The sequence below is a fragment of the Prosopis cineraria genome, unplaced genomic scaffold, assembly GCF_029017545.1.
Source record: "Prosopis cineraria cultivar Desert tree isolate PC_DT_omini unplaced genomic scaffold, ASM2901754v1 PC2, whole genome shotgun sequence".
NCBI lineage: Eukaryota > Viridiplantae > Streptophyta > Magnoliopsida > Fabales > Fabaceae > Prosopis > Prosopis cineraria.
The window spans coordinates 17911116-18045851 of NW_026555333.1; the positions used below are offsets into that span (position 1 = coordinate 17911116).

The 134736-nt window shown below is 31.8% G+C and overlaps 10 protein-coding genes, 1 long non-coding RNA gene and 1 pseudogene across 40 annotated transcripts; 7 read left to right on the plus strand and 5 right to left on the minus strand.

Annotated features, from left to right (window-relative positions):
• Positions 1-9134: 9134 nt before the first annotated feature.
• LOC129298023 (uncharacterized) lies at positions 9135-14471 on the plus strand. Its single transcript, XM_054936417.1, is given in 9 exon segments — positions 9135-9565; positions 10677-10765; positions 10847-10985; positions 12354-12428; positions 12563-12684; positions 12768-12843; positions 13353-13383; positions 13386-13411; positions 14105-14471. Coding segments are annotated over 9 exon segments (816 nt in total). The 5' UTR covers positions 9135-9445; the 3' UTR covers positions 14243-14471.
• A 998-nt stretch (positions 14472-15469) lies between these two features.
• LOC129302389 (calcium uniporter protein 6, mitochondrial-like) lies at positions 15470-20277 on the plus strand. 2 transcript variants are annotated; one of them, XM_054941237.1, is made up of 3 exons: positions 15474-15725; positions 16285-16690; positions 19415-20277. In XM_054941237.1, the coding sequence occupies exons 2-3, from the start codon at positions 16367-16369 to the stop codon at positions 19883-19885; spliced, it is 795 nt and encodes a 264-aa protein (XP_054797212.1). In that variant the 5' UTR covers positions 15474-15725; positions 16285-16366; the 3' UTR covers positions 19886-20277. The 2 variants fall into 2 exon arrangements, with proteins under 2 accessions (XP_054797211.1, XP_054797212.1); XM_054941236.1 differs by having other exon boundaries at positions 15470-16690.
• Positions 19474-24455, minus strand: LOC129302391 (bifunctional bis(5'-adenosyl)-triphosphatase/adenylylsulfatase FHIT-like). 4 transcript variants are annotated; one of them, XR_008591276.1, is made up of 7 exons: positions 24296-24455; positions 24063-24173; positions 23192-23338; positions 21652-21750; positions 21466-21553; positions 19575-19706; positions 19474-19489 (listed from the first exon to the last, which is right to left on the minus strand). XR_008591276.1 is itself a non-coding variant. In XM_054941239.1 (6 exons), exons 2-6 carry the CDS (start codon positions 24171-24173, stop codon positions 19681-19683), a joined length of 471 nt encoding a protein of 156 aa, XP_054797214.1. In that variant the 5' UTR covers positions 24296-24455; the 3' UTR covers positions 19538-19680. The 4 variants fall into 4 exon arrangements, 3 of the variants coding, with proteins under 3 accessions (XP_054797214.1, XP_054797215.1, XP_054797213.1); XM_054941239.1 differs by lacking the exon at positions 19474-19489 and having other exon boundaries at positions 19538-19706; XM_054941240.1 differs by lacking the exon at positions 19474-19489 and having other exon boundaries at positions 19682-19719.
• Positions 24456-27851: 3396 nt separating this feature from the next.
• On the plus strand, positions 27852-30201 carry LOC129301829 (uncharacterized). The gene is made up of 3 exons (XM_054940434.1): positions 27852-28308; positions 28980-29212; positions 29707-30201. Exons 1-3 carry the CDS (start codon positions 28027-28029, stop codon positions 29900-29902), a joined length of 711 nt encoding a protein of 236 aa, XP_054796409.1. The 5' UTR covers positions 27852-28026; the 3' UTR covers positions 29903-30201.
• Positions 30202-30384: 183 nt separating this feature from the next.
• On the minus strand, positions 30385-34532 carry LOC129301828 (reticulon-like protein B3). 4 transcript variants are annotated; one of them, XM_054940432.1, is made up of 6 exons: positions 34293-34532; positions 33288-33540; positions 32879-33059; positions 31693-31834; positions 31536-31605; positions 30385-30878 (listed from the first exon to the last, which is right to left on the minus strand). In XM_054940432.1, exons 2-6 carry the CDS (start codon positions 33472-33474, stop codon positions 30697-30699), a joined length of 762 nt encoding a protein of 253 aa, XP_054796407.1. In that variant the 5' UTR covers positions 33475-33540; positions 34293-34532; the 3' UTR covers positions 30385-30696. The 4 variants fall into 4 exon arrangements, with proteins under 4 accessions (XP_054796407.1, XP_054796406.1, XP_054796405.1 ...); XM_054940431.1 differs by lacking the exon at positions 34293-34532 and adding an exon at positions 33856-33974; XM_054940430.1 differs by lacking the exon at positions 34293-34532 and adding an exon at positions 33819-33968.
• Positions 34533-51688: 17156 nt separating this feature from the next.
• LOC129303267 (sister chromatid cohesion protein SCC4) lies at positions 51689-60810 on the plus strand. Of its 2 annotated transcripts, none has more exons than XM_054942462.1 (13): positions 51689-52091; positions 54556-54707; positions 55445-55586; positions 55718-55834; positions 55980-56481; positions 56921-56959; positions 57046-57170; positions 58296-58442; positions 58650-58739; positions 58851-58975; positions 59614-59819; positions 60072-60196; positions 60283-60810. In XM_054942462.1, exons 1-13 carry the CDS (start codon positions 51879-51881, stop codon positions 60469-60471), a joined length of 2172 nt encoding a protein of 723 aa, XP_054798437.1. In that variant the 5' UTR covers positions 51689-51878; the 3' UTR covers positions 60472-60810. The 2 variants fall into 2 exon arrangements, with proteins under 2 accessions (XP_054798437.1, XP_054798438.1); XM_054942463.1 differs by having other exon boundaries at positions 57049-57170.
• Positions 60811-60909: 99 nt separating this feature from the next.
• On the minus strand, positions 60910-63799 carry LOC129303268 (NAD(P)H-quinone oxidoreductase subunit N, chloroplastic). Its single transcript, XM_054942465.1, has 4 exons — positions 63268-63799; positions 62306-62422; positions 61636-61721; positions 60910-61180 (listed from the first exon to the last, which is right to left on the minus strand). Exons 1-4 carry the CDS (start codon positions 63667-63669, stop codon positions 61117-61119), a joined length of 669 nt encoding a protein of 222 aa, XP_054798440.1. The 5' UTR covers positions 63670-63799; the 3' UTR covers positions 60910-61116.
• Positions 63800-69051: 5252 nt separating this feature from the next.
• LOC129302861 (ABC transporter B family member 25, mitochondrial) lies at positions 69052-81041 on the plus strand. Its single transcript, XM_054941738.1, has 20 exons — positions 69052-69818; positions 69921-70163; positions 70272-70458; positions 70825-70886; positions 71093-71136; positions 71839-71941; positions 72158-72265; positions 73649-73732; positions 73840-73900; positions 74330-74475; positions 74558-74674; positions 75126-75211; positions 76275-76363; positions 77443-77498; positions 78105-78185; positions 78289-78354; positions 78462-78554; positions 79060-79124; positions 79617-79752; positions 80492-81041. The coding sequence occupies exons 1-20, from the start codon at positions 69450-69452 to the stop codon at positions 80624-80626; spliced, it is 2331 nt and encodes a 776-aa protein (XP_054797713.1). The 5' UTR covers positions 69052-69449; the 3' UTR covers positions 80627-81041.
• A 678-nt stretch (positions 81042-81719) lies between these two features.
• On the plus strand, positions 81720-83201 carry LOC129303791 (serpin-ZX-like). The gene is made up of 2 exons (XM_054943310.1): positions 81720-82052; positions 82217-83201. Exon 2 carries the CDS (start codon positions 82379-82381, stop codon positions 83000-83002), a length of 624 nt encoding a protein of 207 aa, XP_054799285.1. The 5' UTR covers positions 81720-82052; positions 82217-82378; the 3' UTR covers positions 83003-83201.
• Positions 83202-92614: 9413 nt separating this feature from the next.
• LOC129302593 (serpin-ZXA-like) lies at positions 92615-99050 on the plus strand (annotated as a pseudogene).
• A 1817-nt stretch (positions 99051-100867) lies between these two features.
• Positions 100868-105837, minus strand: LOC129303967 (uncharacterized). Of its 8 annotated transcripts, XR_008591567.1 has the most exons (11): positions 105621-105837; positions 104472-104635; positions 104054-104158; positions 103744-103800; positions 103482-103562; positions 103196-103230; positions 102592-102681; positions 102324-102483; positions 101710-102251; positions 101450-101516; positions 100868-101067 (listed from the first exon to the last, which is right to left on the minus strand). XR_008591567.1 is itself a non-coding variant. In XM_054943568.1 (9 exons), the coding sequence occupies exons 1-9, from the start codon at positions 105751-105753 to the stop codon at positions 102132-102134; spliced, it is 945 nt and encodes a 314-aa protein (XP_054799543.1). In that variant the 5' UTR covers positions 105754-105837; the 3' UTR covers positions 100868-102131. The 8 variants fall into 8 exon arrangements, 2 of the variants coding, with proteins under 2 accessions (XP_054799543.1, XP_054799544.1); XR_008591562.1 differs by having other exon boundaries at positions 100868-101516; XR_008591566.1 differs by having other exon boundaries at positions 100868-101516; positions 101658-102251.
• Positions 105838-109745: 3908 nt separating this feature from the next.
• On the minus strand, positions 109746-116124 carry LOC129303399 (uncharacterized). 15 transcript variants are annotated; one of them, XR_008591478.1, is made up of 5 exons: positions 115932-116124; positions 115400-115460; positions 113752-113840; positions 111905-112015; positions 109746-111154 (listed from the first exon to the last, which is right to left on the minus strand). It is a non-coding gene; the product is annotated as an uncharacterized LOC129303399 (long non-coding RNA). The 15 variants fall into 15 exon arrangements; XR_008591480.1 differs by having other exon boundaries at positions 113752-113849; XR_008591477.1 differs by having other exon boundaries at positions 115899-116124.
• Between the last annotated feature and the right edge of the window lie 18612 nt (positions 116125-134736).

The following is a 134736-nucleotide window of genomic DNA, read 5'->3' on the forward strand; positions in this document are numbered from 1 at the left end:
CATGATAGATTCAACAAAGTATTCATATTTGATGTAATTATCCTTTTTAATATTGAAAATGCATAGACTTTCTGTTGAGCATGCATGGATATCGTCTTGTGCATAGTGGATGTTATGTCGTGCTTGGTTTGTCTAACATCATTTTGTTATAGGGTAGGCTAGTGAAATACTAAAAATGCATGAATTTTTTGTTAAGCACATGTAGGCATCGTCTTGTGCATAGTGAATGTTGTGTCGTGCATGGTCTGTCTAGTCATTTTTATTAAAGCTAAAGCTAGTGAAATACTTGAAATGTATGGACTTTCTCTTGAGCATACGTAGACATCGTCTTGTGCATAGGGGATGTTGTGTTGTGCATGGTCTATTTCATTGTTTCGAGGGTTCACATAAGTTCTGAATTCAAATCAAATAAAAAGCAAAATTGTACTTTTGGTCTCAAGAAAATTGGCAATAAGTGCCCCAAGACCTGCAAAGCAATATCAGATTCATTTAGACCCAAATTGCGATAAAGTCTATTTTTAAGGCTATTAATGTCATTCCCCCAACTTTTTTTTATTTGTTCTTACAGTGACGGGCAATATTGTCATTTGGTTGTAAAATTTAATTTCAAATTAGTGCCTCATCGTGTAGTGATATATCAATATTTTTGAGGTCTTTTTTTTTCATTAAGTGCTGTCAAAGAATCCTTAGTGAAATGTTCCCTTTTTTCAGAGACTGGAGACTATTTTCAAAGACTAGAGGCTAAAGAGATGTTCTCAATTCTCAATCTCGTAGATGGCTTCTTGCTTTTTTTAACCCCTTGAAATAAAATCACTTTAAAAAAATTAATTTGAATGATTAAATATTTCAAAGTGATGTGAAAAAAATTATTTTTAATAATAAAAACATATATATGTATTAATATTGATATAAAATATAAAATTTATAATAAATTATGCTATGTTATGACATTTATTTATGCTATTTTATCATTATTAGCTTGGACTACATCTTAATTTTGTGGAACAAATTTTGGCTATAAAATGAGATGCTGGATAAAAGAATATTAAATATATATGACTTGGCTTATGGAGATGATTTTCTTATCTTTTCTAGTTCTTTTTTTTTTAATTGCAAGAGGCAAGGCTAAGCTTGATAAATAATTAAACTAAAGATATGTCAAGAGCCTATTGCTCAGCATAGATATTCGGGACAAATATATGAAGAAAAAAGTTAGCGTTTCTGAAGTAAGCATCCTTGGCTAGTCTATTAGCACAAGTGAGCATATCTTTAGGTGAAAATCTGAATTCATATCCTTCAATAATAACTAGACATAATTGGATGTCATTGATTATAGATCACAGTGGATGTCTAAGTATGTGTTTGGTTTTCAGTTTATCAAAAGTTCATTTGGTAAAAGTTCATTTGGTAAAAGTCAGTTTAGTGAAAGTCAATTGTTGTAACGAAATTTGTATTTGGATATATTTTTTCAAAAGTCAGTTTGATATATTGAAAGTTGTTTAGTTTATGATAGTGAAATGTGCTTTTGAATGTACAATTACCAAAAAGGACATTAATTTATAATGAGTTATAATTTTATTATACAAATGTAATTTATTTAAAATATTTAAAAAATGTAATAAATATTTTAAATAACATAAATTTTGATCTATAATGCTAAAAATTTGATTTCTAGTTATTTGTATTTTTAATTTATATTTTTAAAAGATGTAATAAAGATTTGAATTTTTATTATACATTAATGCTAAAAATTAACATGATTAATTACTCAATTTATAATGCTAAAAAAATTGATATCTAATTATTATTATTATTAAAATAAGAATTATATTTTTAATGAATTAACTATTTTTTAAATAAAAGAATAAGAGATTAAATTTAGGGTAGTATGGTCAAATAACATCTTACTTTTTAAATTCACTTTTCAAAAGCTTCAAATAGTTACGTTTCAGAAATTCACTTTCAGCTACTGTTTGAATGTACTTTCAGGATGTGTTTTTCTGTAAAATATTCTACACAAACAACTTTTAATTTTCTGAAAGTAAAATTTTATTTTCTGAACGTGAAATGAAAGAAAACCAAACGGATCTTAAGATCTTCATCTTATCTTTTCTAATTGATGTAGAGTTTGTTTAGTTTGGTTTTTACTCGACGGACACACATAATGATGCCTATAGTTTTAGGCTATTCTTTTTTAATTGGAATAGGGCTAAAAGAGTCTTTGGACAAACCTATAACATTTTAAAGAGAATGTTTTTGCTAAAACTATGTATGTAATTTAAAGTGCAATACGTTTAACTTAGCATGAGTCACTCAATTTCATCAAAAATATATGTAAAGATTGAAATTCAAACTCTCTGTCACCTATTAAGTGACAAAAATCTTTATCACTTATGCCCATTTTAATTAGTTAAATATAATAAATAAATACTATATCTAGATATAGATTCATGTAATTGAAAACATGAAATCAATACTAACTATTGTTGGTTTGATTCAATGTGTGTTTCTTTAAAAAATATCTTAAGTTTTAAGTCTTCTAAATGAATTAATTGTGCAAAAATTTACATTGATGTAATGAATTAATTGGTTCCTAATATGAAGTTCAAAAAACTTACTGTATATAGAAGGAAATCGAAATTATCATCCAATATTCATTGAGAATATTTTTAAGAAAATGTAATTAATTATTACAAGAAAACAATATCTTATATTTTTTAAAAAAACATGGTATCTGTTAAAATAATTCTTATAATTTTGAAATTAATAAGTACTCCATTCCATTTTCATTGCAAAGAACTTATAATTTAATTTGTATAAATTAAAAATATTAAAATTAGCCATTGCTTTTAAATTTTTATAATTACCTTTTATGAAGCTTAGTATTAAATATACTAGCCACTAATACTTCATCCATTTCAAATTATACAATGATTTGAGATAATATTATGTATATAAATAAAATTCAATAACACTTTATAAACTTACTTTTACAAAATAAAAATATAAACTTTTAAAAATGTAACTTTAAATTTACCATCATTTCAATTCTTTTTTTGCTTAGAGAATAATGTTAAAAATGTATAATTAATAAAATTTTTTATTAAATTGTCTTATATTTTAGGATAATAAAATTTTTTTATTATTTAATTTAGAAGAAAGGAGTATTAATATTCTTTAGTTGCTGACAAGTTGCTTCTAAAAATAAAAACTTTACTATGAGGAAAAAAATTATTAATATGTAATTTGAACCCTAAGCTATAGGTTCAGGGGCGATTTAAATTTTAAATTTTTAAAAAGTGTATTTTGAATCCTAAAAATTAAAATTAAAGTAATTTCACCCCTACTGTTAAATTTTAACAAACATTTATTAAATTAGGGCCTGCTGTGTGATTTTCACCAAATTTTACTCTCACTTTCTCTCAACCCTCACTTGGTGGAAATTATATATTATGTCCCAATTTAACAAACATTTGTCTGAATTTAACAGTAGGAGCGAAATTGCTCCAACTTTAATTATTTAGGATTTAAAATATATCTTTTAAAAGTTTAAAGTTCAAATCACTCATGCACATTTAAATTGCATAAAAATAAAAAAAAGGGTTAAAGGTCAAAAAAATCCCTAAAATGTATATAAAAGGTCACAAATGATCCTAAAGTCAACCATAAGTCATTTATATCTTTTAACCTCAAAAATTCTTCACTCTATTACCCTTATGTTTTTTCCATCCATTTTTTTATTTGTGGGCCCACATTTAAATTTTTTAATATTTTTATTATAAAATATTCTTTTATTTCTCCTCCATTTTATCTATCTTTCTCCCCTTTTTCTCCCTCCGGTAGCTTCACATTTTTGCTCTCTCTCTCCCCAAAGCTTGTCCGACCTCCCCACCATCGCCACCTCTTTCATTGTTGGGTTGTTATATAGCATTAATTCAGCCTCCATACTACTCACATTCTCAACCCTACCCATAATCATGTCCTTGCATTGATCTTTAATCTCTAAGTGTGTGTTTAGATAAAGGGAATAATCGATTAATTAGCCTAAAATTGATTTTTAGGGCTAAATTATACAAACAATAGGAAAACCCAAAAATCAATTAAATAAGAAAAACGTGTGTTATTTGATAATCTATCAGAACTAGATTTGAAAATTTTTTTCTATCGTTATAGCACTAATTATTTTGTCAAATGATCTACCTGCCAATATTATCCTCACCTCTTTACGTGCATTCTCTCATTTCTCATTCCCTCTCTCGTGTCTTCTCTCATCTATTGTCTCTCAACCTCATCGATCTACAACTTCCTTTTGCTATATCTTCACCATCGTCTACCCACACCCAACATGGTCGCTGTTTGCCATCTCTGATCTATGGTAAAGGAAATAATCTTTGGCCATCCATGATCTGCCTGCAAATCTATGGTCCTTATCTTGTGCAATCCTTGTGGCATCCTCGACCTCCATCCATAATCTCCGAGCTATAGCCAGCGGCAGTAATCTCTTGCCATAGTCAAAGAAGGTTAGTCTTGCTTTGATCTACTCGCTCTGTCTTCGATCTGCTCTTCTTCTAGTGTCTTCATCTCCCATCTCCTGTGATCTATTTAAGTGAAGTTTCAAGTGGGGTAAAAGGTAAATGATCTTCTCCAACCATTATTTCGAACGATCTAGTGGACTTTTTTTTAAAGACTCTGTTCTTGCTAGTGTGGAATTTTTTCTCATGATTTCAAGCTTAATTGTGTGTTTTGAACCATTACAACTCATGACTAGTTGAACTGAACCATTATTTCAAACAATTGTAAAACTCTTGTATATTTTGCTATTTTTGTGCCTAATCGAACTCAGGACTTGATATGGGAAAGCTGTTGAAAGTTGATTATAGTTGATTTAAGCTATTGAAAGCTAATTTTAGTTGTTGAAAGGAGGAAATGGTGGTCTACATGATCATTGATTACTGGAGGCTTATTCTCAAACAATATATTGCTTTGTTTATTTATCTATCATCTAACTTTGTGTTGTTTATGTATTTGTTGAAAGTTGATTTCAGCTCCTTTAGAAATTGAAAGATGTTATATATTTCAATGGAAACATGAAAAATTGATTTGATGGTTTAGCCCAAGCAAATCTATGTATATTTAAATTATTAAATATGGCCAATAGGTATTTAAAGTTTATATTATTCTTTTGGCAAAATGTAGAGCATAAAGAACATAGAAATATCGGTTAGTTGGTGTTAAATTTTAGCATGAAGATTTACACTTGTGGTAAGTTGGTGTTAAATTTTGATGACTAAATATTGTCAAGTTTTTATCATATAACATTTTAATTGCAATTTCTATAATTGACTTGTTAGTTTTTTATATTCTCATAAAATTAACTTTTATATAGCATAATGAATAACGATAAGTCGAAAGCTTCATGAGACTGAAGAAATATTAGAATATTTATTGACATTTGTTTGGAACAAGCCCAAAAATCGCAAAGAAATGGTGGTAGCTTCACCAAAGCAGGATGGTTAAATATAATTTCTAGCTTTAATGAGAGGATTGGAAAGAAATATGGCAGACAGCAGTTTAAGAACAAGTGGGATAATATGAGAAAAGAGTGGGTGCTTTAGAATAAGTTGATTTCAAGTGAGGTAGGATTGGGATGGGATTATGCAAATAATACAGTAGATGCTCCAGATAATTGGTGGGAGAAAAAGATATTGGTATGATGTTATTATCTGAGGCTTTATATCTATTCTATTTATTTGTTTATTTTGTAATATTATTAGTAATTTATGTGCAACAAAATCTATTATACAAGAAAATTCAAAAATAAAGGATTACCATTTGCTAATGAATTAACTGAATTGTTCTAAGGTATCACTACCAATGGACCTAAAGCATGGGCACTTTCAAGTGGAATTTTGCCTAATATTTACAATAGGAATGAAGATGAGGACGAAGATGTATATCGCCCAGATATGGCAAATGAGGGTATTGATTTGGAAGAAGGTTCAGGAGATAGTGATGAGATTTTAGGAACTACTACTGAAGGAAGTAGTGAATTCAATAAATTTGTTCTGAATGCTTCTCAAGAAACTTTAAATGGAGTCAGTGGTAAGAGGAAGAGGGGGTGAAAGCAGTAACAGTAAAAAAAAGAACAAGTTACTTAGTACAAGTCAAATAGTAGATGCAATGAGTGTGATAGCTCAAACAATAAAGGAAGAATCTCAATAGGCTAAGCAAACATCAATTCCTGAAGTCATGTCTATAGTCAAACAATGGGAAGAAGTTGCACCTAACAAACATTGGGTTTCACGATGTATGTCACTCTTTATGTCCTAAGAGGTTAGGGTGATGTTTTTGACAATGAAGGATGATAAACAAAGCGTTCTGGAATGGTTGAGATATAAGTGTTATATAAATGGTTGATTATGAGGGTTTTAAAACTTGTTATGATCTTGGTATCTTACTTAAAGAGTCAAATATACCAATAATTAAAATTAAGTACATGTGTTATTTATGTGTTTGGTTACAGATGGCAAGAAGTATGAAAGAGTCATCTAAAAAAAGGTTGAAGAGAAGCCAAAAAGTTAGTACTACCATTAGGTTATATACAACAAAAAATTTGTGTAAAGAACCATGAAGAAATAGTGAATATACAGGTCATTTATGGGTTAATGAAATTTTAGAAGGACACCCAATTCGTTACTATAAAATGTTTAGAATGAAACCACATATGTTTCATTAATTATGTAGTGAATTGACATGGCATGGACTGAAGGAGATATTAGGCGAATAAGAATACAGGAGATGGTTGCAATATTTTTAAATACAATTAGACATGGGTTGGAAAATAGAATGGCACAAGAAAGATTTCAACATTTAAGAGAGACTATCCACAGACATTTCCACAAAGTTTTAATGACTTGCTCGAAACTTGCAATAGAATATATCAAACCACAAGATAAGTCCTTTCATACATATCAAACAAAATAGAAAATGATAAGTGATATTGGCCATTTTTTAAAAATGCTATTAGAGCAATTGATGGCACACATATTCCATGTGTAGCCCTTGTCAATGAAAAATTAAAATATATTGGAAGAAAAGGAATCACTACACAAAAACGTAATGGCTATATGTGATTGTGACATGTGCTTTATTTTTGTCTTGGCTGAATGGGAGGGTACTGCACATAATGCTCGCATTTTTCAACATGCTCTGATAACTTGTCAATGAACTTTCCACATTCGCCTTCAAGTATATTTGTTTGTTCAATTTATTTATGTTAGACTTTTCAACTTACAAACATTGATAGTAATCTCTTTTTTAGAAGGTAAATATTATTTGATGGATGCCGACTATCTAATATCAAATGGATATCTTAGTCCGTATAGATGAGAACGCTACCATCTTCCTAATTTTAGAAGATCAACTAGATTTACAAATAATAATGAAGTCTTTAATTATTTTAATTTAAGTTTACGGTGCACAATAGAAAAAATATTTGGAGTTTGGAGGAAAAAGTTTGCAATTTTATGTAATATGTCTAGTTATGACTATGATATACAAGTTCAAATCGTTATTGCATTAATGACGATACATAATTTTATTTGAGACACTCTAATTCTAATTTTGATTTTATGTATCATGAAAGAAAAGATAAGGAAGACCATGAGGATCAAGAAGACCATGACATTGATGAATATTCATCCTTACCATTATCCATAACATTTTCTTTATCAGTTATGACTAATATTCGTGATATCATTAAGGATTAACTTATATATTATTATATTCATTAATTGTTGTAAAATTAATGTTCAGTATTTAAGAATTAAATCTTTCTTTTTTATTAAATTTATTTTAACTAAGATATATTGAGTTACTTATTTACATAAATTTAAATGTTAATATTAATATAATTTAAATTTTTAATTAATTACATATTTAGTTTAAATAGTATATTTTACTTATTAAATAAAATATAACAACTTTGATAATATTAAATACAAATTTATCAATAATTTAATTTTAAAAAGTAATGTCCTTTATAATCATTTACACAATTAAAATTAATTTTAAATAAATTATTTAAACTTCTTCAATTATGTTAAAATTAATTTTAGAAAAATAATATACAAACAGATTAGATTGTATTATAGTATAATCAATTATGATTAAAATCTATTATTTAATTAATTATTTTCATAATTTATAATATCCATTTGCCATCTAAACGTATAGTCATTCTCTCTCTAAAAGCTCAGTCCCCTTGAACGTTCCCGCGTCCTATGCTTCACTTTGTTGCAAGCAACATGTTAAGTGAGTGATTCCCCATTCACGTCTTTTGCCATCACCTCCTCCTTCTCCACGTTCACCACCTGCTGTGGTGGAAGCCATAGCTGAGAGCTTTAGAGAGTGGCTCATCAATGGCGTCAAAGGAGTGTGTCATTCGGGCTTGGTCGAATATGAGCGTTGTGGTGTTTGGAGGGCTTGCTCATGCAGGACTGGCTGCCACATCACGTTGAGAGTTGTGGGGGGAGAGAGAGAGGAGAGAATGAGATAGAGTGGGGACGTTCTTTGCATGTTCTCCCGGAGTCTCTGCATGTTCTTTTGAGTCCTCCTTTCCTTCTCCCTCTCTCTACATGTTTCTTCTCTCTCTTTATACACACACAGAGTTTGAATGAAGAGGAGGGAGAGGACGAGAACAGTGAGAGAGAGAAAGTGGAGAAGGGAGAGCGGAGAGGGAGATTGAATGGAGGAGAGAAAGAGGAAAGGGGAAGAGGGAGAGCGATGAGCAGGAGAGGGTGGGGAGTGGGAACGATGGAATGAGAGATGGAGAGGGAGAGAGGAGAGAGAAGATGAATTTTTTAAAAAAAAATTATGTGAGTCACAAGCAATACTTTATAGTAAAAAATATTAAAAAATTTATATGTGAGACTCGACATAATGAATTTGTTGGATAAAGTTTAAAATTATTTTTAATCATTATGTGTACTGTATATTTTAAGTATATTTTTGACCCTTGTCTCAAAAAAAAACAGAGAGAGAGAGAGAGAGAGAGTAAAAACTTTACAAGGCACACTGCCATGGTGAAGCTGAAGATGTTACGATACGATAAGACTCTGCTGGAACATTGATTGCGTGATGTGATGGAGTTTCAAGCTTAACCATTTGCAATTACGTCTGGCCAAAATAACGAATGTGGAATCAAAGTGAGGTTGAAGAAGTAACCGTCGTAAGAGGAAAAAAACCTTCTGAACGACGATTGGAATGGATTCGCGATCAAGAACACATTGTTCTGATCTGACTGTTACGTTTCTTTGTTGTTGGACGGACATTGAGCCTAGCTATGAATACATCATCATCATCATGATGGTGGTGACGACGACGACGGTGATTTTTCCTGATACAGCGATTCCGAATTTCAAAACAGGCAGATTGATTGAATATCATGGACTTCATGTTTCCTTTTCCATTACCGATTGGTTCAATATCCTCTCGTGAATATGCTTTTTGGGTCATGTATAGCCATTGCCCTGCTGTCTTCGCCGGCATTCTCTTGTGTGTTATTGTAAGTAAAACTAATTTTTTTGTTAGTTCTTTACGTGATCTTTTTTTCTTTTGTTGCTTATAAGGGTTCAGGAAGGTAGGTGTTTAGAAAAACATCGAATGGGGTTTTTCTAGCCTTTATACCATTAATGGTGATGGTGTAATGAAATGCCATGATACTCTCCACATTTCAGTACATAATGAGGAATGGTTTGGGGATTTTTAGTTCTATTTTTGAGGGGGGACACAGATTTTCTTGCTTACATGAATGTCATTAAAGTGATTCCCTTTGCTATACGAATTTGTCGAATGTTCTTTCTTTTGTCTCTTTTCCATTTCTTTTTTTTTTTTTGGGTCTTTATTCAACCTTGGCCACCATAACATGAAATGCAGAAAGGCCAACATGTCAAAATTAATATCTCTTCACTGGCTCTCTTGCCTTTGTGGTTCAGTATTGGACATTTGGACAAATCATTGTATTTGCAATGAAGTTGGCTAGAGAGCTGTTGTCCCCTCTTCTCCACTTCATTTCTCTATTCCTTCAAAAAAGAAATTATTGTATTTTATTCCTTAACCCCCCATCTTCTTTTGTTTTAGGATATCACTAGGATGAACTTTTACACAAAGGGTAAATATGCGTTTAGAAAGCATAAATGAAGTGAACAAAATACGTTTGAGAAAATGAACTGTTTATAAATCGTAGATATTGGTATCCACGATGCAGATCAATCTTGGAATGTGAAATTCTTATATCCCTTGAATTTGAACTTAATGGCCTTGAATACCTCTTTGGTAGAGTGTGTCTTTGTTTAGTAAACCAACTGTTGGCTAAAGCTTAAAACCATAAAATATATTTTTTTTAAACAGAAAACTCAAGTTTCATTCAAAAGAAAAGAAAAGTTAATCTTTTGGTTATTTGAATTTTGAAAGAGTCATTCAGGCACAAAGTCACAGTTTGAACATTTTGTTTATATTGATGAACAAGTCTGCATTTGTTCTTTACGTGGCTTGTTATTTTTCTCTCTAGATGTTTGTCCAGTTTTGTTTAAAAGGGAAGGTAATATTGAACATAGTCTAGCAATATCAAGAGTCTATTGACATCTCTGTAACATGATCATTTCCCATTTTTGAAGGTTTATAGATTGACTGCTTGTGCAAGTTCTCTTTTGTTCAAGGGATATGGAAGATTGAGCAGTGCTAAGAAAGTTGAATGGAATAACAGGTGAAACGCCTTTTAATAACGGATCCTGTTTAGATTAATTATACTCATGATCAAAGAAATATTAATTACTCTCGAAATGCAGGGGTTCTCAACGTTCCATGCTCTTTTTGTAGCATTTTCATCCTTATACCTTCTAATCATCTCAGATATAGTTCATGAAGATTCTTTTGATGAGCTAGTTGTTAATAGATCATCTACTTTGTCTGATACAGTACTTGGGGTAAGTCGACAAATATTTATGCAAAATTTGATTTTATCTGTTACGTATTTTTCCCTTTTATTATATCAATCTGATCCGTTTGATTTGACTTCATTGATTTTTTTTTCACATGTCAATATTATTTTTCTTTAATCGTTCTGTTATATATACCCTACAAGAGGTAGTCCCGAATGATGCGTATTCAAAATGGATGACTGGAATAATAAATGCTAATCACGAGAAGGAATATAAAATATGTAGACTACTCCATGTAGAGTTTGAATTTACAAATAAAGAATGTGTAGCGGATCTCGTACAATTTGACTGAAGAGTTCTTGTGAAGGTTAACAGATAATTCAATCTTCTGATTTTAATTGGAGCCTGTCATGAAGGTTAACAGAGAGTTCACTCATATGATTTGAACTTAGAGCCTCTCCTGAAGGTTTTCTTTCTTTCTTTTAAACTTTTGCCACTTTTAATATGAATTATAATTAAAGAAAAACGACTCAGTTTCTTTTTCTGACATGATTAGCCAGTCTTAAATGTGAGCTTAACAAAGTTGAGAAAGTGAAACAGGAAGATTAAGGGCTTGTTTGATTTCCATCTTTAAAAATTGTTGTCAGTTTTTTAAAAACAAAAAAAATAAATAAATAAATAAATAATCATTTGAGTAACTATTTTGCATTTAGGTGATTTTTAAAACTATTCTCATTTAAAAAAATATATAAAAAAATTTCTTATTTTTTATTTTCAAAACATATTACATTTAGTCATTATAAGTTATTGTCATCAATCCCCACTAACCACTAACTACTTTGGTTGGCAACCACTGTCAACCATGGTCAACCACACTATCATCAGCCAACTTTTATAGTTCAAACTGTTTTGAATTAATATGAGTAAATAATGTTTTTTAGAACAATTTTTAAAAAACGTTTCTAAAGTAGGTTTTAAAAATGTAAAATTGAAACGAAATCAAACAAGCCCTAAATAACCAAGCTTGAGATGGCAATGAGCTTTGCATGAGAGAAATGGTTGAGTCAGGTTTAAAACGATTGAGAATCTATATGTTTTGTTTTCAATTAAATATGTACACTTGTGGGTTTTTAGTGGTTAGAGTTGGGAATAATAATTTGTGAAAACATTGATGATGTCTTCACTTTTTGGCTTTTCTCTAAACCATTCAATTGCTGAGAGATTTGGTGGGCATAGGTAACCATGATTCTTCATGTTCTGTTTTGTTTTATTTCACTGTGTTTCCTTTTTGATGTCATTTTCATCTCAACGCTTTTGTTATCGAATATTAATTTGATATCCTTCTTACTCTCTTTCATCTTTGAGGCAATTAGCTTATTATTTTGTTTCTTCTATCTTTTTCCCAATATACAGATTTCTGTAGGCTATTTTCTTGCAGATCTGGCAATGATTCTTTGGAAATTTCCAGTTTTGGGTGGTCTTGAATATGTAAGTGTATAAGATAAAAGCTTTCTATTTTCAATTAGTGCAATATCATGGTTTTCTTTTGGAAAATGTTGAACTATATTATGGTTAAGCAATTTAGAATTAGTAAAGCAACTCAAATAGTTTGTTACATTTAGGTCCTACATCATGGATTATCCTTATTTTCAATCACACTATCTCTGCTAAGTGGTCAAGGACAGATCTATGTGCTGATGATTCTTCTCTCTGAAAGCACAACTCCTTTTGTAAATCTAAGATGGTAAGAAGTTGTTTAGAAATTTGATTACAATCATGTACTTCTGTCAACACTGACTTCTGACTTTAACTTAACCATATCAATAGGTACTTGGATGTTGCTGGCCTTAAGAACTCCAAACTTTACATTGGGAATGGCATTGCATTATTCTTTGGGTGGATGGTAATGTCTGATATCCTTCTGATCTTGATTTTAGTTCAGTTTTCTTGAAATGCCTCATGTATGAAAGTTTGCGTTATGTACCTGAAGAATTTCCGAACAGGGAGGCATTGTATCTATGCCTTTAATATATACCTATTCTAGCATAGCAAGCAGTTGAGCTTAAAGGCTTTTACATGAGCGAACATCATTAAAAAAAAAAACAGAGGTTGATTATACAATGTAGAATATGATAATGATACGAGCAAGTCTCTGTCAGTCAAGCAAAAAACATGAAATGCCTTGATTGCTGAAGCTTATGTGCTTTTAACGAGTAATAGAAAATGCTTCTTTAAATTTACAACAGATTTAAATCATGCAAGCAATGGCTTCATGCTTTGCGATCTGTGAGTGGTTTTGATGCAACTATGAAACTATATTTGTCCTGTGTGGTCCCTGCCCCCCCCCCCCAAATTTTTTTTTTTACATTTTCTGTGCCTAATTTATCATATATTTGATCTATTGTGCCGCAGATTGCAAGGATTTTTCTGTTCATCTTCTTTTTTCTCACATGTGGATCCATTTTGATGAGGTTAGCATTTTTTCTCTTATTTTCCTTGTACATCTTCCTTTTATGTCAAACACACAAACACTGTAAAATTACATCTTGTAGTTTTTACATCGATGTTTGGTCTAGAAGTGGTTAGTGACTCCTCTCGTATCTGATCATGAAGACAGAGACTTAAAAAGTAGAGTTTGCTGGGTGTTCTTTTCTTTTCTTTTCTTCTCTTTTTTGTGGTGGTGAGTTGTCCAATGCATAAAATGTGGGCTTCTCTTTTATATTTCAACATCACACTATTTACTCTCGTAAGAAAAGTCCTTCCACGTCTCTTTGAATGGGTAGGTAGTTTTGACGATTAGTTTTGGGCCAAACACACGAGCAAATATACACAGGTTATGTGGGGGTTGGTAATCTCTTTATATAGTGGATTGACTAAAATAACCTTTACTCAATAGGATACTTACTCAGTCATAAGTCACAAGTTAGTGTGAGAAATCGGCATAAATGTGCTCGCAGTAAAGATGACTTTATAGTTATAGCCTTTGTTAATGTTGTCTTCTAGTGGAAAACTAAGTATTTTTGCCAAATGAAATGTATCATTCACACTAAACCACATACATAGTGTAAAAATTAATAAGATTCTATGTATATAGATAATTCTTCCTGAGAGATTTCATTTAGAATCTGAGTTAAAGAAAAGTGTGTTGATTGACACTGTTTCAGATAAGGGGAATCTGTGCTTTGGGATTTTACAGCTTGATTGGGGTGCCTCCTGTGCTGGCAATCATGAACATATTGTGGTTCTGGAAGATTGCAAAGGGTATGTTTAGAACTATTTCAAAGGCAAACTACAGCAATTGAGCCCCTCAAGAAGCTCCTATTATGTAAACGACGTTGCCCCTTGCTTTCATTTGCAATCCATATTTTGTAAACGACGTTGCTGTCAACTTCCATATGCAGATTGCAACACATATGAGAGGAACATTACTCCCTCCCTCTCTCTCTCTCTCTGTCCATATAAATTTATATATCATTCTCAATGTCATTTCGTCACATGATATATTATTACATGGCATCACAATCCTAAGTATGCATATTCATTATATTGAGAAGGGATTTAATTGACAATGAGTCACCTATTATAATAGTACATTAACACAAATCCAGTAATAATATAGTGTGGGTGGCATGAATAATTAAAGGTAATTTGATATTTAAATTTCAGTTTTTGTATATATAAAATATAATTTAGTTAAGAAATGTCTATCTTTTACCTTTAATACTTTGAGCGAGATAATATCTGTTGTCAAAAAATTTATTCCTTATATTTTTAAAAAAAGTAGTGTTTTTTTTTGAGTAGTGAAACTTGTTAATGTTTTTTTTTAAATATTATAGATATTTTGGTAATAGTTAAAGGATAAATTCAATCATAAAATTTAAATTACAAAAATTAAAATTAAAAATAATACATTTTAGAAGTTAGCAAAAGTCATTTAACCTACTGGCCATTAATGTGCAAAACAAGTGCTTCTTCTTCTTGACCTTAAAACAATTGTTCTTTGAAGAACTTGAAAAGGAATCTGTAACGCAATTTTTTTTTTTTGTAGGATTTTTTTGGTCTGGTTCCATGTACCTGCCAAAATATTTATATAACAGATAAATATGTGATATAATTTAAATAATCAAATACATAATAGTATAAACGTAATATAATGTGCTGTACTGTTATAAGTACACTGTACATATAGCTAATTTATAAATTTAGTTTAATGCATATAATTTGTAGAATATATTGTCCCTATCTACAAAGACATATATATATATATAAAAAAAGTAAAAGAAACACATGAACTCATATATTGTCCAAAATTGACCATTTCTCACCGAATATTCTCTCTACGAGTAAAAAAAAAAATAGGATCAAAAAAAAAAACAGAGAGAGAGGGAAAGAAATGAGAATACATCTACAACCACATATATTTGACACTTCGCCCTTTCTTTTCTCTTTCACTTTCATTTGACTTTTCATCTCACGTTCTCAATCCTTACATAAATTTTAAATGGTTATCATTTAATATTTCATAAAATATTTGTTATTTGTCAATTACAATTTAAAACTTTTTATGTCAAATTTTTGCAATTTAAATTGATTTATTCATTTTTTGAATTATTAAATCGTAGCCATTAACGTTATGGGGTCAAACTCGGTCAAACGTGGAAGTCGAGAGCTAAAGAGCCGAGTATTTTCCTATTTGGTGGACGGAGGTCGTGAAAAGTCATCTTGACAAATCGTTAAGGCACTGTGAATCGGAACGTTGGATGTTTGAGAAAGTCATGGATCACAGTACATTCCCTCGTTTTTGCTTTGCCCTTCCCTTCTCCGCTGTGCTTGCCTCGCTTTCCTCGCTTTCTATTTTATTTTTACATTTTTAGAAACTTCGCAATTCGCAGAACCGTACTCCGTCTATTTTATATAATCTAAACCATTCCACTTTCTTTTTCATAAATTAATTTCCCGAAAGTAGTTCGAAATATGATTGTTATTAGCATTAATTTTTGAGACTGATGGTTCTGGAATATGTCGGAGGTGGAATGAAGAAGATTGGGGGTGGTAGTTCTATATGATTTTCGGAGTCCAAATGGAATAATAATAATAATAATAATAGTAATAGTAATAATAATTGGCAGTTGTGTTGATTTTGGTTTATATAGAGTTCAATACTTTTTATTTTTCCTTTGGAAATCGCTTTCTTCGTCGGAGTTTTCAAAATGTGGAGTAGGTGGTGGTGGTGTGCCGGCGGTGGAGTCGGTTCATTGACACAGAAAGTATCTGCGGTTGTTAATTTCAGCCATGGCTGTGGAGGGAAGCTTCGTCCCCTTAATCCTACGTCATTGGGTTTTAGGTATATTGCAACAGAATGTGGAGGAGGAAGAGGAAGAGGAATAATTGCTTTATCATTTGTGTTCAATGAGATTAAGAGAGGGATGTCTTCATCGCCTGAAGATTCCAGTAAGTCGGGATCATCAGAACCTGATAATGGCTGTACTAGAGACGAAGTTAGTGGGGGAAACGATTCCATGTCCTTCGCAGAAGCTAAGAAGCTTATGAGATTGGTAAATGTGGAATCGCTCAAGACGAAGCTGGAAAGGGAAGCGAAGGAAGTTATTCCGTTCTCTGAACTTCTTCAATTGTGTGAGGACACTGGTGTTGCTAGGTCTCCTGAAGAGGCTTCAGCTTATGCTCGCGTTCTTGACGAAGCTGGGGTCATTCTTCTCTTCAAGGATAAAGTCTATCTTCATCCTCAAAAGGTGAGTTTTACTTTTACCGTTTGATGTTTGCTTCCCTTACTTGAAAATTTTGTTGTTTGAACTATCAGCTTTTTTGGTCAAAAAAAAAAAATCAGCTTTGATGACTTTTAAAAAAGCGAATAAATATATCGATTTTCTTACTTATCAGGCTTCTAGTGACAATTTTTATGTTGTGTCCCCTAAGGACATAAACTTATAGTTTTTCATGTGACTTAATTTATCTATTTCTTACATGATTTTATTATGGCCTCGTATTAAAAAATTTGTTTTTTTTTTCTGTCAGCTGTAGGATTTCCATTTGAAAGGGTTCAACCCCTCTTTTGACCCTGTTAAGTCCTCTAAGCTAGTTGTGTTGTTTTTTCACCTTTCATACCATCTTTGAATTATATCCTTAGTATGCATACTTTGCTTATGCTTGTGGAGCATACAGTAAAGCATTTCCAGATGGAAATGTATTATTAAAAGTTATGTGTAATTGGCATTACTTCTCAAGAGATGCCATCAACACTTCATTTCCTGCTTCTTGTTGGGAGGAAACTCTGAACCTTTTTGTTACGTCAATATATTCTTTTCTTAAGAATGATTATATCGGTAGTTGTGCTCTGTTAAATTAAATCCTCTATATTCCTATATTTTAAGAAGTGAGTAACACAAAAGAATGTGATGATGTATGAGGTTGGTATTCCATGTTTGTACTCATTAGTATTATCATTTTTTATCTTTGAATGTATAGGATTTAGGTTAGTTACTTACAGGTGTATATTATACTCCTTTTAGTCCAAATTATAACCAGTTTTTTAAAAAAATTCACATATCATGAAGTCCTCATTCTCATAAAAAAATATATATTATTTTTCTTTTGTATCTTCAGCTCTAATTACCAATGTATTTCATGATGAATAAGAGATAAATTTATATGAGAATTTAGGTTAATAGATATAAGGAGTAAAAGAGAGGGAAAGTTTCATATATACTAGGTTATCTATATTTTAAACAAAGATTAGTTGAGGGAAAATACTTATATTTTGAATCAAGGGAAGTTAGTCTCCAGTAATATTTTTAATAATCTTTTAATAACCACGCCTTTGGCATTTTTTTGTTGCATTGATCTAGTTTAGCTATCATGTTTTGTTGCAAGCAATAATTTCCCTCCATGTAAAAGAAGAAAACAGCAAAGTTAATAATTTCATGAAAGAAAAAAGAGCTCCTAACTTTGAATGTTTCATAGAATCTTCTCACTTCTCTCGTAATCATTTCAACTTCAAAGATTCTCCTCATGGATGCACATGTCATTATGAATTTTATCTGATTTTATTGACAGGAATCATACAATTAAATATAGTGCCAAAACTTCATGTGAGCCATTTGACTCTGCTTGAGAGCTGTTTCATCTACAGAGACCAATAATTTTGCCAAAATTCGGCAATCTGTTCTTGTTGGTGCTTTTTTTAATTAAAAAAATATATGATAATTCGTCTTCTTGATCATTTGTGTACCATATGGTTTTCTTTCACTTTTGAAATAGGCATTGGCTGCTTTAGTGAAGAAACGTCTGATCCATTCCTCTTTGCATCCAAAAGCATGATATCTTTCTGTGGTGTCTGCTTGGTGCTAGTTAAGCTGCAAAGATTTTTCCAAGACACTGCCGATATACTGGACCAACAAATTGAATTTTTCAAAAAATAAAATTGGGAAATTATTTGGAGGTTCCAGTTCCTTATCATCCTATGATGCCTGCCCTGAATTGGATGTTTTAAGATTATCCTGTGTGTTCTCATCATTATCTTGGAGTTGCCCTTATGAATCTTGCTACAATTTTCCCCTGGCAGTTCACTGAAAAATTTAGAAGACTAAATGGGGATTTGTCAGAGTGGCATTGAGAACATGATTACCTTTTCATGTTGCCTTGAGAAATTCAGTCTTCATCATAGTTCCAATTTCTCCAGTCTGACATGTTTCTTACCATTTCTGTCTGTGTTCATTTTGTTTGAAATGGAGTAGAATCAAGGGAAAAAACATTCTTCTACCAATTTCAATTCTTGGTTTTAATTAATAATGTATTGATGATTTAGCTCAACATTATGTTTAACTAGCAAATAGGGCAATTCTATTACTCACAGTAAGTAACATGATTCCCTCGTTACAAGCAGCATGCTAGAGAATGCTCAACTATCTGGAACTAAAGTGATGATGAACTGCCTAGTATATTCGATCATAATTGATGAGATTATCCTGACTAATCACTCTAGGTTGCTTTGTCATTGGTGGTTAGATTTTTTTGAAAGCAGGTGAAAACAAGGGTCCTAGGCCCTTTTGTGTGGAAGTATCAGAACACGCATATGACTGTCTCAAAATCTGATTGCCTCCTAGCATTAAATAATTATAAGTAGCATTTGTGCTTACTTTCAGTTCTGCAACTTGATATAGCTATGCTTGAAGTACCTACACTGAGGCGGCTGGCTGGATTATTGTCTTTGTTATGTTGTACAGCTAGCCACAGTAGAACTCTGGATAGACTGCAACAAGTAATTATTTTTAGAACTATGCTTTGTATCATCTTGTTTGCTGATATGATACAACCCCCTCAAGGAAATGATTTTAAGAAGTATATGATCATTCATGAAACTTGGTGACTACTACAATATTTGATTGCTTAGGCGTTTGATCTACCTTTTAGCATCTTGCTTGCCGATTCCGTTTAGTTTCTTTTCTCTGCATGTTCAGGTGGCTGATCTGGTTCAGAGAGCTGTTCCATTGGCACTGACTTTTGAGGATTCCACAAGTGAGGAGTTAAGGAAGCTGCAGGAAAAGAAACTAGAAATCGATATGTTGGCACATAAACAGGTCCGGCGCATTCTCTGGTGCGGACTAGGAGCCAGCTTACTTCAGGTTGGCTTCTTCTTCAGGCTAACATTCTGGGAATTCTCATGGGATGTGATGGAGCCAATTGCATTTTTTGTCACATCAGCTGGCTTAGTCATAGGCTATTTCTACTTTCTGATCACTTCAAGGGACCCTACATACCAGGACTTTATGAAAAGGCTCTTCAATTATAGGAGGAAGAAGCTTATCAAGAGGTATAATTTTGATGTTGAGAGATTCAAGGAGTTACAGAAAAGAAGCATCACATCTTTACATGCCAATACCATTTTGATGAAGCGCTTAGGGATGAAACTGGATCTGGATGACTCTTAACTAAAAGGTTGACATTCTTTTTTATCAGATGCGTTTTTTGCCAGTCATACATCCTTCCTTGGAAGTTGGAATATACATTTTTCATAGGTTTCTCAGTGGAAGTATAGCATGTGGACCTTTTGTTAACACTAACCAACCTACTTTTGACTTTTTAAAACAAGTTTCCACATGTAATGCTTCTGTTGGAGAATTTTGATGTCAAATATTACCAAGAACTGCACTTGTGGTCACTAGGTTTTTGTTCCCCATTACATGGACTTGTTCCCCAGTTTTGATGTTGGTGGGAATAAGTTCTAAAGTACCAGCATGTTGCTCTTAATTATTCTGCATGTATGTATACTTTTTCTTCCTTCTCTTAAGAGAGCATCAATGAGGATCATATCTTCTGCTTCCATTTGTTTAACATAATAATGGCACTATGTTAATCTGTAAGTACTGCTAATGTTCTTAGTCAATGGTTATATATTTTGGTCTATTTTCTCTTGCCGCAAAGTATCAATAGGTCTTGTTTAAATACAAGTGTGTGCGGAAATTTTCTTTGGAATAACAATATTTCACAAGGCAAATACTAGAATGATAAAACTTAGAAATTTGAATAAAAAAAATTATTTTGGTTTTTAACATATATGGCAGCTTCTCATTTGGTCTCTTGGAGAATCTTCTCAGTTTGATTGGTCACACACACACACACACACACAATTTAGTTCTTTATAAAAATAATTTTCTCAATTTGCTGGCTCGTTGACTTTTTTCTAAAATTAGCTTTTTCAAAAAGAAAATTATTATATATACTCCCTCCATTAAAAAATGTAAGGCATTTTTTGAAGAGCTGAATGTTCAAAAATATAAGTTATTTTTAATCTTTTGAGGTGTAATCATTACTTTTTTTTTTTCAAAAGTGTCCTTATTGATAATAATTTTATATTTATTATAAGGTGTTCAATAGGGGTAAATACAGAAAGATAAAGTTAGTTTAAAAATAAGTAACTACTTTATTGGAGAGTGAGATTCAATTAAAAAATGGAGGGAGTAATATTATTATATCAATTTACGATCAATAATATTATCAACCTAATATTAATTTCATTAATCAATTTACTGCAAATTTAAAATCTGTTTTTTTTTAACTTCTTAAGAAATTAACTAAGCTAAACTTTGCCTCAGTTGTTTTGTTATTAAATGGTTACTATTAATCTCATGGAAAACCAAAAACAACCTATCCTCTATACATAATATAAAAACTCTAATAACAGATTATTTAAGATCATGCAGCGCAATAAATTATTCATGATCCATTGTAACTTATTTCTCAAACTTTGGACAATACACTAGACTCATTAATTATAACAACAAATAACAGTAGAAAAAGTTGAACTATCCAATCATATAATATCCTGATGTCCTCCGCAACCACAAGGCCTGAAGCTAGCCTCAAGTTTTAAGACTTATTTTGTACCTATAAATTTGATTATTATACCTGAAACAGTCCAACTAGACTGGAACAATGGTGGGGGGTATCAAAGGATTCCACTTCTATTTCCCACGTTAAGATTTTCACGAGAAAAGTTTTCTGTACTCACCCGCCTCTGCAGCCATCACTTCAAGGCTTCTTTTTGGCCTCTCCTCATCATCAAGCCTCCTCTTTAATTGCTTCTCTTTCAAATCAATCTGAACCAATATAACAAACAGCAAGTATCAAATGAAAGTTAGTTAGAATTTGATACAAACTTTCAGGAAGGAAAAATAGGTAAAAGCTTTCATCCTACTTCATCATATATGTCGTCATTGTTGTCAAAATCACCACCTTTTCGGGGAATGATATGGATGTGAACATGAGGAACTGTCTGTCCTGCCTGGGGCCCATCCTAATGTACAGAAAGATGATTCAGTAAATTTTCTCAGATGTAAACAGAGTTATGTGCTGCATACGGACCAAAAATCACAATGCTGACTTCTTGATCATTAGACAATATTCAAATGATACTGTCTATTTGCTAACCGAGGGCAGCTTAAAAGGTTGGTAAGGTTGGAGATTTAGATAACGCGAGACAAGTTTGATTCTTATAATGTACTAAGAAAAAAGGAAAAAACAAAAAGCAGTACCTTTCGATAAAGTGTTTCTTGAATTATAAGAGGTCAAACAAAGAAAGAATGTGTATGGAACCCATTTCTTCTCTAGTGTCTAATTTAAGAGACTTCAAATCCCACAGGCTAATTCTCGGTGCATTATGTCAGAAGAAAATAATCTTACAACACTAACAAAAAGCTTTACCCCACTAAGTGGATTTAGCTACATGGATCAGAAGACATTATTGTGCTTCACCAGCAAGCAAATCTTTACATGTATTGTTTACTCCCTCCCAAAATTGCTTTAGCAACCTTCCTATTCCTCTTAGCTATTTCCTCCACTTCCTCATGACTCACAAATCCCTTCCTCCGAAAGATTTCTCTTGACAATCTCCCACTTTTAACCCTTTGACTGCCACCACCTGACCCTTAGGTTTAAAACTTGTTGGCGCTTTTGTTCTACACTTAATACACCCATCAAGGACCAGGATCATATGCTGTGCTGTCACATCTTTTCTAGGAATCACTTTGCAATTTTTACAGTCGCATAAAAGAAAATAATCATACATCACTCTCAAGAGTTTATGATAAAGTATTGTTCGGTAAGTGTAACACTGTACATTCACAAGCACTTGATAATTCTCACATACAAGTTTTCAAGTACTTAAGAAATTGGAATATCCAGTCCATGCAACAACAGTTAGACAATAGTGGAATAGCTAGAGTAAACTATAGGTGGATAAAGTGAGTTTGAGAATAGCAGTCCAAGATAAAGAAGGAAAATTTGAATGAACAAAAACCCTAAAAAGATTTCAAACTTCACAAAGATGAGGGAACATTCACATGCGGTGGAATTTTTTTTTTTTAGAGTACAAACATCACATCTTACACGTTTTGTTTTTTTTTTTTTTGGGGGGGGGGGTTGGTTCTAAATCAGCCCCGTGGGATCAAAACCACCACCACCCATATAGCAGGGGACAACCTTTGCGACAATGCACCACATGCACGTCTTACAAGCTCTACAAGTACTGACATGTATGAGCATTATCATGTTTACATATAATATAAACAAAAAGAACTCGAGCCACACAAAAAAAAAAAGCAAAAAGACTAAGAAAATGTCAAAAACCCAATCAAAGGAGGGGGGCTGCATATCAAAGGAATGAAACCAACACAACATGCGCAAATAAAGCAAGAAAAACGTAAGTGGTTACATGAGCAGATAACAATTCAACTTACTTGGATACCAAATGTAAGAGATGATGCATTATGGTAGCTTTCAAGCTGCCTACCAATTTTCTGTGCTGTGAGCCACAAATCACAAGTCTCATCAGCAGTGAGATCAGCAAAACGCTTCACTTCACGCTTTGGGCACACAAGCACATGTGGTTTATGTTAAGTCAACCAAATTCAAACTGCGTTAAAGTTTGCGCTAATAACCAAAAGAACATATATCTCATTCTTGCGACATTATGAGCAGCAGCCATGTGTAGCCAAATTATATCGTGAGCTTCTGTCATATGGATACTAGCGGGCATAAGCAGGCCATGTCATATCACTTGTTTAACAAAACAATACTGTTTCACAACTAACTTTACACATCATTATCCAGGTTGCTTGAAATATGAAATAGCAACGCCTGAACGTAATAGAACAACTATTTTAGCGAAATTATTCATATTTCCTTGATGAAATCACATATCTCAAATTAGACACTCTAATTGTATAAAAGCCACCACATGCGGACTAACCCAGAACCGATTGCGCGAGAATTATAGTTGTTAAATTCAAATTATATAGTGGTAGGGGATGCTAAAGAGACAAAATAACTATGCTAGGCTTGTTTTCAATTTGCAACAAAACAAAGCCACAATTGAAATCTACCCCACTAAAAAATTGCAATAACGATCGCAACCATGCTCTGTATCAACGAAGCCAATAAAAAGAAAGGATATGACCTGCAAAAGGAGAAGGAAACTCAATTTAGCTGAAAACTAATTGAATCAAAGATGAGAAGGAAAATAATCGAGATGAACTGACTTTGGATAATTAATGTAAAATAAAAAACGATCAGCAGAGGAGAGGAAAGTGAGAGTTGAGGCAACACAATACCCGGACGAACAGGACTAATGTTTACAAAGGCAAATGAAAGCTGGGTGGTATAGAAAACTTCACTCTCCGAAATCTTGTATTTTCCAAAGGGATAATAATGCGCAGCCATCTGCGTTTATTTGCAAAGGCCATTACACACATGTGTATATATAGAAAGAGAAGAAGACGGGTGGGGAAAACTCAAACCAGGAAAAAAAAGAGAGAGAAAGAAGAAGATGAATGCGTAAATACCCTAATGGTCGAAGAGGAGATCGATCGCAGTTGCAGGGCTGGATAGATGAAGAAGAATCAACAAGAATAGATGCTTTTCCATTTGCATTACTCCTTGAAACTTTATAGTCGAATTTTACAATTTTTTAAGGCGACTTGGAGAAAAGACACTTCTTCGAGTTTTCTTTAATATTATGTAAATTGTTTTGAACAAGCAATGAGAATTGCAAAGGAACAAAGCATAAAGTGACGAGGATGAAGATTAGACTACATACATACATACATACATACATACATACATATATATATATAAGAAGTCGTACAGTTGAAAATGCAACGATCGGGATCAACGGAAAATTCAGGGAAGCCTGAAGCAGAGATGGCTTGTTTCTGTTTAAAATAAAAAAAATTTGCTCACATTTAAGAGTGGATCCAGCCTTTAACAGGATTAGTTTTCACAGGAATTTGCAAATCTTAAAAAAAAAAATTATTGAATTATCAATTATCAATAAGGCTGACCCAATTCTTAGATATCCAATTCTTAAAAATTCAAGCCCTAAAATTTGTATATCTTAAATTAATCATTTTTTTCAAGCTTAACTTTCATTGATAGGGGTTTAGGAATGACCTCCAAAAATGGCATAGTTTTTCTAATTTAAATTTTTAAATATGTCAATACATAATTTAAAAGATTATGTTATATATATATATATATATATATTAATTCAAAAATAAAATAAATTAAATAATTTCAATTATTTTACAATTTTGCCATATTAACAATTTAAGCTAAGCAATTTTCAGCAATTTCAACGAGAGAGACAAATATACGTGGTTTAAGGGAGGCAATAAAGACTGAACCTAAAAACTTTTTTTTTTTTTGCAAACTTTTTTCTTTTATTTAAGTCCATCTCTCAAAAAATACAAGGTGTAAAAAGGTAGCCTGAAAAACTCAATCCTTATTAACAATTTTAGTTTCAACTGTAGTGAGAGAATTGTGTTGTTTTAATAATCCCAAGTTTGAGATTTAGAATTGGTGATAGAATATGTGAGCCGGATTAAGATATTCGATGCTCCACGCAAAAAGATTGGAGAATTACTCACAACCCTCACAATAAAATTAAAAATCACGTAGTCCATTAACAATTTACAAAAAAATTAATAAATCTTGCAATACTTAATTATGTTGTGGAGGCGTATGAGTAATTATTTTAAAATAGGTTTGTCTTTACAATCCTCTTCCCTTGAAGTCAATACAAAACAACTCCTAAGCACATACAAAAAAGATAAACCAACGCAACGATACCTAACATGTTCTCCCTCTTTTTATTACATGGTATTTCCAACAAGTTTACACTTATTTAAAAAAAGTGCTAACTGTTATATTCTTAAAAGTAAAAAAATACTTAAAGATCCCAATTTTACCTCTATTAAGATGCTTTTCCTTCTGCATTAGTCCTTGAAACTTCATAGTAAAATTTTACAATTTTTTAAGGGAACCCAGAGAAATGAGTCTTTTTCAAATCTTTCTTTAATATTATATAGTGTGCACATCTTTTTAAATAAGACATGAGAATTACAAATGAACAAAGTAAGTGAGAAGGATAAAGATGAGATTTAGAACATTAATTCAAGTGATCTTTTAGATAAGTCACTTTTAGTTAACTTATCAAAAAAAAAATAGTTCTAGTGATAAAATTGTTTTAAAGTTAAATTGCTTTTCATTTTCCTCCTAAATTTAAATAAGAGTAGTTTGATATGTGGCAAGAGTTTCTTAAAAATTAAAATGTCACATTCTTTTTTGGAATTTGCACTAGGATATTTTTAGAATTGTGCATAATAAATTGCATAAAATAAAAAATGACTTTCATTAAAGATCAAAATAATCTTCTAAAATGACTATTAAATAAGACAAGAAGAAATATAGGTACATGTATATAAACAATTCTCAATAGCATTTAACCAAAAAAAATAAAAAATAAAAAATTCAGGCAAGCTCAAAGTCCTTGAAAAAGAAGGTAAAATATAGATTGTTTATTTGTTTTTTAGCATAGTATACATTTGATTATTTAATTTTATATAATATTTTATTTTGATCCCTTAACTTTATAAAATATCTTTTTAGTTATTTAATTTTAACACTGTTAGTTTTATTTTAATAAATTTTTATAATGAACTTTTAAATATTAATAAAATATTATCAAATGTTGATATATTAAGTTTAATTTTTTTTAAAATAATAATAATTGACACACAAAAAAGAATCATTTGAAACAAATGATATTAGGGTTAAAAGATCAAAAAATATTTTACAAAATTAAAGAATTAAATTAAAATCCTATATAAAGTTAAAGAATTAAAAATATACCTTAACATTCCTTTTTATAATGAAAAAGTTAACAATAAAAGTTGGTATAGTTGGTGAAAATTTGACTCGTGAAATCCTCATTGGTAAGTGATTTATTTAAATCTAAAGACTTCATGATCCAACTTACATGATTTTTTATATATATAATACATTTTAAAATAATATTTAAAATATATTTTAATATTGATTTTTAAACTTAAAGTCCCACAACAACAAAAAATTGAGTTTTCTATATTTATAAAGTAGGGAAAACATAATTATAGGTCCCTATAGTTTCATTAAGTTTTGTTTTTAATCCTTAGTTTCTATAGTTTTAAAAAGATTGGGCAACATTTATTTTTAAAGTCCCTATAATTTTAGTTTTTTTTGGTATTTTTAGTCTCTATAAGCACTGAAAACACTGAAAAAAATGACTAAAACCAAAACCTGATGAAAATGTAGAAACCAAGTATTATGTTTTTCCTTTAGAATATTCCAAAATATATATTTTATATCTTTTTATAATAATAAAAGTAATTAATTTAAAAGTAAAAATTGAAATTTATTTTTTTAAAAAATAAATAGTTGGCAATCTGAGTACTTAGGTTGATCCAAGCTATATGAACTTTTTATACATTTAAATATTTTAAATTCAATCTAAATAAATTTAGCTTGAAATGAATTGACCAACTTGAATTACCTACACTGCTTGATCCTCACCTAATGTAGTTAAAAAGTAAATTAATATTCGAATATTAAATTGACCAATATATTGATTTATTAATTAACTTGGGACTGAATTCTTATTGTCATTGTTCCAAACCTACCCATCTCTTCAATATTAATTTAAGGAAGTTCGCTTAAGGAAATGATTACAAATTAGTTTCAAAATTATGATTCTTACCAGGTTAAAATAAAGAAATAATAAATTTAATAATTTTATTTTATAATTTGTTTTTTTATCAAATTTCAAGTCGAAAAAATATTGTTGTAGTGTCGTTATAAAAAGAATCATAAGTAGACATTTTCCTAAAATTAGCCCTAAATACAACCCCCACCAAAAAAAAAAAACACTAAATTCCCAATGAGAAAAAACCCCAAAAAATAGGGGAAGACTCCCAAAACGGAAACTGGCACATAGATTGATTTTTGGACAGTAAAGTAGCACATAGATTATGAAGTATGGGAAGTGAAAATCAAGTAACGTATGCAAAATTAAGATAACAATGGATAAGGTTGTGCAAGAAACTCTGATATTGTCCCGTTGTCCTGCCGCCATTTGCCATCCCTGTAGGAGATAGTCTTCGTTACTTTTCCCATCTTTCCGATACAATACATCGCACTTGCCTCACCCGCCACAGAGATCAATCCTCGAGACCAGAAGAAGAAGAAGAAGAAGAAGACGATGATGCTGGGCGTGGCCAGTCTAACTCTAGGTTCATCGTCTGGAATGGCGTCGTCTCAGGCCCAAGCTCAGTGTTCCACTCTCGCATTCCCAGGAAGCAGCAGAAGACAGAACCCTCTTAATCGCGCAGAGTCGTTGCCTATGGGAGGATTCAGGTCTTGTGCTGACAATAATTGGGGTTCGTTCTTCTCCTTCAAGGAATCCAAACCTTCAGGACCATTCACCACAGCTGTTGCAGCTGTTGATTCTGATCAGCTCAGTTCTTCTGATCCTCCCAGCAAGGTCTCTCTCTCTCTCTCTCTCTCTGTGCTGTTCTGTTCTCATTTTAGTATTGTGTCATTATTGGTTTTTGCAGTTTTTGGGGTGACCCATAATTGATTTTCAGTAGAATTAGTAGTCTATTCTGATTTTCTAGCAATGTAAGGTTATTTACGGTTTTGTGATTTTGATACGTGTCACTCTTGGTGATTTTTCGGGTACGTGAGAGCAAGAAGGTTTAAGAGAGATTGTCATTTGAGTGTCCTTCTAAGGAATTATTGATAATTTAAAATGACAGTTTCTTGAAGTAGGGACCAAAATGTTAATAATTCTCTTGCAAGAAACTCGAATGTCATTCTTCCAAGATTTATGTGTATCATAGTGTATCATATATAATCATTTTTATGAGTACAAAGGATTTTGATTTCTTGTCCAAAACTTGATATCTGATGCTTTCACTTACACTAAGCATTTCAGTTTTTTCCCACTGGTTTATGTCTCTATGTGTTGATGTTTTGTAAAGGACAAGAAGCATTCTGCTCAATCGTGGACCATTTAGCCTGCAATAGGCTCTAGGGTATGCAAATAAGGGTTTTATTGATAGAATGTGCTTAGTGATCTCTAGGCATGCAATTTATGTGTTTTTTTTTTTTTCAAATGGTAATGGGTCTAATCATTGTTGTTCATTCTTGTAGAGTGAAGACAACAAGTATTACTTTGTTGTGGCAAATGCAAAATTCATGCTGGATGAAGAGGAGCATTTCCAAGAGGTCTTGTTTGAACGGCTTCGTCTCTACGGAGAGCGTGACAAAGCACAGGATTTCTGGCTAGTGATTGAGCCTAAGTTCTTGGACAGGTTCCCTGACATTACCAAGAGATTGAAGAGACCATCTGTTGCCCTTGTGTCGACCAATGGTCCCTGGATCACGTAAGAACATCGATTTTTCCTCTTTCATGCTTGAATTGGATAGAGGCAAAATGAGAGGAAAATCAGAGAGAATACTAGGAGAGAAAACCTTCAAAAATAAGAAAAAATATTAACCATGAGTCAGTGATTAAACTGATAGTTCTACAATTCCTAGAAAAAGATGAGTACCTTAAATTCTGAGTGAATTGGGATTTGTTGGTAGGCATACAGTAATTATAGAGTGCATTGGCTTGACGTTGGAACAACATATGTACTCCATCAATTTGTATTCTCAAAAAGGGGGGGGGGGAATCTCCTTCTAGTTGGTGTCAGTTTTTCCAAGTGGATATTGGGGCTCTACATGTTTCCTCTAGATTTCATATGCCTGTGTCTTGCTGATAAGATTTCCATAATATCAAATAATATAATGAAGCAACAATAACCCAAAACAGCATCAACTGCAAGCTTTCAAATGTCTTAGCCACCTTGTAACTCTGATCTTATGTGTCAAGCAGATTCATGAAGTTAAGACTGGACCGAGTTTTATCAGAGAGCTTTGAAGCTGAGAGTCTAGAAGAAGCACTAGCCTCCAATCCTGTCAATCTAGAGTTTGAGAAGCCAGAAAATTGGGTGGCACCTTATCCTAAGTACAAGTTTGGATGGTGGGAACCCTTTTTGCCTCCTGGACAGAAGAAAGAGGTGAAAGCCTAAGTCTTCATTAAACATTTAAACTTTTCTCTGAGGCTTTTTTAGACGTGTTTTACTACCTGGTAGTTGAAGTTGGTGAAATTTCCATTCAGCTTTGTATTTTTGGCGAATGCAATATATCTCCTTATATTCAAGTTATGCTTACAATCTTAGGTCTAGGAATTGCGTTTGTATCTCTCATGTGAGAAAAGTATAGATAATGCCATGTAATCGGTGTTTTCTTTTGTAGTGTAAGACTTGTATGCGAAATCCTGATGATTAGCTTCCTTTTAGAATAATCTAATAGCATAATTTGACTTAAATTCTCGCATTCAATTACCTGAATCCAAGCAATGGCCCTGCTTGCTCCTGCCAGCAGAATTTATTTTTCCTATATCTGCAATTCTGCACTGCTTGTCTTCAGAAGAATCTGAAGTCCCCGGATTTGATTATGCAATTTTTTATCTAACAGAACTTCTGGGATGTTACATCAATCTAACCCGAACGAAAAAAGAAATTCTTTTTTGATGAAAATAATTAATAACCAATATGAACAAATCAAGTACCTCTTTGATATATCATACAAAGTGTAGCATGATCAAGATAACCTGCTAGGTCACACTTCTAGTGTATTTATAACAATGCTAGAAGGTGTTACTAAACACAATTAAGAAGCGACTTTGCTTCGAGTACATCCTTGACATCAACCTCAGCGAGGGAAAAAAAAAAAAAAAAGAAGCAGAAGCTGAATCTTGTATGACCTGTAAATCGGATTCAACTGTAGCAAGCAGAAATAATTACTGTACCTCTAACATCTATTAGTTGACGTACAATCTAGATTGCTCGCTTGCAATAATAGCTGCGTGCAATTCCCTCAAAACCATTTTCTTCACTGCGGCATATTGATTATTCAATTCTATCAACACCTTCTCGGTAATGACGTCGATAATATCCTCATACTTTTCATATACCATTGGCACTATCAGCAATATGACAGACACTATACCGGCAAAGGAAATGAAAAGCATGTTAGAACTGACGTAACTTACTTTGTACTGCAAATAACCTTTAAAATGTTTTAGGCTTTAACCTATTTCAACTTGCGCACATAGGCTCCTACTTCTTTATGGCTTTTACCCATGAACTAGTTTGTGTGCATGCATGTTGGTATATCTTTGCATAATTTTCTTTATGCAATAGATCTAACGATAAACAATAACCTGATAGAAACTTGTTTACTGAAAAATATATTGATTTGAACTAAATTTTGTGTGAAATTCAAAATTCAAACTCAAATAATAAAAAAGTATAAAGAAAAAATAACGAGATGCATGAAAACCAATGCAAGCAGCACTATTCAATTATTCCCGCAGCTTGTGAATAATAAATTATTAAAGAAGGTTCACACATAAAATTTCACCAACTTTATAAATTATTTATAAAAAAAGTCTCATTGTTCATACTTCAAGAATAATGTGGCTATATTATACGAGATTTTACAGAGTTGTATATTTTACTCATGCTTTCCTACTATTCCTAGCTTATGAGAGGGGAAGATGTACATCAAGGCTAATGTTTATAACATAGCCATGTTGATTGGGCTGTGAATTAATAATGAACTTGTAGGTTGAAATGCTTGAGCAGATGGGTAGCTGACCTGTGTACAAGGAAGTTAGAAAAGTGACCCTAGCGCCAACCGCAGAGAAACCCCACAATGTAACTGTAACCTGTAGATTTAATTTAGTGTCAGGGAAAACCAAATGAAAGTATGGCATGAATAACAAGAGAGAGTATAGGAGGATGCTGAAAAGTACAAAGAGAAATTGCTTCAAATCTTGTCCGAGAGCTATGTCTCCGAGGGTTCTGAATCCTTGGATAATATCAAATCTTAATGCAACAGCAGCATCGGCAAGCAGCCTTTCAGGCAAGAAAATATCTGTAAATTCGAGTGGAGGCCTGTAAAATGGAATACAGTATCAGAAGGATATAAAATGGAAAACAAAAGTCCTGTTACAACCAGCTCTTCACAAACTATTAGGCTAGGCCCAGGGGTTCCATCTCCAGAACCACAGATCTTTTCTCTTTAATAGACACATTGTTTTCGGGAAAACAATCAAGAAAAATAATCTCTACTTGACCATACTTGAACAACCCCCCCCCCCGGGTTTTTTTTCCTTTTTTGGGGCCAGCTTCTTGTTGATCCCATGTAATGTAATTGTGTAGTGACTACAGACTGGCAAAATTTGCTATATGTTACTCAAATTGATAGGGAGGAAGAGGCTTGTGATAAGTAATTCACAGGCAAAACAAGAAACTATTGTCAAATAGAATCTTACAAAATGGAAATTAAAATAGAAACAAGAATGATAATAATTTGATTCAAGTTGTCGAAAGAAATTTTAAAAAAATTAAAAAAGTAGTTTAGAATCCTATTCGGTCTTCTGGGGGGAGCGCTGCTGCAACAAGGGTCTGTGGGTGGAGAAACAGAGTGCTTTTCAAAATTATTCAAATTACATAATGAATTTTTTAAAACTTGAAAAATGAGATTCTAGCTTGACGAAAATATTCATTTTATATCAATTTATTACGGTACCGTCTCTACTAAAAATCTATATATATATATATATATATATATATTGGAAAAACAGCACGTTCTCGGTTACAATACATTCGGCAAATTAATTAAAATCAAACATTTCCAGAAATGCATCAGCATAGCTACTTAGATAGAAGCGTATAATATGGTTCCCAACCCAAAAGTTAAAAAATAGAGTATATGGTGAAGAGTTGCAACATAATAGACTACGAGACAGGTAGATCTACCACTATAACGCTGGTGCTAGAACGAGGTAATGTTGAAACAACAATGGATATTCATGTACAAAATAGGAAATACCAGCTTCAATGGAATGGAATGGATGTGTTATAATTTATAAATAAAGAGTGCCTTAATATAGGGAAAATAAAACATTTTAATCTTAATTTTGAGAGCAAACTCACAAGTTGGCTGCTGGGCCAAAACTTGCCCAAAGGAACAGCGTAGCCAATAACAGAAGAGCGGAATGACAAAAAAAGGCAATCAAGTTGTAGCCCAACCCCTCAAAGATAAACCATATGATGGATAAACCAGCGAGAATGCTTGCTGAGACGTTCTTGTCTCTCCAGAGCATAATATCAGCAGCTAATAAACAGAAAGAAAGCCAAGTGAGACCATAATGTTGAACAGAACTAATTATAACACATTTTGTTCGGATTCCAGATCCCCACGTACCGTTGCTATTTAATACACACGCTTAACCATACCTAATAGATTCAGCATGAATTGCAAACCTAATGGAACTTTGCAATCGTTTAATGCATCGAGAAATGAACCGAAATAACGTAAAAAAAGCCGAAGGGAATTAATTACCTAGTCCGGCACCTAGAACAACGTGAAGAGGCTTTTTCCGGCCAAACAATCGGTTCTTGGCAGTCGGAATGACGAAGTATCTCTCAATCTCTGATTCAGAGCATTCAGATTCTTCATCATCCAGTTGATCATCACTGCTGAGGAAGTCAGAGTCGGCAACATCCAATAATTCCATCGACTGAAGCATGTTTTCTATGTTCTCCCTAGCCTTCCGAAATTTCCTTTTTCTTCTCAGGTGTTATAAATACCGTTTCTGCACGATCAAAACGAGCCGAATAAAAACACATCGCTCATTAAATCCAATCGAGGTGTGTCAAAACCTGAAAGCGAAATCATGTGCATGCACGCATAATGCTCGAATGAACAGAAGCATATTCAACTGTAAGTGCGAAAACCATCAATATAAAATCTAAAATCTAAATTAATCCGCAGTATTTAGCTGTAAACAATTGGATTCATTCCACCAAGCCAACCTAGTCGTGAATAATAAAATGATGAAAATGTTGAAAAGATGGAATGATGGTTTCTCACAATTGTGGATCAATGAATTGCAGAGAGAGTGATGAACCTTCGGAGGGTCTTCGTGAATCGAAGTCTCCGAAGAAATTGTGTTATCTGGGGCCTCTCTGCTTTCCAGACCCTAGAAAATGCAATCAGCAGACAATTTTCAGAAGAGTATGACGAAACATCGCCTCAAGATTCGCAGAGACCACCATAATCATTTCCTAAAACGATATTTTCTCGATTTATTTTTGGATGTTTTGTTTCGCTAATTTTGTATTTGTCTCAAAAATTAAAATCCCTCCTCACTAAAAGAAACAATTCTAACTATAATTATACTTAATTTTGTTTACCATGATTATACTTAAACAAGTAACAAGAAGAAAGAGCATCTGGATGCTAATATAATATAGATTTGAAGTATTTGCTAATAAATGCATTATTTTTGGCTCTTTTTTTTTTTAAAAAAAAAGAGAACCAAATTAGATATGGGCCATGTCTTACAAGAGGAGCAGATTAGACGTGCACGAGCAAGAACGTATCTTGCAGGGCTTTGATCTGTGTGGACTTCCAAGAGTTCAGTTCCTCCATTCAAGCTTCATGATCTTCAGCAGTCTTGCGCAATCGTCGTCACCTTTTCTCCAGCGCACTACTCTCCGACCGACACCAAACAGTCTCCCTTGGAAATAAAGGCACGTTCACAAATCCCGGCGAAAGTACTACCAGCATCGAGCCGGCGCTGGCGTTTACTGAGGCATTCTGTACGTTCTTGTTTCTTGTGCTGGAAGCAATTATAAATAACATTTTTTCAGCACATTTTCATACACACACACTCGTTCCACTCAAAAACATAAAAATAATTTTTAGTTGAAGTTAGTTAATTTTTTTTTTAATTTTACCTTTAACTTTACCTTCTCAGGACTTCTTCCAAAACTAACTTCACTTTTTTCAGGATTTCTTCCAAAAGAAGATGAGGTTATCACTAAGACAATTGATCGTTAATATTAAAGATAGTTAATTGTTTTTAAATAAATACTATCTTTTTATATTTATTATTCTTTTAACATTTGTTTAAGGTTAAATTATACATAACTCTCCTAAACTTTGAATCACATACAAATAATTTTCTTAATCTTTAAAACCTAATAATAAACCTTCTTAAATTTTCAAGTTTATATAAATAATCCTTAGCCATTGATTGTTTACACCTTAAACTTCATTTTTGTGTATATTTAAGTCCCAAACTTTAATTAATATCAAATAATTCCCATAAACTTTAAGTTATATATAAATAATTAATATATAAAATTAATTATATGAAGTTATCTACATAAATATAAGAGTTGAGAGGGATTCATTGTAAAATTTTAAAAGTTAAAAAAGTTATGTATACATAGTTCAAAATTCAAAAAAGTAATGTATAATTTAACCTTTATTTAATATAAAATAAGTTAATTCAACGTCTTTGATTAACTTACAAACCAAGTGTCTCCAAGTATAGATTGGAACCTTTATATATTTGTAAACTATACAAGCTTTAGCTAAAATTAAATAATTAATAAATTGGGGGGGGGGGGGGAGAAACAAAAAGAGAGATCTTAGAAAGAGCATTAAAGAGTAACATTGGAGCCCAACAAAAGGGGGGGCAAAAAAGAGTACATTTCTTCTGCGAATCTCCCATGTAGGACGGTGATCAATTGCTAGATGAAACTGAACATACTGTTCATGATCTCATGTTTACAATGCAGAATGTTAATATCATTTCTTCCACAGCCCTTATTTTCTTTTTTGATTAATCAACAACTACAGAGCCTCAAAACACAAGAAAGTCACATAGGAAAATAAAAGTTAGTACAACCAAAAGAGAGGGAAATAGACTTCCACCATCCAAGAAAACCTGAAGATTTAGCAGGGTGTGAATGTCTTTCCTTAGGATCTTTGTCAACCTTGCAGAATGCATTCACACAAGCCCTCTTTTTATGAACACTAAAGTAATATCAAAGAAACCTGGTGGTGGACCAAAGTCATTGGAGTCTGTTATCCATTTTAGTGCTGCACGCAATTTCATCAGAGCAAAATGCATCTGACCTTCAGCCTATCTTGTTTCACTCTTTCTTTCAGTTATGAACATAAGATTATGGAAAATGAGGATTTTACTCTCTCTTGACTGGTTTCTTCCTCTCTGAATGAAATGATTTATGTCAAGGAAAAGGAGCCAACCATTACAGACTCTTGCTGCCTGAGGAAAAATCCCATTAGCTGCACTTTGGGGAGATTGTTTAATCTTCCAACCTGCTTCTTGCTGGTTCTGCTTTTTTGCATCACCTATCAATAAATTAATCTGGGAAAATAGTGATGAAGGACTGTTGGAAGAAATTTATGTCAGTCAAAAACTAGCTAGTTTAAAATCCGAATGAAAAAAAAGCCCAAATAAATTGTTGTTAATTTAAAATAAATTATTATTAAAACCTGAATGGATACTTGTCAATAAAAAACTAAAATGAATTGACAAGTATTCATTCAAATTTTGATAATAAGTAATTCTTGATTAATATAAATTTCCTCCGGCAGCAATTGATTTATATTTTCGCAATTAATATTAGCTAGAGCCCTGCTGATCATATCCTTGATGTGTTGGGGATTTATAACTTCCGATTGAATTTGCACGTGTTCCTGTATGCATTCCCAAAGAGCTTGAACCACAAGCAGAATTTCCTTTAATTGATCTAACCAATTCTTGTCAGCTGCTGTTTTATTAATCCACTGGATAATGAAAGATCTGGTGTCGGGTAATTCCTCATATCTAATAGTGAGGCTCGAAGAGAACCACACAGCTCTGGCGAGATCACAATGAAGGAAAACGTGATTCATGGATTCTTCCGCATTGCCACAAAAGATTCAATGGTCTTCTTATTTTCTGGTTACACTGGACTCGGAAGCCAATTCCCTTTATAAAGTAGTCTGTGTTATAAAATCAAGCAATTAGAAAATAAAAATATTGGGAGAAGAAATAAAGACAAGAAAATGAGATAATTTTTTATGAATTATTGTGTTCTTCAATACAAATTACATGCTTTATTTATAGATATGATCTTACACATCAAAAGTTATACAAATGCTAAAGGCAAATAAAGGGTAATCAACTCTCATAATAGTACGAGTTTCATGGGAGGGCAATCAAGTCTCATGATACTAGGAGTTTCATGAAAGAAGATAAAGAAGTGATAAAAATAAACATCCACTATCCTTTTAATATTCATAACACTCCCCCTTGAATGTCCATTATATAAGAATGTGCCTTATTAAAAATTTTAACTAGAAAAAACCTTATGTGAAAAAACCTAGTAGAAGAAAAGAGTACACCATTCATTTATATGCTATTCAATGCTGCCTGATTAAAAACCTTACTAAAAAAACTTGATAGAAAAAAAACCTTAGACAAGGAAAAAAGAGTACAGCGCGTATTAACTCCCCTCTCGACAGCATCAATTGATATCTTTGAATCTGCGAAGTCCAATATCATGAACAAGCTTTTCAAATATTTTAGCAAGAAGTGACTTAGTGAACATATCAACTAAATTTTCTTTGAAATGAATTTGCTAGATATTAGTTTCACCATTCTTTTGAAGATCGTTAGTGAAAAAATTTTTGGTGAAATATATTTCATTCTATCTCCTTTAATGTACCCTTCTTTTAATTGGGCAATACAAGCAATATTATCTTTGTATGTGATTGTCAAGATCATTTTGTTAGAAGATAACCACAAGTAGCTCGTATGTGATGGATTAATGATTTTAACCACACACATTCTCGACTTGCTTTATGTATAGCTAGAATTTCTACATAATTAAATGATGTGGCTAATGTTGTTCATTTCATATATCGTCATAAAATAGTTGTACCACCGCATATGAAAAAATAAAATGTCTGTGATCTACCAATATGAGGATCAGACAAAAATCCAGCATCCGCATAGCCAATAAAGTTAGCTTTAAGTGTTTTGGAATAAAATAATCTCATATCCATAGTACTCCTAAGATAATGAAAAATGTACTTAACACCATTCCAATGCTTTCATGTTGGTGAAAAAATGTATCTCACTAATAAGTTAACAGTAAATGAGATATTAGGTCGCATGTGACTAACAAGATATATTAGTGCTTTAATTGTATTAGGTTATGGTACTTTTGGACCAAGTAGTTTTTCATCACCTTTTCGAGGTTTAAAATGATTTTTATCTACCTTTAATGAACTTACAATCATTGAGGTACATAACGAATGTGATATATCCATATAAAACCATTTTAAAACCTTTCTTACATAAGTTTCTTGATATAGAAAAATTTCATTATTCATATATTCCATTTGCAATCCAAAACAAAATTTGTTCTTCCCAAGTCTTTCATTTCAATTTCTTTCTTTAAGCAATGTATAGCTTTTGAAAGCTCTTCAGGTGTTCCAATGATATTTATGTCATCAACATAAATAACAATTATAGCAAACTCTTTTTCAAATCTTTTTATAAAAATATAAGGGCAAATTGGATCATTTTTATATCCTTCTTTCAATAGATATTCACTAAGTCAATTATACCACATACATCTTGATTGTTTCAATCCATATAATGATTTATTTAACTTGATCAAATAATTTTTTTGAGAACTTGAATTGTATGCTTATGGAAATTTGAATCCTTCAATAAGTTTCATGTAAATGTCACTATCGAGTGAATTATATAAATAGGCTGTAACAACATCCATTATATGCAAATTGAGTCCTTCACTTATTGCCAGGCTAATTAAATATTGAAAAGTAGTTGCATCCACAACTGGTGAGTATGTTTCAACAAAATCAATTTTAGGCCTTTGTGTAAATCCTTGAGCTACAAGTCGCGCCTTATATCTTACAACTTCACCATTTTTATTTCTTTTTCACACAAAAACCCATTTATATTGACATCTTTAGGTGTATGGACTATAGTTCTAAAAACATTTTGCTTTTCAAGTGACTTTAATTTTGCCTCAATTGCGTCTTTTCATTTTGGCCAATCTTCTCTTTGTTTGCATTCCTTAATGCACTTTAGTTCATAATCATCATTATCATTTATTACATCAAGCACTGCATTATATGCAAAAATATCATCAACGTTGACTTCATTTTGGTCCCATTGATTCCATTCGTAACATAATTTATTGAGATCTCATTATTTTTACACATTTCAAATACTTGAGTTTCTTCTGGAATTAAAATATTAATAGTACCAAGTGACTTTTCATGAATTACTAACTTTTCTTGATTATTCTTAATCTGACCATCTGTGTGTTTAATGCCTTTTCTTTTTTAAGGATTTTTATCTTTGAAATCAACGGGCCTTCCATGTTTTATGCATGCTTTAGAATCATTTGCAATAATAAGCTGTCCAACTAGGATATTAATTATAATTGGAGCATTAGTAGCCGGAATATGTGATTTAGTTACTATCTTTGGGTCAGTAAATGCATCTAGCAATTGATTTGCTAAATTTTATAAATGAATTATCTTTTCAACTTCTAATTTACATTGCTTTTTATGAGAATCAAGATGAGATAATGATAATTCATTCAAACTAATTTCTTTTTCCAACTACTTATTTTGTCCCTCTAATGTTAGAGAAACTGATTCATCAAAATGACAATCAATAAATCGAGCAGTAAATAAATCTCCTATTAATAGTTCTAAATATTTAATTATAGATGGAGATTCATACCTAACACATATTCCCATCCTTCTTTGAGGACCCATCTTAGTATGTCATGGTGGGGCAATTGGAATATATACTGCACATCCAAAAATTCTTAAATGAAAAATATTAGGTTCCTAACCAAAAACTAATTCTAAAGGGGAGCTCTTAAGATAATTTATTAGCCTAATATGATTAATGATGCTGCATGTAACATTACATGTCCCTAAGTAGAAATTAGGATATTCAACCACAAAAGTAATGGCTGTGCAATCAATTGTAAGCGTTTAATTAATGACTCTACAGGTCCATTTTGTGTATGAACATGTGCTACAGGATGTTCAACATCAATTCCAAGAGACATGCAATATTCATTAAAAGCTTGAAAGTTAAATTCACTAGCATTATCTAGATGTATTTTCTTAATAAGATAATCAGGAGGAGAGTTTGCTCTTTATCTAATAAGTTGAGCAAGCAATCTCGCAAACATCGAATTACGAGAAGATATCGAGCAAACATGAAACCATTTTGTTGATGCATCAATTAAAATCATAAAGTGCTTAAATGGTCCACATGATGGGTATATAAGCCCATAAATATCACCTTGTATGCTTTCTAAAAATGTGAGACACTCACTTTCTATTTTTGTTAGTGATGGTCGAATAATTAACTTTCCTTTTGAACATGCAACACATGAGAAATCATAGAATTGTGGAATCTGTTGACCTTTCAATGAATGTCCACATGATTTTTTAATTATCTTTTGCATCATAATCGACTCAGGATGGCCTAACCAATTGTGCCAAACATTAAATTTATTACCATTTGTAAACTTTTCATTTACAATAGCATGTATTTCAATTGTATTAATGTAATACAAGCCAGAGGAAAAAGGTAGGTAATTTTTTCAATGTGCATTTTTTACTAGAAATTAAATTCGTGATAATAAGATATTTTTTATTTTCTTCATTTGTTGTCTCAATATGGTATCTAATTTTGCATATATCCTTAAAACTCAACAAATTTCTACTAAATTTAGTAGAATAAAACGCATCATTAATATGTAATTTAGTTTCTTCAGGAAACTATATATTAGCTCTTCCAGAATCATCAATCATCTTTATACTTCTGAATATAGTTTGAACATCGGCTTCTTGCACTACTCAAGAAGAAATTTTTTTTTATTTTTTAGTGTGGTATGTTTTGTTGCATTATCAACAGGACATATCTCTATTATTGTCATTGGTACTAATCAAATGAATACTCATTCTTCATTAAAAAAACATAAACATATATAATTAAAACATGGAATAAAAAAAAACTTGATTCATTGAAAAACAACATCATAAGTAAATTCTCTAAAAAAACAATAAAAGTAAATTATTTTTTCCAAGACAAGAAAATTAAAATGACACTTAACTATAAAATTTAACAATATCAAGATCTAAGAAATTTATTTTTGGACATTTCCATCCCCAATCAAATGATCAATTCTTTCATTAAGATCGATAAAGAAATTGGCAACATCCAAATGAGTAATATTCATGTCACTATAATCAGAATCGCCTTCTTCAAAAGCAAAATGTGTTTCTATCTTTGCCTCTTTGTTTTTATTTTTACTTTTAAGTGATTCTTGGTAAATAACAAACAAATATTTTAGAGTATGACAGGTATGTGACCAATGACCTTTACCACCACAATGGTAACACAAATCATCATCATCATCATCATCCCCACTTGTTTTTTTTTTTGCATTTCTCTTCATTATTTGTCTACTTTGGGTGAAAAGATGTACTACCATAGCCACAACCTCGTCCACAGCTATGGTCATGACCACGGCCATGACCCTAAGCTGATTCATTTGGCATTGCATTCACTTTAGGGAATGGGGTAGAATTAGTTGGACGAGATTTATAATTTTTCATCAAAAGCTCATTATTTTGTTCAGCCAAAAGAAGACAAGAAATCAATTCAAAATATTTTTTAAAACCTTCTTCACAATATTGCTACTATAAGAGCCCGTTGGATGCATGAACTGTGGAGAATGTTTTTTCTAGCATATCATCATCAGTGACTTTTTCTCCACATAATTTTAGTCAAGAACTGATTTTAAAAATTGCAGAGTTCTATTCAATCACAGATTTAAAATCTTGTAAACGTAAATACACCCACTCATAACAAGCTTTTAGAAGAATTATAGTTTTCTAGTGATCATACCTTTCTTTTAAACTATTTCAAAGAACAAGGGAGCGTTTATAGTCAGATACTCAATTTTCAACCCTTCATGTAAATGGTGAAGAAGAAAGATCATGGCCTTAGCCTTATTTTGATTGGATGCTTGATTGTCATCCTTGATTGTGTCTCCAAGACCATTGCCATCTAGATAGATTTCTGCATCTAGTATCCAAAATAGATAATTTTTCCCAGTAATGTCAAGAGCCACAAACTCAAGTTTCGAAAGATTCGACATATAGATACTATAATAAAAATATGATAAGAGTTAGATGATATTTAAGATTAAAAGGATATAAAATGGTTAAAAAATATATCAAATCATATATGAACAGAAAAAATTACCTTGCAATGAGAAACCTTGCTATAAAACCTTTAAATTACTAAAGCTCTCGTGTCGATAATGTGTTATAAAATTAGGCAACTAGAAAATAAAGATTTTGGGAGAAGAAGTAGAGACAAGAGAATGAGAGAATTTTTTATGAATTATTGTGTCCTTTAATACAAATTACATGCCTTATTTATAAGCACGATCCTACACATCAAAAGTTATACAAATGATAAAAGCAAAAAAATAATAATCAACTCTCATGATAGTGGGAGTTTCATGGGAGGGTAGTCAACTTTCATGATGGTAGAAGTTTCATGGGAGAAAATGAAGATGAAGAGGTGATGAAGATGGCATCTATTATCCTTTTAATATTCATAACAGTCTCCACTTTCATATGTACTTTTTTGTGTATTTGTAAATAATTTTTATTATAAAAGAAAGGCTTGATATTTAAAGTTTAAACTTAAAATCATTAACATTAAATAAAAGCTCCTTTTTTTCTTGATAAAAAGTATTTAATTTGTATATAATAAAAATGAGCCTTTAAGATCTAATACCATAGTATTTAAAATTCAACTTAAGTTGACCAATCAGACAAGTATATTGGTGCATTGGTCTCCTGTCCAATTTGATTAAGAGTTGTGAACAAGTCAGCGAGATTGAATATTATAAATTTTTTTCTTCCCTTAACTATAAAGACATTATTCTAAATTTAAAAAAGAAAATTGTTTTAGTAATTGTTTTGTTGGACTATTTTTGGTCTATACATAAATATTCTGTTTGCTTGTAAATTAATATCTTTTAACTTAAAAAATATTCTTTTTAGGATTATATATGAATATTTTTGTATATTTTAATTAAATTATTTTATTTTAATGATAATTTAATTGACCCCTAATTTCCATAGAATCATTATTTTAAGTGGTTCAATGATTTTTAATATCTAGTTTAGTACTTAGAAGATCAAAGTAGATTTGAAGTTAATATCAAATGATGTGCACTAGCAATTCAAAGTCACTGAAACTTTAATATGGGTTAAGAACAAACTAGAACAACTTAATTATAGTTGACAAAAGTAAATGTGGGTGAGAGTATATCAAGACTTAAAAAAAAAAGACTGCAAAACATATCAATGTAGTCAAATCAATAAATTCCTTTGTTAGTCATCATTGAGAGAGAGGACTCTCCTTTTCTTTCTCTTTTTTTCTCTTCATTTCTCCATCTCCACCTTTAATATTATTTTATTAAATAGTTTTTTTAAAAGATAAAATTAATAAAAGTTGGAGATGGGGGAAGTGGAGAGAAAAGAAAAAGAGAGTCCCTCTTCCCACCATCATCTTGTGTAGTACTTGCAGTCGCACATGATATGGAGCCCCAAAAAACATACGCTCGTTTCTTTCTTCTTCACATAAGAAGAAGTAACATTTTAGCATTTAATCTTTGGTTATTCCAATTGTCTCAAGCTCTGCCCATACTTCTTCTTCACTGTACTAACGACGTGTACTCTTTTCAAGTATTGCAAGAGCTTTTTCAGCAATTTCAAGGGATTTATCATGAAGAATATTGCATTTTCTCATGACTTCAATATTACCTTTTCTCATGACTTCAACTAGTTCCATATTTCCTGTTGACACTTTTGCACGCCTTTGTTTAATGGTATCAATCATTGTTGCCTTGCGCTTTTGTCCTTTAGAAGATGTAGTTTTTGTTTATTGGTTTGAGGTCCCACTTGTTGCAGTTGCACTTCACTCTGTGTTAGCCACTGAGTTTGAGATCTTATACTGAAAGTTAGATAGTATTTGGTTGGAGGAAAGGGGCACCTGTTTGGATGGGACAAGGGGAGGGGAGATTTTTTAAAATTTCCCCTCCCCTCCTCTTGAAGTCACCTTCATCCATTGTTTCACCTTCAAAAGACTCATTTAAATTGATGCACTCATGTTCACAATTTCTCTATGTCCCATCCAAATTCTATGAAAGTCAACCTAAGCTAAGAATAATACGGTGATAAGCTCAGAGTACATAATCAAATGCACTTTTATAGAACAAATATGATAAAACAAATTGACAATGCAAGAAATCAAAACATAATCTGTTATCAAATTGACAATGCAAACAAAGATGTGGTTCACACATTCTATGAGAAGGCAACGGGACAGCTCTTGCGTACGAAAACCAAAAGCTAATAGAATTGCCTAAATAGCTACTGAAGATTCCCAGTCCCCCCATGCGTCTGTTTCCATTGACCAATTTTCATCATAAATATTTGTTCTGATGTGAGTTTGACTTTTTAATTACATTATTTTAAAATAATCAGAAAAACTATTTATTATAAATGATAAATCAAAGAAAATATAAATGATACACCGAGCTTATAGCATAAGATGAAAAACCCTGAAAAGTTGTGACGAAATAAATATCTGCAGTAGATGTTGGAGGAGAAACTTGTATGGAAGAAAGAGTATGATGGAACCTAACCACGTGTCTACTTAATTCACTAGCTAGTTCAAGGTCATGCATAAAGAGAAAGATTCATAGGAAATGGCTTTTGACAAATATGAAAAGATAACGAAACAGCATATTTAAATCAAAAGCTCTCTCTCTCTCTCTCTCTCTCTCTCTCACATACAATCTTAATAACTAATTATCCTTCAAGTTTCATAATGATCCCGGTCTATTATTACGTAAGCACAAGATATTAGTCCATTATATATTTGAGCAAATATCTCCATATAGAGAGATCAAAATATATCATATAAACCAATCCTAAGAAAGCTAAAGGTCCTATTCCAACTCTAGGCAATAGCAAGCCAATTAATTGGCACAAAAAGCAGGAGAACGGAGAACCCCTAATCCACAAAGTGGAATTTCTAGCCACTATGATAATGTAAGACTTCGAATGGACTTAATTGTGACCATAAAAACCTAGATAAATGACCATATAATACCATTTCGTGACAGATTGATTGAATCAAAAACTAAGGTAGCTCTATCATACCACCAATCTCAACATATGCTTTGAAACAATTCAAAATAATGACGAAGGAAAAAACAACAATATATGAACTGTATGCTGGATATCTTGAATCACAGACAAAAGCAATTTTTAAGTATAGATCCATTGAAGTAGAAGAAAAAGAGAGGGAAAGTGAGAAGATGAACACGCACTAGTAGGGTGCAAGCGTCGTTTACCACCACGGAGGAGAGGGAGCTGCTTCTCATTCACCATCGGAGATGGTGGCCGTCATAGCAAATCAGGTGACGGCGATGACTAAACACAAAGGAGAAGGAACGAGGGAAGTGAGAGCGGGACCAATCGAAGATGTTCAATGGGAGAGCCAGAGAATTATATTGAGGGGTGGTTTTAGAAATAGGCTTTTTCCTCTTGAGTAGAGCTGTCAATTAGGGCCGGCCTTTTAGCTGGGTCGGCCCTTGAAGGGTCAGGATCTAAACGGGTTGACTCTAATAAGCCCACTTATATGTTAGGGTTTCCTTTTATAAAACCCAACTCTAGCCCTCAAGACCAAAGGGCTAGCCCTCAGGGCCTCAACCCTATTTTTTTAAATTTTTTTCAATTTAAAATTATAAAAAATATATTTATAATCATAAAAAAGTTATTATACATAAAATTAAGTTTAAGAAAATAAATTTAAATCAATTTACACCACAACAATAAAGAAAACTTAAACATTTAGATCTAATATCAAATAGTAATATCAAAGTTAATGCCAATAAAAATTAGACTTAGCTAACATTATTAACTAAATCTAAACAAATAAATGAGGGATGGATGAATGCATTTAATATGTTCATTTCTTTGAGTTATATATTTAATCTTTTACTTTTTTATATTACAATTTTAAAAAAATAATAAAAGGGCTTAAAAGGGCTGGCCCTTTTATTTTTAGGCTTAAAAGGACCGGCCCTTTTAAGCCTAAATTACCATTTTTCATTCTAAAATAGTGACTCGGTCCTAGTTATTTTCAGGCTTAAAAGGGCTGGCCCAACAGACTCGGCCTTAGTTGATAGCTCTATTCCTGAGTACGTATCCTCTCTTCATGTTAAAATTATATAATTTTTTTGCTGAAAAATTATATATTTTTTTATTTTTAAAATTTATATTTTAATCTAATTTTTAATATCATTAATAAATTAAAAATTTTAAAATATTCAATTTTATTAATTAAAATTATGTTAAAAATTTTAAAATGATTTACTTTTATTTTCACAATCTAATTATTTATTCTCTCTAATTAAAATAATCAACCATGATATTAAAAATATTAACTTTAAATTAAAATAAACATAAATTTTATTAACTAATTTATTATTCATTATATTAAATTTTAAATTTATTAATATTTTTTACATACATTTTGAAATTTTATTTTAACTAACTTATATATTTACAATTTAAAATATTTTAAGAAAATAAGTTTATATAATTAAAAATATAAAAATTACGAATTAAAATTTAAATTTATTGTTATAGTCTAAATAATTTTTTTAAAAAAATATTAAGGAAGGATATTTTGATGTAATTTAACAGATAATTAATTATTAAATGAAAACCTGAAAATTAGAAGGAAGATTTGCATCATTTAACTTTTGATTTCAATGGATTTTTATATAGGTTTTAAAAATAAAAGATATATTTATATACTTTAAAAAAATAGAGAGAAGATCATAATAATATAATTTTTTCTAAAAAAATTTAGACAGAAAATATGTAGAGCCCATACCTTCTTTTTCTCTCCAATCATTTTTTTCTTATTATCTTTTTATTTCTCCTCAAGCTTTCTCTTTTCCGTTATTTTTCTCCTCTCGTGAGTGTTCTTTTAACCAATGTATTATTCGTTTTTTTCCTTTGATTCAAAGAATCATGGGAAAAGTAATAATAGGAATGTAATGGGAGCATTTACTTAGTTTTCATTAAGGATTCATAGGACGAAATTTATATGTTTATTTAGAAAGTAATAAAAATAAATGGTTAAAAGGCAAAAATATCCTGAAATTTTTTTTCCACCAAAACTTGGCACCTTCAACTTTTTTTTGGAGTATTTTTGTCCTAAACTTTAAAAAGAGAGAGTATTTTTGCCCCATCATTAAAAATAAAAAATGTTGACCGTTAACTAAAATTTGATCAAAAGTTAAATGGTATATTTGCCTTGGAACTTTTTATCCAGAGGCATTAGATACTCTAAACTTTTGTTTGGAGCTTATTTGCCCCGAAACTTTAAAAAATGGAGCACTTTTGTCCTCCCTTCTTCTTCATCGTCCTCTTCCTCCTCCTCCTCCTCCTCTTCCACTAGCAAGCTCTCACACTATCATGGATTAGAGTCCAAATGCGAAGCTGAGAAAAAAAAAGTGTTTGAGATTTGCGAGCCTTGCAAGAGGTCTCACATCTGGCTTAGCACGCTCACTCCCCAAAAATGGCCGCTCAAACCCATGTCGTCGTCGCTCTGTTTATCAAAGGTAAGTCCACCATTCTTAACTTTCCTTAGATTGCCATCGTTCTCCTTCGACTTGCCACATGCTTCCTACATACCATCCAAGATGTTGCTTTAACTATCGCTGCCATGGTCAAGTTTGATATTATGAAGCCTTCAAAAGTGTTCAAGTCAGGGTCAGAGTTCATGGAGTCATCATAGTTGAATGAGATAATGGAATTATTGAATATAGAATAAGAGAGCTTCTACATGATCAAGTTCATATGGATTAACTCAATGGATAGTTGATTGTTTCTAAGTATAGGTATGGGTTCAAATGATTTGAAACTGCTTGCCATTCATGGAGTTGTTTTTGTCGTTGTTATTGATGTTAATGGAGGTGTTCTTGATATCTAGGTGAATTTTTTAAAAATGCTAGTGGCTTCACGTGACAATTAAAGTCAAAGTAATGGTCAATATTAATGGCAGGGCAAAAGTTCTCCATTTTTAAAAGTTCCAAGGTAAATGAGTTTCAAATAAAAGTTTAAGGTACCCAACATTCCTAGAGAAAAAGTTTCAGAACAAATATGTCATTTAACCGTTGGTCAAACTTCAGTTAATAGTCAATATTTATGATTTTTAATGATGGAGTAAAAATGCTCTCTTTTTCAAAAATTTAGGGCAAAAATGCTCCAAAAAAAATTAAGGATGCTAGGTGCCCTTGGAAAAAAAGTTCTAGTGCATTTTTGCCCTTTAACCCAAAAATAAATGATGATATTGAAATTTGATTCATGGAGGGTATAGATGCCTAGACATTGATTTATAGAGATTGGAAGGTAGTAATGTCTTCAAATTAATTCATGACGGTTAAATTAATTACACATCTAAAACTATGCAATGAGATTGCTTGATTTATTGTAACATGTTACTCCTTCCATTCTAAATTATAAGACATTTTTAGACAAAATCTCACATAACAATAAAATTTATTAAATACACTTTACAACCTTACTTTTTAAAGATAAAAATATAAATTTTTAAAAATGTCTTTCATTTAATACTCCATTGATAAAAAAAATATTGAAGAAAAAGAATATATGATAAAGGTAATATTGAAAAAATATCATTAATAAAATCTTATTTTTGTCAAAGTATCTTATATTATGGGACTCTAAATCTTCTTAAAAGAGTTTTATAATTTAGAATAAAGGGAGTGTTATAATAAGAATTACGTTGGATTATCTCGCTATATTTACTAAACTCCATGAATTATCAATACGTCGTTGTGCTAACTAAATACTGTAAATTATCAAAATGCATTAGAATTATATGGAATCAAACCAAACGTGCATACATACCTGTACGCTTTGATGAGTTTTGTTTTGAATGCATTGAGAATACTGTTAAGTTTTCATAGTCCTTCAACAGCTTCTCCTCCTTCCTCTACTTCACATATAGGGATAGATCTAGCGTTTCATGGTTGGGAAGCTGAACTAAAAATAAAATGAGAAGGGAGGCCAAAATCTACTTTAAACTATTTTACAAAGACGAATTAAAATTTTTACTAAAGGCTATGTGATCTATAGGGGTCAAGAACCCTTATTTGCCCCATGTAGATTCACATATATACTATGTATGAAATGACGGGTTTGTCACATCAAACCATCAAGTTTGTTGCAATCTTTGCTTCAACATTCTATGAAGTCTTCAATGTCTTTCAATGACTGCTTTTCTTTCTTTATTTAGACTAAAATGCTATGAAACAATTGTACAAAAGAATATGGGATTGTCGAGTTCTCTATTTATCTGACTACAAAAGCCTCACCTCATCTTGTCTTCTCTTTCTCAACCTTGTGTCTCCAAGAACATAAAGCCTCCACCACGTGATGACTGCAATTGGATGATTTTGAATCCACCTCCTTCAACTTTTTTTTTTTTGGCTATGTGGTACTTTTAATTTGAGTAAGTGTTCAAGTTATCAAGATAATCTAACTATCTGTCACATAAGTATATTTAGGTTATATTTAAATGAGTAGATTTAAGTTGAAAATTTAGATTTAAAATCTCATATTTAAATGTTACTTTTGAAATTCTTAGATTCTAATTTCTTTATTTGAATTATATAAAAAATTTTAAATTATAATATTAAAATCTTTTGTTTGGATCGAAAATAAAATTTTAAATTTTAAATTCTATATTTAAATTTAGAAGAAACTTGGATGATGTTGGCAGCTCATTCTTAGCAAAAGTTGGCGATCTATATGACCAACTTTCATTGGGACCAAACCGTCAACGACGACTGGTACTGTAGCATTGGCGATGATTGGGAACAAATGACTGACTTCCACTAAGACTAGATGGTTAATGACAACCAGGATGAGTCTGTTGACTTATATCTAGACTAGACTGATGACAATGATCGGGATAGGACGGCTGACTTTCACTTAGACCGGATTGACGAGACGATTGACTCCAACAGGGAGGTGATAGGGACGAATGATTGACTTCAATCGAGAGGTCACTGGGACTAGATCTACATTACCGACCGGGATTGTGCCTGCAACTAAGATCAAATAACCGAATCCCATCATGACTAGGTCGATGACTTTGATTGGGACCGAATTGTCAACTTCGAATGGGATTAGATTGCTAACAATTTGGTCATAGTTAGCGCAAGTGGTCTAATCCTGATAGCAAGAGGTCATTCGATCCCTATCAGCATAGGCTACTTGATCCCAATAGAAGTTCATCATCCTATCCCAGTCGTTACCGTTGGTCCGATCCTTGTGAAAGTTGGCCATCCTATCCCAATCCTTACCATGAGTCCGATTCGTGTGGATGCTTATGGAAGTCGGCCATTCGGTTTTAGTCATCACCATCAGTATGGTACTGATGGAAGTCAGCCGTCTTATTGATAGTCGTCGTCAGTCAAATCCAAGTAGAAGTCAGCCGTTTGGCCTGAATTGTCCCTACCAACGAGGGCGGTTCAATCCTAACAAAAGTTGGCCATCAGGTCTCGGTTGGCGTCGGCGGTGCAGTCCAGATTGGTTACAACAATCCAATCCCAATCAACGGTGGTGGCTTGGTTCTGTCAGCTTTGGTGGTTCGGTTCAATTATCACTGGTGAGCTAATCAAGCCTTAGTGGATTTGGATCAAATTACAAAAAAAATTGAATTAAGATTTGAAATAATAGAGGTTTAGAAAGGATTTCAAATTACAAAGAGATTAAAGTAAAACTTGAATTTGGATTTGAGTTAAATCTAAATCCATACATTTTTAATTACCCAAACAATGAATTTGGTTTAAATCTAAATTTAAATCTAAATCCATATGTATCTAAATATAGCATTAATGAATTTCCTAATACCGTTTGTTTCTATTTAATGATTTTAAAAAGAAAGACTAACGATAACGAATCTAACAATATAAACTTGGTTCAATGTGTATAAAAAAAAAAACCTTAAGGCCGTATTGAAAACTAAGAGAAACTATAAAACTTTCAAATTAATTTTCTCTAATTTAAATGATTGACATTTAAGAAGTATAATTTCCTCACTTTTTAAACTATGGGGACCAAATTAAATTGTAGTTAAATTATGAGGCCAAATTGTTAATTTTTAAAATTTAAATTAGAAATTAATTATTTTTTGGAAGGATCTTTGATGATATAGAGACATTCATTAGGATCTTATATTATTACTATTATTATTTTATAATTCAGTTACAAAATTTAGTTGCTTAGTCCTGAAATGGTATGTCATCACAGAATATCAGGATTCTTATCTATAATATTCTCTCTAAATATAATAAAATGATATACTACTCTCTCCACCTCAAATTATAAAATATTTTTTAAGAAAGATTCAGTGTCCTAAAATATAAGACACTTTGATAAAAATAAAGTTTTATTAATAATACTTTTTCAATATTATCCTTACAATATATTTTCTTTCTTCAATGTTCTTTTATTAAATGAGTATTAAATTAAGAGTATTTTTAAAAATTTATATTTTTATCTTAAAAAATAAGATTATAAATTATATTTAATAAATTTTATTAGTATATAAAATTTTATTTAAAAATATTTTATAATTTGAGACGGGAGATAATATTTTTAAGTAAATGATTGACTATCCAAGGAAGTTAATTGACCAGCAGGGATAAGAATGTAAAACCAGACAAATAAAGAAAAAAGAAGAAGAAGAAGAAGAAGGAGAGAGACCTGTGAAGTTCTTCGTTTCTTCCGGTCTTTGTCTTGTAATGACGGAATTAGAGGGACGGATATGAAGCAGGTGAACTGAATTCACTGTACGTCCGTTGCTAAATGAAACTGAGTGATTGAAATTTAAAACATCAGCAGCAGAAGACGACGACGAAGAAGATGGAGGCTGTGGCCGAGGGACTGTGGGGTCTTGCTGACTACCATGAAAACAAAGGAGAAATTGAGAAGGCAGTGAAGTGCCTTGAAGCTATTTGTCAGAGCCAAGTCTCCTTCTTCCCAATTGTCGAGGTCAAGACTCGCCTCCGCATCGCTACTCTCCTTCTCAAGCACTCCAACAATGTTAATCACGCCAAGGCTCACCTCGAGCGTTCTGTGAGTGTTTTTTTCCCCCTTGGTTCGACTTGATTTGTATATCTTGTTTTCGAAGTTTTCGCTGCTAATTTTTGTTGGGGCATGTTTTTTTGCTACTCATTTTTGGTGATTTGTCTTTGTTAATTATTGGTCTTGTCGCGCCTTCGCGTACGAGCTCAATTAGTCAAATTATGAACTCTCAGCACATTGATTAGCCTTTAAGGTGATTGCAAAACCAACCGATACATGAGCAGCACAAACTGATTAACATATTGGGAAAATCAATGCAACAATTTTGTCCTGTTTATTTTTTTCTTCATTTTTCTTTTAAATGTTGTGGCATTGGAACCAGACACCCGGAATTGATTCGTTTATCGTTTAAACTTATAGATAATTGTAAAGGTGTCTCTTTGGCAGCCTCATCTAGAGAGAATTTGTAGGCAGCAATCATTTTCCTTTATTTTTTTGGGAATCTACACATGCATTTCCTCGAGGCTATAATTGTCTTGATTGATTTACTTCAAATATTTATCTTGTTTTCGGATCTAGGAGCATTTATATCCAGCAAGCATTGTCCATTTTTTCAATCTACACTGGATAGAGTTGAATAATTTCCCTTTCTGAACCAAGCAATGGACAGAATACTGGTTCCAATAGGCAGTGATGTCAAAGGCGCTCATCTTACCACAAGCAAGGCATTATTCATGGTAAGCGCCTTTCACTATGTGATAGGCGCTGCCTTCAACTAGGGACCCTAAAGTGAGCACCTTTTCTGTCATTCCAGATTGGCGCCTTAGGTGCCTTTGTGTTTACAAGCAACAAGATAAGGTTCATCTTGCAAGAAAAACACCAAAAACTAAAAATAGTAATAAGGTAAAATAGGAAACTGTACTAAACCTTAGAAGTTCAGCTAGCCCTAGGGTGTGTTTGGTTGGAGGGGAAGGGAGGGGAGCTTTAATTGTTTGGATGGAAAAAATGGAGGGGAGGGAAAATTTTAACCCTCCTCCCAAATTGGGAGATTCCTCCTCTCTCTCCCTTCCCCATTCCCCTGAACTTTAGGTCATATGCAAATGACTTCCCTAACCTTGTAACCTTTAAAAAAAAAAAAAATCCCTTGAACTTTTTTTTTTTTAAGTGGAAAACCTCCTTCTACTAGAAAAACCGTTAAATCATTAATGGGAACTGCCACATGAGATATAACTTGGTGAAGTGTCATGTATGATGTGGCTTCAAGAGCACTTGTATTATTTTGGGACAATAATTTCCCTTCAAAACGTTAGAGCATTTTATTATTTTACTATTTTAGACATGTGATGCACCCTAACCCTAATGATGAGATGGTGAATACGGTTGTGGGAGCACATGTGAAGTTTGGGCTGGAGAGTTTGATTGCAACTCAAAAATTGATGGCGATAATTGGCTTGGTATAAGGCTGGGTATTAAGAATTGGGATCTGACTTTTTTTCCTAGAAGAAATTCTCTGCGGAAGATTTTACTGCGTCGAAAGCTTTCTCTCTCTTTTCTTTTTGTTCAAATACCCTTTTCCTTCTATGTTTGAGTTAAATGAGAGTGATGAGTAGCCAAACAAAGACCAATATAGAGAAAAGAAAGTAAATTAATTAACTAGAAGATTTCAACCTCTTTTAGTGTTATGAAAAAAAATGGAGTTTGACTATCGTGACATTGATGGATGTAAAGCAACGTAAGAAAAATGATGGGATGAATTTTGCCGGGATGGATGAAAACATTAAGTGTTGAATTAAAGGGGGCTTTATTTGTTTTCATGCAATGCCATAAATGACCTCAAAGCCATGTCAAATAACACTTCACTAAGTTAAATATGCATGATGTGGCAACTTCCGCTAATGATTTAACCCTTCAGTTAGTAGAAGGGGGTTTTATGCCACCAAATAAAAGGATGAGAAAGTTTTTTGCTGAGTTTTAAATATTAGGGGAGTTCTTTCATATAACCCCAAGTTTAAGAGACTTGTGTATATTTTAGCCTTTATAGGGAGAATGAAAAATAAAGACTTTGTAAGAACATTAATATTAAACTAGGATTTTTCAACACTGACGTTCCCAAATTTCAGTACTCGTTCTACCATGTTTCAACATTAAAGTTCTTAATTTGGTATTAATGTTCTTGCACGGTCCTTACTCGTCATTCTCCCTTTATTTTTTATATCATAATATTTTTTATTCTTGCTTCAGTTTCTTTTATCACTTTGGCATGCATCTTTTACCGTTGTAATCTGTACAGCATCTAATAAGCTCTTACTTAATACCTAGAACTTAATTAGTTAGAACTTGGAAGGGACTTCATGCTTAGGCATTCACTTAGATTCTAAGGCCTGTGAGATTGACTTGTAAGCTAACACTAATTTCCTGAAGTCATTAGCATTTTATTAGTTCTGAACAGATGAGCATATTCATATGGCTGACCGTGTATTTTTTGGAATGACATTATCTCTCTTGGTTGTTTCAGCAACTGCTTTTGAAGTCAATACCATCTTGCTTCGAATTGAAGTGCAGAGCATATAGCTTACTTAGCCAGTGCTATCACCTTGTTGGAGCTATTCTACCTCAAAAACAGATATTACAAAAAGGCCTAGAACTTACTGCATCTGCTGGATATGAGTATGCATACCTTTGCTTGTTATTTTACAATTGTTTGAATTTGTTATTTTAAAATATGTTGGAAGAGTTTATTAGTCATGAGTCTGGAAACATAATGGACACTGCAACAAAGCAAGATCCAATTGAAGTATTTCTGTAACTGTTGGAACATCAGACCCAATTGGATCTTTGTTTTGATTTATTGTCTGGGGTCTAATAATTGCCTTTGATAATTTTTATCTTTCATCTTGTTTATCAAATCTCTTGTTTACTTGGTGTTGAAAGTCGGATGACAAATTGTTATAAATGTTGAAACAATGTTCGCAAGTAATTGGACTGATGGCTAAGCGTTTCAACCCTTCTTTATTAAAATTTTTTCTGAAATGGATTTTCATTTGCACAAATTTTAGAATCATTCTTGCTCTTTTTCCCCAAAATTTAATATTTTACTCATATCTACTTACTAGTTCTGTCACATGCCCCATATACATATTATGCATTATGCATTAGTTTGAATTTTGTGTTTCTTTTCTTCATCGGAATGTGTCTCTGATTAATGTCAAAGGTGTTCAATATTTGATAAGCCACTGGAAATTTTTGCTTAGGATATCTTGGATAAGCAACATGGTTAATGATTTACTTTATATTTTCTTCATAATGAGTTCTGAATAAAACTGTAATTTCTGTCGTGCGTTACTTTGCATCAACTATTGCAGCTACCATTACACAATCATAATTTCTAGTATATTTTCTTGCAGGATATCAATGAAGCTTTGGTCTTGCAACTTCAATTCACAGCTTGCTAATGCTTTGATAATTGAAGGAGATTACCGAGGTTCAATCTCTGCCTTAGAGTGTGGGTATGCTTGTGCTACAGAAATAGGTTACCCAGAGTTGCAGGTTTGTGATCGAAGGTTATAAGAAGGGACATGTCCTCTTTTAACTTTTATTACTGTGATATAAAATTCTCTAGTAGTTTCCCACCTTCCCATCTTGTACTGAAAATTGCCTTCATGATTCCTATGTACCAGATGTTTTTTGCCACTTCTATATTGCATGTTCACCTCATGCAATGGGATGATGACAAATTGGTTGAGCAAGCTGTTAATAAATGCAACGAGATTTGGGAGTCCATTGAGTCCAATAAAGTAAGTGCAGATTACCTAGCTTATTGCCTTTTAGTTTATACAATATACACTCTTTGTTACGTTTAGGCGGCATCTAACTGATGCCTTTTTTTCTTTAGATCTAGTCTGATTTCTTATATGTTCCTTGTTTGTTTGCACTTGTCAGAGAAAACAATGCATTGGCCTACTCTTTTACAGCGAATTGCTTCATATATTCTATCGATTGAGGTTATGTGATTACAAGAATGCTGCACCCCATGTAGACAAATTGGATGCTGCCATGAAATCTGATATGCAGCAAACACAGCATATGCAAGAGCTGATGAAGGAGCTGAATGCCTTAAATCAAAGTCTCTCCCGGTCTGATCTTCACTACCGAGAAAGGGCAGCACTATCTGAAAAACAAGCACTGATTGAGGAGAAGCTGAGGAGCATGAATGGATTGAGTTTGACTGGGCGAGAGTCTCTTGAACCAGTATACTTTGGAAATGTTAGAAGGACACTGGGAGATAAGCTTCAGCTGGCACCTCCTCCCATTGATGGTGAATGGCTTCCTAAAAGTGCTGTCTATGCACTAGTTGATCTTATGGCAGTTATATTTGGACGACCGAAAGGACTTTTTAAAGAGTGTGGAAAGCGTATACAGTCTGGAATCTCTATAATTCAAGGTTCTCTTACTGGATTGAGCCACTTTTGTGTTTTTTTGTTGTTTTTTTGGTTGATTCGTTCTTAATTTATTTCATAGCCTTTAACAGAAAACCATTAGAAGGCAGGCACACTACTTCTGGTTAGAAATCCAAAATACTTAAGGCTTGATGTGGGCATGATGAGAATAAAAATTCAAGTGAACAAGCTGTCCAAAAACACATCTGGTGAATTTTGATGTTGGGTGTGCCATGTCCTTTTCATTAGAATTTCCGCATAACATTGGTATTGGCTTTTATTCCCATTAAATCATTCCTGCCAAAAATCTTTTCCATTTTCCAGGTCATTTATGTCAAATAAACTAGGGAAGCAATAAGTGATCAAATCGTCAAGTAGTAAGCATGATTTGTTTTAGCAATTAGTTCTCTAAAATATAATTGATGAGTGAATGGTTACTTGCAGATGAGTTAGTAAAGCTAGGAATAACTGATGCTACAAGAGGTGAGATTCATTATCCTTTTGCGTTTGCAAGATGTTCATGCAAGCTACGGCCCCATAAGAAATCTTCTTGTGTTTTCATTTTTTAGCAGAAGTGGACTTGCAACATTCTGCCATCTGGATGGCTGGAGTGTATTTAATGCTATTGATGCAGTTTCTTGAAAACAAAGTGGCTGTAGAGCTCACTCGAGCTGAATTTGTTGAAGCACAGGAGGTTTGTGTTAGTCTTTGGTTTTCCATGTTTTGTTAACTGTTAGGATGATAGCCATGATGGCTTGATTTTATTTCACAAAATTATGAATAAATTAATAATTCAACATATTAGCTGGGTTTCTTCTAGTGATATCTATCTTGTGCTATTGCACATAGTAATGAAAATTATATTCACAACTTGAGTTTGATTCAAAATGAGCATTGGTGTGGATTGGTAACTGAATTGACCATCAATGGTGTGATTCAAGCCAATATACCTGAATAGCGTAAGTTTGTAGTTCAAAAATGCACGTGGACAATGAGTTGGCATGACAGTATTGTATTGTTGTTAAGTGTTGTTTGTGTCTTTATATGATGAAAGTAAACAAGGATATTACTAGATATTATTTCTAGAATTAATTACTTACAAAATCGTCTGATAGCTTATCTATATGTTTAAGTACTTTTCTTGATCTTGGGTTAGCTATCTTGAGAACTGTGCAGATTATAAAGACACACACACGTCACACTTTGTATTTCATGTTATTTTTCTCATATTACTGAATATTATATTTTGATATGTTTTACAATTCATGATTCAATAAGATGCTTTATGATTTGCCATATGTTTGACTGATACGCTATTGGATTTATAAGGTAGGCTCCCACCAGCTTTGTGATCTGATATGTTTTTAGGGAAAATGACAAAGAGGTCCCAAAAGGACTAATTAATTCAAGTTAGATCCCAAGTGCAAAACTCCAAAAATTTGCAACTCAATCTCTTAATTTTACAATTGCGTTGTAATGAATTTGCAACTTACTTTTCAAATTTTAACATGGCTGAAGAATAAAAAAAATTTATTTTTTCTGTTAAAATTTGGAATATAAGTTGCAAATTCATCACAATGGAGCTACAAAATTGAGAGATTGAGTTGCAAAATCCTGAAATTTGGCACTTAAGACCTAACTTGAATTAATTGATTTTTTCGGAATCTTCCTGTCATGCTCCCTGTGTTTTACGATTCACGATTCAGTAATATGCTTTATGATTCATGATATGTTTGCCCAATATGCTATTGAACTTATAAATTGGGTTTTTACCAGTTTTGAGTGGAAATATTAATGATATCGTTTGCAAATTTTTCAGGCTTTGGTACAGATGAAAACTTTGTTCATGCGGTTTCCAACTATATTACAGGCTTGTGAGTGCATCATTGAGATGCTACGGGGGCAGTATGCTCATTCTGTTGGCTGTTATGATGAAGCTACTTTCCATTATATTGAAGCAGCCAAGGTATATATTATATATGTGTATAACATAGAAGTGATATAGTTTTAGTGAGCCAGATGCGTCTTCTGTAATTTGGGTAATTTTGATAGATCCATAGGTGGATTTCACTTGATAGGTGGCATATTTATGGTCTACCGTATGGAGCTTGCTAAAATTTGTAGATAGGGATGACTTCATGTTAATCCAAAAGTGAATGCATGTTTTGTGCAGCTTACAGAGAGTAAATCAATGCAAGCTATGTGCCAAGTGTATGCAGCTGTCTCTTACATCTGCATTGGTGATGCAGAATCTTCTTCACAGGTGGAGTAGTGCCTCTGACTGCAATTTCATTTGGCATTAAATATTGTTACTTGAATTAATTTAATCCCATGTGCAATATATTATTATAACTTAGTATTAGTTTTTCTGCAGGCTCTTGATTTGATTGGACCAGTTTATGGAGTAATGGATTCTTTTGTTGGAGTTAGAGAGAAAACGGGTGTCCTTTTTGCTTATGGCCTTTTATTGATGAAGCAGCAGGATCTGCAGGAAGCAAGGTAAGTCTTTGGTAATTTTGACCCCATGAGGTTTTTTTGTGCGTGTTGAGGTAATTCTCTTTGTTGAAAAGTATAAAGAATAGGATTGAAATTTATGCAAAGAGATTTTCTGCAGAATTGGGATTGAGTTCAGCTACAAATGTATGAACTTTTTGAGTGAGTCATGAGTTGATATGCTTTGTAATCTATCTTTATATGAATTTCATTCTTTGATTTTTAAGACATCATTTCTTTAGTTTTCAGGTTAATTGAGTTACAACTTTCATAGCAATGCAAGATCATAACAATGTCTTGAAAGACAATTATAAAGCCTTCCAGAGTATTTCATGGACATAGAGAAATAAGGAAGAAAATACAGAGTCCACGAGCATGAAAAGGGTATACTAACAATAAAGACAAAGTGCCATGTCTTATGCTTGTTGCAAAACCAGATATTGTAGAACAATTGGAATACTTCCTTCTAGCTATCCCATATTTTCTTGTTTCTTAAAATAATCAACATACATGTATAATCAGATATTCCTTCGATTTTCAAATTAAGTATCCTCAAAAGTAGATCTCTCATGTATCTAGCCTTGTGTCTCCACCCAGATATGTACCTTTCTCCAACCACCTAGTAATATACAAATTTGTTGCAGGAACCGCCTGGCAAGGGGATTGCAGTTGACACATGGTTATTTGGGGAATCTTCAACTCGTTTCTCAGTATTTGACAATCCTTGGCAGTTTGGCACTAGCATTACATGATACTGTACAGGCCAGGGAGATATTGAGATCATCGTTGACCTTGGCAAAAAAGCTTTATGATATCCCGACTCAGATCTGGGTGCTTTCTGTCTTGACCGGTATTTCTTAGCCTCACACTTCAGCCTTCAGAAGTTTTTGAATGCTAAAACTATGTTCTGTCTGTCTTTGAGAAAAACTAGTTTGGAATTATGTTTGCTAGTGTGTTCCATGATATCTTTTGTATTTGCCTGCTTTTGCTTTTTCAATGATAATATTCTTTCATCTGTATTCCCGCTTTTCTTTACTAGTCAGTGAAGAATCACTTTCAGCTCTATACGCTAATAAACATATATGCCTTCTGATCCTTTCAGGTTTATATCAGGAATTAGGAGAAAAGGGAAATGAAATGGAGAATTCTGAGTTTCAAGCCAAAAGAACAGAAGAACTGCAAAAGAGACTTGCAGATGCGCATGCATCCATTCATCATATCGAGATAGTAATGGAGACATCTTGTAGTTTGAATTATCTGTTGGAATTCTTAGTCACTTCTTTAGTTCACTAATCTGAATGCTTGATTAACAGGTTGACAAAGCAAGAGTTGAAGTTCATCAATTCAATGAGTTGGACATCAAGCGTGCAATGGCAGGTCCATCTATGGGGGTCAATCTTGACATCCCGGAATCTGTTGGTCTGCAAGCACCGGCACCTGCACCATCGTCATCAAGACTAGTTGACATAGACACTGGTAGACGTGGAAAGAGAAGAATTTAGTATTTTCGTCATTCAGCTGCATCAACTATATTATTTTTGTGAATCAATTACAGGCAAAATTTACGTGAGGCTAGCAGTTTTGTTGGCAGATAGAAAGTTCAGCATACCCACCAGCATGGCTTGAAAAACCTGTGCATCACTGTTGAAGATCTTGTACAGTTAATTAGGATATTCCTTAAAAATTTATAAATAGTGTTTTTGTATATCCATTTTTTGATAGAATATGTTGGAATCCTGTGAGGATTCCACGTTTCATTGTGTTCTTTTATAGCATATAGTTTTGTGTAGCTAATCAACTGTTGCTTCTTTATCAATTCTTGAAAGTCAAATTTTCTGCCATTTAGAGATTAAATAGATATCTATATGCTCCAAAACTAATAATTTTTTTTTTTGAACTAGAATTTCATGATCATGTTGGGGGGGGGGGGAATGTTCTCATGCTTTGAATGGAATTTATATTACTCACGATTGTGAAAAATCTTAATATTTACAAGAAAAGAAAAATCATCTCCACACACTTTCTCTCTCCTCTCTTTTCTCCTCAGTACAGCTTGGTGTTTTGTAGATGAGAGTAATGAAGCTTCTAACCAGGCTTGAATGTACTTTGTATTTACTGATGAAAAATGGTGATGTTTTATCAGTGGATCAAGCTTCTTCACTGGTTGTTAAACCAGCTATTTCTTTCAGAGGCCTCCACATGAACTTTCTCCTGCAAAAATAGGAAACTCTTGCTGGCATGAAAGGATAATATTTTATTTGATCCTTATTATGAAACACTTTCAACCATTATACTAGGATTAAAGAATGATATTTAACTTGTTAAATATGTCTTAAAATGAAAAAAGCTTTCAACTTTATTCATATTAAAAGTAAAAAGAGAGAGATACACAATATATAATAAATTATAAAATTAAATTTATAACAGAGATAAAATTAAAAATGGTAATAAATAACTCTTTGAAAAATTCTTCTATCAGATGCCTTATAATAAGAAGCAAGAGGAGTATTTGATAAGGTTTAGCTAAAACAATATAGAAATGGGAAAAATTGTATTTTAATCCTCCAATATATTTTTTTTCATAAGATAACCAATTTTTTTAGACAAGTAGTTTAAAAAAAAAAGTGAATAGGGAAAGAAACAGGAACACAAGAATGTCAATTTACCAGTTTCCACATTCAGCAATGACCCTCACTTTAGGCCTAAGTGTAGGTAGTAGAGCAAGAAATTGCAATTCTGCCTTGGAAAGAACCTATGGAAGCCGAAACAAAAGATGATAATTAACCACCACGCAGAAGTGAAATGGAATGAAATACAAGATAAAGTGAAAAAATAATTTTAAAAATTTAAAATGACTTCCACGATCATATTAAAAATTTAGTTTTTTATAGATGAAAATCAACACTGTCAATATATATTATAAAATTTATAGCAAACACAATTTTCGAACATTATCATATATTGTAGCATATCTAGTAAAGTATTAGGTATTATAAAGTGTTAGGAAATTAAGTGATAATTATAAAAAAGCATCACAGAAAATATTTTTTTAAAAAAAATTATTCTTGATACAAAGGGATGATAATATATTTGACTAGTAAACATACTACTCCTCTGTTTAATTATTTAAAAAATAGAAAATTTTTAATGTGAATTTGGATTACAAAACAATAGTAGAACAAGCCAATGATAAAGAAATATGAACACAAGTTAGGGGTGAATTATATATATATATATATATATTATAATTGGCTTGGTGAATTCACCTTGTAATAATTTAATTTATCTAAAAACATTTAACAAATAGGGTAGAATTAGTGAGATTGTGATCCCAACCTTGGCTTCAATAATCCACACGACAAGTCCTTTGGCATCAGGTGGAAGTGCTTCTAATCTGTAATCAACTTCAGGTGGAAAATACCACCTTGCTATTGGCTGCTTCCCAACATGAGCCTGAAACGTTCACCACAAAAAAATAAATAAAAAGAAGGTAAACTTTAGTAACAACCATCATAGACAACAGTTCTTGATGATTAATGTAATCATGAATAACAGATATCACCAACATTGCTTTGTACATTACAAACTAAAATTTACATTATACATAAGATGTAGCTAGTGTTCCCTCTTAGACATGGCTTGGATGGAGGGAAAAGTAAGAAGAAAATAAGGACGAGAGAAAACTATGAAGAAAAATTCTCATAAATATTTTTTTTTTTACTATTTTCAAGAGTTTTTTCCTCCTATTCTTTCCTCCCTATTTTTTCATCATCCAAATGTGGGGTTATTGGATCATCTTGTGGAGGAAATGAAAAAAGATCTATTGGTTGCAAGATGACATTCTTTATATATATAAGCTATTTGATTGAGTTAATAACAAGCTTAATTAAGAGTAGCTCTATCAAATATGTTTTTTGCATTTATATAAATTCAAAATTAAGACTTCACTCGTATTAAAGCAGCCATGACTCTTTTTATCAGGACCAATGCTTGTGGCAAGATAGCATTCTAGTTACATGCACTAATTTTTTTGTTCATAGTGCCGATATCTTTTAAGTTAGCATCTCATAACCTTACAAATTACCATGTAACTTGTCATGTATACATTTGATGAGTATGGAACATGATATGGATCGTAAAGATAAGAATAATACAACGCAAATAACTTTCTCAGTCCTCACCTGTCTTACTTTGTGCCCACTTGGATTGAACAATCAAGAATCAAGACCATGTCACTTAGAGAGAATATAATTCAAACATGAAGAAATGATGAAGAAGAAGAAGAAGTAAATACTCACAGGACAAACAGGATGGATCTTGGTGAGAGTGGTTTCAGGATCACCAAGGCCACGAGCAGAGAGATCAAGGAAATAGTAACCCTGATATCTGAGACGAGTCAAGTACCTTCCTTCATAGCCACCTTCATGGGGAGAATATATGGCCAAAGCTTTGTGTTCTTCCACATCAGACAGCCATTTTCCCAAATCAAACCTCAGCAAGTCTCCTCCTATGAAGTCTCCTATCCCTACACTGCACCTCACTACCCCACCACCACTCGTCGTCTTCTTCATCGCTGTCTTCAGATTCAGCTTCTTTCCAACCATAACATTCTGAAGAAGTTGCAGCTTCTGTGAGTTGTGGATGTTGTTCAGTGAGGCTGCTCCTCCTCCATAGCCCAGGAAGCTTGCGCTGGCTGACATTTTTGGATGGCGGAGTTGAAGTTTAGAGAGAGAGAGAGAGATTGGCGTTATTAGAGAATGAGGTTCATGTTTTGTTTTCTGAGTTCATGGCAGAACAGAGTAGATGGGTATGTATGGCGGAGAAATGAGATAAAGTGATGCCTGCTGCGACTTCGCTCTTGAGTTTTGTCTTGTCTTCCTCTGGCTACACCTGTGGCGTGTGGATTTTTTTTTTTTTTAAAAAAATATTTTCCCCTAAATAATGTTTGAAAATTTTTATAACTACCCCGCCTAATCTTATATTTATTTTTGTATTTTAAATAATTTATAATTGAATTGTTATTTTTTAATATGATTATTTGACTTGGTTATATTCAAGCTTTACCAAATCGACTTGAACTTGAGATTTTATGTTAAAGTGGTTATAATCTTTCACTGAAAGTAATGCTTGTTAGTTATAATTTAATTATGACTTATTATTATTCCCTTATTTTCAAATTATAAAATAATTTTAGAAGAAAATTTTATTATTAATGTTTTTTTTTAATTTTACCTTTTTCATATATTTTATTTCTTTAACATTCTTTCATAATAGAGTATTGAATTAATGGCTTTTTTTAAAAGTTTATATTTTATTTTAAAAAAGTAAGAATGTAAAGTGTGTTTAACTAACTTTATTAGTATTTATAATTTTGTCTAAAAATGTCTTAGAAATTAAAATAAAGAATATTATATTTTATAATTATTTTGATTTAATTAATTTTATTATTAAATATTTTTATATAAATTATAGTATGTATTTAAGAAATGGACAACATAGAATTAAGCAAGCATAAACTTTAACAAAATGTTAATAAAATTTCTTAAAAAATGTTTAATATAAATATTTCTTTCTTTATTATTAATAAAATCTCATAATTATAATTTAACTCGGCTAAGTCATAATTTAACTCCCTAATTCTTTTTAGGACAACATTTTTGCACTTAACTATATATATTTAATATATTTTTATACAATCAATTTGAGACATGTGAATTTTAATATATTCATAATATTAATAATAAGAGTTTGTTATGAAATAAATAATTTACAAAAACATTCATATGTTTTAATTTAATTAAAAATAAGTACTTTAAACATATATAAGGTTAAGTATATATTCTCTGTCATCTAAAATATAAGCATTTTTTCTCAACTAATTTTAATTCAAAATATAAGCAAACTTAGTACATATAAAATTTTTTTCATGTTACTCCTTATATTTATTAACCTAGATTAAATGTATCTTTCACTCATCATAAAATATATTGGTAATGGTAATTGGGAATAGAAATAAAAAAATAAAATAATTTATATTTTTATAAAAATAAAAATTTTATGGACATGTAAATTTTTTTCTAAAAAATGTTTATAATTTGGAGAGTAAGTTTTTTCCTTCTTTTTATAGTAACTACTAACAAGTATGTACCTATACATAAACAATCAACAAATCATATTAAATCATTTAAAATAAGTCAACACATTAAATATATATAAATTATGCAAAATTATATTCATATTAAATCATTTAAAATAAGTCATCACATTAAATAAAAGTATTTTGAGTAGTAAATCATTTTTTATCAAACTATTCCTCTATCAATTATTATTACATTATTGTTGAAGAAAGTACATTCAATAATGATATTTTAAAATAAAATTGCCACAAAAGCTCAAAATATTAGAAAATAAGTATTATTTATGATATTGCGTAAAATCATAATATTCTACTAACTTCATATTATATTGGTTGCATTATTGATCCTATATGAATTTTTTTTGGCCAAAAATTGAATGTTTAAAACAATGGGGATTAATGATGAATTCATAAATAGATGACAACTAATCAATAATGTAAACAATCTTCATGGGGATCAGGAAAGTGTGCTTATAATGAAAGATTATGTTAAACCCTATTGCTGCCATTAATAGCCTATCTAAATCCCACCCAACAAGAACAAAAATAGTCAACTCGACATCATCTCATTCATACCCACCATAATTTCCACAAAAAATTATTTTACTCATTATTATAATTTACAGCCTTCTTTTATATAGTTTCATCATCATCATTATTTATCTTTTTTATTTCTTCTTCTCATATCCTTGAAAATTTATAATATTACCATAAGTGAATATGCAATTTGAACCCTAAACTATAGGTCAAAGAGTGATTTAAATCCTAAACTTTTAAAAAGATACATTTTAACTCCTAAACAATTAAAGTTGAAATAATTTCATCCTTATCGTTAACTTTCAACAAACATCATTCAAATTGGGGCCTAAAGTGCAATTTTTTCTAGATGAATTTGATAGATATTTGTTAAAAGTTAATAGTGTGAGGGAAATTATCTCAACTTTAATTATTTAAGATTTAAAATGCACATTTTAAAAATTTAAAATTCAAATCACTTCTAGACCTATAGTTCAGAATATATTAACACTTAATTTTATATCCTCTAAATCAATTGTCACTGATGTTGTTTATTGCATACACTATATCTGTTGAAGTTTATGCCATATTGTGCTTCAAATAAATTCCAAGTTTACTATGGTTATATTAGTGGGTGCATCATCTTTCTCTCTTTCAAACCAATCAAGCCTTGCTTTTCATCAAGTTCTTCCAAGATGTACAATTTATCATTGCAAATTGTGAAAGGTGTGGTTCTCATGTACACATGTCCTTTTCATTATCCCTTTTAGAAGAAGAATTTCACATTCAATTTTCTTTCCAACAATCTTTTGCTCATGTAGTTTCTACTCCAATTTGATGTGTTGGTGATATGATCATAACTTCACATTTTTCAGAATTTAACCATCTTTCAATGTTTCCAATGTCCTTTCTTCCAGATTCAAGGTTCAATGCTACGTCATTGATGCATCTAGACATATTACAATTGTTTTTCATCGTGAAATCTCTTGCTTTATGAAGTGTAAAATTACTAACAGCCATGAAGTAATTTTTTGACTCATAGTGTTTTTATCTTTATTGAAGGATGGTATTTAAACTCTTTTAGAATTGTTTTTTTGTTTGTTCTTTGATGTAATGGAATCTTATAATAATATTGGTGAAAAAAATATTATCATTTTTTGTTAGGGAAAAATCTAGAATAAATTTCTCTTCATACATTTTTTTCTCTGTCTTTTATTTATCATAAAAGTATTTAGTTTTGTTTTATAAATTTTTACCTTTATCCGTCAATTCAAACCAAAAAAAAAAAAAAACTTACACACTTCTTCATAATCTTTTTTAAAATTAATATAATATGCAAAATATACTTTTTATATTACTGTTGAATTATTATTTATTAGAGTACATTTTTAAAATACAAAAGGGTTAATATGCAATTTAAACCCTAAACTATAAGTCAATGGCAATTTGAATCTTAATTTTTGAAAAGATATATTTTGAATCCTAAACAATTAAATTTGGAGCAATTTCGCTTCTACCATTAATTTTCAACAAACTTTTGTCAAATTGGGGTGAAAAGTGTAATTTTTCCTAAATAAATTTGACGGAAGTTTGTTGAAAGCTAACAGTAGAGTGAAATTACCTCAACTTTAATTGTTTAGGATTTAGAATGCACTTTTTTAAAGTTTAGGGTTCACATCACCCCTAAACCTATAGTCAGAATTTAAATTATATATTAACCCTAAAATTAAACATACAAATTTGAGAAGAAAGGATAATTGAGAGAATTTCGGTGTAGGGAAGTTAAACTAAAATGAGATATGAAAGTTAACATGGGAAGCCAAAAACATAGACCTAAAAATTAAGGAGAACTTAAATTAAGGAGTAGTTATTAGGATATAAATATTTATTATATTGATTAATTAAATTAATTCGAACGTAAATAATTGTAAAATATAATATATGACAAATTCTGAATTCTAGAAACAAAGAAAATATGATATTAGATAATAGACATCATGGGATATGGAAGTTATTTCATATTCAAAATTTTTGCATTTAAATCTAAATTTTATAAATTTAAAATTTAAAATATTTAAATTAATAATAATTAAGGAGTAGTTATTAGAAGGAAGAATTTTAACTAAGGATCAGGGAAGAGAAATATTTACCAGTGGATCCCAAAAAATGTGAAAATTCATAATAGGATTTTGGACTGAATTGAAATAACATAGGTGGCTAAAAAAATTGAAACACCCTTTTGCAAAAAAAAAAAAAGATGATTGACAACTAATATTGATAAATTAATAAGTAAAGTTAGACAATTAACAACTAATAATTTTGTATTTTAGACAAAATGATTAAACTAATATAATTATTGACAAGTTATGTAATTTACAACTACTATTGATAAATTAATAATTGAAAGTTAGATAATTAATAAATGATATTAGTATGATTATTAATAGGTGAAATCAAATAGTTTACAATAATATTAATAAGTGAAGTAAGAAAGTTAACAATTAATGATTATACCTTTTGATCAAATTGAGTGAATAAGTCTTGTAAAAGATTCACAAGTCACATTAAGTAGTTAACAAATGATGTTGAAAAATTAACAAGCAAAGTTATAAAATTAACAAGTCATGTTCTTGAAATAATGGAGTTATGGAATTAACTAGTCAATTATTTAACAAGTACGGTTAAAGAATTAATGAACACAAGTAAGCAATTAACAAGCAAAGTTAATTACTAATTAAGTTTTAAAAATTTTGCAAAAAAGCATTTCAATCTTTTTAGCCACCCATTTTATTTCAATTCGATCAAAAAATTGTCTAGCAAATTTTTAATTTTTTTTGGAACTCATTGGCAAATATTTCTTTTCCTTGGTCCTTAGTTGAAATCCTCTCTCATTAGAATGAGAAAATCTATTATACTAATTAACTAAAATGATTTAAACATGCATTTAATTCCTCCTTTATTAGGAATGGAGAGGACAGGGAAGCTATTCATGATTCAAGAATTAAATTTCACATTTAAATTTAAATTCTATAAATTTAAAATATTTAAACTAATAGGAATTAAGGGGTAGTTATTAGAGTTATAAAATGTATTGTACTAATAAAATAAATTGAGGCAGGCATGATACTTGACAATTTTTAAGATTTTTAAAATTAAAATTTAAAATTTTGAATTAGTTGGGAAGTTATTGTTGAGATCTCGATAAAAAATATTTTAGAATATAAGAAAACAGTTTACGAGATAATATTGATATTATTTTTTAAAAAATATTTTTAAAAATTAATGATGATGTAATAGCATATAATTGCAGTATTTTAAAAAATAATCAAATTTTAAAAAAGTGCTTGTTATTAGAAGGTAAAAGCCGGCAAAAAAAAAAAAATTAGAATGAAAAGGGGGAAAAAAGAAAAAAAGAAAGAAAGAAACCCAAGATGAACTTGGCGCAGGAGGGAGGGAAAAGGGGTACGTCCATTGACCGGCAAGTTGGCGCACAGAATCACTTCTCTTGGTGCTGGGTTTGAATTAATATCGATTTTAGTCTCCCAAATTTAGTCTCCTAAACTACAATACACAGATTCTCTGCTTGTTGTCCTTTCTTCTTATTCTTCTTTCTCGTATATGCCTTGTAGAGTGCGTTCACTCGTTACCCAGATTTCAATTTCACAGTTTCTTTGTTGTAATAAGTCACATTCATACAATTGAACACTTGCTTGCCGATAGAAAAAAGTTTTGATTAGGGTTTTTCCAGTCCAAGTTTGCTTCTTATTTGCAGTTTGGGTTCTTCCATTTTCGCTGAAGGGAAAAGTTTGACAGCTTTGATTTAAAGGAATGCTTGCTGCTGCTTCTTTTACTTCCAAGCGCATTCGAGCTTCGGAGTTTCTTCAACGTGATGGGAGACCCGGGATAGTATCACATGGTGCCACTGCCATAAGCTATTTTGAAAATTCTGCTTTTGTTGATGTGAGCAGGAACTGTGTGATTAGCAATCGAGTTCGGTCGATTGTTAGTTTCTCTGGCATCAGCACATTCCATAGTCGTAGGAGGATTAGTAGAGATTGTTTTAGGGTCAATCCGACTGTTCCCAGAAGATCTACGAGTTTACTTCTTAGTATAAAAGGATTTCTCTCTGATTCATCACCATCTAATTCCTATACTTCACTATATAGCAGAGTTATCAGACCGCGCTTTCCACAACCTGTTAGTTCACACAACCTTATTGTTTCTTTACCAAGCTTGTGATCATGGTTCTATGGGTGTTGACAATGTTTGATTTGTTTTTTTTTTTTCGGGGCGCTACAGGGTTCAACGGTAGACGGGCGAGCATTGTTCTCAACTTCAACCAAAACTGATGATGGAACGTCCTCAAAGAAGATCGAGACCCAGAACCAAAAAATTACAACCACAATTGCTAAAACTTCCTCGGGGGAACAAGTTGCTGACATTAAAATCCTCCGTACTCTTGCCAGTTATTTGTGGATGAAAGATAATCTTGAATTCCGATTCCGGGTTATTGCTGCTTTGGGTTTTCTTGTTGGTGCTAAGGTTAGTCGCTTGGTCACTTGCTGACAAGCTGTTAACGTGGTGATGCTGGTCATTGTCATTTGTTCTTGGCTGCTCAGTCTAATGGATCGTGTCTTTCCCATCTTTCAGGTTCTGAATGTTCAGGTCCCTTTCTTATTCAAGCTTGCAGTTGATTGGTTGACGACTGCTACAGGCAATGTTGGTGATCTTGCTTCTTTTACAGCTGCAAATTCAACTCTGTTAGCTCTTTTTGCAACTCCAGCATCTGTGTTAATTGGATATGGAATTGCACGTTCGGGAGCTGCTGCTTTCAATGGTAATTGAATGAAGTTATTTCTGTGGCGTTTGTGTATTCCTTGATCAAGATACGCCTATATGCACCTAAAATTTGTCGCTTTATTTTTGACATGCGGGACTTGAATGCTTCCCATCTCTCATTCTCTCTCGTCATTGAAAGAGGCCGTTTGCAAACTCTTTCTGGTCTTACTTGTCATTCACTGGTACCTTTCAAAGGACATGGAATGGATCCCTTATATTTATAATGAAGATTTCCGTTGTACTCATAATATTGGGCTAACTTGAAAACTTTCCTGTCTTTCTATTCCGTGCTTCTTTGAGAGAGAATTTTTTTCATGACTTGATTACATGTTGTTCTTATGTTTGATACAACTTCTTGTGGCAGAACTGCGTACTGCTGTATTCTCTAAGGTAGCATTGCGAACAATTCGATTAGTATCTAGAAAGGTATGGAGCTGTTGTTTTCAGTGCTATAGAACATTTTTCCATTTTGGAACATTATATGCTACATAGTTTTTTGCGCATCTATAAGTGGAAGCAATACTATTTTTGATGAGCTTTTCCTTATAAACACTTTCAATGTGTGTGTGTGTGTTGAAAATCATATTTCAAGTTGTATCGCTATGCTCAATTTATATTACTTTCTGTTGCAGGTGTTCTTACATTTGCATGAGCTTGACCTACGCTATCATCTAAGGTATTGCATCTACCCTGCTGATTGGATGATAATTATTACATCAAATTTTAATTTTAATAATTCAATTAGGTGTTCTCATTGCATCTGTTTTTAATTTTATGTTGAATCCACATTTTGGGTTAAAAATAACAAATGTTTGGCACTTTCCTTTTATTTATTTATTCTCTACGGCTATTATTGGCGCATGGGGAGTTTGGGGTGTTGTGCTGAGAACTGGTGAATGGAGAAGGAAAGTTGGGACATGGGAGGTTAAAGGTCGAGGCAAGTAATTTACCCTGCTGGCGCTAGGAATTCTAGGATTTTTTTTTTTTTTAAATGGTGGAAGTATCTTAGTACCAAGACTTTTGGTTTTCTATAAAACGTGCATAAAATTTATTTCTGAGAAATTTGCAAAATGAATTTCTGGGGTTTATATTCCTTTTTTTTTTATTATGAATCTGGGGTTTATATTCTATTTATTCCTTCACATAAGAACACTCACACCAGATATTATGGGGACTCTCAAATTTGATTTGACTTTACCACCCAGTTTACAGCATAAACATACTCTCTGTTAATATCAAATGCGGGTACAAGATATTGATAAATTCAGATTGAAATATTTTCAAAAACATCTTATTTTCCTGCTTCTGCATGACCACTATGCTTTGAATGCCTTTGTTGATATGGTTCTTTCATTCTAACCTTGACATTATTTTTCAGTCGAGAAACTGGAGCATTAAATAGAATAATTGATCGTGGTAGTCGTGCAATAAATTTTATACTTTCATCTATGGTGTTCAATGTAGTACCCACTATATTAGAGGTATGTCTCAATTATTCCCCTGTTCCTGAGTTCAACTATGCTGTCCTCAAACTATGTTATTTAAATAAATATAATATTTTGGAGGAATTGGACCTCTTACTGTGAATCACTGTTGTCTTTTCATTGTAATTGCTCTTCAAATATTATTTTGTTCATCCCAACACTTGCTTCGTTTTCCCTAACCAACTTCTACAGATTTAATATGTATCCGTCCAGATATCTATGGTATCAGGTATACTGGCTTACAAATTTGGAGCACCTTTTGCATGGATCACATCCCTATCAGTAGCTGCTTATGTTGTTTTTACTCTGACTGTGACACAGGTATTATGTCTTGAACTGGGCATCCTTTTTTTCGTATTATTTTTAGGTGTGCAATAATTAGTAGTCTATTTCTTTTATTACCTGCCTTTTCATATCCATTACTTGCCCCATGACCGTCTCGCATTGTTTCACCATTCATTTTAATTATTTGGTAAATTCTTATTCTGTGCTGACACGCAACCATCATAGAATATCCTGATAAACGCATTAATGAATCATTTGTAAGCACTTAATTTAATAGCTCAGCGACAGATTTTTTTAATGACTGCCCAATTAAACCATCCTAAAGGATATGATATTGTTTACTGTTGTCATACTTTTTTTTTTTTTTTCAATTTGTGAAGTATGGAAGTCATTGCACATGGATGTTGAAAACCTTCCATAAAAAAATGAAACAGAAGGACAATGTGCAAAATAAGTGGAACTCTGATTGGTTTTTTTTTCGTTTATCTATTTTTTCATTTACATTGTAATTTTGATAAGGGGTCAATGAGTAGTAACTTGAAAATAAAATTGGGTGAACAGACCATACCTCAAGTAGAAAAGTTTAGATATTTGGGAGCGATTATTCAACAAAATGTGGAAATTGATGGAGATATTGCACATAGGATACAAGCGGAATGGTTTAATTGGAGAAAAGCTAAAGGAGTTATCTGCGATTGTAAGGTACCTGATAAGCTTAAAGGAAAGTTTTATTAAACTGTTATAAGATTAGCAATCTTATATGGTAGTGAATGTTAGGCTTTGACAGGACAGCAAGGGTATAAAGTTGAAGTAATAGAGATGAGAATGTTGAGATAAATGTGTGGATATACATGTAAAGACAAAATTCCAAATGAGCGAATACGGGAAAAAGTGGGAGTAGCACCTATTGAAGGAAAAATGGTAGAAAATCGTTTGAGGTGGTTCGGACATATACAAAGAAGACCACGGGAGGCACCTGTGAGGAGGGTGGACTAGATGACTGAGCCCTGTCAAGAGGGGTAGAGGAAGATCGAAGAGAACACTTTTGAAGGTTGTTGAGCGAGATCTTTTAATTAACAATATTTTTAAAAACTTAATAAATGATAGAGCACAATGGCATCATATTATCCATGTAGCCGACCCCACCTAGCAGGATAAGGCCGCTTGTTGTTGTTGTTGTTGTATCTACTTTTCTTTTTGTTAACGCTTTGGGTCCTTGTTACTTTTCCTCTCATTATCTTTTTTCTGCATGCCTGGGGTTAAAAAAAGAAAATATAAATCATCAACTTGGTTTTTGCTTATGTTCGTGTCAGAATCTTTAAGTTTCCTATTTATTTATTCCTAGCGTGAACCTTGCTCCCTCTAGTTTTCTACCTAAGCATGCTATACTAAGAATCTTAAGCTTCATGTCTTCTCCAGTGGAGGACTAAATATAGGAAGGCCATGAATAAAGCTGACAATGATGCAAGTACCAGGGCAGTCGATTCACTCATTAATTACGAGGCGAGGATTTTAATTGCTAGTGCAATGGTTTTGAATTATTACTACCATTTTTCTTTTTGGCTCCAATGTGATCTGGAATGATTTTTTTTGTTTTTAATTTTTTTCAGACTGTCAAATATTTCAATAATGAAGATTTTGAAGGTGAAAAATATGATGAGTTCCTAAAGAGTAAGTTAATTATTCTGATCTTTCTGGTCAAAATCCATCAGGTAGAAAGATGCCTCTAGATGAATTCTAATCTATAATATTTAGTGGATCTTTCATAATCATAATTCAATATTCTTAGTATCTCAAGAACCACATATTTTCTTTCTGTATTTGATTTCATTTTGTTCTAATATAACTTTCCTGCATATGAAACACTAATACATGTTAATTTGAAAGACAATACGGAACCAGTCTTTTCATTTTATAAATCTTGACATTCAAATGAAAGCATGCAGAGTATGTTGCTTATGTAAAACATCAATTTGCAGTTTTGGTTTATGAAAAAGAGAGTTGAATATATGATCTTAGTGTAAATTCAGATAGCTTCTCAAGTCTCTCTTTGTAATCCTTGCTGTTTTTGCTGCTGTTACTTATAATCTTGTTAATCAGGGTATGAAGATGCTGCTCTGAAAACACAACGCAGCCTTGCTTTTCTGAACTTTGGTCAAAATGTTATATTTAGCACTGCACTTTCTACGGCAATGGTGTTGTGTTCTCATGGGATTATGAATGGCCAGATGACCGTTGGTGATTTGGTAATTACATCAATTCATTTGAATTGCTCCACGATAAATTTGTGATCACTCAAATTGTTTATAATTTAATTTCTAAATGCAGGTTATGGTGAATGGGCTCCTCTTCCAACTTTCTCTTCCACTCAATTTCCTTGGAAGTGTTTATCGTGAGACTATACAGAGTTTAGTTGACATGAAGTCAATGTTTCAGTTACTTGAGGTATATTCCTGATTGAGCTTCATTAAAGTTATCTCGCTGTTCATTTTTAATGCATTGATAGTTAACAGAAGGTTGGTTCATATTACCTTGGTACACTCTTGTGCTTAAAGGTTGTGGCTTAAACTGTCACCTTGTGTGTCCAGGATTTGGGCAAGTCTAATTTTTGCATTTTTATATGGATAAATATATAGTTTCTTCCCATTTGAGTTCATATAGTTTCTTCATCATTTCACTGTTTTAAGATGCTATGCTTTTGTTCTGAAAGGACTACAGTATTTGGGATTCTCCCACTGGAGAAATGCCAACAAAAGATGTCCTCAATGACTAGTTCCTTTATTGATTTTGGGAACTTACCTATTGCTTGCAATATGATCATATTTTCCAGCAATTCTCTCTGCCTGCTTGATCACGTTATCCTGACCATTTTTCTTTTCTCCAACTCTTACTCTAGGAAAGAGCTGATGTTAGGGATAAAGACAATGCAAAGCCACTTGAATTAAATGGAGGGAGCATAGAGTTTGAAAATGTACACTTCAGGTAGTTGATTCTTTCTTTATTACCTGCTGCAAAGACTCTAATGGCCTACATGCTGACTGCTGTCTAATGTATTTGGTGTTGCCACTATTCTGGAGGGAAAATGCTTTTTCTTGTTTTTCAAGATTAGAGTGGACAAAAGGATAAAGCAAATGCGAAACAAAAGTATATTTTAGCGGCAGCTGTCTTATTATCTGGATGTGGCACGTCTATGCCTTGTTTGCTTAAAATAGGTCCACTTATTAAGTGTGGAGTTTGTACATATCTATTTTAGAATTCTATGGATTAAAATTGTGATAAAATTAATATATACTGATTATTCTTAAATATTTAATTACGAATTCCATATTTCTTAAGATGTTTGAGAATTCATTTTTTATTAAAATTTGAAAGTACTTAACTACTCCCTCCAGTCCTAAATGTTAAAGGCCGGAGCTAGTTAACTAATTTAATTAATGAAGCAGAGAAAAGAGTTTGAGGTCTTACAAATGGAACCAAAGCAAACTCCTGAACTAGCTCCTACATTAAAGGCCAGAGGGACTGTTAAACATGTGGGTTTCTCAAATTATATTAAGAATCAAATGGTATAGGAAGAAGCAATTGTGTTTGAGAATCTTGATGCTGATGCCTAAGAGAAATGCCACAAGGAGATGGCGAATGATATGGAGCAATCATTGAAAATTACCAAGTAAATGCCTTTTGTTTCATTTATATTTGGTTCTCTTTAGATTTTCTTATTTTGACCTTTTCTTTCCTCAAATGCCTTCTATTTTCATTTTTTCTTATCCGTCTAAGTTGTATATGACGTTTCATAGGAAAAAATCATAAAATAAATAAATAAATAAATAAAAATCAAGAGACCATTGGTGCAAGTTTGATTGGTTAAACCAATTCAATCAGACTTGCCAATTCAGTTGGTTTCCTCAATGCCAGTTGTAATGCATAATGCTGCTTTGAATCTTCCAGGGATTAGCATTGCAACTCTGTTATAATGCTAACTTGTTGGTAAATAAAATTTATAATTAACATCAGTTTGATGAATTATTGATGCATTTTGTCCCCCCAGTTACCTTGCAGAGAGAAAAATACTTGATGGAATATCTCTTGTTGTGCCAGCCGGAAAAAGTGTGGCAATTGTAGGAACTAGTGGCAGTGGTAAGGTTCAGCATGAAGGATTACTGGAATTACACCAGATTTCTTCACTTTCTTTAATTATATTGCTTTCTGATATTTACTTCTTTTTTTTTCAGTTGGAGAAACTTTCACTTCATTATAGTTACTTTATTTTTTGTATCTTATTATATGATTTGATGAAATATTTATGGTTATATGCTTTGAGGCCCTTGGGTATGGTGTCTATGATTTATTGAGAAATGGCTGCACCAGGCCCCATTTTTAAGGCATTTAATTTTTGTATGCTGAAACCCATACTTCTGCGTGCTCATTTTTTTACTTGTACGTTTGTAATGTAATACTTATATATGTGCAAAATATCTTAATTGTTGATGGGTACTTCGCTGTTTGAAAGCAACAATGGTGAAGCAATAAGATTAGCTCTGGCAAAAAAAAAAAATAAAAAAAATGATATATTGAAATAAAAAGAATAATAATAAATTAATGATGAAGCATAAGTCTATATCCATGCATTTATTTTTGGAAGGGTGGATAGCTGGTTTTTTGCTTCTTTGAAGATATGGTTTTTTGCCAATGGCCGTTGAGATGAATTTGAGATTTTTATGCTGTTGAAGTGAGGACCCCTAATGCCATCCCTTCCATTAATCATTTAAATTCTTTGTATGATGGTAAATTAAGCTGTAAAAATCTTCCAATTTTCAAAATTGTGTTGTCCGGATAATGTTGGCAAGAACTTGTGGGGGTGTCAGTAAAGCAAGGATTTTTCCTGTGAAGTAAATTAGGCCATGTCTTGTATGATTGTATCTTATCGGCAGTCTCTATACTTGTGCTTTTGCTTCTCTTGGTTGCGTGTATAGTCTGCGGCAAGACAGAAACTAGGTAATTTTGGTGTTTCACTGTAAATAGAGATTTTTCGTCTGCTCTTGAGTTTTTTGGCAAAAGGAGGGTAAAATCTTGTTGAGATATATCATGTGTTAGTATTATGTATTCAGTGGGAAAGAAGTGGGATTTTTTTAAAGAGAATTTTTGCATTCATTCATTATGATATTATCTGATGTTCAATATTTCTCTGATATTAAAAATATGTATGTCCTTGACAGGTAAATCAACCATTCTTAGATTGATCTTCAGGTTTTTTGACCCTCATTCCGGAAGTGTAAGAAATGAACTCATAAATCTAATCTTAAGCTAATTTTAGCTATATTGGTAATTAATATTCATAGTTAGCTGACGGCATACGAGTTCTGAGATCCACCATTGTTTAATATACATGCTATATGGCACCAAAGCCAAGTGTTTACTACTATAAGAAAATAAGTTGCAAGTGATCTGGTTACGTGCTCATCAATAAGGAGAATTATTGTTTTTGATTCATTATGTTCCTTTCTTAGACAAGGATCTGTATAAAAACTATCCACAAATAGCATGACACAGTTGATAGTTACAATTCAATGATCCTGGGCATGGAGTGTATGCAACATTTCAGCTAATTCTTTGATTGAAGCTGAATGCAGATGTGTCACCTGTCTGATGCACTTGAACTTTCTATGGTCAGATTGAGCTCTTGTGAATGAATGTGATAGGAATTTGTTATGATTTACTTGGCCTAATTTAATTTTCCTTTGCTGGAAATTTGATTATATTATTTATGAATGTGCTAGTTGGTGCTGGTTATGTAAAATTTTGGAAGTGGTTATTCATTTAATTACTAGAATGGGAATTACTTTCTCCGAATTTCTCAAGCCCTGTTTGTGCTCTACAGATAAAGATAGATGGTCAAAATATCAAGGACGTAACCCTTGATAGTCTTCGGAAGTTTATCGGTGTTGTTCCGCAAGATACTGTAAGTTCAGTGAATCATTTGTCTCCTTTTGATCTGCGTCACTTCATTGCCCACATGATAACTCAGATGCTTTGAAAACCTGAGTGATTATGATCATGTGCAGGTACTTTTCAATGATACAATTTTTCACAATATCCATTATGGTAGACTTTCAGCAACGAAAGAGGAAGTAATCTATGTTTCTCCTTAATTTCCCCTCTATTCACATTTTGAACCTGCAAATTTTAGCTGTGGCATGTCAAGTTGCTCTCTTAGCTTAAAGCATTCTGTATACAGGTCTATGAAGCTGCTCAAAAAGCCGCAATTCATGACACTATCATGAATTTTCCTGAGAAATATTCAACTGTTGTGGGAGAGCGAGGGCTCAAGGTGACAGCATTTCCTGTTTACTGCATCTAGTATATCTATATTAATACATTTGGGAGTTTTTGGTGTCTTATCATGAGATTTTAAAATAATAATGGGTGGTTAATATAAAGATGATGGGTTAGTAAACAATTGCTGCACATCTAAAGTGATTCTTGTGTTTTAGCAGCAAAAGAAAGAAGTGATTCTTGTGACAGAAAATATTTAATAACAAGACCAACAGACACTAGCATAATTGAGGACATTCGAGACAAAATTAATTCGGAGGACTGAATTAGCAACTTTCTTTGGAATGAAATGGATTTGAAAAGAAAAAATGCTAATCATGTTGTGGCAGAATTTTATTTTGTTGATCAAGTGGAAGTGTTGAGATACATATACATACATACATACATATATATATATATATATATATATTATTTTTGGGTTTAAAATTACATTGGAAAAGGGATATATTCTTCTACGTTAGCAATTTATTAAACTTTTCTTTGATGGATTTCTTGCACAGTTAAGCGGTGGTGAGAAGCAACGTGTCGCCTTGGCTCGAGCGTTTTTGAAAGCACCTCCAGTTCTGTGAGTATTCTGATTATTTCATTGAGACATTGACGAGTGATGACTGTCTTCTCTTGTATTTTAGTCATGTATTGTTAAGCGTGATGGTCGAATTGTACTTAAAGCATCTAATAGAGAAAGAAATGGACTTCAGAGATTCAGCAAATGACAAAAATAAATCAATCATGATTAGAAATTCAATTGAAGTCCCGAATCAAAATAAGAAAAAAAAAAGAAAAGAAAAGAAAGTCTATTGAAGTCATGGATTTAAGGGGGAATAAATCAAAACTAATGATCAAGCAATTGGGGAAATAAATCAATTTTATCAAGGAAGGACGGAATAATCTTTTATAATGAAGAGTATGAAATGAATGTTGATATTCACAATTATTCAAAAAAAAAATTGTCATTTTCAGATTTTGTCTCTGGATTTATATCTATGCTACACTTGAAAGTAGCATAAAACAAGCCATCTTTTAATTAATCTTAGTTGCTTCTTGTTTTTGCTCTTAGGTTATGCGATGAAGCTACGAGTGCACTTGACAGCACAACGGAAGCAGAGATATTAAATGCTTTGAAATCTTTGGCAAATAATCGCACTTCCATATTCGTTGCTCACAGGCTTACTACTGCAATGCAGTGTGATGAGGTTACTGCCTTTTCTATGTTTATGTCCTTAATTTTGTGGTGCTTTGTTTTTTACATATATCCAATACTCCTCTCTGTTCTTTAAACTTGTCCTTGTTTCGAAGAACATTGTTCCTTGGGCATCTACATATGACAATGATTCATTAATTGCACTGGAGTACGGTAAATTTTTTTGTGCCTAGGAAAATATTGTACGAACATGCCCACACAAATAATGATAGTTGCACAGTTTTTTCTTGTGATCCTCCTGATTGGGCAGTGGCTGCATTTGTGCCACAGTAGCTCCACACATGAAAGTTTTTAGTAGATCCATTTGAACACAGGTTTTGCCACCTATGAAAGTATTTTGGCCTTGTGTAAGAAAAAAATTGTTGTGCAATAAGAACGCTACTCCATTTGCACCATAATGACTTTTTGGTATCTTTCAAGCACAAGAAAAAAGTCTTGGTAAATTTAATCTTGAAAAAGCAAGTACACAAAGCTTATCATGAATAGACAATTTAGCATGTTAGGATTTAGCTCTTGCAAAAAGTTGTGCTCCATATGCTCCAGCAAGTACCTTCTCATAGTTAACTTTGGTTTCCTATCTTTAAAAACCAATGAATCAATGAGAATCAGTCTAAATTCAAAAGATATATCAACTATGTCTTTTAATTCAGCTCATAAATCCTTACTTTCTTTTCAAGTTATCCTTAAACTGTATGCTATAGTCAATTTAATATTCTTACACCCATTGTCAGATCATAGTGTTGGAAAATGGAAAGGTGGTTGAACAAGGACCACATGAACTGCTTTTATCCAAGGCAGGAAGATATGCACAACTTTGGGCACAGCAAAATAACACAGTTGATGCAGCGATGAAAGTTGAGGCATGAAACTAGGCAATCCCTTCTCTCTTCCTTCTTGTCAGAAGCGAACAATGCATAACAAATAAGAGGCAAACAAGATTTATGGTCTTTGAGGGCAGCATCTGAATTAACAGTCTTCAAGTTTGTTTCCTCTAAGGAGTTTTGCTGGGCTGTATTATGTTTCATATTGCTTGTTAGACATGTTGATGCATTATCCCAGTATTTGGGATAATAGCAGCAATTCTTGGCGACCTCATGTTTCATTTTCTTACCAATATTGGTGTTTGTGGGCACATTTTTTCTTTTTTCTTTATTTTTTTTAAAATTTTGATTTAGGGTTTATAGCAGTTGAAGTTTTACAGCAAACCTGGAAGGAGTTATGCTGTCCTCTGTTATATTTCATATCGTTGATGCATGGGTTCAGACTTCAAATGCAGAATAATACTAGCGACTCTTGGCGGACATATATTATCATTTTCCTATCGAAAATAGTGAAAGGTAAAATTTAAAAAAGAAGTAATTAATAATTTATTTTTAATGGAAAGTAACTTGTAAAAGGAATCTTGAATTTCTACTAGAAGATGACTTGTATGTAAAACTATAATTAGTATTGTGAAAAATGATTGCATTTTCAAAACCCAAATTCTAAATCTTTAATTAAGTTGATACAACAATTCTTGTGAGTTGAGCCAAACACTTGATGGTTATCTTTAATAAGATTTTTAAGTTTGGGTGTGCCTACATGAAATTTGAATTGCATTTGTCATTGGAGTATTTATTTTGTTTGCAACCATGGAAGAGATTTAGTTGGTTCAGAGACACGAGCTTAATTGAAATGTGGATCAAGAAGATTCGGTGAAGATAAAATTGACTTCCACGGATGGTGTGACAAATTGAAAAAAATAAGCTTAAAGGTTAAGCAAAGTAGAGACACCTCAATGAAGAATATATAACAGGCCGACGCACGCATCCATTGAGTTTATTACACACCATTATCTTATATAAATTTGAGCGATTCTAACAAAACAAGCACGGTGAAGCAAAAGAGAATGGCATCCCCTTCACAGGAAAACTCTATTTCCTTCAACACCGATTTCTGTTTGCAATTGGCATACAGAGTTCTTGAGAAACAACTTGAAAGGGTTCTAATTTCGTGTCATCTCCACTTTCTCTTCACATAATATTGAGCATTGTTGCTGCTGGATCACAAGGAAAAACCTTAGAGCAGCTTCTTTCATTTCTGGGATCAGAGAGTAAAGACGATCTGAATTCAGTGTCTTCACAACTTATTTCTAGCTTAAGGCATGTTGAGGGCACTGAAAGTGGAGGTCCGATTCTGTCCTTTGTTAATGGCGCTTGGGTGGAAAAAACGTTTGGTTTGAAGACTAGTTATGAAGAGGTAGTCAAAAATAGTTACAGAAGCCAAATTGAAGTGGCTGACTTCATAAACAAGGTACTCTTTGATTATTCATCTTGTGTTTCTTTTCCTGCACTTAACTCTCTTTCCTTTTCCTCTTAGATTGCAACTTTTTACATGTTACCTCATCGAAGTGGAACTGTATAGAGAATAAATTTCAAAGCCTTAATTCGATTGATTCTATGGAATTTGTTCACCAGGCTGATAAAGTTGCAGAAGAAGTGAACTCATGGGTTGAAAATGCAACTAAGGGACTCATAAGGGAGATTCTTCCATCAGGTTCCATAGATCAGGAAACAAAGCTACTTCTTGCCAATGCACTGTATTTCAAAGGAGCATGGGACAGTGAGTTTGATCAAAACATGACAAGAACCAGAAGTTTCAATCTTCTCAACGGGCAGATTGTACGAGTTCCCTTCATGACCTCCGAGAGAAATGAAAAATATTATTACAGATCATATGAAAATTATAAAGTACTCACCATTCCTTACCAAAGTGGTAGCAACCCTTTGAAGTTTGCCATGTATTTCTTTCTTCCTCATGAGAAGGATGGCTTACCAAATTTAATTCACACTTTAAGCTCGAACCCCAGATTTTTAAATAAAAAATTTAAACTGCGGAAAGAGAAATTTTCAAAATTTTGGATCCCAAGGTTTAAATTTTCCTTCAACTTGAAAGCCACAGAGGACATGGAAGAATTGGGACTAACCTTGCCTTTCACTGCTGGGGAGCTAACAGAAGTATCAGATTCTTCATCCAGTAACGAGCTTTATGTTTCGAATATTCTGCAAAAGGCATTTGTTGAAGTTAATGAGGAAGGAACAGAAGCTGTAGCCAGCACAGCAGCTATGATTACGTTGACCTCTTATGTCAGGCCGCGCCTGCGAAGCTTTGTGGCTGACCATCCCTTCATGTTCATGATAAGGGAAGAGACTTCAAGGGCGGTGTTCTTCATTGGAGCAGTGCTTAACCCCTTGAATTCTTAAGCAAAGCACTAATAAGATACTTATAGTGAGAATGAGTGGTGGTGTGTTTTATAATCTATATATGATAGGTAAAGAATAAATAATAAGTAGTTTAGTTAGTTAGATTCTGCAAGACTATATGATAAAGGAGCCTACATAAGGGATCCCAAGTGTGAGTCAGATGCTGTGCTTAATTTGAATCAAAAATATTGTTCAGTCTCTCTCTATTCTCTGTTTTTTCTCTTTCTATTCTACCTATCTCACTCTTCTCTCTTTCTCTCCTCTGTTTATATGAAATTTGAGTTGGTGAGATGTAAAACTGGGATGGATTGCTATTAAGTTGTACAATTAATAGTTTTTTTGTTAGTATGATTTATTGGAGCTTCTATATTTGATCTTGAATTTGTTTACGATATTGTAATATATTAATTATACTACATAAATTCTAACAGGATCCTTAAATGTTAAGCTCTCGATAGATCAATGAAAAAAATCCATAAGAGGCCAGCACGTATATTTATTAAGTTTATGAATCAAAATTCATTCTCTTATAACTTTAGGCAAGCCAAACAAAACAATCACATTAAATTCTATGAATTAAATTCAGTGCTCCTGAAAGAGGTACCTGCAGGCTAGTATGGCCCCAAGGAGGTGCCCATAGGCAGGGGTGGAACCAGACTAGGAAGGCTGGGGGGCCAATTTTGTAATATGTAGTTATATATAGATCAAGTTATTTAATTTTTATTAATAATTAAACATAATTTTACAATAGAATTGAGAAAATTTATAAGATAACAATTCATTTATATAAGACTTAAAAAATAAGAAAAGAACTTTCCAAAGTATATAAAAAAATCGCGTTATAAAATTTAAAGAAATTAATAATATATTTTTATTTTTATTTACTATTATTTATAAAAAATTTTTTAAATTTTATTTATAAGTCAATTTTTAACATGTTTTATTGAAACCAAGAACATTTTAAAACTTATTAACTATGTTTAAAAATTTAATAAGTTTTTAATTTCGGTCCTATTAAATGTATATACTTTAATAATATAATTTATCTCTCCAACATTTAATAGAGGATAAAATAAAAAATTTGTGATAAAAATTTAATTCTTTCACTTATAAATAGGATAAACAAAATACTCATCTCTCTATTCTATAAGTGAAAAGGCTACACATGAGCAAGGACTAGAAAGTAAAGAATGTATACTTGCATAGGGACTAGAGAGTAAGAAATACATAATGAAAATATGATAAAAGTGAAAGTTAAAAGATTGAGGGGCCAAAGCAGTAATTTTTTCCTTATAGAAAATCATCCATTAACTTGATAAAAAATTTTAAAAAAAAAAAACTGGGGGGGCTGTGCTAAGTCCGCCCCTGCCCATAAGTTACCAACTTGATTAGTTTGGGTCAAAGATTTAGGATATTAGGGGGAGGGGAAAAAAATAAAAAAGCCAAGCACATAGAAGCTTAAGAGAATGAAATCCTCTTCACAGAGATAAACTATTTCCTGCAACTCCAATTTCTGGTTGCAATTGGCATATAGAGTTGTTGAGAAACAAATTCAACAAGGTTCCAATTTTGTGTCATCCCCACTTTCTCATCATATAGTACATGTTCCAAAAATGCAACACTTGAATGGTTTAAATCTTTCTTTCAAACCTGTGTCACATCTCTATCATAACAATACAATCTGTCAGGAATATGTATACAGTTTACATATCCTTAAGTAGTTTTGATTTTTGAATTACTTGAAATTCCTTGTGAGAAAGGTGATAAGATAACCAAGCAAGGCTATGAGTATTTTTTAAAAAAAAAAATGAAGTATTAGTATGTAAATAATATATCTGTTTATCATGATTTATGAAGTACTTAAAATTTTTATCTAAAAACATAAAGTAACTCCCCAAAACAAGTAATGAACACTTGCATGAGTGTTCTCTCGGCGTTCCTGGCAAGCCCTTCCTGCATCTACGTCTACTCCAGAAGGTTAACCCAATGTGAATAAGTTAATTTCCTTGGCACTGTCTCGACTCTGGGGCGATCACGAGTCTGAATTGAAACAGTGAGACATTGGTTTTTAAAGTGGGGGCAAATATGTCATTTTCAAGAAAAATTTAAATGTCAGACAAGTCTCTGGTCAGCTTACATGCTGCTAACTATAAGACAATTAACTCCCTTTACTTTATTCGCAACTCTAAGAGAGCTTATTTTAGTTTGTGCAGAGATATAAGAACTTAATTGAAGTGCCAATAGGATAAATAGATCAAGAAGATTCGGTGAAGATAAAATTGACTTCCATGAATGATGTGACCAAAGAAAAAAAAAGAAAAAAGAAAAGCTCACCCTTCATAATATCTATGGATGCTTTCAAAGTTAAAAAACAAAAAAAAAAAAAATAGAAGTAAAGTAAAACAAAGAAGCAATCAATTCCTTTTCCTAGGGGGCACAAAATAAACAATATCAAATGTCTGATACAAAATTTAATAAATAAATTGTATTATTTTCTACTTATGATTCATGAACATTACAGCTTGTTAAATTTTTATATTTCATACAAAATTAATAACATTGTAACAAGTCTTGTGTGTTGTGATATTTATATATTGTAATATATTAATTGTATCCTTAAAGGTTAAGCAAAATATAGACAGCTCAATGAAGAATATATAACAGGCCGACCCACACAAGCCATTGAGTTGATCACACACCATTATCTATATAACTTTGAGCGTTTCGAACAAAGCAAGCACGGTGAAGCAAAGAGAATGCATCCTGATAAGATCTCCTTAAAGATTTATTCGCGAAAGAAATGACAAAAGATAAATTAAATCTGATTTTATTATTTAGTTTTTAATTTAAGATTTTGTTATTTAATTTACATATTATCTAGGAGATTTTATTAGATTTAAATTTTTATTCATTTATTGAGATCTTATTTAGATTTAGATTTTTATTTAGTCTTTTATTATTTAGTTATCTAGATTTAGATTTTATTCTTTCATTATCTAGTTATCTAGATTTCATTTATATTCACTCTTATAAATATGCTTAGCAACTCAGAAACTAGCATATCATCATCAATAGAATATTTTTTTAAACTCTTTGAAAATTCTCCTGAGCGTAGCTATTAAGTGCCTATTTGGATAAGGGAAAAACGCACGTTTTCGACCCCAAAATTGATTTTTTTTGCCAATTATCCAAACAGTCGAAAATGATCAAAAATCAATTATGGGCCAAAACGTGCGTTTTTTCAGAAGCTCCCTCCTTTCAAAAATATTAGGAAAAATTACAAATACAAGCTCAAGAAAAAATTACAAAGAAAATACATAATTTAATAAAAATAAAATCAAATTCTCTTCTTTTTCCTTTTTCTTTTTCTTAATAAAAGTTAAACTTTGTATCTTCAAAAAATTGATATCTGATATTTAAACATTAAATTATATAATAATTTATATAGTTAAAAATTAATTTTAATTAAATTATTCAAATATTTTTAATTTTATTAAAATTAATTTTAAAAAATTAGTATTTAATCTATCACTTAATCAATTATTTTTATAATCTATTATATCCAACTGAAATTCAAACAAACACTAGGAGAAATATAAAACAAAATTTTGTTTCATATTATCTCAATAGAATTATTCTTCCTGTTTTCTTTTATCTGAACGTTCTAATAATTTGGCATCAGAGAGCCATGGTTACCACACGTACTGGTCAAGAAACCAATCCTTCAGAATCCAATATCCCCCCAGAAAATCAAAACTCACTCGTATCAGGCCATTTAGTAGCCATTGCGTTAAAACTCGAGACTCTTGATTTGCTAAAAGAAAAGGTAGATGCCCTTGAAGCATCTGCAGTCACCAAAAGCAAGATAGCAAGGGAGACTCATCGCAGGCAATACTATGAAGAAGAAAGTGAAGATAAGCATGAATATCGAAGACGCAATAGGCCTCATCACACCAAAATTGAACTTCCAAAATTCAATGGAGGTGACCCACGAGGATGGTTCTTAAAGGCAGAAAAATATTTCAAGCATTATGACACACCTGAAGAAGAGAAGGTAGATGTGGCATCAATGTATCTGGAAGTAGACGCACTTGATTTGTTCGCCTGGATCAACCATGAAAGAACCCTTCATTATTGGGATGAACTTGTGACAGCCTTTCAAGAAAATTTCGGACCTCCCGAATACCAAAATCCTGATGAATTTTTGTGTAACATCAAGCAAGAGGGATCTGTACAAGAATATCGTGCTGAGTTTGCCAAACGCTCTGCCCGAGTAAAAAATTAGCCTGAACACTGTTTGCTAGGCGTCTTCCTCAATGGATTGCAAGAAAATTTATGATCAGATGTACGCATTCATAAGCCTCGGTCTGTCTACAAAGCAGTAAGCCTTGCCCTGGAGTTCGAGACTAAGATGCGTGTGAGTAAGCCCAGACCCAATCAATTTCAAACCCAAATCGATTTCCTTACTCTGCATCATCAGTTGCACGAGACCAGAAGAGACCCTCAGATTTGTTCTCTGGCAACCCATACCCGAATGCACCACTTGAAGGCTCCAGAATCCTAGTGTCTTCATCATCCTCGGCCAGAACAGCGAGTTCGAAGGCATCTAAAGTCCCCTTTAGGAACGCCGAGCAACAGCGCCGAAGAGACAAAGGTCTCTGTTTTTGCTGTGGGGAGATGTTCAGACCGGGTCATCATTACAGCAACTCATTCTCACTGCTAGAAATCATGGACGAAGGTGAGGAGCTCCTTCCTCCTCGGGAAGATGCGGACTTCGAAGAGGCAGCTCCTGAAAACACAGAAATATCTCTGAATGCTATTTTGGGAGGAAACATGGGTTCAACAATGAAATTAAGGGGCATAATAAACACACGTGAGGTACTATTGCTGGTAGATAGTAGGTCTACACATAATTTTGTTTCTGAGGCACTTGTGCAAGATCTCCAACTACTTACACAGTATATTTCTTCTTTTGGAGTTTAAATTGGTGATAGTAGCATTGTGCGATGCAATCGAATATGCAAAAATATAGAGATACATCTAATTAGGCTAACCATTAAGGAAAACTTCTTCCCTTTTACACTTGGAGGGGTTGATCTAGATCTCGATATTAAATGGCTAGCATCTCTTAATAAAGTGCAAGCCAATTGGAATAAATTATTCATGATTTTTTGGTTGAATGGCAAGAAGTATCAGCTCCAGGGGGTTCCTAATACTACTAAAGGTGCTCAATTTAATTCTCTACAACCTATAGAAGCTTTTGTTGAGTCTAACCAATCTCAATATTTCAACCCAGAGCTACTATTTAAAGAATTTTCATTAGTTTTTGAAGAACATACCAATTTGCCTCCCGTTAGAAACCACTCACATGCCATTCCCTTGTAACCTGGGACTAACCCTCCCAATTTGAGGCCATATAAGTACCCTTATTATCAAAAGACAGAGATTGAGAAACAAGTTGAAGAATTGCTGAAAAAGGGCTTTATTCGACCTAGTTCTAGTCCATTTGCAAGCCCAGTCTTATTGGTCATAAAGAAAGATGGTTCATGGCGTTTTTGCATGGCTTACCGAAAATTAAATAATATTATAATCCCAGATAAGTATCCAATGCCCAATATTGATGAGTTATTAGATGAATTGCATGGGGTTGTCTATTTTTCCAAACTAGATCTTCGTTCTAGATACCACCAAATTCGGATGCTACCTGAGGATATTCATAAAATTGCTTTTTGCACTCACTCTAGGCATTATGAATTCACGGTTATGCCATTTGGCTTAACCAATGCCCCAGCTACCTTTCAATCTGTTATGAACGATTTGTTTCGCCCTTATCTAAGGAAATTTGTACTGGTATTTTTTGATGACATCCTAGTATACAGTACCTCTTTTCAACAGCATTAGGACCACTTGCACACAATATTAGGGACCTTGCAAGAAAATGTATTCTACGTCAATTTAAAAAAAATGCTTTATTGGAAGGCCACCAGTTCCTTTCCTAAGGCACAAAATATCTACTCAAGGAGTAGAAGTAGAGGTGGAAAAGGTAGAGGCAATACGGGAATGGCATGTTCCAAAAAATGTGAAGGAATTGTGTGGTTTCCTAAGCCTTGCAGGGTATTACTGACATTTTGTGAAGAATTTTGGGATCATTGCACGCCCACTTATAGAGCTGACTAAAAAAGATGCCTTTTCATGGTTTGAGCAAGCTCAAAAGGCCTTCAATTGCCTTAAGCTTGCACTAATGATAGCCCCCATCTTACAGTTACCTAATTTTGAGATGGAATTTACAATTGAGTATGATGCATCGACAGAAGGGATTGGAGCTATTCTCTTACAAAACAATCATCTGATTGCTTATTTTAGTAAAGGTTTTTCTGTTTCTAATCGCTACAAGTCAGCTTATGATCGTGAGCTCTTGGCATTAGTTCTTGTAGTACAAAAATGGTGCCATTACCTCCTTAGGAGACATTTTTTCATGAAGTCAGATCATGCTAGCCTTCAATATCTATTACAACAATGTATCACAACTAATACTCAGCAAAGATTGATCATTAAGCTCTTGCCATTTAATTTCATTATCATTCACAAGGTGGGTGTAGATAATAAGGGAGCTGATGCTTTGTCAAGACATCCCTAACATGCTGATTTTTTTTAAATGGCAGTACCTTTCACCTCTGAGTTACACGATCTCCCGTCTGAGTTGGAACTCAATCCCTTTACTAGTGAGATCATACTGGATCTCAAAAGGGACCCGTCTTCTCGACCAAAATTCCACCTGGTTGACCACAAGCTCTTTTATGATAATCGGGTTGCCATTCCTTACACATCACAATTACAACCCCAGCTACTAGCAAAAGCTCACTTATCTGTTGTGGGTGGACATGGTGGTTTTCTTAAGACATTTAAGCAGCTTACAGAGAACTTTTACTAGCCTTCCATGAAAATAGATGTGAAGGCATATGTGCGACAATGCATCATTTGTCAACAAAACAAGTATCAAACTTTAGCACCGACTAGTCTACTTCAACCCTTACCCATACCCTCTCAGATTTGGGAAGACATAGCTCTTGACTTCATCACAGGTCTTCCAAGGTCAAGGTCAAGTGGTTTTGAGGTTATATTAGTCGTAGTAGACTGTTTGAGTAAATATGCCCACTTTATTGCCCTTGCACATCCTTACACTGCCAAGAAGGTTACAGCAATCTTTTGTGAAGAAATTATCCATCTGCATGGGGTACCTCACTCAATAGTCTCTGATAGAGACCTTATCTTTATGAGTTTCTTTTTGCCAAGAATTATTCAGGCTAAGCCAAACCAAGTTAAAATTGAGTACCGCATATCATCCCTAAACAGATGGTCAAATGGCGGTGGTCAACCGTGGTCTTCAAGCTTACTTACAATGTTTCGCCCATGAACAACCTTAATTATGGCACAAATTTCTCTGTTAGGCAGAATACTCATACAATACAAGTCACCATACATCAACCACCTCTTCTCCTTTCAAGCTAGTATATGGTAAAGATCCGCCTACCTTACTTCCTTATGTGAAAGGTGAAACGCTTATAGCTGATTTGGAAGATCAATTGGAAAAAAGAGATGCAATGCTCAAACTCCTAAAGGATGACCTGCGGAAGGCCCAGGACCAGATGAAGGCGTATACTAACAAGCATAGGAGAGAAGTCGAGTATGTTGATAGGGATGTTGTGTGGTTGCGAGTACAGCCTTTTCAACAACGATCACTCACCAAGAGGAAGTTTGAAAAATTGTCACCTCATTTCTTTGGACCTTATAAGATTCTTAAGAAGATTGGAAGGTAGCTTATGAACTGGAACTTCCCTTAGATGCACGAGTTCACCCCATTTTCCATGTATCTCTTTTACGGCCTGCTCATGGGGTTGATCTGCCCGATGTTCCAGTATCCCTACCATTATCTGCTGATTTAGAATTCTATATAGAACCTAACCAAGTCTTGGATCATCGCTAGACCCGCCATAATTCGCTGGAACTACTAGTACAATGGCGTGGGCGACCGGTAGAGGAGTCTAGTTGGGAGGACTACGACCTTTTGCATGCTCAGTTCCCCTCCTTTCAACTTGGGGACAAGTTGAGTTTTTAAGAGGGGGTAATGATAAGATCCCTTTAAAGATTTATTCACGAAAGAAATGACAAAAGATAAATTAAATCTGATTTTGTTATTTAGTTTTTAATTTAAAATTTTGTTATTTAATTTACATATTATCTAGGATATTTATTAGATTTAGATTTTTATTAATTTATTGAGATCTTATTTAGATTTAGAATTTTATTTAGTCTTTTATTATCTAGTTATCTAGATTTAGATTTTTATTCTTTCTTTATCTAGTTATCTAGATTTCATTTGTGTTCACCCTTATAAATATGCTTAGCAACTCAGAAGGCTAACATATCATCATCAATAAAACATTCTTTTAAATCCTTTGGAGATTCTCCTGAGCATGGCTATTGAGAGAAAAATAGAATGAGATTCTTGTTCCATATTATCTCAATAGAATTGTTCTTCTTGTTTCCTTTTATCATGAGCGTTCTAACACATCCCCTTCACAAAAAAACACTATTTCCTTCAACACTGATTTCTATTTGCAATTAGCATATAGAGTTCTTGAGAAACAACTTGAAAGGGGTTCTAATTTCGTGTCATCCCCACTTTCTCTTCATATAATATTGGGCATTGTTGCTGTTGGATCAAAAGGAAAAACCTTGGAGCAGCTTCTTTCATTTCTAGGATCAAAGAGTAAAGATGATTTGAATTCAGTGTCTTCACAACTTGTTTCTATCTTAAGGCATGTTGAGGGCACTGAAAGTGGAGGTCCAATTCTGTCCTTTATTAATGGCAATTGGGTGGAAAAAACGTTTAGTTTGAACACTAGTGTTGAAGAGATAGTCAAAAATATTTACAGAAGCCAAATTGAAGTGGTTGATTTCATAAACAAGGTACTCTTTCATAAATAATTTTGTTCTTTACTCAGCTCTCTCTTTCGTTTCTCTGCATTTTGCAACTTCTCACATGTTTCCCTATCAGAGTGGATCTGCATGGAGAACAATTTGCAAAGCGTTTGATTGATTCTATGGATTTTGTTCACAGGCTGAAAAAATGGCACAAGAAGTAAACTCATGGGTTGAAAATGCAACTAAAGGATTGATAAGAGAGATTCTTCCATCAGATTCCTTAGATCAAGATATAAGGCTGGTTCATACCAATGCACTGTATTTCAAAGGAGCATAAGACAGAAAGTTTGATCAAAATAGGACAAGAACAGAAAGTTTCAATCTTCTCAATCGGCAGATTGTACAAGTTCCCTTCTTGACCTCCGAGAGAAATGAAGAATATTATTACAGATCATTTGAAAATTATAAAGTACTCACCATTCCTTACCAAAGTGGTAGCAACCCTTTGAAGTTTGCCATGTATTTCTTTCTTCCTCATGAGAAGGATGGCTTACCAAATTTAATTTACACTTTAAACTGAAACCCTAAATTTTTAAATCAAAAATTTGAACTGTGGAAAGAGGAGGAATTCTAAAATTTTGGATCCCAAGGTTTAAATTTTCCTTCAACTTGGAAGCCACAGAGGACATGGAAGAATTAGGACTAACCTTGCCTTTCATTCCTGGGGAGCAAACAGAAGTATCAGATTCTACATACAGTCACAAGCTTTATGTTTCAAATATTCTACAGAAGTCATTTGTTAAAGTTAATGAAGAAGGAATAGAAGCTGCAGCCAGCACAATAGCTTTTCGTAAGTTTGATTGTGTCAAGTAGCCCATGCCAAGCTTTGTGGCCGATCATCCTTTCATGTTCATGATAAGGGAAGAGACTTCAATGGCTGTGTTCTTCATTGGAGCAGTGCTTGACCCACTCTTGGCTTCTTAAGCATGGCGCTAGTGAGAAAGTTATACTGAGAATGAATAATGGTGCGATGATCTATAATCTATATACTTGAATGGTACAAATCTTTTTTTTTAACATGTTTCACACCAAGGTTCATCATTTTTTGTATTTCCTATTTATTTCATTGAGTTGTATGCTTATATAAGGCCAACTTGGCTCCTCAAATTATGGAACATATATATCATGATCTTTATAAACATCAGTATAGGTAAAAGTAGCAATAATTAATGTCAAACATTACTTGGGAAAGGGTTGTCTCAAGATCTTTTTTCTCTTTTAAACAAATCTAAGCGTAAAATATAAACCAAACTTCAAAGGTGCAAGCTCAGGTAAAATTTCAAGGAGTATGATTCTCTGTGTATGTTTCCCTGCTAGAAAAGAATGTAAAGGGGAACCAATTTAACGTAAATAAGTCAAAAGTAACAAATTGTCCAAAGTTCAAAAACATGCTATTGAAGAACTCATGAATATATGTTAAGATATCTTTTTTTAGCACAAAAAGTAGGCCCTACAAATAGCTAATATTATCTTGACCCGAATATTAAGGGCAAATGGTAGATTCCTTCCAACTAAATTGTTACATGCATAAAGATTGGGATCCAAATCCCTAACCTCTTACTTAAATGACGAGAGCCCCTCTCACTTATGCTAACTTGAATTAGTTTTAAGATATGTTGTTCTAACAAGTTAGTTTCAAGGCATATGACATATTTACACTAGGTTCTCATAGTTTAGTGTTTTTTATTTTAAGGAAAAAAAAAAGTTTTGATGTCTCGATTAATTTTTCTCTTGTACATGTCTGTATGAAATTTGAAGTGGTGAAATGTAAAAGTGGCATGGATTGCTATGAGCAAAATTAAAAATTAAGCTCAGCCTTAGTAATATCTATAGATGTTTCTAAAGAAAAAGAAAGTAAAACAAATAAGAAATCTCTTGGCAGCCAAAAGGAAAAATATAATTTGTTTATGTCCGGCACATGTATTTATTTTTATAAATCACAACCCATTCTCTTGTAAGTTTAGGCAAGCTTAAAAGACCAAGTACATCGAAGCTGACAAGAGTGGCATCCTCTTCACAGAGATATACTATTTCTGTTTGCAATTGGCTTACAGAGTTCTTGAAAAACAAGTTCAACAAGGTTCCAATTTCGCGTCATCCTCACTATCTCTTCATATCATATTGAGCCTTGTTGCTGCGGGATTAAAAGGAGAAAGCTTGGAACAACTTCTTTCAATTCTGGGATCAAATACTAAAGATGATCTGAATTCAATATTTTCACAACTTGTTTCAAGCTTATGGCATGTTGAGGGCATTGATAGTGGAAGTCCAATTGTTTCCTTCATCAATGACGCTTGGGTTGAAAAAACTTTCGGTTTCAAGACTAGTTTTGAAGTGAGTAAAAACTATTTACGGAAGCCAAATTGAAGTGGTTGACTTCATAAACAAGGTGTACTCTTTGATTATTCATCTTTGTGTTCTTCACTTGCACTTAGCGCTCTCTCTCTCCCCCTCTCATTTTTTCTTAGACTGCAACTTTTTACATGTTTCCTCATCAAAGTGGGAACTGTATGGAGAATAAATTGCAAAGCTTTGATCTGAATGATTCCATGGATTTTGTTCATTAGGCTGATAAAGTTGCACAAGAAGTGAACTCATTAGCTGAAAACGCAACTAATAGACTGATAAGGGAGATTTTTCCATCAGATTCCTTAGATCAAGAAATAACACTATTTATTACCACTGCATTATATTTCAAAGGAGCATGGGACAGAAAGTTTGATCCAAACATGGCAAGAACCAGAAGTTTCAATCTTCTCAATAGACAGATCGTAGAAGTTCCCTTCATGACCACCAAGATATATGAAAAATATTATTACGGATTTTTGAACATGATAAAGTATTCACCATTCCTTGCAAGAGTGGAAGCAACCCACTAAAGTTTTCCATGTATTTCTTTCTTCCACTGAAAAGGATGGCTTATCAAATCTAATTCACACTTTATTCTCAACCCCCAAATTTTAAATAAAAAATTTGAACTATGGAGAGAGGAAATTCCTGAATTTTAGATCCCAATATTTAAATTTTCTTTCAACTAAGAAGCCATTGACAACGCGAAAGAATCAGGATTTGACTTTGCCTTTCACTCCTAAGGAGCTAACACAAGTTTCAGATTCTTAATCAACTCACGCGCTTTATGTTTCAAATATTTTGCAGAAGGCATTTGTTAAAGTCAATGAAGAAGGAACAGAAGCTGCAACTACTGCAGCTGCCACTTTCTTTTCTTTTAATATGGCTATCTGATTAGGTCAGATTCATTTACTGTCGAGCCTAATTGAAGGTAGCTCTTTCAAAAGCATTTTCTACATTCACATAAACTCAAACTCGAGAACTCGTGTGCTTAAGCATTGCTCTTTCACAGGGACTAATGCCTATTTGTACACTTGCTACTTTTACTTTAGGAAATTTATGGCCACATATCCTGTGGCAAGCTTCGTAGCTAACCATCCGTTCATGTTTATGATCAGGGAAGACACTTCCATGTCTGTTCTTCATTCGCGCGGTGCTTAACCCACTCTTGGCTTCTTCAACGTGGCACTACTATGATACTGACAATGAGAATGATTAGTGATGAGTTTTATAATCTATGTACTTCTTGTTAGTCATCGTGGCATAGGCTAGGCCAATCATTATGGTGAATTTATTTTTATTTTTTATTTTTCACAAGTGTTCACTTGTTAGAAACAACTTATTCAAAGTATGATTAGACACTAAATATGAGCACTTCTCTTAATAAAAATTTGAGTTTTAGTTCACCGTGTTTCGAAAGATTAATCCTTTCAGCTAGACCAAGCTCCAAATGATTTTATTATTATTATTATTATTTGCATGTTTACTTTATAATTAAGATGCAGGGATAATTATGGAGTTGTTCTAAATCTCCTTAGGCACTCATTATTACTATGACAGCAACGACAGTGAGGTAAAACTAATATGATTTCAATTGATGATCATAAGGTGATTTAAGGACTCCTGTGTTCAATGTTATAACTTATAAGATACTTTTAACTGAATTATACTTTTAATAATTAAGGTATTTTTAAAATTCACTTTTTTAATTACTACTTTAATATACCTCAAAATTATTTACTTATATTTTTGGAAAAACTTCTTAACTGCACTTTGAAAAACTCAAAATGTTGTATATTTTTTAAGGAAGGAGTACAACTAACCCTCACAACTTCTTTCATTATCACTATTTTATTTCCAAATTTCACCAACCGATTCAACTAATGAACACTCACAGACCATACTAGAATACAAGTGAGCGAGATGTTGGGTTTCTCCTTTACGTCAGATTTGGGCAAATATCTTGGAGTTCCCATATGCCACAATCGTCTTCATAAGAGTACTTATAATTATGTTGTTGATAAAAGTGAAAGCCCTGGTTAAGTGGGTGGAAAGCAAACAAGATTTTTTTTTTTTTTTTTATACAAGCAAACAAGATTTCCTTTGCAGGTAGGAACACGTTGATCTCTTTTGTCATGTCTGCTATTCCTGTGTATCCTATGCAAACAGTCTTACTCCCAGTGTCTACTTGTGAGGCTGTTGAAAAGAATTCACAGGATTTTTTTTTTTTTTTATGGGATTCAACTACTGAGAGCAAGAAGATCCATGTTGTGGCTTGGGATGGAACCAAGCTTTTTCAATGAAAGCTGGTTGGGGGTTAATTCACAACAAAGAGGGCTCTCTCCCTAGGCTGAAGCTGACAGAAGTATTTATTCATGTGGTTCTAACTTGATACCCAAAGTGGACCGTAAATGGGCTGTTTCGAGACTTTGGGGTGGAATCAAACAAACTTGGGATTTTCTTCAGTCTGGTATTGAAATTTGGCACCCCCAAAAAAAAAAAAAGTATTGAAATTTGTACTTGGAGAATGGGCGGGAAGCTGTGAGATGGAAACATGCGAAGTACCATCATTTTACTGTCAAAATCTGCTTACTCGTTATTAAGAGGGGATGATTCTCCTCCCTCGTCTATGTGTGGTCTAAAATCTGAAAGCTTTGAGTACTGCAGATATGTAAATCATTTTATGTGGATGCATGGTTCTACATGATCTATTGCTGACTAACCAGTTGAGAATGAAGAAGCGTATGAGCGATGCTGCAACCTGTACATGGTGTAAATTAGCTGATGAAGACATTCTTCATGCACTTAGCAGGAGAGATCTCGGCGTGTTTTATGGGACTTAAGCATGCATGGGATTTGAGATTTATTCAACTCGTGGAAGTAAGGCTGTGCAGAAGTCCTCTACTCCTGTTCGATCCAGTTTGACATGAGGAGGTCATGTCTTGTCCAGTCCTATTGAAAGCTGATCCTTTAGAATTAAAAAGATTAAAAAGACTAAACTGTTTTTTCGGATTAAACTGAACAAGAAATTGGACATCTGAACCACTTGATCTAATCTGATCCTATTAAATTTATTTAATATAATTATAATTAATTTACTAATTATTTATAATAATAAATTAAGATTATTAATAATTTAATAATTTGGATCACTTAAATTGTAACTAAAATATTTTTTTTCTTCTTGTTGAAAATTACTATGGATTTACGGTTATAAATATTTTTATCTTCTTAATTGAGTTTATTAGATTAAAATAAATTATTACCTCTCATAGAGGAAAAAGGGGGAAAAAGCTAAATAAATACTGGACTAATAGGACCAGTCTTTTAGTCCTATGAACCAAGTTCGACTCTATTAATTTTTAATTATCACTAGATCAGATCGAATTATGATTTTCTAACTCAATCATTTTTATAAAAGAAATCAAATTTTGGGTCAGGCTCCAATTCAATTCCATCCAGTACTTTATGTAGCACCACGTGGAACGTGACTATAATGAAGACGCGCACTCTCTAGCTCAACGTGGATTGTCTCTTCCTACTAGGTTTCACCCTCTTGCTCCTGATAACTTGTCTCGCATGACTTTGCCGAGGCCTCCTTACTTGCTTTTCTGTTTCTTTCTTTGTTTTTTTCCCCTTTTTGGAGAATAACAGCTAGGTTTAAATTAATACCAGTTAAATAAGTTAAAAATATTAATCAAAATTATTAAATTCAAGAGTTTCAATTGAAAATAATTATTTAAATATCAAATATAATTTTTAAATTATAACAGAAATTTCTGTTTATAATTATTTAAATTGATATTTATAATTCATTTTATATAAAATTTCATCGAGAATTTAATTATCATTAATTCATTTTTTTTGGGACCTGATTGTCATTTTCCATTTTCTTTTTCTGCTCCCCTTTGTATAAATTTAAATAAAAAAAATCTTCCAGGGGGTACACAATAAATAATATCAAATATATTATACAAAATTTGATAAATAAATTGTACTATTTTCTTCTTATGACTTGTGAATATTACGCCTTGTTACAGTTTTTAATCTCTTTGATCTTATTATAGGGCGCTTTTTGCATTTTTTAGAATGATTCTTCAGTCTTTAACACAAAACACTTGATAAAATATTAATTATATTTGTTCAATATTACCCATCTATAAACTCATCATTGATAAGAGAGAATGTAATACAAATTTAAAAACTTTTCATTTAAATAGAGGTTCTTTTCACATGTAAAGTTAATAATTTAACTACTCTTATTTAATTTTGATGAGATAATTAAATGTGTCTTATAAGTATTATAGGGAACAGAAGCTGCAGCTAGCACAGCTGCTGCTTTTAGGTTATTATCTGCCAGGCTGCCAAGCTTTGTGGCTGACCATCCCTTCATGTTCATGATAAGGGAAGAGACTTCCATGGCAGTGTTCTTCATCGGAGCAGTGCTGAACCCACTATTGGCTTCTTGAGCATGGCACTATAATGATACCAATGGTGAGAAAGATTAGTGATGTATTTTATCATCCATATTCTTGAATGGTTTTAATCTTTCTTTAGAACGTGTCATCTCTTCTATGAGAACAAAAAATGTCCGAGGTTAAAATTCCTTACAGGAGAGATGATAACCTAGTAAGGCTATGTGTATTTCTTTCTTCCGTTGGGAAAGCTTGTATACAGTTGTGTATATCCTTGTTGGTGATGTTAATAACTAACAAATGAGGAGTAAATGTTTTCCAGCATAATCAACCATCTTGCTTTTATTATTTTAATTCCGTTAAGATAAGAGTCTAAAGCCCCAAAAATGAATGCTTCTGCTCTCCATCTCCATTGCCAATAAGCAGTACTTTACCCAACTGATAATTTTATGTGTGTCCCTGTTGGTAATTATTTTACCACCACTGCCCCAGGGAATCAACAATTGCCCAAAAAAGCAAAAAATAAATAAATAAAACCACAGTGAGAACTAAAGTATTAATTACAAAGCAGAGGATAAAGTTGCAGAATGCTGAGCTGAAGACTTAAGCAAAACCAATAATAACAAGCTGTCATATACCTTATTGTGGGTATTTGGCGGGTAATGTTAAAGTTGCAGACTTGGTGGAGGATGATGCAGCATTTGAACTCAACACAACAGGGAATAGGGTTTGTTGGAATCAACTCTGCCCTAACTTGTTTGAGCCGGGATGGTTGTCAGAGGCTCTGCTGTCCTTTTTGTCATGTTGTTGGAATCTATTTGAGATAGATAATAAGAGTAAGAGATGGAACGGGGCAAGCTGTCTTCGTCATTGACGTTGAAGAAAGCGAGCATTTTGTGTTTGTCTGTGTGGCCGTCTCTGTTTTTGGCCGCTAGTTTTCTGGGGGTTGGAGACACTTGCTGAACAGAGTTAGGATAGAAAAGTAAGATGGATAATGACATGGAAAAAAAAATTACACTTGTCATTCAATTAGATAACAGAACAATAAGGATGTAAGCAACTGTTTAAGCTTTCTCCTTCTTCCATTTGAGAAAGCCTCTCAAATTTGACAAATGAATTAATGCCATGCCCTGATGGTTAAATCAGACTAAAGAGGAAGTGCACATTTTACTACCTTAGTTATCTGAGAGAAGTTATCTCGTTTTCCTAAATGGGATGATCATGAGGGTATGACAACAATCTTAATCTCTCTTCTTATTATAATTTATAAAGTACTTAAAAATTTTAGTCAAAGCTTCAAGGCAATGCTCCAAAACATTTTTCTTTTTGTTTATTTAGTTTTCTTTATTTTTATTTTGATTATACACACCTTATTATTCACCCACTTGATTAACCTTGTTAAATTTTTTTTATTTTGATTATACACTCTGATCATAAAAAATAACTTATTCACCTGATTTGAGTTTTGATTGATAACTGTTATAATTAATTTAATTTTTAAATGTGTGTTGTTTAATTTTTAAAAATTATGAGAATTTTAAATTTTTTTAATTTCAAAATATTTTAATTAATTTGCAGTGCTTAATTTTATTTTAAATTTTTTTAAAATAGGGTTTGCAGGCCTAGCCCTGAACCTTTCAAATAAGACTCGGGCCTTATAAAATGAATTAAAAATGAAAAAATCAAACTTAAGGACTTAGGCCCTTATTGGTAGGGCCCATTAGGGCCAAACTCGCCCATTTCCCAACTCTAGTTCACATGGCTAGATGGCTAAACATGAAATCCATCATAGGCTTAAAACTTTTTTCTAAAATTCTTTTTCTTTCCAACTTTGACCCACCCAACTTAACCAGTGATACACCTACCGAGTGAATTATATATAATGTGTTCATTGGTCCGTGGCCACCATGAAATAAAAAAGTATACATACATACATACATATATATATATAGAAAAAATATAACTTTAAATCCTTACACTTTGGTTGATTTTTACTATAAATCTATGCACTTTTTTTTGATGTTTTAGGTCCCTATACTTTTGTTTTTCAATATTCTAATGCAGGAATCCAGTGTAGAAAGCTTAATATCAACAACAACAAAAAGCATTATCCTACTGGACAAAAATAACGTATAACTTAAAAATAGTTCTTTTAACACTTCCCACTGTTAATGCCTATAATGAAAATAAAAAATAACATACAAAACGATCTTATAGGCAGAGCTAGTAGAATTACATATTGTCGGTTGATGCCACTATCGCAATGGCGGGTAGCTGATTGGCATCATCATCCATCTTCCATACCACCAATCACCCCTATTGCCATACAAAAGATGAACAGCGGCTACGCTTATGATCCTGATTTTTCCCAATAGCCAAAATAAAGATCAAAGGAAGGGGATTCATTAAAAATGTGTGTACGTTGTAGTGTTGTTTCAGCTATCAATATTATACTACACAAATAATTCTTATTTCATGAATTTATCCTCAATCAAGTCAGATCAGAAATGTGTGTGTGATTCCATAGAAACTTGAAGGTTCGAAATTGACACCTGACACTCAAACTTGAGAAGCCAAGAGTATCAACCATGTATTATTACAATGTCTCTTAATGGTTCAAATCATTGGCTAGTTTTTTTTTTTTTTTTTTGCCAAAAAATACTGGCTAATGACTCTTCTGAAAAGGTCAAGTAAAAACCTGTACATTTATAATGGTCAGGGATGCAACTTTTTCTTGGTTCAGGAGCTGAAACAAGAAACTTCATCTGCAATTGAAGCAAAGAAATAAATGAAAAAATCAGTGTTGAAAGAAAAGAAAATTAGCAACTATAAAATCAACAAATCAAAACATAATCCAACCAAATAAAACAGATAGCATTCAGAGGAGCAAGATAGAGCATACTAACTTTACAAGATTTGATTCGAACAATAAAGCTCTATTTATATATTTGTAATCACCTGTCATAGTTGAAATAGCAGTTTGACCATTCTTCTTGACATCAGTTAACACAGCGTGACTACGTAATAAGCAGGGTACCATAACACGTTGCAATTCCATAAAGTTACACTATAGTCAGAAACACATAAAAAATGGAGGTATATTGACAACATTATAGTATGGGGGGAAGACAATAGTGATGATCATGTTCTTAGCCTTGCATCAAAAGGAAGCCATGTATACTATGAAAATGAAAAGGGTTAGCTGCAAGCTCTATTATCTCATGAGCTTGAGATGCACACAGAGAAGTTAATAAAATCTGATCATCATCAATATTGTTACAAGGTATTTACAAGACAAGTTCAGGATGCTGCTCAGCTTGTGAAAGATTCAAAAATAACGAATGTAAATTATGGTACTGAGCAACAGCAAAACTTGTATTTCAATCACTTGAGCCTTCCTTATTTTCTGGAAATACAAATTGCAAGTCTTCATTGTCTCTATAAACTTGCACAAGAACAGCAGCCTTGTAGGCAAACATCCCAAACATGGCTGGCACAATCTGGATTGAACAAAAATAAATTTATTACAACTGAACAAATACCACAACCAATACCATATTTCCAAAGTTTACCTGAAAATCAAAGAAGTCGTCCAATATATAGTGATGACACAGAACCCAAAGTCCAAAAATTGCTGCTGGGATCACAAGTCTTGGAGATGAAAGCGAAATGCTAACACCCTTGATTGATCTCTCCAATAAATCCTGAAGGTCCTCACTTCTTATACCAATTCTGGTTACAATTAAAATCTTATTTAGTCAAAACAAAGGGCTTAACAAATGCCAACATCATAAGATGTTAAATGGCATGATTAAATCAAAGCAAAGCTTTCAATTTTACTTCTTTGACTTCTTTTTCATGAAAATTTGAGGAACATCTTCGCTAGATAGGTTGTCTACATGTTGATACAAAAGCTGAAGGTACAAGCAACTGCATTGAAAATGATAGCAGTCAGATACCACTATAACCAACAACAGAAGCAGTTCTAAGAGATGTTTCCACTTTTATTTCTCTCTCTTTCTATCTCACACACATAGTATATCTATCCTTCCTTCTGGACCAATCCTGAGGAGGCAGAACCACAAAGGACCACCTTTCATTACCCCAGAAAGAGCAAAAAACACGATGATAATATTAACCACACCCTATCCATTTGGACAAGATACTTTTTCTTGGGCGCAAAGGCTGAAAACAGCTTTTTCTTGTTATCTCTGATAGGAAAACTGAAATGACCTGGTAGTAAAGACAGACCAAAAGGTACAAACAGCTAAAACAAATTGCCTGTGTTTTTCAGAAGGATAGAAGAAAGACCAACTTTCAAGAATTATCCCATGAGGCAAGCCCAATTCTTTCGAAGCATTTTCTAGTTCAGTGATCACTACTCTAGTTCATCAACCATGGTTTTGATAAGACAATGTCAACCTACTAAAATGCAACAGCAAACCTGAAAAGCACTCCAATAGCATAACTTACAGCAGCCTGCAAGTTAAATGGGAAAGATCATCATATCAGCTAAAGCCAAGACGCTCCAAAAGGCTGATTTTTAAGATAAAAGAAAAGGTTTGAAACCTCCACCATGGAGCATGGAGTCCATTTATAGTCAATCTTCTTGTGATCTAATAAAACACAACCAAGTAATAGAGGCAGTTTGCTATTGTTTTCAACTTCTATAATAGCCATCTAGGGTGACAAAACGTGGTTTCTTAGCATAAGCATAATAAAACACTAACCTGTACTGACAAAGTTATCAAGCAATATCCACTACATGCCAATCCAATACCCACAGATAGAAGCAGTATTTCCCTCTTGAGCTATATTGAAAAGAATAAAGATTCAGCATTTTACACAAACGTGAACAAGTAACTTATTCTCTCTTTCCAAGTAACTCACTGGACAACTATAATAAATCAAACCGTGCAAGCCCTGAGGCATGAAAACACTGATTTTACTAACTTAAGACAAAAAATAAAATACTGAGTTCAAGTATCATACAGATTCGTATTTAAGAAGGTTTAGTTTCTTCCGTCTTTCACTGCTGTCTTGCAGTGCCTGTCAATATACAAAGGAAAATGTCAAACATTACTGAGTTCAGAACTTTTTCAGTTTTTCTTTGGCAAAGGGAGATCTGAACTAAAATACTTTGAAATAATTTTAAAAAAAAAAAGATTCAATTATTGTAACTTAACATTTTGACAGCCAATTTCCCTCCATCTATTAATCAGCAATGGAAGCTGACTCAAAAATAAATGAATGAGGAAAATAAAAGTTCGCAACATCTAAAAATGAATAACTTTGGGCATACCTTGGCAACTGCCTTTTTATTCATTGGTGCGGTATTGTCACCTAATATCCACTCTTGGGTTCTTGAGAGCTTCAAAAAGCCATCATCGTCAGCACCCTCTATGATCTACATAGATTAGAAACTCTAAATATGTCATTGCATTTGAATTGCTTGATTCATCAAAGCATACACAATCCATGTAGCCGACCCCACCTAGTGGGATAAAGGCTTGTTGTTGTTGTTTGTTGTTGTATCAAAGCATACACAAATACACTTTCAGTTGAATCGAATGAGAGGCAAATAATTGTAGAAACAGAAATACTTCATATGATTTATAACCTCTAATTAGCTTTACTTGAAATTTGAAAAGGAAAGCAACATTTAAATAAAAAAGTAAATTACTTCAGCACAGAAATTAAGTACTAGAAGCCAACAGCACCTGCTCGGTTTTTTGAGAAGTGTTGGCCAGCTCGCTACTATTAGAGTCAACAGAATTTCTGAACTTCCTCAGCCACAATAAATCAGAAGCTCTTGATATAAAATCACCGTTCAGTTCTCTCTCTTTGAAAAAAATTTGTAATACATCCCCATCCAAATTACTCGCTAAAAATAAAGAATATCAAACTACTAACTTTTAGCATAAGCAGGTGGCAACAGGCATGAAAGGAGACCGCTGGCAACTACTCAAATGCTAAAAGAATGAAAACCATTACGACAGGATACATGCTTCGATTGATGCAAAAGGTACAATAGTATTATTTATGGAGAGAAGGCCCGATATCAAGAGAAGTCAAGATGAGAACATCTAATCTGCCCAATGGCAAAATGGTCATATTTTAATGAAGATAGGGTTAAAAACAATTGAGAATGTCTTAAGCCCCTAAAGAACAAACACTCGTGAGATTTTCTAGGAGGCACCTATAATAACAAGGAATCAAAATAAAATGAGCAACACCATGACATAAAAGCATATGGCTCATCCAGATGATTGGGAACAGAAACCAATTTACGAAGCATTTCTTTCATTACCTCAAAAGATCAAACAACACAAGCGAATTTAAGTTGTTTCACTAACACAAGAAAGTTAATTGTAACTTGAGATTATGTTCAACACACCGCCACTCTTGAGAAGAATCATAAGTTGTTCTGGGAATTAGCAGTATTTCAGTAGTTAACATTACGAGTTTAGTAATTCGTCAGAATGACAGAGTCACAAGTAGTTACGAATAACCACGTGACTTGGGTTCTGTAGACCATGCTCTCATAGTCAATTACAAATAGGAGTAAGCACTGTAATGAGAAGGTTGTTGAATCAATAAATTCGTTTTATCAATAGCCTACCTTCTTCTTTGGTGCATAAGAACCGTAAGAACATCTAATCAAACAAATGTACGGGAACCATTTCGTAGCATGATTCCATTCTGGACTTCATAAGAAATCTTCGACGTCCAACCCCCTTTCCCCCCAACCCTTCATCCCTCAAGTACAGTTTCAACTTTCTCAATGGCACATGAAATTTAAGGTTCAAAACCTGATACACCATTCACATTTCAATCAAAGAAAAATGAGAACAAAGAGAAATGCCAACCTGAAGACGGACCAGCTCTTAAAACTGAAACCAGTGAACTATTCCTAGTGAAAGAAGCACTCCGGACAGGGATTCTTGGGATGTGAACAGTACGATACAACGTTAGGCATCCAATCTTTGAAAGAGAATCCATGGCAAGAACGGAACTACCAAGCAAATTCGAGTAATATGGCTAACTGTTCATCCAATTCGGATTTCCTGTGTCGACCCTCCCAAACATAAGCGAGCGGTCCGCATTTTTATTTTATCTGTTCATTTCATTTCCAATCATTTTTCTTTGGGAAATTGACATTTGCAGACCCTGTGAGGACTTTAATTACATTGTCGAATCCTATTTTTGAAAATTCCTAAGAAAGGACCAGGTTCTTGGATGAAATTAAAAAAATAATAAAAACATGTGGACAGAAATACCCTTGCCGGACAACCACCATTCGCCCACTTGTCCATTTGTTGGAGAACCCACCGATGATGGGCTCAACTTTTTTATTTTGGGCCATTAAACTATTTCCCCAAAAACTTTTGTAAAAAAAAACTTGGACTAAGTTTATGGTATGTTGAATTGTTAAGTGAAATTAGTGCAAGGCTGATAACACTATGAGTTCAAATCCTACAGGATTGTGGGTTCAAACATTACTGACTTCACAACTTATAAGATTATGGGTTAAAATATTATGAGATTATGCATCCAGTTAATAAAAAAATCTTGAGAACTTATAAGATTATTGATTCAAATCTTACCACTAATGTAAAATTTTTGTTCATGGATGATCTAAAAGTATTTTTTTAAGTGCTCTTTTAAATCTGAATATATACACTAATCTTGGTGAGCTTGGAAAACCAAATTCAGCCAAACTTTTTCATTAAAAAATTTTTAATATTTTTCAGTTGCGGGTTTATGCAATTCCATACTCATCTCATATATTTAGAATAGTCTTATCTTCTGTTCTTAACAATTTGTGCAATCCAAAGACTGAAAAGGTGCAAGTTGGATAAGAAATTTGCATTATTTACCATTGAAAAGCACAAAATTCACTTAGAAATTAATTTATTTTGGATTTCCGCTAAATTTTTGTATAGTAATAAAAATAAGACCTCTAAAAAAAATTCAAGGTGGATATGAAACTTTCTTGATCCCACCAATGAAAAGCATTGGCCTTACTTGAAAATTTACATATTTTAGACTTAGATTAAATTATTGAAAACTAAAAATAAGACTAATAAAGAAATATAAGATGGGTATGAAATTTACTCAATCCCGCTACTAAAATGCATGAACTTCAATAGAAAATTAGTTTAATTTTTGACTTGAACTAAACTATTCTTTTCACCAAAGTTAATGACCCAAACAATTAAACAAAATAAACATGTTTTCTTTGAAATTTCCAAAATTCAAGATCCCTCGTTATAATTAATTTTTTCTTCACCTTTTTAATCATATAATATTTTATTTTGGTTTTAATGAACTTTTAGAGGAAATGAATGGAAAATAATAAGTAATCTTTTTTAGATAATAAAAGAGATTTGTATAGCCTCAACTAATTCAAGATACAAAAGTTGTATAAGCTCTTGTTTCTCAAGCAAATGATTGAGAAATTAAATTACCATCTCTTGAATATGGAACAAGGGTTCTACAATTTTTTTTTTTTTGCAATACCGCAAGATAGATCCCTTGCAAAGTATAATCCTTGTCCATATCAGTATATCAATTAAAGCTTTTATGATTGCATGTTATTCATCCTATATTATATTCTCAGTTTATAATTAACATGTAACCTAAAATTTCATAGATTTTGGTACAATTTGTTATCAAAAATTAGATTTTAGGTCTGCATGTATGTTCACAATTCAATAAACAAAGTAGTTTTCGGAAAACTATGCTTGCAAATGTGTGATTCATCTATTAATTTGCAAAAAAGTTATTTCATTAATCCTTATAATTTCATCAAATCTTGAATTGAGTCTTTTTTTTTTTTCTTTTTGTTTGATTGAATCCTTATAGTCTCCTTTGTTGTTAGCATTACTAGTCCCCCCATTGAGGCATGGTCTGGATCTCCAAATCCATCATTTTGATTTTTTAAAACTTTATGTGAGATGTAGTGGCTAATTTTTTTTCATAATATTGCCCCTCCTTAATTACACTGTTATACTCACTCTGTCCTGATATACAATACTTTTAGGGAGAACTTTGAATAAGGGCTAGAGATATAATTTAATTATTAATGAGTCTTAAAACATTATGAACCTCCAGTTCAATTTAAGATAATAAAAGTGAAAAAAAAATTAACTGAAAAAAAATTAAAATATCCTTCACTTATTATATAGAATTACTAATTATTAACTTTCTTACTTGATTTATTAATTTATTAATATAAATTATAAATTACATGAACTGACATATAAATAATTATATAAGACTTATATTAATTGTTAAATTATTAATTTTATTTGTTAATTTACTAATATCGATTGTAAATTATTAACAGGTCTTGTAATTTACTAATATTAATTGTAAATTATTAAAATGGTTATAAAATTGTAAATTATTAACAGGTCTTGTAATTTACTAATATTAATTGTAAATTATTAACAACGCTTGTAATTTACAACCAATGTTAGTAAATTAACAAATAATGCTAACAAATTAACAATTAATATTATTGTTTGTCTAACAAATGAATATAATTTATAAATGATATTAGTAAACAAGTAAAATAAAAAAATTAATAACTAGTAATTCTACATAACAAGTGAATAATACTTTAATTTTTTCATAATTAAAATTATTTTTACTTTTATCTTTTGAATTGAATTAAAATTTTAAAATTTTTTAAAACCTACTAATATTTAAATCTCATCTTAATTCTTATTTAAAATTCTCCCATAATTTTAATCAAATCACATGTATCAATAAAAATTAGCTATTTTAATTGAAGGCATGTAACTGTAAAAATAATTAACAAATAAAGTCAAGAATTGTAGAGGGAAAAGGGGGCACCCGTCAACCAATATGAAGCAATGAAATGACTATCTCATTAAAACCACCATCTCTGACCAATATTCTGCCAATCATCTTTAAAGAACATAGACCAATGGGAGAACAAGTTTTTCTACCTCATTGGCTGGTTTCCACCTTCAGAGGCTGGTGGGTGAAGCAACATACATATACAAAATATTAAAAAAATTAATCATTTAATTTTTATAATTTTTTTATTTAATTATAACTCAATTTTTAAATTTTAACTCGTTACAATTTAATCTTTAAAATTTTAATTCAATTTTAAATTAATTTTTAAATTTTATCTCTTATCATTTAATCACTAAAATTTCAACTTATTAAATATTGATCCCTATATTTTAAAAAATAAAATTATAAAAATTAAAAATATTTTAAAATTTATTACTAATATCTTAAATTACTAGATACTTTTAATATTTATAAATATTAAAAGTTTAAAATATTTTTAAATTTTATAATTTTATTTTTTAAAATATTAAGATTAATATTTAAAAGGTTAAAACTTCAAAAACTAAGTTGTAAAAAATAAAATTTAAAAATTGATTTACAACCGAGTCAAAACATTAAGAATTGAGTTATAATAAATTAAAGTTCAAAAACTTAATTTCAACCGAATCAAAATTAAAAGGATTGAATGATTAATTTTTTTAAAAATATTATAATATTTTCAAAATACACAATTAATATCTCATCCATTACAAAATCTGGACAAGATTATCTAATTATTTAAAATTATCATGAGACTCATCATATTTAAAAATAAAATAAACTTATAAAAAACACCCTATATATGTACATATATAAACAGAAGAACCAAGGGTGAAATTAGAAAATCATTTTTACAACTTTGAAGATATTAACTATCATTCCTCATAACTTTAAGTTGGTTATCTTCGCCCTACAATTAAGACATGAGAATATATCGACATATATATATATATATATATATACACACACATACTTGATTCGAAGCAGCGGGCATGAGTTTCAAGTTTCAACCATAGGGTTTCAAGTTTCAAAGTTTGGTTTGGTGGTAGGGAAGGAAATCACAGCACAGATTCTGCCCTGTACAGTGGACACTATTATAATTATTCTACTAACCCCAAAAGTAAAGATATTAATAATTATCATTAATAATCAAATAAATTGGGGGGAGAAGAAGCATGAAAAGACACAGTGATCAGTATTGAAATAACAAGAGCTTCATGTGTGCACACCGGACAGAAAGTAGAATACCAGTGGTAGTGAGATCCACCTCATCAGCTTCAAGCAAATAATATCACAAGCCATCATGTCTCCTCCTTCCACCACCATCATCATTAGTTCCTGTCTGGCACTATTCCTGATAGAGATTCTCAATCTCCAATGATACTCGCCATTTTCACACTAACATCAACAAACAACACACAAACACACACACACACAAGACACTGACATATCTCAACTCTCAGTGAAATGAAAAACACACTTTTAAAATAACACCAGACAGGCAATCTCCAGCAACTACGAGTATGTATGTACATATATACACACACATATACAGATACATACATGTATTTGTCTGTCTGTTGGGGAGGAGGGGTGTACAACATGTTGTATCAGAGTGTCACTGACTACCACTGCATGCCCAGTTGCTATCTATATCCAGTTTGTTTGGACCACAAAACTAGGAGTGTTTATATGTGTGGTCCAGCTCAGACCAGCTCTTTGTTTTGTGATCAGAGATGTCACCATCGTCGTCAAATTTCAAATCTTCATATATTGCAGAACATTGAGTATCAGAAAAGAACTCAGCCAAATGACAGATCAATAGATTCATCATCTGAAGAAAACAAGATGACATTATTACTATATATTGTACAGCATACAGAAGGAACTTAAAAGTTCATCAGAAAGCTTGCAATGTTGAAACAACATGCATATTAATGCTTTTTCAATATAGGAAGATTATTATCTGTTCCTTTCAGTTTTCCTATGTCTTGAAATGTCTCTCTGATCATCGGTCAATTCCCCATCCCATAGTCATTGATTGTTTTCAGGTCAGTTTTATGTGTGAGAGAAGTGGCGCTTTCTGGGTTTGTTTTCTGAGACCAATCTGCAGCAACACTCATAATTCATGCATGCTTCAAGGAGGACATGAAGCGGCCTTTAACCTCACTTCTGGCCAACCATACTCATAAAAACTTCAAACCAGCAGGGACCACCATGCGTATTGAACTTGCTTGCCAGATAGTATATAGCCTGAGAAAGCTGGACAGACACACTCAGTCTCACATTCACAGAGACACACACCAACACCTACACTCCGAAGCTATCATGGGGTCCAGCTTGTATGTAAACTATCATTGAAATGCCCAGAAATTCACGAATTGAGATCTATACCAGCTTACCGCACTAAATGAGATCAATATTACACGTGTACTTGAACTAAGCAGAACCTTGGACTAGTCTGCGTTAAGTAGCAGAAGCTGTTGATCGCAAGCTGAGCCCAACTTGCATGACTGATTTAGAACAAGCCCTGTATTAATACCTTATATTAATTAAAAGGGAACTTAATGCTCGAAGGAAATGACAAACACAACGGTACCAGAAGGAAGAAGTGGTCCTGCCCTAGAATGACATCAACGTTAAAAAAAAAAAAAATTGCAGATTCTAACAAATAGACAGTCTCACAGTCATCAGACCGAACAGAGGGTAGGGAAAATTCCATTTAACTTGTAACTTGTAAGAGAGGATCACAATTTATTTAATACTAAAGATTTGGCCAAATCACATGTCCATTTCTCGAAATATAATAATAATTAATTAATACGGGGAAAAAGTGAGAAATCCAGACCAAACTGTACTTTCATCTCGAACTCTTCAAGGAACTGGCTTAGTTTAATTTTTAGCTGTTTCAGTACAGTTCTTTAATGGTTAAAGCTACATTACTACTGACACACACATGCAGACTCTTTTTTAAATAAACGATCTTCTTTTGCAAGCCCAAAAAATCAAAAAACGAAAAACGATCTTTCAGAATACTCATTAGGGTTTTTTTTCCTCCCGCCGAACAACCCTTTTAAAAACCCTAAATGTCTTCAAATACGCAAAATGCCTGATTAGTCTCAGCTCTCAACAACACAACACAAGGAACAAATGCTCCATCTTCAAATATTTCTTGGAAAACGAGTAGCTTTAATAATATATGCAGGGAAAAATGAATTGAAAAAATATAAATAAATAAAAATAGGCTCACGAATATCAAACGAATTAGCTAGAATAGAACCTTGTAGCTTCAAGTTCCAACTACTGCCTCAAACCCCATCACAGTGGACAAGAATTATAGGGTTTGTATAGCCTTTTGAACAGCTTATCTTTAGCCTCAGGAGCTGCAAAACTGGTCGGACTTCAGAAGTTTAATCCCCAGAAAAAAGAGAGAAAGAGAATGAAAGAGAGAGAAACTGATCTCACTGCATATTCAAATACAAACCTAGTTTCAAGGTGTTTTTAAGGTATTATAATAGTATTAATGTGTAATCAAATGAGTCCAAGGTTGGTGGGTGGTTCGATTCAGCTTTCATTCATGCATATGTATATATATTAAAAAAACACGTATCTACAGAAAATGACATGTCAGGATAAGAATAATGGTTACTTTGTTTATTTGTCTCCAGAAAGAATCGGTGTGTTCCAAATCAAACTTTCAATTCCAATCAGTGAGACTGCGTCTGCGTGGCTTAATTATGGTTCGTCCTCCAACATACATAGAATCATAGAATGCAGGAAAATAAAGCGAAGTCATGTTTGTTGGTGGAAATTAAAATAACAAGAACAAGAAATTTTATTCATAAATCATATAAATAATACTATACTAAAACTTATATATTACACTTCGTGCACATACACAGAACTGATCATCCTGGTTAAGTGGGAATGGATAGACTTGACTTTATAGATTTTCTGCAATAAAGCGACCGCCACACTACACAGCTAGCCAGCTACTTATCCAATAAGGCTTGAATTTTCGCCCCAAAGTCACGTCAAATCTTTATAGATAAATATATACTCCCTATCTTCAAAGATAAATACCAGTTAAAAAATATAAAATATTTTTAATCGAACGTCACTCTTAATAAAATAATTACATATTTTCAAACTAATTTTATTTTATTATATTTATTCCTATTACACACCTTATAATAAATATAAAATCACTATCAATAAAGACACTTTAAAAAAATAATAATTATATTTTAAAAAATTATAAATTTTTACATTTTTTAACGTTCAACTACTCAAAAAATACCTTATATTTTTTAAAGAAGATAGTATATATTTATGCTGGCTTTCAAAAGAATGGACAGTGGTGACAAAAAGGTCAGTTGGAACTCAGGTAAATTAATCCTCGTAATTTATTATCGTGTTTGGCTACTGGGAGAATCTCAAGAATAATTAGTTTTAAGGAAAGTGTAGCCCTTCATGATTAATTCAATTCATCCTCCAAATAATAATATCAAGTGCTCAAAAAATAATATACTCCGTCCATTCAATAAGGCTTTTTCTTTTCAGAGCATCGTGTTCAAAAATATAAGACCCTTCCAGGTACAATTAATAATTTTTTCCAAAAATAACCTTAATTAAAGATGTAATCAATAAAAATTTTTAATTGAGACACGGATCTATTATATGAGGGTAAATTTGTAAAGAATATAATTTTAAAGACAATTAACTAAGTGATTAAAGGTGTAATTGAATTAAAAATGTAGGGTAGATAACTACTAGGTGACAGCAGATAATTCATTATTGACAAAAGTGTGTTCTTTCAAATCCATATCAAATGAAACTGTATAAGATAAATTTAAGGATTATCTTACCAGATGAGCAGGCTCAGTCCATGGAAATTGATTTGATAAGATCCCAGATAGAAACACCGATATATTTATCCCCAAATAGAAGTCACTTTTGGTTATCACTTATCAAAAGAAAAAATAGAAGCCATTTTTCTACCATGCCTAGATCTTTTTATTAAAAAAAAAAATCTCAAACGATTATTTATCACAGCTGCCAGAAAGATGTACACCTTTATTTGCACAGATCTCAAAATGCATGAATCGCATTATCATTAATTCATACCTTATTAGTACCGGCTTGTTGTGATGTATATTGTTAAGAGTGGTTTTGATTCATCGAGTACCAACAGTAAAGCCCTGCCAAAACATGTCCTAGAAAAACTACCAATAAAGTCATTCCAGAAACAAAAAACATCAAAAGTCTTATAATCATTCAATTTGTATACATGAGATGCATGCCAGTTGCACACAGTTTTATGGATGACTAAAGACAATGATAAAAGAAGCATTCATGTTCAAGGATCAGCAAGATAATTTAAACCAATCAAAGTTTAATTTTGTACATTATGCAAATATATAGATTGAAAATTGATAAATATTAACCAAGCTCTACTCCAATGATCCTCATAATGGCAATTAAAAGATTACATCAATGTAAAATGTTAATCTTGTACAGAGATGGTAAATTAGACCACTCAAATTAAATCATCATCAATCAAGCATGTCAGTATACACTAGTGTAGGCTCAAACATAAGTTCACCAATCTGCGCGTGCATGCCACACACATGAATCGAGGATTTTACTACATAACAACTGTAATTTTTTTCAGTGTTAATATAAGTCAACTAAAAATGTGGATCACTATTGACACTCACGGTCATCTCTAGATGAAAACAGAAACTAAATGATCACTGAGTAAATTATGATATAATAAAGATAGACTTAGTGTGCAATGAAATTAACGTCCTTCTGATATAAGAGGTATACCAAATGAGCCATATGTGAGGAAGAGATTGCAGCATTAAAAGAGGGAAAGCATCTATCATGAACATCAGATAAAAAACTTATAACAAGTCACACTGCTCGTATGCCATGAACCGATCAGTACAATCGAGTTCATTCATCAGTCTCCGTGAAATTCACAATTAAAGGGGGGAAAGAAAGAAACAGTGACAGGGAGCTCCCTTCAGTCCAAGCACAGACAAGAAAAGGGTGAAATTTACCTCCCGCATCATTCACACATTCACAATAGCATGTAATGATGAAACCTGTTCTATTGTGTTTGAATGAATGAGTCAGCAGCTAATTCAAACCCTTTACCCTTCCATGAGTGGACTGAAGGAAGCTCTCTTAAACTCTTAATTCCTCACTTAACCCTCAATTAATCCAATCCAACCATATATATATACACTTACAGGACACTAGCTTCACACACACACACACAAGAAGATTAAACCAATTCCAATTCATAAAAGACCAAGTTTTGCAGATAAACATCGATTTACTATATGCAGATAATTTGAATCAGAGCATGCAACAATTAATTAACCTCAAATCTAATATTTCCGTTTCAAAATTATAACGAAATAGGCTTTTCAACTAACTGTATTCCTAGATGACAAACAAGATTTTGACCAAAACGGCACCAATTCCCGACCACACCGTTTCAATTATACTACTGAAACTACAACGTTGAACGGCGATTTGTACAATAACCCTAGCCCTAGGTCTTGGAGCAAGCTAATAAAAATACACTGGTTGTAAAACATATATTGCAGATATAAAAACAGACATGCTGAATATTTCTTTGATCAAAACACAGGTGTAATAATGTGATGATAATAAGCAGAAAATGAAAGGGGTCAAATTTAGGTTGTTCAACTAGCTAAAATTACTCTATAAATCAAATCAAATTAACTATATTTCTTACTGCTTTTTGGTTGTCACGGTCGAAGACGCTTGGACTAAACGACGATGATCACAAGCAGTAGCTGAAAGAAGAGGAAACCAAAGCAAAATACGCCATAGGAAATAAGGGTAAAGAAGATATATATGAATCAGAAGACCAAAAGAAAAGGAGCACACAAGTAATAAATTTTGGAAAATGAAAGGTGAGGAAGGTCGGAGGAAGAAGCGCAGAGAGAGAGGGGGGAAGAATTAAGAGAGAGAAGGTGTCACTGTCTTCATGAGAGTCAGAGAAGGAAAAGAAAGCGATTGAAGATCTCACATGTATCCACACAAATCTGGAAAAGCATTATATTTCCAAAAGAGATCAACTATAACAAAGAATTCTTTTGACAGCCAAATTTCCCCAACTTATAAACCAGAAACATGTATACAGACACTAACTGTGTATATCAGAAATCAGAAAACAAAAAGAACAATATATATATTTGTTTTCCCATTTTTCTCGTCCTTCTCATACATACACTCACTATCATCGTGGGCTGAATGAAAGAGACCTTTATCACAGCCACATATGAATAAAATCCAACCGAGATATACTGTGCAAGTACTGTAATAATGTGAAAGAGGGAGGGAGGGAGAGAAGATGGTTGAGAGAAGATGTGGGGTTGGCATTGCCCCTTTGAGCACTCTCTCTCTCCCCCCTCTTTTGTTGTGGCAGTGCACTATTCTCTGGAAGACTGTCTTTGAAGTCTCTCTCTCATGTTTTTGTGCATTGAAAGTGACGAAGATAGGAGCGTATATATAGGATTTGAGGTCACTAAAGCGTCTGGGGGAGAAAATAATCAACCAGGGTATCTGGCAATTATACATGCCTCGCATTAAATGAAAGGAAAATGACACTTAATATTTTAATACTAAAATAATGGAAGGGTTGTTGGTCAAAAAAAAAAAATCAAAAGACTGTACCTTCTTTTTAATCAAGAAGAAGAAGACGACGACGACGACGACTGTACCTTAAGTTGTGTGACCTCTTCATACTCATAGGAATCAAATAATTAAATCATGAACAAATGAATACAATTAAAATCGATAAATATACTTGAGGTTCAGCTTTTTTTTGTTTTTAAGAAAAACTTCGTTCTTCACTAAATGAACAAGATAAAATGAATTATTAAATTAAGATGAAAATAAATTTTATATACTCCCTCCGTTCAAAAATATAAAATATTTTTTAAAGAGTTAGATATTTAAAAATGTAAAGTATTTTTAATTTTTCGAAGTCTAATCGTTACCTTTTTTCAAAAGTGCCCCTATTAATAATAACTTTATATTTATTGTAAGGTGTTAATAAGAATAAATATAAAAAGATAGAATTAGTTTGAAAGTAGCTGGTGATATTCGGTTAAAAATAATTTACATTTTTTAACAGAAGGAGTAAATTAGAAGATTAAATGTGCATTTTTCTATTTTAAAGTATAATTTGATATTCATAATTTTAAGAAATATTTTATACAAAATATGTGAAAAAAATTGAATGAAAAAATTTTTATTAGTATAGAACGTGTTTTATGGTAATAAAAATTTAAATTTGTTTTAATTAATAATGACTAATAGAATATATGTATTACATTAGATCTTATCTATTATGCAGCGGAAAATGTTTTTATTTACACAACCAAACGTTTTTTATATTATTTAAATATTGAGTTATATAATTTTGATAAGAGTAATGATAACAACCTTTTGAAACCTGACTGGTAACTGTTATTTTTAATATTTTAACGAGTTCTTAATTTTCAAGATTTTTAAGTGTTATTATTTATCTCTTACATGGATGTGTCATTTTCCTTAAAATGAATCTCTCTCTTTATATATATATATATATATATATATATTTTAAATTTAACATAACTAACCCTAACCAACTAATTCACGTTGTCACTATTTGAAATACAAGCTTTTATTGTCAAGTTTGGCTAGAATGAATCTCTTTAAAAGAAAAGGTATCATAAAATGGTGGAAATACACACACATATATATAATAATTTCAATGAATTGATTTGAATAATTATTTGGAGGGATAGTATATTTTTCCTTGTTTATATATTTAACATACACACACCAAACCAAAAAAGTATAAAAACATTACATCTCCAGCTCTACAGGAAAAGATTCTTACGACCAATGGAGAAACATGCATCATGCTCATTTAACTTAAGTTGACTATCATTCTTGGTGCGTCACTTTGTTGTTACATGTCGGTTGTTGAGGAAGAAATGAAACGCTTGAGTACATTCATATGTACTCACTTAATTTTAAGAAAAGAATTTTTAAGGGTGATAAAGTGTTAGTGTATATAAGACAATTCATAAAATTTAAGGAGTGGTTAATAATTTATTTTTAAAATACCCCTTGTCAATAAATAAAAATTAATTAAAGATTTTGGTTTACGTGCTTGTTTGGATTGCTTCGTTAATCGATTTTTGGGGTAAATATTCAATCAATGAAAAAAGTTACCCAAACAGCATTTTTTTTATTATTCCATTATTGAGAAAAAATCTTCTTCTTTTTTTTTTGAATCTATTGAGCTTTTGTGGAGAAGCTATTGAGCTTCTGTGGAAAAGCACACTTATCAAAAGTATTGAAAAAAATTATAAAACAAAGCTAAAAAAAATATAAAGAAGCATAAAATTTAATAAAAACAAAACCAAACTTTCTTCCCTTTTCTTTTTTTTCCTAATAAAATTCACATTTTAAATGTTTAAAAAGTTAATAGTATAAGTTTATGTCAATCACCACCACCTACTTAATATATATATATATATATATATTATTTATAGATTATCTATTTTATAACAAACCCTTATTATTAATATAATCAACAAATTAAAACTCATTTATTATGATTTAATTAGATAAAAATATAGTATGTAAAGCTAAGTATCTAAGTCATACCCTTTAAATAATTTGTTAAAGCTACTCATGTTTTGATTTAATTAAAAATAAATACCTTAAGTATATAATATTGAGTATATACTCCATCTGTTATAAGGTATTTTTAATCAAATCTTATCCTCAATAAAGTAGTTAATTGTTTTCAAACTAATCTTATCTTTTCATATTTACTCATATTTAATTGGATGTTTCATTCAAAAATAAATATAAAATAATTTATTTAATGTAAATACTTTTGAAAAAAAGACAATAATTGCATCTTATAAAATTAAAAATACCTTATATTTTTTACAAATAAAGACCTTATATTTTTTACAAATAAAGTAAGTTTTTACCCAATAAAAATTATAGAAATAAATTTTGTTCTCTCGTATCCAATAATATAGAAATTGTTGAGAAATTTGGTTTAGTGATCCTTGGTAGAAGACTTGCTCCACTTTTGTGTTGCCATATTAGTTATCTCTTTTTGTTATTAAATGATAAATTGATTCTTAAACTATAACTCAAGGAATGTCTGAAATTCTAAACTTATTTTTAATGTAATTTTTCTCTTTAATTTTTTAAAATGATTCAATCTAACCCTATTGTTAATAAAAGCTAACTTTAATCATTAGTTAATAATCAGAACAAAAAACAAAAAAGACATCAAAAAGTATAAAAAATGATTTAAAAAATTACTGTAAAAGACTCAAAATTATAGACAAGAACCCAAAAAATTTTAAAAAGGAATAAAAAAATTTATTGATCCTTTTTATAATTTTTATGTCATTTTTGGGCCAAGTAAACAGTCAAATATATTTTTTCAATGATAGAGGCTATATTATGTCATTTTCAAGAGTTAAAGAAAATAATGTCTTAAAAATGAGTTTATAATTTTACACGCTATTTGATCTTAGAGACAATTTACTCTTTTTATCCTCTTTTGTCAAAATACTCACATATAATGGACCATTCTTTTCAAATCTAAATGATTCAAAGTCAAAAGTCTAACTGATAATTCATAATTGCCTTTTCCCTTAAGCCGTGTTTGGGTGGCCAAAAATTTGAAATTGAATTAAATTTCTTATTTAGATACATAAAAAGAAATAAATGTAATATTTGATATTAATTCAAATCTAAATTTATGTTTTATTCTAATTTCTTTATAATTTTAAATTTCTTCTAAATCTTAATTGTTTAAAATTTCAACTAACATGACTCTCTTATTTTTTTTTCACATTTTTATTGTTGATATCTGTATTACTCTTGCATCTCCTTTCATTTCTTGTCATCATCTCGCCAGTTGAAAAATAAATGTAAAACTTATCACTCCCAATCTCTTGTCTATACTTAAAATATTAGATTGTCACTTTTCTATCTTTAAAATTTAATTACATTATCCAGACGAAGGATTTTAATCACATGAATTTTAAATGTAAAATTTTTAAATTTAAGATTTAAATCTAAAATTGAAATTAAATTCATAAATGCAAACAATACATTAAATTATTTTGTTGTGCCCCTTCATTTTCCTTATTAAAAGTTGGTTCCTTTAAAAAAAATGAGATAGAAATATTTCTGTATTATTATGTTTAGTAGAGGAGAAATATGATGAAAATGAAAAAGACAATGGAATTGACCAAATTACCCTGACAATATAATTTTGGAAAAATGCAAATATACTTCTATATAATTTTAACTTATTTTGATATTAATTCTTATACTCTTTTTCGTTGCTCCAAGCCTTTTCGGTTTAGTCTATTTGCAATATTAGTCTTTGTTTGTTTGCAATAACGTTAGTTTTTAGGGTCACCAACAAAATTAGATATGTTGATGTATGTATAAATCTATCAATTCTATCATCGAGTTAGTAAAATTATGATTAGTTGTTGAACATTATATATGAGCAGAAAATGACGACAAAATTTTATGTCAGTGTACCCTAGTTGTTATGTCTTCTTGCCTGTGAAGCTTCATTATTATGTGTTCAGATTATGATATAATCCCTTTTCTTTTGGTTATTTACTCATTTTTTTTATAATATTCATCATAATTTTATAAGTTATAGCACAAGAAGTAATGAAGCTTGTGCATACGTTAGTCATTGTTAAGTTTTCATGGTTATATTTAAAAATACCTAAACAAGTATTGTAACTACATAAAACTTAAGAAAAAGAATATTTAAAGGCTAATACTTCCTCTAGTCCTATTTATAGGGCAGAGAGAGAATAATTTTTTTGGCTCTATTTATAAGTCACGTCATTAAATTTTTATCATTAATTTTCTTTTTTATCCTTCATTGAATTTTGAAGAGAGAAGATATATTATTGAAGTATGTATATTTAATAGAAGTAAAGTTAAAAAATTATTAAATTTTAATATAGAGTTAATAAGTTTTAAAATTTTTTTTATACTAATGAAACATATTAAAAATGACTTAAAAAGAAGATTAGAGGAATATCAACACACACTAAAATTTTAAAAAATATAGAAATCAATATTTATATTGTCAATAGCATTAACTACCCAACTAGAGGCTAATTAAAATGCATGGGGATGGGGAAGATAAAAAAAAGTAAGTCCAAGGGGAAGAAGTAGCAACTTAAATGAATTTTCATTGAACACGCTGTGCATCCAAATCAAAGGTGACAGATTGAAGAACAATTGTTGATTAGTGATGATTGTGAGAAACGACTCTAGCCGGGATCCAATGTGAAACTTCAAATTTAAATGAGAAAATTTTGCATAAGTTTCATACAATAGACTTATTTATAAAAAAATCTAACAAAATTTAAAAACCATAATTAGGTCCCTTGAAACCTACATATAATTTGAAATTAGAATATAAAAAGATAATAATATCTCTATTAAACATATATATATTACATCAGTCAAATAACTTATAACTATTTTATCAGTAATTTATAATTATAATTTTAACTTTTTATAATTATAACTTCACATATTCAATAGTTAAATTAATAATTAACGTTAAACTTTGTTAATGATACATAATTGTTTAACTAGATATATAAAATTACAATTATAAAAAATTTAAATTATAATTGTAAATTACTGATAAAATAGTTATAAATTAATTATTTGATTGATATAATGTATGTTTAATATGGATATTTTTATCTTTGTGACCTAATTTTAAATTATATTCAAGTCTCAAAAAACTTTGTTGTGGTTTTCAAATTTTATAAGATTTATTTGTAAATAAATCTGCTCCACAAAGTTCATATGTAATTTTTTTTCAATTTAAATCAAAACAGGTCTAAGGCAAGGGTTATATAAGTAAATGAGTAATCATTGGAATATCATTTAAAACATACTAAAATCAATAATATCATTCGCATTTTTATTTTCACTTCCATTCCCATTGGATCCTAATAAATACTTTGTAATTTCTTCTTGTATTATTGTAATACTATGTTAATTAACCCTGACATGACAGCACTACAAGGCATCCCATAATGAATTCCACATAAGTTTCTTGCAAAAAGATGTAATTTTGTTGTTCTAAAATAAATAAATATAGGCTCCAATTATTACAAGAAATAGGAAGAATATAATAGATGTGTTATTACTATTTAAGATATATAAATTATGTGTCAAGAAAATTTAGATCCAATGAAATGAACATGGTGAATTAAATTTAAATTTTTATTAAAAGAAATGTTTAAAAATATATATATATATATATATAAAAAAACCTATGCTGATAGCTTTGTCGATAGGCTCTGCTATACTTTTTATTTTTTATCTTACAAGCTGTTTATTTTCTTTAATTGAATTGATTAAAATTAGATATGCATGCAAAATTATATAGGTTTCTAGGGTAAGACTCTCCTTTCATTGGGAGGCTATAGCTTTCATTATTCTATGCACTTCATAATGCATTATGGTGTTATACTTTTATTTTGGCCACATTATGGTGTTATACTTGTATACGAAAATAATTATGATATTTCAAAATGAATTTATGTTGGAAGTGACTAAAGCTATAAAAATGATTTTGTCTGCTGGTGGCAGGTCATAGGGTTAGGGTTGCGACAAAATCATAGCAATTATTTTTATTAAAATAACTTACATATTCACGCCTAGTAAAATTTATAGCAAAATATATAATTTAAATAATAGGAGAAAATAATATTTTTTTCATTTAAAAATATAAAAGTATTTTTAATCAAATCTCATCTCCGATAAAATAATTACTTATTTTTTAATTAATTTTATATTTTTATATTTACCTCTATTAAATATTTTACAATAAATATAAAGTCATTATCAATAGAGACACTTTTTAAAAAAAGACCATAATTACATTTCAAAATATTAAAAATGTCTTACATTTTTTAACATCTAACTTCTTAAAAAATATTTTATATTTTTAAATAGAAGAAGTATATGCAAATGATATTGAAATCACACATAACATAATAATTATTCTCAATCTTTTTGAAATCTTTTTAACATTAATATTTTTGTGAAATGATTATAATGCTCTCAATTTAAAATAAAAAAATAAATGAATTAGTGATTAAAAAATTTACAGAACATAACTTATCAATTGCTATCCCATTTTAGTTTTTGTTAGAAGTAAAATAGTTGTTACTTAAACTAGAGTAATCATTAACATTCACAATACTTAAATTTCAGTGATTAAAAAATTTGTATAGGAGAAATTGTAATTACTTACTTCCTCCATTTAAAAATATAAGGCATTTTTAATTAAATCTCAACCCCCAATAAAATAGTTATCTACCTTTAAAATAACCCTATCTTTTCATATTTACCCATGTTAAACACCCTACAATAAATATAAAGTTATTATTAATAGGGGTATTTTAAAAAAAAAAGGCAATGATTACATTTCAAAAGACTAAGGGTGCATTTGGTTTTTCAGTTTGTCAAAAGTCAGTTTGATGAAAGTTCATCTGGCAAAAGTCAGTTTGGTGAAAATCAGTTATTGTAACGAAATTTGTATTTGGATATATTTTTTTAAAAGTCAGTTTGAAAAACTGAAAGTTGTTTGGATTAATAAAAATTTATGCTTTTAAAATGTAATTTTTAATGTGTAATGACCAAAAAAGACATTGATTTATAATAATTTATAATTTTTATTATACAAATGTAATATATTAAAAATATTTAAAAAATGTGAAAAAAATTTAAAATAACATAAAATTTAAAATGTTAAATAATAAGAATAAAAAATAAAATTTAATTTTGGAAAAAAATTATGTAATAAATAGTTAAACATTCATTAATATTGAATAGTTACATGATTAGCGGTTCGATCTATAATATACAATCTGATCTCTAATATAATCTCGAACCCTATTCATCTCTCTATCTAAAGCTATGCTTGAAATTGCACTTGGAATTATTGATGAAAATGCAGGCTCGTCAGTATCATCGTTAGTGTTAACCATATTTTTATCCTCAAAACGCTTGAAGTCAGAATCAGTTACAGATTTTCTTTTAATAAAATTATGTATAGCCATTATTGCACCAACAATACGAACTTGCTTCACAAATGGATAGCTAAGCATGTGTCGTAAGATTGTGAATCTGTTTTTTCAAACCCTGAAAGTCCTTTCAATCGTGATCCTTAAGCTTAAATGATAATAATTGAAAATCTCATTATTGTTTGCAAATTCGGATGAATGCCTGAAATCTAGGAGATGATATTTATGAGATCTATAAAGACCTAAATATCCACGTGGTGTTGGATAGCTGGCATCTAATAAATAATATTTACCTACCAATAAAAAAATAGAAATTGTAAGATCCTAAAAAATATTAAAAAAATTTAATTAGATAACTATGAAATATACCTTAGGATGGATGTGAAAATTTCATGTCCGGCCTTGTGAGTGCATAGTTAAACAAACAAGTATCATGATCAGTCCCTTCCCATCCAGCCATGACATAGGTGAAGCACATATCCCAATCACATGTGACCATTATATTTTATGTTGAAATACCTTTCCTTCCAATATATTTCCCTTGCTCTTTAATACTGACCACACACGGGATATGTGTTTCATCAATTACTCCTATGGCATCTTTAAAAAATGGTCAATATTGCGGATCACCTAAAATTTTTGGATGAATATCTTGAAAAGTGTGATCTTTTGATTGAATATATTCCTTTGCTAACTTTTCACAAGCATGCAATACATTTCTAAAATGTCTGTGAACAATCTCTGTTGAATATTGAAATCGTTCTTGTGCCATCCTATTCCCCACTCCATGTCCAACAATATTTAAGAACATATCAACCATTTGATGAATCCCTGTTCTTCTGGTTGGACGTAGGCCATGTTGCACTAATTTATCACAAAGTTGAAGAAAAATATCTTTTTCCATACGAAACATGTCATAACAACGTTGAAGATGCCCTTGCAAAATTTCTTACACCCATACATGACTTGATTGTGAACTGGTTCTATAAGGCTCTTTTAATAAAGTTGTTGAGTAATTAGATACTATTGCAGTAATAGCCTTAACCTCATTGTCTTCCGCATGTACAAGTAATTGTAATAAGCGAGACTGTGAACTTTCATCCATAAAAACTGCATAACATAATTTAACAACCATTTCACCATTGTTCATGACTTAACATAAGAAACGCATAAAATAAGAGTCAAATAACACAGCCAGTTTCAAAACAAATTAACAATATGAATGACATTAGCTAAATTTAAAACATTAAAAGGCAAGCTAAGATTGATCTAATTTAATTTTTTGCCCAAGCATTCAAATAGGCCACTAATGCTCTTCTGTTATCCATAAGCCCAATATATATGTCCCTTACGGTCTTATCTAGCAAGGCCACAATATGCTATCCAAGAAGCGTCTCATCACAAGCAATCTCCTCTATTCCATAAAGTTCCTTTGCAACATCCAACACATTTTGGTCAATTGGTTTTGTTCCACCCTCTATGAAATTAAGAATTGACTTCAATATTGAAACCCTATCCTCTTATGTGGACACCAATCGACTCACTGAATCAACCATTACCATTGTAAGACGTTTTTCCTTCTTGTTTTGACCACTTTCACCTCTCCTTCACTTGCTCCCTGAATTAGTACCACCACTGTATGCATTATTCAAGTTAACCTGCCTAATTTCTAGGAGAGCTCCTCCACTAATGTTTCTTACATCATCACTATCTCCTGATCCTTCAATCAAAGCCAATTGAGGCCTATACACATCTTACGGATCATCAACTACAGGTATCCACATGTAAGTGCCCTGTGCTACAACTGGCTGGACCAACTGTGTCAATTCTTGTGCATATGGAAGTGGTCTATATCTGAATTTACTATACTCAGGATTCTCCTGCACATTTACAAGAACTGAGTCTAGTATATTTATAAAATAAAATATCAAATGTATAGCATGCCATATATAATTGTATACCTTAATCTTTTGATTCCACCACTCCTGCGGTGTTGAAACAGTATTCTTTTCACTATCCCATCCTAAACCGATCCCTTTGTTCAACAGCTTGTCCCATATATTTCAATCTTTCCTCAAATTGTCCCATTTATTCTTCAATTGCCTCTTATCATAGCTTCTAGAGCTCAAAGCATTAAACTATTGCATTAGTGCCTCCCAACCTTCCTTTGACAAGGTAGAGCCTTTACGCTCATTTTTCCTAACTTGCTGGAGAGCTAATTTAATGAATAATTTGGTCTCTTTGGTAGTCCATAATGCCTTCGCTTTACTCATTTTTACTATCAAAATATTATATTCTCAATACAAATGAAATTTAAGGAGTAAAAATCCATAATTGAGTTAAAGTTAAAATATTAATAATTTTACTATCCTTTTTTATCAATGAAAAGTCAATAATAATTGTATTTTTTTTTTGTTTTTTTGGAAACAAAAAGAGAAAAAGATTATTCGATCATGGTTAATTAACCACTTGTTATCTTAGTCACATATACTTGTTGAAAGAGGATGTTATTCAAAAGTAGCCATAATTAGATGGCTTGATAATTTCTACACTTACTCAAAAATTCAAATCATATAATTAAATAGTATGTATTAAAATAAGCAAGTTTGACTAGAAATTTTTAGTCTTTCTCATCCCTTCATTAGTTTTCAAAAATTAAATGAGCTCAAATTCTTATCAAAATGAAATTGAAGAAAAAAAACAAAGCAAGATAGAACAATCAATAGAGCAGTCACCAGAACATATTCCCAGAACACCATGTCATATTCCCGGAACATCAACAGATCAATAGAACAATCACAAAATGCAGTCATAAATAATGTTCTTGCTTACTTATGAATGTTATTTTTTCTTAATTACATCAAAAGAGTTTATATACATCTTTAACTTCTACTGTCCACTTACTTTTTGTCATCTAAGCTGTTCCTCTCTCGTACTTAGAAGATACTGGGGCTAACTGGCTAATACATGTTCTTGTTATGCACAGCAATCAAAAGAAGGCAATTAAAAAAAAACCCTCACACCAGTCACACTAGAATAGAGGCTTCACGATGATCCAAAAAAGAAAAGAAACAGACCAAAACAAGGGCTTCATGGTGGTCTAAAAAAGAAAAGAAACAAATCAGAATAGAGCTTCACGGTGGTCCAAAAAAGAAAAGAAATAGATCACATCGAAGAGCAAAACAAAGGACCACCATTTCCAGATCTAACAAAAAATGCTTGGAGGCTATCATACCTTACAGATCGAAGAGCAAATTGGAGAAGAGGATCGGAGTTCGACGAGCTGGTCGAAATGTTTACTTTTGCACTCCATAGGTTGCAAAACTAGCTGGTTGGAGTTCTCTTAGCTCTGAAATGTCGTCCAAGTCCCAAAATGAGCTTGATCCGTGAAAGAGATGGGGAGAAATCAAAAGGTGAAATGCAGTGACTGTCGACGAAGGAAGGAGAAGCTCAGGGAAGGAAGAGATGAGGAAGAGATCCAGATTTGTGAGATGGTGGAGGAGAGGTGAAGGAGAGATGAAGAAGAAATGGCCGAACAGTGGTTTAATGGCGGATGAATGGCGAACAAAGAGTAGCAGTAAACGAGAAAGGACGAGAGACGAGCTTTGCACGAACGAGAAAGGACGAGAGAGATATGTATCAACTGCAAAAGTGAAGGGTATCATGGTTAATAAATAAATTAGGTATCAGCCATAAATGCCCAATGCCAACTGATCACGTTTTCAAAGTAACCTAGAGGAGCTTTACAAATTTCTCCATTTCAAACGTATATGAAAGTTAGTTTTGAAATCACATTTTATCTGAAACAAGAGACCTAAACAACATTTCACATTTGGAAAGTTAAAATTCAATTTTGGAATGTAAACGTGAGCTTTTCCAAATACACACTAAAAATACCTTATATTTTTTAACATTCAACTTTTTAAAAAATACTTTATATTTTTAAATGGAGGAGTATCTCATTTTAGTTATTATAAAAAAGTAGTTATTAATACTTATAACACTTGAAATTAAGTGATTAAAAAATTTATAGAACAAAAATTGTTATTTGCTATCTCATTTTAGTTATTGTCAAAAAAAAATAGTTATTATTTGATTCAAAGTAGTCACTGATATTTTAAATAGTTGTCGTTATAGTTATTTTACAAAAGATATTAATGTTATAAACGTATCAAAGAATTTGAGAAAAATTATTATATTTTGTGAGACCTTATTATTATTTATATATTTTAATAAGATTTATCTGTCATTTTTCTTTTGAATAACTCCTTTTTTTTTCATACAAGGAAAAACATCTCATTTTTTCAATGTAGATTGTTAAAGAAGATTTATATATATTTTATAAATAAAAGAACTAGGGACTAGAGAGGATAAAATACACTATATAACAATAAAGAAATAAACTTTTTGCTCACCTTTGTTGGAATATTTGAAAAGAATGTTGAAAGTTGATTTATTCCCAAGACCACGTACCTGACAACAATATCATCTTCACTTGCACCTAAGGCATGATCAATGACATGCACCTTCAATCTCGTCATGGACTTATGCAGATAAATCAAGACAGATCTCTCGCTAAATGGACACCACCAAAACCTGGCTGGGTCAGATTAGATATAGATGGTACTGTCCTCAACAATGGAGTTGCTTCTTGTGATGGACTCATCCATGATGACCAAGGCAACTGGATAAAAGGATTTACTAAAAAGCTTGGTTATCACCTTAGTACAGCTGCAGAACTTCTTGGTATACTTGAAGATCTTATTCTTTGCTGGAGAAGCAATTTCAAACAAGTTAATGTTCACTCTAATTCATTAGAAGCTCTAGTGCTTATCCAATCTGAACACAATCCGAATTATCCTCTCAGTTCCACAATAGAAGAGATTAGATGCTTCGTCATGAAGGATTGGGTTATCACTTTCAACCATGCATTTAGAGAATCCAACAAATGTGTAAATTGGCTTGCTCGACATACTACAAGCAATAATTTCAGTACTTTAATTTTTGACGTTCCCCCAAGGATGTCATCTTTTTATAGGACTTGACTTAATTCCTTTCCTTTGCACGGCTTGCTGTGGCCTTGTAATTCAAAAAACAATAGAGAAATAAACATAATTATTTAAAAAAAATCATGAAATAAAAGTCACTGGTTTAAGTAATTTAGATTACTTTTTTGAAATATTATAAATAACACGAATATGATGATATTGTGAGAGTTTATAATATGCATTTGTTAATCTAATTTATACTTCCTTTGTTAAAAAATGTAAGGCATTTTTAATCGAATTTCACCCCAATAAAGTAGTTACTTGTTTTTAAATTAACCCTATTTTTTATATTTATTCTTATTAAATACCCTATAATAAATATAAAGTCATTATTAATATGGACACTTTTAAAAAAAAGACAATGATTGTATCTCAAAAGATTAAAAATGTTTTACATTTTTAAATAGAGGGAGTATTCTGGTATAAATTCCAGCATATTAAATCCTATACATATATCAATTATCAAAATCAATATATCAATATATTAGATAAAATTAAATTATTTTTTAAAATTAAAATTTAGACAACTTAAATTCTAAAGGAGGCTTACTTCCATTGATTGAAGATTCAGCCTCTATAAAGCATAAATGACATTTTTACCTATTAGATCAATTTTTATAGGTCAAACCGTAAAACTAAAATTTTCCATCATTATTTATTTACATTAATCCATTAAGCATTTATTTGAAATCAATGTAAAATAAAATTATTATCCATTATTTTATAACTATTTATCAAGATAATAATTTTTAAAATTATACAAATAGTCAAATACTTTTTATTTTTGAAGAAAAATAAACTTATTAAACATTATCATATGAATAATTTTTACAACTAATTATTATTGTTTTTAATGTTTTACGAAATTTGATAAACATAAATTTACCAATAGTTGAGCTTCTTGAAGTATTTTACGAAATTTGAGGTGTAATATGTTAATATATATATGGACAATACAATCAATAACACTTGTTTTTTTTTTAAATATAAAATATTTTTTTAAAAAGTTTAATACTTATAAATGTAAGGTATTTTTAACATTTTAAGGTGTAATTATTACATTTGCTTTCAAAAATGTTTTCAATAAAAAATTACTTTATATTTATTTTAAAGTAAAATATTTTATTAAATAAAAATAAATATAGAAAGATAATATTAATTTAAATATAAGTAATTATTTTATTGAAAGTAAAATTTAATTAAAAATATTTTATATTTTTTTAACAGACCAATTATCAATTATATAATTCTACCTGATGAATGCTTTGGCTCTACAAGCATTCTATTATCGGATCTGCTTGCAAATATAGGTTATAGTATGTGTTAAAGAAATGCGTTTAGAAAAGCAAAAAAGAAGCAGCAGCTATAAAATAATAAAATAGTGAATGATGTCGTTTATGAGTTATAAATTAATAAATTGTAATTGTAAATAACAATATTAAGGTTAATTAAGTTTTTTTTTATTTTAAATATCATATCTTTTTTTTTTTTGCCTGATTTTAAATATCATATCACATCCCACCGCTGACAGGATTTGGATTGGTACATGTGCAACATAATGATCTCAGGTAATCCTAGCCCTAGGTACCCTCTATAGGCCCTGTAGACATACAAGTGGACGTTCAAGAATAAATCGTCATTACATTCTTATTAAATTTAATTAATTTGTTTATAATTTTCGTATAACTCCATTAATAGCCACTCTATCAGAATTCACTAACTTTGTTGCAGCAAATTATAATTTTTCAAGTTATAACTCCAATGTATGGATGAACGGACTGGAGATTAAGTTATATATTTTAGATAAAAATCTAGTGACGTTAAATGGCTCAATGGCTATGAAACGAAAGATTATATTATTTTAAGTTAAAATTTAAAGATTAAATTGACAGTCAGAAAATTTAAAGACTAAAATTTATATTTTTTATTCTAATATACAAATCACTTATATAATTAATATAAGACAATTAGGCATAATCAATTGAATATATAGATAATTATGAAAAAAATTAACATACTTGATTAAGACTAGGCTATTAATTAACAAATAACATTTATAACTTTTTTCCATCATCTATTAATAAATTTATAACTTGATTGAATAATCATAAGGTTAAGCTACGTTCTGCCTTAAAAGTTTTCATGTAGGTGTGCCATATTTTTTCAAGTTTTTGCTCCTAAGTTTTTCAAAATGGTGCAACATCTCTCTGAACTAACAAATTTAAATGTTTGACTGTTGGTTGATTTATTTTGCTTAGGTGGCATGTTGACTTGACATATTTTAGAAATTAAAAATTGAAAGAAAAAGCAAATACACCTTGGCAAGTGCCTCATCTCCCATTCATACTTTGTTAGATGTCGTGGTAATAAAATGAGAATGACATCTCAAAAAAAGATTGAATGAAGTTTCATAATTTAAAAAAAAAAAATCAAACAAGCAAATAGGCAAAAACAAACTTCAAATGCAACCTCGATCAAGAATAAAACCTAAATCTAAGAGCCACAAGCACAAAAACCCAAATCTTAGAGCGAGCAAAAACAGGAGGGTGATGAAGCTTTGGAGACAAAGCTTTAATGAACACTGGGTTAATCTAAAAAGATCAAACCCGTGGACATATTAAGGTAGAAACCAGTAGGAATCAAACCCAGAAATATAGACAATCATTGTAAGATTAATCTAAAATAGAAAATCAGAAAGATTGAAGGTTTGAAATCCCCCTATTTCGTCTCACTTTCAAACCCATCGCCATTAGACAAAATCTCCATCAAGCATTCTTTCAAATCAATGGAATCCTCCACAATGTCGTTTGGGATGAGAAGATCGGAGTACGTGCCTCATGAACCTCTGACAATTGAATCAAAGGGATCGAGGGAGAGCTTCAAGGATCAAGTTGCAATTTTCATGATCAAACCCAATAATTCAACTATCACTGCTGGCAAGGAAGGAAGTTCCAACCAAGATGAATGGGAATCAATATGAGAAGATGAGATTAATGACCAAACTAATAGTCAGTAGAGTCAAACTTGATAGTAAGGCAACTTTGTACCAGATTGAAAAACATTTGGCAAAATTATGTTAAAAAAAAAAAACTTAAGGATACATGACAAGCCTACTTAAAAACCTCAATTGTAGATTTGTACCTTAATTCATAATTATATATAGTTGTTTGTAAACAGAACACGTTAACCGTATTTTAATTAAAAAAAATTCAATAATACAAATAGTCAATAGTTCTCTAATTGACATCCACTTTCATTTTAAAAGCATAAAGAATAAGTAAAAAACCTCTATTTCTCTTGCACACACATTTACTATTTTATTTTCACATTCGATAGAGATTAAGATCTAAACAGTTGCACCCCTAAAATAATTAATTATGATGTACTTGATGCTATTGAAAACTTTTGATACAGCATTGTTGATATGTTATTTATGAGCATGTTTATAAATAAGTTTACATTTGCTTAGATCATTCATATTGCCAACTTTGCTCATAGCATGAATTCAAAGTCTACAATTAGAAAAAAAATGATTTAATTTTTTTTTGCTTTACTTAGACTTGTATCATAGACATAATGCCTTGTCTATTGACTTTAGGTTTTTTTCTTCCCTTGCTAATGCCTTTGGTTTATATTAAAAATTATTGCCTATTAATTTTATTATATTATTTCTCTAATTTTTAATGTTGTCAGTATGGTACTAATTATTAAATTAGTCAAGGCATTAGTTTACTGAATTGTAATTGAACCACTCTTAATTGAAATAATATTTTTAAATTACACATGAAAAATAACTTAAATGATAATATTGAATTAGTTAGGATACTGATTTACCCAACTTAGATTAATTGTCCAACCTTGCTATTACAAGCATTCCATAATTAACTAGAACCACTAATAAATCAATAAGGAGGGGGAAGAGAGAAATCAACCCAAAGAAAAATAAAAATACAAAACAACACACACACACACTCAATCACAAGACAAATAAAAATGCAAAATAACACGCACACACACAAATCAACCAAAAGACAAATAAAAATATAAAATAACATAGTTTTGAGATATTAACTTTTTAAAAAAAATATAAAAATTGGTACTAATTCATTTTAACTTGTTCTAGTTAGTTGTCCATTGGTTCACTTTCTGAACTCTCTAAAGGTTCTAGGGACTTGTGGGTTGTGTACCTGTCTATACTCGAGGTAATCGAGATCTCTCTAGCACTCATGGATTCTTCAGGTACACATGAATAACTTCATTCTATCATATTTTATTATACATATAAATTGAGATATTAGATTCTATATGTGGCATCAGAGCTTGGTTACGAATTTTAAATTTATATATATCTCAATTTATGTATTTGAATTCATGCTTCTTCTTTGAGTTATTTCAGTGTTGTTTTTTTTTAAAAACTGTTCGTGCAAGGGAAGGTCGCAGTTCACGGCGTCTTCCTCCTTCGCTGGAGATAGGGTCGCCGGCGTCGTCTCAGCCTTTAGCTTCGGTCGCTGGCGGCAGCTTCCTCCCGTCTTCCTCGTTTCTCTTGTGCGGCAGGAGAAGATCTAGACACGGATCATGAACCGGATCCCTATGAGTTCTGGGCCCATTTTCATATGGGCCCAAATCTCGTTAAAAAAAAAGAGAAAGGGTGGAGGCAGAATCGGGTCAGAAACCGGATCCTAGGGATCCGATTTCATGGAGATCTGGGCCTAAATTTTCGTTTGGGCCCAGACCAGATTAAAAAAAAAAGGATTTCTGTTAATTACGTTTTGACCCCAGGATAGAATTACCTCATTCGGCCCAAAATTTATGGAATTTCCTCCGTGACCCCAATAAATTTCTTAAAATTATATTTTGGTCCCCTTAACTTCTAGAATTGTAATTTTGACCCAAATATCTTTCAGAATTACTCATTTGCCCCTGATTACCTTTTAAAATTTTACTTAACTCTTAAATTTATTTCCTAATTCCCAAAAGATCTTAAAGACTTTTAAAATTTTTTTGTTTTGTCCTAAGGTCATAAAATTTGTGACTTTGTGAATTACTGATGATATTTAGGATCTTGTAGCAGTGACAATGGACATACTCCATAGGTGTGACATTATTAATGTGATTTTGATGGTTGGCTTTGAGGATAGGCTAATAGCACTCTTTTAATGTGTTAGATATTTGTTGTACCCTATAGGTATAGAAATGTTTAATACATTATTTTGTATGGACTTTATATGAGCTAAATTTTTTTATGGTATATGAGCCTTCTTGGTGCATAATTATAGTTGCCTAATTGATAATCGCTTGTTGGGAAATTCTGTTTTATAATTATGTTGTGCATGCATAATTAATATTTCCCATTTTCTGTTTTGCGATTTTAGTTTTTGCTTTTACGCAACTATCCTTTGTGAAGGCTCTCAATGGAACTAACTATGATGATTGGAAAGAGTCCCTCAATATGTATCTGACCATTTCTGAGAAAGATTTAGCTCTGAGAAAGCCCAAGCCTGCGGATCTCTCTTTTAAGTCTAGTGCTTCTAAAATAGCCTTCCATAAACAATGGAGTGAGTCCAATCAGATTTGTCTAGCGATCATCAAGTATACAATTGAAAAGGGAATTAAGGACAGCATTCCTGAAAATGATACTGCAGTGGAATACTTGAAAGCTATTGGTAACAAATACAAGAAGTTTGACAAGACACAAAAGAACTATTATCGGTCACATTTTGACAGCACTCGATATAATGGAGTTTCTGGTGTCAGGGAGCACATTCTGAAGCTTGTTCATTACTACAACAAGCTTAAGTCATGTGGGATTGATTTGGGTGAAAGTACCTTAGTTTACTGTGTTCTTCAATCACTGCCATCAGAGTACGCATTCTTGAGGACTTTATACAACTCACAAGAAG

Coding starts and splice junctions, on each gene's coding strand:
- LOC129302391 (XM_054941239.1), bottom strand. CDS start 24,173: ATGGCTGCGCATTATTATCCCTTTGGAAAATACAAGATTTCGGAGAGT. Junction 23,339..24,062: donor TTAGTCCTGTTCGTCCGGGT/ATTGTGTTGCCT, acceptor TAACATAAACCA/CATGTGCTTGTGTGCCCAAA. Junction 19,707..21,465: donor AGTGATGGCTGCAGAGGCGG/GTGAGTACAGAA, acceptor CCTGGTATGTAG/GGTCCCTTGAAGTGATCAGA.
- LOC129303967 (XM_054943568.1), bottom strand. CDS start 105,753: ATGGATTCTCTTTCAAAGATTGGATGCCTAACGTTGTATCGTACTGTT. Junction 104,636..105,620: donor AAGAGCTGGTCCGTCTTCAG/GTTGGCATTTCT, acceptor CTTTATTTTTAG/CGAGTAATTTGGATGGGGAT. Junction 102,484..102,591: donor ATGAAAAAGAAGTCAAAGAA/GTAAAATTGAAA, acceptor AATTGTAACCAG/AATTGGTATAAGAAGTGAGG.
- LOC129303791 (XM_054943310.1), top strand. CDS start 82,379: ATGACAAGAACCAGAAGTTTCAATCTTCTCAACGGGCAGATTGTACGA.
- LOC129303267 (XM_054942462.1), top strand. CDS start 51,879: ATGGAGGCTGTGGCCGAGGGACTGTGGGGTCTTGCTGACTACCATGAA. Junction 57,171..58,295: donor AATTTGTTGAAGCACAGGAG/GTTTGTGTTAGT, acceptor CAAATTTTTCAG/GCTTTGGTACAGATGAAAAC. Junction 58,740..58,850: donor ATGCAGAATCTTCTTCACAG/GTGGAGTAGTGC, acceptor GTTTTTCTGCAG/GCTCTTGATTTGATTGGACC.
- LOC129301828 (XM_054940432.1), bottom strand. CDS start 33,474: ATGCTTCAGTCGATGGAATTATTGGATGTTGCCGACTCTGACTTCCTC. Junction 33,060..33,287: donor TGTTCTAGGTGCCGGACTAG/GTAATTAATTCC, acceptor TCTGTTTATTAG/CTGCTGATATTATGCTCTGG. Junction 31,835..32,878: donor TTTGGCCCAGCAGCCAACTT/GTGAGTTTGCTC, acceptor TCCATTTTACAG/GCCTCCACTCGAATTTACAG.
- LOC129302389 (XM_054941236.1), top strand. CDS start 16,151: ATGTGGAGTAGGTGGTGGTGGTGTGCCGGCGGTGGAGTCGGTTCATTG. Junction 16,691..19,414: donor TCTATCTTCATCCTCAAAAG/GTGAGTTTTACT, acceptor CTGCATGTTCAG/GTGGCTGATCTGGTTCAGAG.
- LOC129302861 (XM_054941738.1), top strand. CDS start 69,450: ATGCTTGCTGCTGCTTCTTTTACTTCCAAGCGCATTCGAGCTTCGGAG. Junction 70,887..71,092: donor TTCGATTAGTATCTAGAAAG/GTATGGAGCTGT, acceptor TTTCTGTTGCAG/GTGTTCTTACATTTGCATGA. Junction 76,364..77,442: donor TGTAGGAACTAGTGGCAGTG/GTAAGGTTCAGC, acceptor TGTCCTTGACAG/GTAAATCAACCATTCTTAGA.
- LOC129303268 (XM_054942465.1), bottom strand. CDS start 63,669: ATGTCAGCCAGCGCAAGCTTCCTGGGCTATGGAGGAGGAGCAGCCTCA. Junction 62,423..63,267: donor AGATCCATCCTGTTTGTCCT/GTGAGTATTTAC, acceptor TGAACGTTTCAG/GCTCATGTTGGGAAGCAGCC. Junction 61,181..61,635: donor ATTGCTGAATGTGGAAACTG/GTAAATTGACAT, acceptor CTATTTTTGCAG/GAGAAAGTTCATGTGGAGGC.
- LOC129301829 (XM_054940434.1), top strand. CDS start 28,027: ATGATGCTGGGCGTGGCCAGTCTAACTCTAGGTTCATCGTCTGGAATG. Junction 28,309..28,979: donor CTTCTGATCCTCCCAGCAAG/GTCTCTCTCTCT, acceptor TCATTCTTGTAG/AGTGAAGACAACAAGTATTA. Junction 29,213..29,706: donor ACCAATGGTCCCTGGATCAC/GTAAGAACATCG, acceptor TGTGTCAAGCAG/ATTCATGAAGTTAAGACTGG.